A 122667-nucleotide genomic window follows, 5' to 3' on the forward strand; every position below is an offset into this window, starting at 1 on the left:
TTGCCATAATTGCCAAATTTACAAAGTACGAAACGACTCTACGGTCCCTCCAATGAAACCTATTCTTCCAAAATACGTCGGTGAAATATGGGCAATGGATGTTGCAGAATTACCAGAATCAAGAAAAGGAAATCGATACATGTTAGTCCTTATGGAATACTTGACGAAATGGCAATAACAATCCCATTACCTTCGGTTACAACAGATAGGGTGGTGGAAGCTATTCTTTTTGAAATAACTTTGAAACTTGGCCTGCCCTCTAGAATAATATCGGATAACGGCTCAAACCTGGTTGCAGACGCTATGCAGATGGTATGCAAGAGACTTGGTATCAAAAGATCCTTAACTTCGGTGGAGCACCCTCAAACAGATGGACTGGTAGAACGACTTAATCGAACATTGAAAACAAGCTTGGCCGCATACACTGGTCCCAAAAACAAAGACTCTTGGGATATACACTTACCATTTGTCACCTTCGCCTACAATACAGCTAAACAAGCATCTACTGGTTATAGTCCGTTTGAAATTATGTATGGAAGAAAAGCGGTGATTCCAATAAATGAAGACTTGGTGCTCAACTACAAGACGTATGAAACCGAACAATGGATCTCTTACTTGAATGAAAATTTACCTATCCTTCAAGGTGCTGCTTTAGAGAATATCAAGAAGGCTCAAGTTAGACAGAAGAAACTTTACGATAAAGGATCCACTGTGAAATATGATTATCAAGAAGGTGATCTCGTGGTTATTAGAAATTTGATCAAGACTGGATTCCCAAAGGCTCGCTGGTTAGGTCCTTGTAGGATTATCAAGAAGAATAACACTGAAGGAACTTCGTACAAGATCAAGAAACTATATGATAAACATCAACATGAAACAACTGCAAATATTAGACACATGCGTCCATATTATTCTGCAAGTTCTTCGTTAGGAGGGGATAATGTAATGGCTGGAAACTCCGCCATTGGCCAATAAGGAATTACCTAGAAAATACTAGAATGGCGTAGCAACTCATTAGTAACGGATATTTACTCAAACTTGCTAGAAATACTGCGGTTTACTATCTTTTAGAAAAGTATAAATAGGATCGAGTTTTAGTCATTTAGAAAATAGTTTTTTTTGGAGAAAAAGAATAAAGTATATTTCACACTCCTAAATTACATAAGCCTCAACTATTACAATCATCACACTGCGTTTATGACTGCGTTTATGACTGCGTTTATACCTGCGTTTATACCTGCGTTTATGGTCTCGTTTATGCCTGCGTTTATGTCTGCGTTTATGTCTGCGTTTGTGTATGGGATATAATCACTAATGAAATGGTCAAGTGTAGAAGTCAATTAGAACCAAAACGGCCAAAAAGAAGTTCTCTTTACCAAAGGTTATATTTTGTATTGTATCTATACTGTTTGTATGGTGATTGATTATACCTGATTTGGGACTGAGTGTGTATACACTAGCTAATCGGTTGAGTGGATTAAGGTACACAAGAACTGGGTACATGATCAGGACGCAGACCTCGTCTACCATTGGTATTGATGCAGATGTCAATTTGTGATTATGTGATGGTCTGATCTTTAACATGTTTAAACTAAGATGGAAGACATCCATCGAAGCTGCGGATAAAACTGTGATCGAAAGATATATTTATACATGATATTAATACTTGCTCTTTTAAGGCATAACTAATGTAAGAAGGGATGAATAATGCTGTGTATACAACAGCGTGGAATGATTGAAGAAAACTTGACGTTGCTACGTAGTCAAATGGTGGAGGCTCTGCGTGCTTTTGGTGTTGCAAGATCTGCGGGTGATACTGAAGGCACTGACAAGGCTCTCAAGAATATTGAACAAATCAAGTCAAGCATCAAATGCATTGATGAGTACAAGTCTATGTTGGGAAACATTGAAGGCACACCATGGGTTAATCACTCTGATGTCAAGGTAGATACTACCTCAAGATTGACAAGCGGACTATCGCTAAACCGAAGAGACCTACCAAAGTGCCTGCTACTATCGAACTTGCACAAGCCTTTCCCGGGAGAAGAAACCTTTGAATCTGATGAGCATTTTCTGCAAATTTTTGAAAGTGTAGTCTATTCATCATCACAAGATATAGAAACGGTCTGGATGTTGTATACACAGCATTATTCACCCCTTCTTACATTAGTTATGCCTTAAAAGAGCAAGTATTAATATCATGTATAAATATATCTTTCGATCACAGTTTTATCCGCAGCTTCGATGGATGTCTTCCATCTTAGTTTAAACATGTTAAAGATCAGACCATCACATAATCACAAATTGACATCTGCATCAATACCAATGGTAGACGAGGTCTGCGTCCTGATCATGTACCCAGTTCTTGTGTACCTTAATCCACTCAACCGATTAGCTAGTGTATACACACTCAGTCCCAAATCAGGTATAATCAATCACCATACAAACAGTATAGATACAATACAAAATATAACCTTTGGTAAAGAGAACTTCTTTTTGGCCGTTTTGGTTCTAATCGACTTATTGATTTGACCATTTTATTAGTGATTATATCACACACGCTCTTGCATAGCAGAAGTACCGTCTATTTCAGGCGTGACCAGATTATCGAGATCAAATTCTAGCTGCTCATCCATCTGACTATCTTGATTGTTGACCAAGCTAGGAGCGGATAAAGGAGAAGACTCATCCAGGAAGGAGTGACCAAAAGAATCAGTTGAATTATTTGAGTTTATAGGAGTATTGACCATGATAAACAACCAAGCAATTTGTGGTGATCTGAGCACTTTCAATACAAAATATAATAAATAGTCTTTCATCATATAAATGAATAATCACTTATAGCACTATACATTATAAATATAAAGTAAGCACTGTATAATGACAGTAAATAACGGTAACTGGGATAATATGGATATTTACAAATAAGGAAACCATAATTGTACCTTTTAGGTAACAAGGAGAATTAAAGGAGAATTTACATAGTCAACTCCCAGGCACAAGCTGTCAAGGTGTTAAGTAATCAATAATCAGTAATCATAATTAGTCAATAAATCAAGTAGTATAAAAGACAACCTGGAAAAGATATATTTTAGACAACAATCAATTTATTTTTGTAATAAAGAAGTACTGAACAGTCTCACTGTATTTCTTTGTTTTCTTTCTATCTTCTATTATATCTTCATTTCACAACCCAAACATCACACAATTAATCGAAAAAAATGTTGTGATGTAAGAGAGAAGATAAAAACAAAGAAGTCGATTAGAACTTGTATAGGTTTATTATCCAAAAATTTATCTAGATCTATTTTCTAGCTCTTCATTCTTTAGGTATTTATACATGAAGAGATGTCGGAGTAAGTAGTAGTAGAGTTCATGCAAATGACTGAGTCTCTATCATCATAGACTACTTTAAATTAATTAAATAATGTAAATTATGGATTTCGGTTATACGTCTTGATCTATTAAAAGATACATTGTCTTATTTAGTACAAGAGGTTCTTTTATGCCTATTTCTGATGTAAATTGATTATGATATATTTTTAGTATGTAATTGAAGACTTATTTAATGTCAGATCATCATATGCATATAGATTCTATATGTTCACAACACCAGTTACCGTTATTTACTGTCATTCAAGTGACGAATAAATTCTTCTAGAATTTGATGAGACACTCAAATACAAAAATAAGTCATATGATTGCTATTTCTTCTTTATTTCATTGGTCAGCGAAAATAATGAAATAGATTTTTTGTTATATGTTAAAATAATTGATCTTCTTTTTCGCTGGTCAGTACCATTAATTTGTGGACGTTTGTAACTAATGATTGAAAATTATAATTAAAACTAACCAAGTGATGCTGGTAATAAAAGCGATAATTATAAAAGTAGTCTTGAGGTTGTATGTGTGTTTTTTAGAAGTTTTAGAGAAAAATGGGGAGAAATGAAAGTGAATGAAAGAGTTGTAATTAAGAGTTACACTCTTGGTTACACGTAAATTTACATAATGACAAAATAATGAATCTCAAAATAAAGGTGCAGATTGCAAAAGTTCAATATTCAGGTCGTCACAAATCAGTGTGCTAAATCACAAGAAAAAGGTTTGCCAATTTTTATTTCTAAGTGTGCCAATAGTTTCGGGAAATAGTGTAATATAATTTCATATAGCTCTCTAAGTTACATTTTGTCAGATATGGAAACATCTAAAAACACATCTTACAAAAGGCCTGGTTGATTCAGTATAACCATCAAAAAATAAGACATCTGCTCATAATATATATACATGTGAGTTTAATAACAGTGTGTTCTTTTCAATGTATTTATGTAATATACCTGGTACATGAATGATTTCGTTTGTTTCATAAGATAACTGATCAATGACTGGGCTATTTAAACCCCTTTTGAAGCCAACTTTAGTTTTAATTCGTAATAAAACTATGAATCATTGCGACAAGTTCATTTCTACTATGTAATGCAGAAGAACCAGCTCCCCAGCTAGCCAGTCAGTTGAGTGTATGGCGACCGATTGCAACAAGTTTCAGCTCTGGCAGGATGCCTCCACAAGCACAATCATGAACACCCATCTTCTGCCGTTTAGAGTATAGTACACTTTTCACCGTTAAGCTTGTCCAGCAGCTCTATAAACGGGTCGCATTGTTAGTTGTCGGTCGTCAAAAATAAACATGAATGTTTAGTTACCTTTTTAACGTTAACAAAGCCATAACAACAAGAAGTAGCAAACGTAAAACTACCAGTTGATACCTTCTAGGATTTTTGCAATAATCAGGAAGTTTCTGGCTAGAGAACTATAGAGAACCTAGAAAAAAACCCTATTAGGCTCCATAGGTTCAAGCATGAGATGTTGACAGATAAAAACTCGACTTGATTGATTATTGTCAAGACATTGACATAGGTGTTTGGGCCAAGTGCGTGAGTAAACAATTAAAAATCTTTTCACTACAAATTCAATTAAGAGTGACGTAAGATCAATGTTTAAACTCAGATTTCGTTACGTGTACTACACTTCTTTTTTTTAACAGGTTTTATTTACGTAACGATATCCTATTTTTTCTATTTATTTATTACAAAATGCCGCTAGAAAAAAAAACAGAAAGTCATAGTTTCAGATCTAGATTGGTGTATAAAGCATTCAGATACTTTAAACATTCAAACGTTTTCCGAAGTCTTTAATTACGGCGATAAATCCTCAGCAAATCAAAGATATGTGCAGATCTTAGAAACCAAGCGATTTAACTCTTGTGTTTCTAATGCAGAGCAATTTCTTTCTGCTTTTAATAAATGGAGGCGTAGCCAGCAAGAGACTACATTTTGGGAAAATCGAAAGGTGGAGTTGGCAAGACAGTTAGCAGAATCTAGAATGCGGGTATCTGCGATTGGGGCACTAGGACGTCTTGGAGTAGAGGAAGGTGATAGAGTAGCAAATGAGAAGAGCGCGTCATCAAGTGATTCTGAGCCATCCCAAAACCATGCCCCTCAACCTATGAGTGATTCTGAACCATCTTCGAGTCGTTCTTCTGTAAGCTACATACGAAATAAAAGGTAGTATACAATGGACAATGCGATACAGACTTTAAATGTATATCATGCTAATGTATGTCGCTGTATTGTTGATATGATTAGAAGAAGAGAAGATGATCAAATTGTAAAGGTTTGTATTATAGGAATGACGAATAGAAAGAAGTATTGACTTGGTTGTTTATCAGAAACTAGATTTGACTCAATTCAAGAATACATATGAAAGAATGGACAAGAATTTAATGTGGATATTGGAATGTAGTGGACGGAAAGTAGAAGAAGTGCTACCAAAAATGCAGTGTTCTTACTATGGAGGAACTGGATGAAATAAAAAGTTTTAATCTTAAAGATCTGCCATCTATCAATGCCAAGACTCACGACTATTTAAACCTATATAAAGAGGTAAATAAAAAAATGAACTTGATTAAAATAATCGTAAACTAACACTATCTCAGGCGAAGATTGCAGGAGAAGTACGCAAGATCCTTACTTCAAAACAGAGTTGGGACGATGAATTTGATCGAAAAGAATCTCATGATCTTGACTGGATTCGTCACAGTTATTACACACTGTAAGTTAAGATGCTTGATAATATTTATACTTGCGCACTGAATAAAAGAATATAGGACGAGAGAATTAGAATGCGGTAGTTTGGATGGTACTGACAAGTCAGAGACTTGGTTGCTTGCTCATGTTTGGGCAACTATTGATCGTGTCTTTGATGACGTAGAGTTGGATGTGGTTCGGTAAGCATATATATATATATATATATATTATTCTGCCTAGCTTTACTAAAATAAATCGCAACCAAATAGTGGAGAGTCTGCAAGCTTGGCATCAAGCTTGAGAAAGAACAAAGATCGGATTCCTCAGGGAGTGGAGAAACTGGAACGAAAAAAAATGGGTAGACGCTTAGATATGATCTTGCGAAAGAAGAATTTGGAACTAGGTGCAGGAGAAGCTGGAAAGGCAACAGGTGACAATGATGCAAAGTTGCTTCGTGAAAGGGACTTGAAGCTCCCGAAGGCATTAAAGGATATGTTTCTATGCTTGAAAAACGAAGGAGGGGATGGTAAAACTCAAGATATCGAGATGGTTGGTTTATTGCAATATGGTATGGAGCTTAGTTCTATTCTGTGAACAAGTACATTCGTTTGTGCTCATAGATTGCTAACAATTATTTTCTAGGATTGACGATGTCGATGTTAAGGATGGATGTTCCGGTAAACTATGTTCACAGAGTCAGACGAACTCGAGTGGCCCAGGTTCCTAGTGATTGGAAAAAACTCCCTGATTTTCGAAAAGTGTTGTACATGGCATTATCTGCAAAGGCAATCGTGAATCAAACATTGAACATCTTACAAAGTGACTATAATAACGATGATGGCAGTGTTAGTTCAATTATGGATCCGCCCATAGATGATGACTATGAATTACCAGTCACCTTTGATTCACAATAATAATGCATTAATCTGTTAAACTGTGACGTTATTTGAAATATAAAAAAAATGTTTATTGTATTTTTCAGCAATTAAGAGACAGTCTCAGAGAAAATAAGAGAAAATTATTGGATAAAATAAAAAGGGGCAATTAGTAGAAAGCACTTTTCTCACTATTATTAACAAAAAATGGATATTGACTATGATATGAACGAGATCTCTCTACGCGACGAAGATATTGAAGCTGTACCCGAGATTATTGTCAGTGTAATGTCGATGATGAGAAAGAAGTGGGAGTATAACATCACTGCATCAGCCATGGAGTTAGATGAAGATGTGACGATGGAACTGAAGGAAGGGCACGAGGGTGATGAGCCCAGTAATAGCTCGGACGAGGAGGAAAATGAAGCTGATGTGCAGAGTAGTGAGAGCGATTTGAAAGAAGAGAAGCCTCTCAGAGACCTGACTGAAAAAAAAGACGACGCTAACAATGCTAGACGTGTATACACTCAGCAGGATATCAACAAGCTTATTGCTCTGTTAGTTGAACAGGTACCTATAAAGGATGCAGCTTTAAAGACAGGAATAAATGAAAAATCAGCCTACCGTTTCAAATCGCAGTGGCAGAAAACTGGGGAGGTACCTCAACAGAAGAAAAGAGGACGCAGAATGGGAACTGTCTCTGAGCTTACTGAGAAGCACTCGAAGTTTATTATCGACCTTGTTGATGAGCGTTCAACTACAACTATAGCTGGAATACACGAGTTGTTGATCATAGAGTTTCCAAGTCTCTCTGCAAGCCCATCCGCAGTATACAGACATCTTAGGACCAGCTGTGCACTATCTATGAAGAAGTTGGAGAAGACTTCAGTTGCTAGAAATTCAGAAGAAACTTTGAAGAAGAAAAAGGAGACCATCCTTCAATGGCTAGCTGATAGAGAAATGGACTTTGAGAACAATTGCGTATTTTTGGATGAAGCAGGATTCAATCTTCACATGACACGCACTCGTGGCTGGTCTAAGAAGGGAGCACCTGCTAAGACAACTGTCCCTGCTTCAAAAGGCACTACAATAACCATCCTTGGTGCCATCTCAAGTGCCGGCGTTATTGACATTTCTTTGAGAAAGCCAATAATGGTTTCGGGAGCCAAGAAGAGAAGAGTAGATGGTAAGGTTGTTACAACAACAGCCAAAGTTGGAACAAGGGCCGAGCATTATCTAAATTACTTGAGTAATGTGATGGATGTTCTTGACCGAAACAACATGAGGGGCTTTTACTTGGTAATGGACAATGCTCCCATACATAAGCCAGCTACAGTAAAAAATTTGATAGAAAGCAGAGGCTATAGGTGTACATATCTTCCACCATACTCACCATTCCTAAACCCAATTGAGCTATTCTGGTCGAAGGTGAAGTATGGTGTCAAAAGAAAACCTTTCGAAACTGGTGAGACACTCACACCCAGAATCATGGATGCCTGCTTCAAGGTAACCAAGAAAGACTGCCAAGGCTGGATCCACCATTCCCTCGGATTCTTTGAAAAGTGCTTAGCCCTGGAGAAAAACTTATAATGAGATTAAAGCATAAATGAGCTTTCTACTAATTGCCCCTTTTTTTTCTCTTAATTTTTCCTGTGTTTTTCTCTTATTTTATTGGTCAGTTTTCTCTTAATTGATCTCTTATTTTATCCAATAATTTTCTCTTATTTTCTCTGAGACTGTCTCTTAATTGCTGAAAAATACAATATATTGAAAAGGAAAAATATCTTCGAAATATTCTTGCTCGCTTTTATACTCCTCATTTTCCTTTGCTCTAGGATTCCCATGGTCATGTAACATGCTGTGCAGCACACTGATAACCGGCCCTGTTGGTTGGAACTAGAGTGTTGTTTCTTGTGCAGTTGACGCTGCAACCCACTTCATTACGCTTGCCGTAACCTTCCATTCTATTGATTCTCATGTCTGGACATTGCACATCATCTGGCATATCCCTTTTTTTCGTATGATCTCATATGTTTTCCGTAAAATAGCAACCTCTTAAATAAACATGTTTTCCAGCCAATAGCACAAATAGTGTATTGAGAAAATAGTCAACGACTATCGACAACAAGTGTACAGTCAATGGATGAATGATGAATAAATGGATGGATGAATAAATGGATGGATGAATAAATGGATGGATGAATAAATGGATGGATGAATAAATGGATGGATGAATAAATGGATGGACAGACAAATATCAGACTAAAACACCGAGACGATTCAACCCACCCAGTGGATGAGTGAGTGGATGGATACATATACGAATGAATCAAGCACTGGTGTCACTCGTTACCCTTCTCAAGTCTTTTATTTTCTGTATCAAATAAACCTATGCTTCTGTTCTACATGTTATCATACAATTTCTCAGTTTTGTTTGCTTTTTAGGATAATAGCAAAATGTTTTACACAGACTTTTTAGCCAATAACTCGTCACCATTTCACACAACACAGGATGCAGCACAACAGATGGATGGGAATGAACACATGAAAGTAATGGAGGGAGTTCCTTTTCTACTACAGAGTTCATATATGTCTGTCTTTGGAGATCAACGTCTTGATTTATTTGTTTATTGAAAAGGGCAAAGATACCGTTCAAAAGCTCAAAGTGCTCATGCACCCTCTCAAGAATGCCTTCAGATGGCAAGTCGGGCGTGGCAGCTTGGGACACCACCAAAAAGGCGAGCGGATCCGCGGCAGAGGAGCCGATTGGGTGCCACACAGCAGGTGGCGTTACTGCAATCAAGGCTTCAGGTTCAGGTACGTCTAAAGACAAAATTGTAACACAATTGCTCATTCAGCATTCGCCCGGAAAATATTGACTGTTGTGGTGTTGTAAGAGAGAAAATAAAAAACAAAGAACTTGTATAGGTTTACTATCCCAAAAATAAATATCATTTTGTTTTCTAGCTATTCATTCTTTAGGTATTTATATCTTTGAGATCGGATAAACTAACCTTCTTATCAAAGGAGTCGAAATGGAACTACTTTAGTTTATATGGATCAGGAACAGATTGTCAATGGACATGCCTTAGAAATATACTTGCTTCAGCCAATCAGGTAGGATCTGATATGAGATAGCACAATGTAAGAAATTATTTCTTGTCATTTTCATTGCAATTGTTTATCCATCATGATAAGGCCTGAATAACAAGAGTCACTGAGTCGATTACCACCGATCTAAGTTGTCTCTTGATTTATCATTGGATTAGAATCAATCTCTTTAGAATGAATAGATGAAGCGAGCATAAGATCTATTACAACTACTGTATCTGTATTCTGGTCAGTTAGCCATGAATATCTGTACGTGATAATAAAGTCTGATACTTACTTGTAATATGTATATAGATTCTATATGCTCACAACACCTTTAGTTTTCTCATATAATGTCATTTCACTAGCTCAAAGGTATTATATTATAGTAATGAGTATTTTCGAGATCTTTTCACTAACTCTATAGCATAGACAATACATTGGTGCAAAGGGACTAAGACCATGTACGTCAGTGCTAAACAGAATGTGATTACACAATAAGGTAAGTGAACAGCAAGAGGACCTGAAGGCAAATATACTGGACTGTACTATTGCTACTGGCTCAACAGGATAAACATTGGATTAGCAAGCAATACAGGCGTAAAAAATTGCCTGGTGGCTAGTAGAAATAGAACCAATCATATAGTATTAAAAAGTAAATAAACAAAGTAATATGATTGGAATAAAACTATTATAAAGTGTACGTTTTTATAATAAACATTGAGCGAATCAAATGTAGATATTTATCAATTGAAAAGACCTGAAAACGATCATTGACAACCGATATCAAACTATCAGGTAGAATTCAACCAATAACTGAATTCAATTGAACAACCTGATATCAACTAAACTAATCTGTAAGCGGTTATCAAGTCAATTTCACTCGACAGCCTGACATCCACTGTAAAACCTGATCAGAGTGCTGTTCGTCCGAAATCAGACTATCAGGTGAGATCGATACCGGGCGAAGTTCAATGGATATAAGTTAATTTTTCAAGTCAGTCGCTTGATAGCGGTTGAATTCACTTGATTGCTGGGTGATCATCCCTGTGACTTCATCTCCTAAAAATTCCCAAACAAAGTAACTCTATCTTTGTTTGTTTAGTTTTTTATGCTTAAATGTGGATTGGTATATGACTCAAAGGCAGAGCATTTCAGATAGTTGAAAATATATAGGTTCGACTCCTGCTATACCATATCTACTTTTTCTTTATGTATAATAAATCGACGATGTGAATTGCATTGCATACCTTAATGCTACTGGAACAGACAACAGAGAGAAGTTTGCTACAGTCACACCTGAATATAGTCATAGGATTTGGCCCTACCGACGGTATGACTATATCCAGGTACGACTGTTATCTTGGTAAGCTATAGCATTAGCATTTCTAAGTCTTCCTTATTAGCCCTTTAAAGTATGCAGGTGGGTCTCTCAGACCGAAACTCATGAGATTAAACACGTATGAACTGTTGACTGTGACTAGAGCGGTCTTAGCTTTGTCTCGCTTCTTTGTTTTCATCTGATATCCATAAGCAAGATCTATTTTAGAAAAAATGATTACTTTACCCATGAATTGAAGGGCACAAATGTAGATTGACAAAGGGATACCTGACAGTTTTTGTTATTTTATCAGGCTTGACGTGATTGCCACAGACTCTAATTGGCTTGCCAGCCCTGTTGTGTGCGTAACCTTGGTGAGTTGTAATACCTTTTGACCTTATGAATTTCTCTCTTCTTGACTATATAATATTGTCTTATTTTTATTATGTTGTACAGTTTATAATAGTTTTGTGGCCACCTAACTTTAAGTAGTTTTTGTGTCCTATATGACTAGTAATAGACTTAGAATAAATGCCTTAGAACAACGATGAGTAGCGCCATCTAAATTCAAGAAGTGTCAGGTACAGCTCCTAATCTGACAAATCAATCCGTAGTCAAGAAACTAACCTAAAACAATATTTTGACCGAGAAGAAAAAGTAGAGATACCTCGATATTTTATAGCAATTGAAAAGATAATCATTTTTTTTTGGGAAATAAAAGCTTAAAGTTCTAACGGACTTTGTGTTCTTACCTTTTTTTTCTTATTCTATATCTATTCTCTCTTCATTTCACAACAAACAGGATCCATTGGATAACCTTGGCCCTTAAGCTCTTAATTAAGATCACTTGGCCAGTAATCAACATCCTTTACTCTCAAGTCACGCATGCATTGAAGAAAGATGGTAAAATCAAACCGTTTTGGAATAGACATTTGTCATTCAACAAAAGCCAATAAACCCACATTTTTCATGATTTGAATGCATAATTGCTATACTGTAAACAAAGAAAAAAGTCAAGTCGATGAAACATCATCTTAAAAGGGATAAGTTTAGGAATGATTTTTTCTTTTTCTTTACCTCTCCTCCATCCTAAAGAGGCACATTCAATATAGAAACTACAAAAAAAGTATGTTGTTAGACTTATAAATTATATTTTACTAAAGTTTCTAAAACAATAAAGCTTTACTGAATCATACAAATTCTTATTGGAGGTCATAATTCTAAAAGATTTCAAAAGTCTGATTCAGACTTGACTTGATTTACTTGATTGCGAAGCCTAGATACAATGATTACATTTCTTAGTGACAAGAGATCTACATCACACCATCAATGCGACTACGTCTCATCTCGGAGGGGGAGTAGTGTTCTATACAAACATAGAATATGCAATATTTGGATACGCATTACACTTGTAACCATCGTTACAGAATATATGCTAAGCAACAAATACGCATTGAACATGTTACTCATAAAATTCCTCTTTCTCATTTAGACAAATGGCAACCTACACATCTTAAATACAGATGTTGTAGGTTAGACATGCAATTGCACCCAATGGCCAAGTAAACACATACACTCATATAGTAACTACTTATCATTTGAAATAACAATGGTCACATACAAACACTTCTTCAATTCCGTGTTTCTAAATCATATCATTCTCATCACTACTAATTTACGAATTTAACTACTATTTGCCTATAAATACAACTTATTAAATGAATAAAAGACAATCATTTTTGAATCTCACGAACTTCCTCGTCCCTTCTTCTTCTTGTTATATTGTTATTCAATTATCGGATTGAACAAGTTGTTGGAAATAAACATTTTTATATTCGCTTGTTAGTATGTGAGAATAGAAGGCTTCAAAATGCATAAATTCCATACCTCTTCTACGAATTTCCATTTAGTATGACTGTATGAAATAAAGCCAATACATGTCCTAGTATGGTATATAAAACAAGAGACTTTTGTTATATTAACTAACTGTTTGAATTTACGCTTTTCTCTTTTCCAGGTATCATCTGTCAATTCAAGTCTTTATTGAATACGAGTGATAGCGGTAGTTGGGTTTCCTCGAAGTACATAAGCAGCAGACCAAATGATACTCAGACTGATTAGGATAATATGTATCTATTCAACAATCAGTATCTTAAAAATGGCTATAGAAATTATTACCATGGTTTTAAGTGTTAATCCATCAGAAAATGCATTGGCCATGTCAGCTAGTGTCTCTGCCAAGATTTGCGATTTACTAACAGCAATAGGTCGATGCATGCATTGTTCCCATTCTCGACACAAATGATTCACAGCTGGAAGACGTGTTTCTGGTCCACAACGATTTAGACCATATTGTTGTTGACAATAGATTTGTTCACCCAATAAATCTAAATAAACGTATATTAGAAAGAAATCAAATAGATACTGTTGATACCTGACTCATAAGACGTTATTTTCACTTTCATATCATGGCGAAATAGAAGGGTCAACTGTATGATTAGATACATAAAACTAGTGAATACAATCGACATCAACAACACCTTGAATAAGCCAGTTATGTAATGAATGCTACTCTTACTCTGACCTAGATGATCAATAGGCGCTTGGTGATAAATAAATGTTGGGGAAGAATGAGCTGTTTGTTCTGTTGATGAAGGGAATAATGTGGGTGTCACTGGTATGTTGTTCTGATCGACAGAGTGTATGGTTGATAATGCTGTTTCTATTTCGGTGTGTTTGGGTGATAAGGGTGGACTGATGAGCACAGATGAAGGCTTATGTCATATATGAGTTATTTTTTAAAGCACATAATGATGAACTTGCCTCTGGTTCTTGAATAGACACATTGCTTAGGAAGTTACAAACTGTGTCTGCTAATGATTTTTTATCTTTTTGTTCATATAACAATGTCTTGTGTGCAAAGAAAGGGTTCGTGTATTCAAACTCCATAGGATCAGAGTGTTGTTCTTCCATCCTGAACTGATTGAAAGGAAAAGAGAAACTACAGAATTTTTAAAGTCACACATATACACACACAAAAAACGCGTATAGAACAATCGCGTTTCTTGAATGGTTTTTATTGGATACACTCTCTTTAAGTAAAGACTTTTGTGACGTCAATTCAATGCGAGAGGCGCGTAAAATTAAAAAAACACGTCCTTTATTTATTTGTCTGTGTTTTGTCATGACAAGTAGAAAGATTGAACTCTCTCAAGATATTTTATCTAACCTAAAGACATCCAAAGTTTTTCCTGAAACCAATACCTTGACTTCTATTTCTTTTAGTGACACAGGTGAATACTGTGTGACTGCCGGACAAGATGATAGCCTTCATATTTATAACTGTAAAGAAGGAAAGCAAGTATTATTCATCAGTTAAAGTATGTGTGTATGTGTGTGTACTTATAGTTCTCCCCTCCATTCGTTTAGTCTACGTTCAACGTTGTATTCCAAAAAGTATGGTGTGACTTTGGCTCGATTTACGCATCATAAGAACAATGTTATTTATGCATCCACTAAAGAAGATGATACTCTAAGATATCTTTCGATACATGACAACAAATACATTCGTTATTTTCGTGGACACAAGAAAAGGTAACTCCCTTAGTCTATAGAAGAGCTATATTTAATACTTGTAGAGTGACAGCAGTGGAAATGTCCCCCATTGATGATACATTGATGACATCTTCTTTGGATCAAACTGTACGTTTATGGGATTTACGATCGTCTACTTGTCAGGCAAGTATCGCTTATTAGACTGACTCGACTGATAATGACCTATAGGGTGTATTGCATGGTGAAGGTAAAACAATGGCCGCATTTGATCCTCAAGGCCTTGTGTTTGCTGTTGGCACTAATCATGATACCATTCGTGTCTATGACTGTCGAGAATATACCAATGGCCCTTTTGCTACTTGGCCTATACCTGATACAGGTGTTGAATGGACCAGTCTGAAATTTACTCCAGATGGCAAAAAAATCATTATCACTACAGTGGGCGATGTGTTGTATGTGATTGATGCTTTTGAAGGTACTTTATTACAGCGACTTGTGGGTCATGTAGGCCCCCAACATCCCTCTACGTGTGGTGAAGAAGTCTGCGTGACACCTGATGCTCGTTATGTCATGGCAGGTGGTAGGGATGGGCAATTAAGAATATGGGATTTAAATAAGCAGGAAAATATGCCTTTTGCTACATTACAGACACCGCATAAACATAGCTTAAAGATTGTAGGCCATAATCCAATGCATGCCATGTGTGTCACTGGTTCAAGTGAATTAGTAAGTAAAGTGACTATCTGTCTAAATGAACTCAACTATGTTCTATATAGGCATTTTGGTTACCCACTGTGTAACTAGACCGGAAAGGATATAAAATAGATAAATAAATAAATAAATAAAATGGCTTCTTTCTTTTTTAAACCATGAACAACAAACTTATTATTTGTATTGACCGTGGAGGTACATTTACTGACTGTATTGGCTTTCGTGGTAAGCCAGGAGATAAAGATTATTGTGAATATGTGGTCAAGTTGCTTTCAGAAGACCCTGCCAATTATAAAGATGCGCCTACAGAAGGCATTCGTCGTATTCTAGAATTGGCTACGGGTCAGAAATATCCACGCTCAGAACCTGTGCCTACTACGCTTATTGGTATAATAAAAAATGCGTTGTTTATCTAGGCTGACTGCAGGATATACTCTAGAAAGTGTGCGTATGGGAACTACAGTCGCGACAAATGCATTGTTGGAAAGAAAAGGTGAAAAGAGTGCATTATTGATCACAAAGGGGTTTGGTGATCTTCTGACTATTGGAAATCAAGCACGACCCAAGATATTTGACTTGTCGATTAGTAAGCCAGATGTCTTGTATCAAAAAGTCATTGAAGTGGATGAACGGTAATAGATATCCAACAACAACAACAATAACAACAACAAAATTGTCGTCTCACTCATTTTTACGATAGTGTGGTTTTGTTGAATTCAGCTGCTTCTAGCGAGAAAGTGGATCCTAAACAAGTCAGTCATGCTCAGCTAGGTATTTCGGGTGAATATATCAAAGTAGTCAAAAAACCAGGTAAATTGTAGGCTTAAAACAAGAGGGTGGACTAAACCAGTTAGACTTGAACACGCTTCAGTCCCAATTGGAGTCTATTTATAAAGAAGGTTATCGTAGCATTGCTATTTGTTTACTTCATGCATACACATTCCCTGAACACGAAACCCAAATTGGTCAACTAGCTCAATCGATAGGGTTTGACCATGTTTCTCTCTCTAGCCAAGTAATGCCTATGGTCAAGATTCTACCCCGTGGCACTTCAGCTACAGCTGATGCTTATTTAACGCCTTGTATTCAAAACTATATCAAGGGATTCAAGACAGGGTTTGATGATGGATTTGAAAAAGACACTCAGCTTCAATTCATGCAAAGTGATGGTGGATTAGTGCCTGTGGATCGTTTTTCTGGGTTCAAGGCTATTTTATCGGGTCCTGCAGGTGGTGTCGTAGGTTATGCACAGACTACATTTACAGGAACACCTGTGATTGGGTTTGATATGGGCGGTACAAGTACAGATGTATCTCGTTTTGATGGTCATTTTGAACATGTGTTTGAGACAACTACAGCGGGTGTCACGATTCAAGCACCTCAGTTAAACATCAACACAGTGGCTGCAGGGGGTGGATCGATGTTGTTCTTTAAGAATGGCATGTTTGTTGTGGGTCCTGAGGTAAGAAGGGAAGAGGAGATACTTGGACTGATACACTGTAGAGTGCTGGTGCTCATCCTGGTCCTGCCTGTTATCGAAAAGGTGGCCCATTAGCCGTGTCTGATGCCAACCTTTTCTTGGGCCGTTTATTGCCTGACTACTTTCCTCGTATCTTTGGCCCAGATGAAAATCAGCCTTTGGACTGTACTGTCGTTCAAGAGAAATTCACTGCTTTAGCAAACGAGATCCATCAAGCCACAGGCCAAGCTAAATCGTTAGATGATATCGTCTATGGATTTATCAAAGTAGCCAACGAAACCATGTGTCGTCCTATTCGTGCCTTGACCGAGGCCAAGGGTCATGATACCAGTAACCATGTCTTGGCAGTCTTTGGTGGCGCAGGTGGACAACACGCTTGTGGTATTGCACGTAACTTGGGTATTCGTAAAATTGTGTTGTATCGTCATAGTTCGATCTTGTCTGCTTTTGGTTTGGCTTTGGCAGATGTAGTGCATGAAGTGCAAGAACCCTCTGCTCAAACACTCAGTGATTTGTCTCGCATTCAAGAACGTATTGTGGAACTAAAGCAATCATGTGTTGGCGAACTGAAGCGTCAGGGGTTTGCTGAAAGCACGATTAAGACTGAACTGTATCTTAACTTAAGATACGATGGTACAGACTGTGCTTTAATGACCTTACAGCCTGAAGATTGGAATTTTGAAGGTGCCTTCAAGACATTGTATCAAAAGGAATTTGGCTTTTTGTTGAAAGACCGTGACATTCTTGTGGATGATATTCGTGTACGTGGTATCAGTAAAACAATGGAACATCACAACTTGACACCGGATCAAGAAATTCAACAGTTGACAGAGGCAAACCAGCTGCATGTGGTATCTCCAGACAGATGCGATTCGTTTGCTTCCGTCTATTTCGAAGAGACAGGACGTGGACAAACGCCTGTTTATCGACTTGTAAACCTTAAGCCTGGAAGTCAAGTAGAAGGCCCTGCTATCATTATTGATGCTACAGCTACTGTAGTGATTGAGCCTTCTTGTACTGCTCTTATTACGCATAACCATATTACCATTACTGTGGGTCGTGGCGAAAAAAAGAAAGTGACAAAAGACATGGAGCCTATTCAACTGTCTATTTTCTCGCATCGATTCATGAGTATTGCTGAACAAATGGGAAGAACGTTGCAAAAGACAGCGATTTCTACCAACATCAAAGAGAGATTAGGCAAGTATTTAGAGAGTGGTATTGCCTATAAGCTTACACAATGACTTAGATTTCTCTTGTGCCTTGTTTGGTGCAGATGGTGGGTTAGTTGCCAATGCACCTCATATTCCAGTCCATTTGGGTTCATTGAGTCATGCTGTTGTCTACCAAATGAATTATTATAAAGGTCAATTATCTGAGGGTGATGTGATTATGACAAACCATCCTCAAGCAGGTGGTTCTCATTTACCAGGTAACTGCTTTTTATTATAGGAAAGATATTGATATATCATAGACATCACAATTATTACGCCTGTGTTCGATCAAGGCAAAATTGTGTTCTTTGTAGCTTCAAGAGGACATCATGCTGATATTGGTGGTATTTCTCCTGGTTCTATGCCTCCTCATTCCAAAGAACTTTATCAAGAAGGTGCAGCCATCAAGTCCTTCAAAATTGTTTCCAATGGACAATTTGACCTGAAGGGATTGGAAGAGCACCTATGTACTATTCCAGGCTCTTATGCAGAATGTTCAGGCTCACGTGCATTCCGAGACAATATCTCTGGTAAGTAAATGCGTCGCACTTTAAGCTAGACTCAGTTCCATTTTAGACCTGAAAGCACAGATTGCTGCAAACCAAAAGGGTATTGCCCTTGTCAAGGCTTTGATTGAAGAATACACACTGGAAGTAGTCCAGGCTTATATGATGCATATCCGTCGCAATGCCTCTGATGCTGTCAAATCCTTATTGAAAACTGTAGCAAAACAACATCAAAAAGAATTAATGGCTGTAGACTATATGGATGATGGTACACCCATTCAATTACGTGTCTCCATTGATCCTGAACAAGGCACGGCCCTTTTTGACTTTGAAGGCACAGGACCTGAAGTGTACGGCAATACCAATGCACCTGAAAGTGTGTGTCACTCTGCTATTATTTATTCTATTCGTTGTCTTGTTAACCAAGACATTCCTCTTAACTCGGGTTGTTTAGAGCCTATTGACATCAAGATCCCACCTAACTCTATCTTGAGTCCCTCTGAACAATGTGCTGTGGTTGGGGGTAATGTATTGACCAGTCAGAGATTAGTGGATGTCGTTCTCAAGGCATTTAATGCATGTGCTGCTAGTCAAGGGTGCTGCAATAACTTGACATTTGGCAAAGGAGGTAAATCCAAAGATGGGCAAGTGGTAGCTGGGTGGGGCTATTATGAGACCATTGCTGGTGGCAGTGGCGCTGGTCCTACATGGGAAGGTGTCAGTGGTGTTCATACGCACATGACAAACACGCGCATCACAGATCCTGAGATCCTGGAGCGTCGATACCCTGTCATTCTACATCAGTTTGCTATTCGACCTCATTCAGGTGGGCAAGGTCACCATCGTGGTGGTGATGGTGTTATCCGTGAAATTGAATTCTTGGAAGATGGTATTCAAGTTTCTATTTTGTCTGAACGACGTGTGTATAGTCCTTATGGTCTTGAGGGTGGGCAGGAAGCTCAAAAGGGGTTGAATATTTGGATGCGTCATGTCAATGAAAATGAGGTGCAGATGCTTAATTTGACAGGCAAGAATTCTGCCTTGTTCCATCGTGGTGACCGTATTATTATCAACACACCTGGAGGAGGAGGTTATGGTCATGCTTAAATAAGACATTTTGAGTACGGGTAGAAATGTTTAATAATAATAATAATAATAATCTACACAGGCTTTGATGATTTCTTGCTATCAATGGCGTTAGTTTGGTTTGGTAAGCCTTCTTCTTCTTCTTTTCTAGCATTATGTATAGCAGTGCGTTGAGAGGATTCTAGCATAGCCTTTTCCATGGCCTTGAAAGCAAAGTATGACACCCGAGGTCCATTTCTTCGGACTCGGGTATGTTTCTGTCTAATGCGAGGGGTAGTTTCTGAAGTCATATGAAAGTAAAGAGAACAAAAAAAATTGTTTTTATCTATAATCTTGAGATACGATTGATTATCGGTAGACATAAGAGCATTGAAATCAAGGTTAGTGGCAAGGTTCAATGTTTAAATATTGAAATCAATGTCAAGAACTTGCATATTCAAGATTGAGGATTTTATTCAGAGACAATTGAGTTTAAAAGAGACAACATTACCATTTTATGATCAGTCACTGTTTACTATGCTATTGAACTATAAAAGACTTAGAGCATGTCACATTCAATATATATATATATATATATATATATAGTTTTCTTCTTTGGTATTGTTGATTTTATCTCAAGTCTTGTTGTATCTCTCTCTGTACTTGATTCTTACAGTTACTATGCTATCCTGCATAAGAATATGCAATGTTCCAATTGGCTCACCAGATTTCTGGTTCTAGCTTTTTACTTTAAAGAAACATTTCTTTAATCTCATTTGTTCTTTTATCATGAATGTCGATGCAAATATATTATTTTATTACACATATACACGGTAGAAATGACTTTATTTTTCTTTTTATTAAATTCGTGATTATGTTTGTTGGATAATGAACTATCTGCTAAACAGGCGAAAACGAAGAAACTATTGGCCAAACTAGGCTTGCCTGATTTACCTGGTGTTGATGCTTCTCTTGATTTAATGGACACTGAGACACGGACAACCTTTACAGATATACGTAACTTTACATTGAGCCTAGCAGAAGAGTCAAGCAAGACTGCTTCCTCTGCTTCTTTGAACATAGTTGATTATGAAGACCACACTACTTTAGACCAAATACATGATCTTGTACGCGTGATAAAGCCTTTAAAAGAGACTAATTCTTCTGGTCATTGCGCTTATTGCTCACTCAAATCGAATCACGTTGATTCTGTTAAAATGCCTGGCTGATAAAAAAAAAAAAAAAATTGAATGATGATGTTGATTACTTGTCTGATGAAATGAGTCTTTTTAATAATAAAAGGGGAAAATGGATATATCTTTCTAGTCAAGAGGAATCCAATCTCTAGGATTCTTCAAAACTTCTTCTAAATCTTGTTCTCTTGAACCTTCTTCTGCTTCCTTCATGTATTCCCAACGCGATGTAAGTGGCAAAGACATCAAAATGGCTTCAATACGAGCACCGGGTGTTTGTAAACCAAACTTAGTACCTCGATCCCATACAAGATTGAACTCAACATAACGACCACGACGAATTTGTTGCCACTCTTTCATTTCAGGCGTAAATTTCATATGCATACGCTTTTTCATGATTGGAATATACGATGTGGTGAATCGATTGCCCATTTCCTTAATAAATCCAAAGATTTCTTCAGCAGGTTTATCGTCTAAATCATCAAAGAAGATACCACCAATACCACGGGCTTCTCCACGGTGCTTGATGAAAAAATATTTGTCACACCACTGCTTAAATTGACTGTAGTATTTCTTGTCATACTTGTCACAACCATCTTTCAACACTTGATGGAAATGAATTGCATCGTCTTCAAACAGATAAGAAGGCGTCAAATCAGATCCACCACCAAACCACCACATTTTAGGTGTACCATCAGGATTCTCAATTTCAAAATAGCGATAGTTCAAATGGACAGTGGGTGCATTGGGGTTATGAGGATGCATGACAAGAGAGATACCAGCAGCAAAGAAAGGGACAGGGCCATCTGCACTAATATCCTTACCACGATCATGTCTCATTTGTTCCACAGCAGCCTTGGGCAGTTGACCATAGACGATGCTGACACCCACACCTGCTTTTTCAAACACATTACCGTCTTGCAAGACACAGGTAATGCCTTCACCTCCTTCTGCACGTTCCCAAGTGGTACGAACAAACTGCTTGCCGTCCAATTGTTCAATTTCGTTCACAATACGGTTCTGGAGACCCTTGACAAAGGCTTCCATACGAAGACGCATAGGGTCTCTGTCTGTGATAGGGCCTTCTGCTCTCTATAGGCAACATCAATCAGCAACAAAGAGATAGGATAGACTACTTACACGTTGTTTATCATCAGAAATAGCATCACAATGGGCCTAAAAGAAAAAGAAAAAGAAAAAGAATCAGCATAACCGATAACAATAACAAGCCCTTTACTTGGTTTGTATTCCAGATACCAAAAGCTAAAGTAGCGCTAGTAACAGCAGCAGCACCTAATAAAGTCTTGTTTCTCCAACCACTGCTGACAGTAGCTGTACGAGAAGTAGCATAAAAGCGTGGACTAGTGCAAGTAAGTAGCTATTTTTTTTTTGTTATAATATACACTTACAGTAAAGAAGGTCGAATCGAGCGAACCGACTTGATAACTATAACAATGTATGAATATCAACACAGTATGTGTATTTCTTACGTGTTGATTTGCCTCGAAGCATATACAAGCAGAAAAAAAGAAAAGAAAATTATCACCCCATGAAGTGGAAATATACACCCAAACAAAATCGCAGTCCCCACTTTGATGTGCATTAATACAACGATAAGACTGAGCAAGATACTTCTCGGGTATTATTATACAAAGCAATAAGGGCACATTGACAAAGTTAGCTACTATTGTACTTTTCGAGATAAATTCTGCTTCTTTCCTTTGGCCTTTATACACACTCTAATTCCACCCTTTCTTCATACTCTACTAAAACCAACCATTACTCTCTATGTTGGACTATTGGTTGTACACATGGTATCAGCAAACAAATAACCGCATGCATTTGATTGGCTAACTTTAGCCGTCGCGTGGGCCATGCTATTTGAGCACTTCTTTTTTTTTTTCTCTTATTCCTCTTCTTTCCCTTCTTTTTTAGTAAGAAACTACAATGGCTTTAAAACGTATCAACAAAGTAAATAACAAACTAGTTGTGTGAATAAAATGGACATGACTAACGGCATCATAGGAACTCAAAGATCTCGAACGTGACCCACCTTCTTCTTGTTCAGCAGGTCCTATTGGCGATGACATGTTTCATTGGCAAGCAACTATTATGGGTCCCGTAAGTGATATTGATACCACCACTACATATCACTCATGATACTATAGGAAGATAGTCCTTACCAAGGCGGTGTCTTTTTCTTGTCTATTCATTTCCCTACTGATTACCCCTTTAAACCACCAAAGGTAATACTCTATCTGTCATCCGCCATGGCTCATGCTATTGATTAGATTAACTTTACCACTAAAATCTATCACCCTAATATCAACAGTAATGGCTCTATTTGTCTTGACATCCTGAAGGATCAATGGTCTCCTGCTCTTACTATTTCCAAGGGTAAAGAACACGCGGCCCGTTATAAACTCAGAAGGGGAAATTAATGTCATTTTTTTTTTTTTTTTTTTTTAGTGCTCTTGTCTGTCTGTTCTTTGCTTACTGACCCCAATCCTGATGGTAAGTAAATCATGTATTATGTAAATGTATTTATCTCTCTGGATAGACCCACTTGTGCCTGAACTTGCTCATATCTATAAAACGGATCGTTCTCGTTATGAATCCACAGCAAGAGATTGGACCAGAAAATATGCCAGTAAGTGTATATATATATATATATATAAAAAGGTTCTTTGTTGGCTCATAGTTCTCTCTTCTAGTGTAAAATAAGATGGTGTGTTTCTTTTTATATATACATAAAATTTTATTTTAAAAGAAAGCTAGACTCGAGGTTTAAAGCTATTGGCATTCTGTTCAAAAAAGAGTTGCATAGGTTCACAAGGTGATTTTGTCAACATGCTTGTATGTGGTACACAAATACTGCCAGATGTTTGAACCCAATCAAAGTAATCCAAATACGTTTGAATCTGTTTATCTAAGAAAGATGAGTCAAGCCTTAGTAAACTTGTCTATGTTATGTTACCTGTAGGAGTAGCATAAGCCTTGTCTTTATAAGCTTTTCTATCAAATGTGTCGTGGTACATGTGTGACATTTCTTGCTTTAATCGAGCATCAAACCAGATATCTTTACTGAGCCCGCTCAAGTAATAACTGAGGTCCATAGGTCGACCATGACGATACTTGAAATGAGCATAGCCTGTGCTTGAAGACAAGTATTCGACCAGTTGTTTACCATTGATTTGAGGACCTGTGAGTGTATAGACTTGTCCATCATGAGCATCGTCTAAAGGCTTTGTTTGACCATCTTGTACCAAAAGACTTTCAATCACTTTACATACATCAGAAATAGCAACAGGGCAGATCTCCATGTCTTCAGATAAAGGGAGTAAGACTTGGCGATGCTTTTCAGCGTAATTAGACCACAAATGAAAGTATTGTTGTACAAAATCAAGTCTAAAGATAGCATTAACCTAGTTGCTTTACACTATCGACATTATACCTGAGAATCGTGTGTGGGCATCCACTGTGAAGAACAGCAGACTCAATCTGACCATAATCTTGAAGTGAAGCATATTTTGAACTAGCACCCACATGAGAAATACAGATAATGCTCGATACACCCGATTGAGCAGCTACAGCACAGATGGATTTGGCATGGTCAACACGGTTCAGTTCATTCCCAATAGCCAGGATGACATGATCTACGCCACGCATAGCCAATGAGAGTTGATGAGGGTGTAAATAATCAATTTGGCGGACATCCATACCAGCTTTAGCGAAACCATGGCAACGAGACTTGTTTTGACATAGCACCCGAAGTTGAGATCGTAAGGCTTGATGTTCAGCCAAATGAGATGTGATAGCGTATCCAATGTATTGGTCAGCACCTGTAATAAGAAGCATAATGGGGTTTTTTCTAATTGAACAATTTGAAAAAAAAAGGAGGACAGGGATGATGTTCCTATTTATGTAGCTTGCTAATTTGTTTAGTCGGAGGAATAAAAGTAAGGTGAAAAAAGATGAGGTCCTGAACAATTTTGTCAGGGTTCAGATGATGATAAGCTCAATCGGTGTATTTCCATACAAGACGTCATGAAGTCCAATCGAAAAAAGAGGGATCGACCACGCACCTACTTTTTTTGGGTACCAAACAAACTCACCGAGTCAAAAACGGTGAATATTATTCAATAAGCACTCTGATTTGCTGTTCATTCTGATTGACAGCTGAATTGAGTTTTTATAAAATAAAAAAAAAAAAAAAAAAACTTTTTTTTATTTATTTGTTTTTTGAAACAAAATGCTCCAAGTAACTTTGTTGCCTGGTAAAGGAAGAGGATATAAAGCACTAGAGACGATTGAAGTAGGTACAGTGGTTCATGTGTCTGAACCATTGGCCACTACAGTATCTCAAGAATGGACACCAGAAACATGTAGCTGGTGTTTTGATTTTAGTTATCCAAAGAAACAAAAGACAAGGATTCATGATCAAACTCAGTTAGCAAAAGCATGGAACATACCTTATAAAAAAGACTCAAATCTATTTAAAGATGTCTTGTTTTGTTCAGAAAAATGCAGAGACGCATTCCAGCAACAACAAGATCAACGTCTTTTGGCTGCTTATTATAGATTGGATACTGAATTCAAACAACAGAGAGAGAATACACTATGTCAGTCTATGTCATCTATACCCACTGTCGATATCCAAGATGACTCAATGCTCTCAGAATGGCTAGAAAAGGCTTGGGATATGGCAACTCATGATCTAGACTTAGTTAGGCCTATGGAAGATACAGACAAGGCCATGTGTCGATTGATTGCTGCCTGTGTGATTAGCAAACTGAACGGAACAATAAAGCCATCGTTTGATAGTCTATGGGTGATACAGAACAATGAACTATCTCACTTTAAGAGTTATTGTGATGCAGTACCTGATCTAAATCAGATGGACAAGCAAACACTGTGGAGTTGGTTGCCTGAACAAGTACTTCATGTCATGGCACTCTATTGTTTATTGAAGCGTGCCTTTTCTAACCGTTGCTTTGGTGTGCCTGTGATTGAAGTGGACCATGCATTGTTTAGAGCCATCTATTTCCGCGAAAGAGCCAATAGTTTTGGGTTATGGGAAATGTCGCCTGATGGCACAGTAACAGACGATCTGGAATTGCTGGGATGGGGTATCTATCCCTCTGCTGTGTATTTTAACCATGCATGTGATGCCAATGTCAACAAGATCAGAGAAGGTAGACAACTCAAGTTTATTGCGAATCGCACCATTCAAAAGGGACAAGAGGCCTGTATCTCTTATGGATCTGTCCATGACACAGTAGACATTCGACGTGCTCGTTTATTTGAACATTATCATTTTATGTGTGCATGTACTCAGTGTTTAATGGAAATAAATTCAGTAGCCTAAATACTGTTTGCGAAGCACCAATGCGTTTTTTCTCAAGTCTTTCCATTCGTCTGTCAATCGACCTGTGATCGGATGATTGGATTGCCAGTCCTCTTGATCATCGATCCAGCCTTCTGCCCAAGCACCCAGTTGATCGTCATATTCAAATTCGCGCGCAACACCCATCACAAAATCAAGTCGATCATCCTCTGCTTCTGATACTTTCGAAACAATATGAGGCATCATGGGGATCTTGCCACTCCAGTATCGGGCCATCACCGTACTTTGTCGCTGCATCAAAGGCAAAGGTACTACACGAATAGGCAATCCCAAAAAGCACAATGTGGGGTTCTTTTGATAAAACATGTAATGGTCTACATGATGTACTTTCTGGCCTGTCTTGATCAATTCATCAGCAGCAAAAGGCAAAAATGGGAAACTGTATAGATAGCCTGTGCCGAAAATGACGATATCAACATCGTTTAAGACCTGGCTGTCTTGTAGTTCAATCTGTCTGTCAGAACAAAACTGCTTGACAAGGGCGACTTGATGTACGTGTGGTGGGTTGAGTTCGATGGCTTGACGCGAGAGTTCTGTCTGTGTTCGAATGGACTGATAGACTTTGGTGGCGACAGACGATATTTCGCGTACAATATCATTCGCAGAAGATCCACCGCCAATGACCAGCACCACTTTGTCTTTAAATGCATTGGGGTGACGATAATCTCTTGAATGGATCAATTCAAGCTGAGTGTCTTGAATACCAGGCAAGTCGGGAATAAAAGGGACTGCATAATGTCCTGTTGCCACAACAACCGCATCAAATGTCTCGGTTGTGGTGGAGCCATGGTTGAGATCTTTGATGGTTACTTGCCATTGATCATGTTCGTACTCCACACGGGTGACGAGTGTTGAGAATCGTACAAGGGATAACAGGTCTTCTTTCTGAGCTAGAGAAGACAGATAGTCCATCACATGTTGGTGTGTTGGATAAAGCGGTGTTTCTTTCGGAAAAGGCACATCATGAAAGCACATGACAGAATGAGGTAGGTTGGTATGAAGATTAGCATAGATGGGGGAATACAGTTCTCTTGTGTTGAGTGTTGTATCAACTACAAGGGCATTGGTAGAAGGTATAGGCGGAGGCGCGTTTGTTTCGGGAGAGTATTTCCTATGGATCTATTAAACCCAATGAATACCATAGCTATGCTTACCAAGTGCCTCCTGTATGATTATTTCTTTCAAACACCACAATTTCTGCAAAATGCTGCTCTTTACGCAATGCTCTAGCAGCAGCCATGCCTCCAGGACCACATCCTATAATGGCCACACGCTGAATGGATTTCTCAATAAAGGATGTCATGGTTTTATTTACAAGAGGAAAAGAAATAGACTAAAATTTAAAAATCAGTTAGGCTAAAATGATGGTAGGATGTTGATCTGGTTGAGATAAGGTCATGTCTCTTCTTGGGGGTCGAATGGACATTTCTGGGCCCATCATGACGAAATTTCTTGAATCAATTATAATGACCGAAACCCAATAGACCTGTCAATTCAGTATATCTATTTATATGGACATGCACTTACATAGATCAGTATCATCAACACAAGCGAGGTAAAAGCAAATTTAGCCTCGGCATCAAACAGTCTGTGACAATTGAACCAGACATCAGGTTGTTGAATACGGATTGGCAATGTAGTACTGCTGATACACCAGTCAATAAATTCATGCTTGTTGACTGAAAATAAGATACAGTTGATCAGAGTATCCAACAGGACAATGGCTACTGAACAAGCAAACAGATTGGCATAACGGTGATATCGACTAATGGATCGCTTAAACTATAACTTTGTCAGTATTACACACACACTTTTTTTTTTTCTTTACCCAATGAAGTGTATATCCAAATAAACATAAGACAACAAACACAAGGTGAATCACTCCAAACACAATCAATGCTGTAGGATTAAAATGAGAGAAAAAGGCTATGTCTATCAAGAAGTTGTATCTCTATTGATATTTTACTTACGACTGATGCCTCTAAATGCTTGAACACTAAAATACATGCTTATGCCCTACTTGTAGTCAATACGACAATGATGTCTGTATTTATTGTTTACCTACAATCCATATAGTTAACATTAAAATGACACCGTACCTGGATGGTATGATGAAGCAACATTTTGGATTTGTAAAAGAAAACATATATAAAAGAAAGAAAGAAATACAAAATAAACAAGAAGCTAAATAAGGATGGCATCTTATGATCTTTGTTTATTGTTCTTTGTGCTACATACAATTCTTTATTTTTGACTGTTGATATCCTGTGTATTCTTAATGGCTTGAGTGGGTGTATAACCAACAGGTTCTGACAATGCTTGTATTTGTTCAAGTACATTCTCACCCAGTTTGATTTGTCTGGCATACAATCCTTCTGCCTATTCATATATATATATATATATATAAAAACATAAACCAGATAGAAGTGTCTTTATACTTACATTCATCACCATCCAGTCATGATCAAGAGCACCATCAATATCTAAACGTTGTTTTGGGTCAACTGTCAGTAATTTGTTAATCAAGTCTTTAGCATTGTCTGATATCTTATCCCACCAAGGGGAAGGGAAAGAATAAGCTCCCGTCTTGATCTGCATCTTCATACTGGGTGGACCATTCTCCTCTATGATATATATATATACAAGTTTATCAATATATATGTATATGTATATATATATATATATATATATATATTTCTTTTACCTGAAAAGGGTGGAAATCCACATAGACAGATATACAACATGACACCAAGAGACCAAAGATCACATTTCTTACCATAAGAACGGTGTTTAGCAGGGTCAAGGATTTCAGGGGCGACTAAATAAAGAACAAGTTAAAAAAAGAACAACAATACAAGAAGATCTTACTGTAATTAGGTGTACCACATTGAGAATCAAAGGCTTGATTACGCTCTTCAGATTTGGCCAGACCAAAATCAGATACTTTAATATGAAGTGTTTCTCGGTTGGCAAGTAACACTAACCTGTATTAGTCAACAGTAGGGATGTTGGATAGATTACCATTTTCAGGCTTCAAATCACGATGAGCAATATTGTTTTTATGAAGAAACTAGACAGGTCAGTAAGCGTATCAAACCGAATGGCTTACCTTAATAGCAGTAAACAATTGCCAAAAGATAAAACGGGTTGTATCTTCATCCAAGAATTTATTGTCTACCACGTACTGGAATAATTCACCATCAGGCACATATTCCAAGACAAGGTACATTTTTTGTAATTCATTAAAAGTTCGAATCATTTGTACTACTAATGGCTAATAACCATTAGAAAAAAAAAATAGCAAAGAATAGCCTGTCACTTACATGCTTTGTCATGCTATTCATTATACCAATCTCATTTACAATCGAATCTAGCATTTTGGGTTTTTTTGAAAAACGAACTTTTTCAAGGATCTTGATAGCATAGTTACGCTTTGTGATTCTGTGGGTAGCAAGACGAACACTAGCGAAGCTGCCAGAACCTAAAAGTGATCCAAATTCATACTCTGATTCACACGTATTGGCTTCGTATTTTGGAGGAAACAGAATACGGAAAACTAATAAGGCATATCAGACACCATGATAGACACACACACACACAAACACTTACATTTGTATTTATCAGGATTATGGAATTTAGGACTTCTTAGCAATTGAATTTCATCTCCATTTCTTAACAAGACACGTCTTCCATTGCCAAGGTGTTGACCGTTAACAAATGTACCATTGAAACTAGATAATAATTAGTTAAAACAATGTTTTGTGGTTGTATATTACCTTTTATCTTCAATATAAATACGAATACCTTTCGCTTTGTCAGTGGCGCCTGTTTCCTATAGACAAAATAAGATATCCGTATTATGTTTTGGCTATCATGTACCATATAAATCAAACAATGCTGTTTACTAATCGCATCCATTTTCACTCTAGAACACAACATGAATAAGCGAGTCTTTTTTATCCAGTTTAGTTTACCTAACATCACAATCTTCTGCACGACCAATCAAAAATCCAACGCGTCCATTATGATCAGGTTCTCTTTTGGTCAAATATTTGGATGTATATGAAGGGTCTAGAGGCTGCAGAAATGCCCAAGCTGTATTGTGTTTTTCCCAATCAGGACTTTCTAAAGAAAAGTTACTGACAGGGCGTGGAGGCACAGGCCTTGGTTGTTCTGTGGGTTTGGATGTCTCATGCGTATTATTCTTGGGGGAATCATTGTCGGATAGTCGTGACATTTTTCTTGTCAGTTCTTGTTCGTCTGTAGTTTGTCTCTTTTTGGTAATGCTGGTGTCTAGAGAATAAAAGACATCGCGATCAGAGTTGGAAGACTCATTGTCTGGAGAGATCAAAGTCTTGGTTGTATTTGTACTTAGAGGACGTGTTGTCATAGAAGAGTGGTAACAATTTATCAATGAAAAAAAAAGGGAAAAAAAAAAAGAAAATGTATCTCTATACGCTTAATTGGACTAAAAAGTATGTTGAGTGTCCGATGACTCTATACACTGAATTTAAGAGAGAAAGAGTATGTGTGTATTTTACTTTTTGAACTGTAAACTGTTATCCTATACAAAAACGCCAGTAGTCAAGCCACTTCAAGCAAGAAATGAGCCACTAGAAAACACCCTTTGATGATTCAGAAACAAGCAGTGTAGACAACAATCAAGGTCTTGATGAACAGGTCAACAGAAATCCATTGGGTTTTATGTCTCAAGGTGACCTAGCAAAACATCGCTCTTTAACCCAAGCCCTTATGTAAAATGTCTTTTATAACTATCAAGATATGAAGCTAGGCTTACTTCTTGACCAAGAAAAAGCTTATAGTAGAGTGACCATGGGCTATTTCGATAGAGACCTATTTCAATGACGCAAAGCTTTTTAGAGACAGTAGGAGTCAAATGCATAACGAAGAAATCTCAATGGGTACTTTTCAGCATTGATGCAAAATGCTGATTCAAAATACCTGCTTGTAAACCATAGAAAACTAGTTTTTATTATCCCGAGTGCTTTGTTCTTGCCTCAGAGGCTTATAGTATTAGACTTGTTTTCTATAGACCAGTTTCAAAACCAATTTTTATACAACTCCACCCTTTCCACTTCTATGTGCTGAAACTAACAGAAACTAAACTACCTCCTCTTTTCGTCCAACACAAAAAAAAAACTCACACTTCCTTTAATTCAGAAGAGTATCCTAACCAATTCGATTCTGAGAAAAAAAATAATAAACATGTACATAGCTTATTCATACTTAAATATACGCTGGTCAGTACCAATGCCTCTATCGTGCTGAATAGATCCAGTGTTTACCATGACATACTTTGCTTATCACATGACTTTTAAGAACTAACCAATGAAAAATTAGATTGTGTAATTCATATGAGCTGGAATTGCATAATTTTTTTGTTTTTTTTCTTTCACTTTCTATTTAAAATGTCTTATGGAAGTACAAACTACCCAGTTCCTCCTCCAGCTTATGATGAGGAAAATCAACCTTTTCTCGGTGGAAATAATGCTGGCGATGATATGTTTAAAGAAACAGTAGCTAATAGTTCAAAACAAGTTCGTTTACGTAAGTAATCTTGATATCTTTACTTTTATCTGATGTTTTACTTTAGAGTTTGTTAGAAAGGTCTACTCCATTTTAGCTGTTCAACTCTTGGCTACAAGTGCCTTGTCTGCTACCTATATGTTTAATCAGACTGCTAAACATTGGGTACAAACAAAGTAAGTATTATCTTTTAGGCGTAGCCAATAAAAAAAATATTGACAGTAAGTAATACACATAGTGTCTGGATGCTCTATGTTTCCATGTTTGGTACAATTGGTGTATTGTTTGCTTTATTCTGGAAAGCAAGATCATTCCCTTTGAATTATACCTTCTTGGGTTTATTTACATTACTTGAAGCACACTTGGTAGGCGCCATTGGTAAGTTATGTGTAACCAAAATGGACTAGGGGGGCTGAATCATGTTGATGTAGTCACTTTTTATGATCAACAAATTGTCTTGAAAGCGTTGCTTATTACATTGGGTGTCTTTGTGGGTCTGACACTCTTTACACTTCAGTCAAAATGGGATTTTAGTGGATTAGCACCTTTGTAAGTCACTAACAAAACACCATGAATACTCATCTGACATATGATTAGCTTGATGGGTGGTATTTGGGTCTTGATTATTGCAGGTCTTATTCAAATGTTCTTTCCATTTTCTAAGGAAATTGAACTTGCACTTGCTGTGGGTGGTGTCGTGATATTCAGTGGCTACATCTTGTTTGACACATATCTCATCTTTAACAAATACTCACCTGAAGACTATATCCTTGCCTCTGTCAGTCTCTATTTGGATGTGATTAATCTTTTCCTTCGTATTTTGGAAATTCTTGATTTAACAAGCAGAAGTGATTAAATAGTAATAATTATATATATGTATATATATATTTTAGAATGATGTTTATTTTTTAATTTAAAGACGAGCACCTGTAGGGAATTTCTTCATGGCTTGTCTGACACCCAAATCAGCCATGATTTCTTCAGAACCACCGAGAATAGAAGAGAATTTGTAGGTTCTTTGAAGTGTTTCAATGGTTCTACCCATGCCAGTCTTGGTAATAGCACGACCACCAAAGATTTGACAGGCTTCATCAGAGATATCATGCATGACACGGGTGATTTGGTATTTACACAAGGCAATAGGACCAGCCAATTTGTCAGATTGTTCACTGTAACTCATGTTGTTCATTTGATAAGTCAAATGTTCAATCCATGCATGGACACTTTCAAGACTAGAGATCATCTTGGCCAGTTTGTTACGGATCACAGGTTGATCAATCAAGCGTTTACCAAACACTTGACGTTGATTGGCCCATTTGAAGCATTCTTCAATGACCAAGCGACAGGCAATACTGCCACCGGTGAGCATGACCCAACGTTCATGGTTAAAGTTGGAAAGGACGACCAAGAAACCCTTGTTTTCTTGACCCAACAAGTTTTCAACAGGCACTTTGACCTATAACAAAATAAGTGATTGTTATAGAGAACATATGACTTACATTTTCAAAAGTGACATAGGCAGTACCAGCACTAGGAGAATAAGAAGTCTTGATCAATTTGGTTTCAACACCTTCACCACGTTCAATCAAAAGCATCGACATGCCCTTCTCTGTCTGAACAGCGACAGAGAAACAATCAGCCCAACAACCACCTGTGATCCATTTCTTAACACCATTGACAATAAAGTGCTTGCCATCGGCTGTACGCTTAGCTGTGGTACGAATACGAGCAACATCACTACCGGCATAAGGTTCACTGATTGCAAGACTGATACGCTTTCTACCAGCAAAGATCTCAGGCACAAGTCGCTTCTTGAGTTCAGGAGAACCAAAGTTGAGCACAGTAGGAGCAGAGATGATCATACCACCTACGACACCATCATCAAAACCACGTACTTTCCATCGACCAAATTCTTCATGCAGAATCATCTAAACAAGAGTCAGTATCTAGATATCACAAGCACACATTACTTCATGGAAATAATCAAAGTCTTCACCACGAACACCGCCGGGAAGAATCAAACCAGCAAGGGCAGGTGAAGGACCAATGTTGGCAGCAAGCAAGTTGTGCTTACCCAATTTTTGCATAAACTCATCAGAAGGTTTGGTACCAGATTCCTCGAACTCACGAGCTTCAGGTGCCAACTCATCACAGATCTCGCGAATAGCACGACGAAACTTGAAGTGAGATTCACTATAGTAGCGATTAGAAAAACAAAAAAAAACTGTATTACATATATACTTGCGTAAAGTAAGGGGACTTGAATCCCATCCAAGCACTTGATTCAGCGTAAGGAACCTTGGACAAGTCACCAGGTTGATAGAAATCAATTTGAGGTTGTTCAGATTGAATAGTACCAATCTTATATCTGTTGTATTTCACAAGGACTTCTTGACGGTGAAGACCATAGAAAGCATCTGTGGCATCCTTTCCAGCATATTCTAGAATAGGAAATACACCTCCAGGATGCATATCCTTGAAGGAACTCATGTTATATACACTGGTATCAATAATGATCCATAAATCATCTTCAGAAGCATGACGCCTGACTTCTTCGCGAGTGAATGCTTTCATTGCAAGTATTAAAAGAGAGAGGGGGATAAAGAAAAAAGAGAAAAAAAACGAATGGTTTGTTTATTTTCAATCTTGTTTTGTGGGGGAAAATCAAAGCATATATGCTTATTAATGAAAAAAGCTGAGAAGAAAAAAAAGTTTTTTCTTAACAATCTAAATAAAACGCATATGAAGATTATGTAGACTGTTCTAAATTCTACTATAGCGGAGATGTATTTCTTTACAAGAAAAGCCTTAACAATTTTACCGAACAGTCTTCTAAAGGAGTATCATGATGGATAAAAACTAACTGAATTGTATGAATGTTTATATTGAACTGTGTGAGAGAATTGTACGGCTAAAAAATGGCATTTATAGTTTGGCACTTGACCTTCATAGAGTGACCAACAACGTTTCTCTTCTTTTTTTCTGAACATTAGTAAAGCAATATTTCATTGATCAAATTAGGCGAACACTCCGTCCATTTTTACATAAGCATATTGATCATTGCTTCAAGTGTTTTATAAAAAAAAGTTTATTTCAATCACCTTTAGTGACAAGGCTCCACTGGGTCCATACAGCTTGAAATAAACATGTCTTTTTTTTTCTATAAAATAAGATGTACGAATTCTATTGATGCATTAATTTGACCAATGTTCCATTAAAAGAACAAACAATTACACAGGGTTACATAATCATATAAAGAGGTGGGGTATAGAGTATGTTTCGGCATAGTAGAGCTTGCTGAATGCCTAAAACAGTGTTTATCAACATCCATGGTACCTTTGGAGTCGAGATGGACCAGAAAAAGCGACTTGTAAAATTTGACCTAAAATCTCTTAGAACCCAAGGGTACTACTCAGGTCATTCCGCAACTTTTGATTTTCTTTTGGACGTTACAAGACGAAAAATAAGGCTAACAATGAGCTTAAATACTCAAAATGAGCGCCAGACGCTCTAGTCTTTTATCAAAATGTTTGCTTGTCAATTGTACTATGAGAATGGTATACTATGAATGAAAAACCTCTAAAATGTTTTTGCCTATTTTCTTAGTAGTCAATTACTAGATTTTCTGTATTCTCTACGTCAATAAACTTGTAAAGTAACAACCTAAGACTTTTTTAATGCATTAAAGACGAATAACTGCGTCTTCAGGTAGTTTTGAGCAAAAGGTCGATTTTTTGATGTGGCTGTTCAATCTCCTATACACGGTTATTTTGAGTGCATGCATAATACTTCAATGCATAAAGTAAAAAAAGACTAAGGGTAAATGCGCGAATACGAATTTTACATAAAATATAGAAATTTCAATGACTTAGACATACAGATAAAGGCTAAAGGCTTTTTAAATTACTCTGCCTTTAATCTATAGATGAGCAAAGCTTACAATGACATTTGACATTTTTGAGTTTGGAAAGTGTAGCTTTAAATAAGGTGAAGAAAACTAGGATTTCTTTAGTCCATATTAATCAAATGCAGATGACTTATCTCTGCCAAGAAATAATATTGCGGAATAAATTTAAGAAGACCCTGTATATTTTGAAGCTTATGATAACTACAGAGTTATTATATTCACACATAGACGGCTAACTTTGCTTTCTGCTTTCATTTTCTTAAAAAGCTTTATAGTTTAACATAAGAGTAAAAACCATTTGGATATACATCAATCTCTGAGTGCGTGTCAGAACATTGGTGGGCGCATAGTGTATGAGATATTGTTAGCAACTACTACTCACTGAAATAAAATAGTACGAGTGAAGTATTTTATTTGCTACAGATTATTAAAGAAGCTTGTAAGATGTACGACAGTTGTCAAATAGGCAACATCATTTAGTCTACTTCTATACCATGTTTTGCCCTAAGATGCTCAATGTAGCTTGATTTGCGTAAATAAGTTCTTTCATATGCTTGACAGTAGTTATTAGCATCTTTAGGATCAGGTTCAATATCTGGGCTGACAGTATTATGACCTAGTTCTATCTTTATGCCGTGCTTTTCACTAAGTTGGGTAATGTAACTTGACCTAGCTATAAGAGCTTTTTGGTATGGTAGGCGATACTCTTTAGAATCATTAGGATCTAAATCCATTTTAAGTTTAGTGGTGTGTTTTCTCCTAAGATGAAGACGGAAGTGCAACCTGGATGCATAAGTCCTTTCGCATGTTTGACAGTAGCTGTTAGGATCATGAGGATTAGGCTGAACTCTTGGCTTAACTATAGTACGACTTGGTCCCTTTCTCACGCCATGTGTCTTCCTAAGATAGACAACAAAGAGGGGTTTGAATGAATAGGTTCGTTTGAATGAATTGCAGTAGTTGTTAGGATCATTAGGATCTGGGTCAATCTTTGGCACAACGACTTTCTTCATTGTGTTTAATAAGCATTCTTTTTCTGCTTTTCAATAGCTCAAACTGTATATGTCTGATACTACCACTCTGTAAGCCTTGGCGGCAAACAAAATCCATGATTATGCAGCTATATGAAAAAGATTGCTTTATAAAATAGTGCTATTATTACTGTGTCAACTCAATACACTAGGAGAACATAGATTATATGTTTTTGTATTCGATCATGTAGTCTCTATACCTCTAAAGCCCTCAATAAGCCCTTAAAACAGGGGTTTAGAAAGTTAGCTGAGTATAACTGAGTCTGAATAATGGTTAGGGAACTTATCAGAATATAAAAACAGGTTCCCACCCTTTTTTTCTTTGCTTTCTTTTTGCAGCGTGTTTGTTTTCTGTCCTTTCAGGATAATGTACCAAACGTACTTGAGGGGGGATTTACCACCTGGGTACAAGTGCATTCTCTGTCAAGATAGTCTGCCTTTTTTCACTAAACGGGTCTTTGCCGAATTTGATAGAGAGTAAAACAGACGCGTGTAGAGGGTTAGCTTATGGTCCTGTTCGAGGGGGTATTCCATCTTAGTTATGCGCACTGGCAGTCCAAGTCCAAATATTCCCAACGCTGGAAGGCTACTATCTTTTCTTGGCGCCTTCTTCTCACTTGTGGGGAGGGAGGGGAACCTATCGGATAGTAATAAGTTTAACCCTATTCGTGGTATCTTGGTAGTCTCATCTCTTTGTGTGTGTGGCTATTAGGGTATTGCAGCAGTCTTGGTCGTTTGCTACTGTGATAGTGCTAGAAAGCGGTAGTGAAGGTTACTGGGATTGATAGTCATTCGCCTTTTCTTTTGTGAATGCCCTTTAGAGGGGCTTATTTTAGTCTGATGGCTAGAATAGTCTTTCTAAAGTTAAGCTTCACTTTTGAAGGGGTATCTGTCTATTCGTGGCAAGCTCTATTCATTTAGGGTCGACTATCGGACAGAGTAATGGCTTTTTATATATAGTGTTCGTCCATTCATTCGTTTGAGCGGATCATCTATTGAAAATGATAGGCATTCCATTTTTTTTGATAGTGTGAATACTATATAGTGGGGGTCTGAGGGGCTTTGTGCGTACGTGCACCATCTTTTTGGGAACTCAATTGAACTGGTTTAGGTCCTCGTCCTAGTTCCTGGAAACAAATACTCACAGTATTTGGCTAAAGTACCAGTTTCTTTTTTATCTTTTTCTTCAATAAAGTATATATACTAGTATTTAAAATAATTGATAACGCGTCTTTTTTTTTCTTTTTTCTCTGTCCTTCACTTGTTATATAATATGGAAAACAGGCTTAATGAGTGTGATTAAACCAACAGCCAAAATCAGTGGCCATAAATTTTGTAGTCAATCTTTGCTGCAACAAAAAAAAAACAATGATCCTCATTTTGTTTGCTTAAAGACTGCCTGTGTATGACTCTTTCTAATTGTGTACTAACAGTTCTATTGAAGGGTTGTATGCAAAAGCAGGATCAAAAGAGAGAAAGTGTTAAATCTTCGCTCTAGAATGGCAGGCATTTGTAACAGATGTCCTCTAAGCAATCTGGGTGTTTTTTTTATGCATGGAATCCCCTCTCAATCTGAGCTTTTGTTTTTGTGTAATTCAAGTTTTTCTATACTTCAACCAAAGAAATAATCTAAAAGATATGTCTCAGCATAAAGAAATGTTTCAAACTATGTATATAAATATGCATTGATTTTTTAGGACCTTTCCCTAGACAATAAATTATTGACTTCTTCGAATCATCCAAATAACATTGTGCTCTAAGCTGGATATATCTTTTACCATACAAAAAATGAGTAATTGATGTGGAGCTGTGAATATAGGATAATTTGCATTATGTTTAATGTATGTTCTAAAAGCTGCCCTTCACTTATCATGGATCATAAAGTTAAAGTTTTTCATCACTTTGACATTTTCATTTCTTTCTTTCATTTAAGAGGGGATCGAGTGCCTTTTTAATAAGGTATTTATATGTGAGTAGCCAATCCGATATGACATTCATGTGGCAAAGATACCAGGCAAATACAGGCTTCAACGATCCATAAAAGTCCTTGTCCTTTTCTTATACAGTATAAAGATGGTTTAAAGCCTGCTTATGCACGCATAAGTGCTTAAGATACATACAGACTATGTTTAATAACATATAGGGTACATTTGGAGTTGATTTGAACCAAAAAAAGCGATTTTGTAAAAAATGGCCAAAATGACCTTTCGACCAAAGGATATTAGTCATGAAAATCACTCGTTTGTTACTTTTGGGTCTTCTTTTATCTTGGGGTGTATTCCTCATCGCAAGTTGTTGCATTTTATTATGCCTCAAGTGTTCGATTCCCCTCTTTGCTCAGTTTGCATATCTTCAAAAGACTCAACCATCCACTTGTTATTCCACTGTCCAACTAAAGAGAAGGTAGACAGGAAATAATTTTCGAGTTTCTATGGCCTACCATATCTATTTCTGATATCAAAGAGGCTCTTCTGTCCCTGAACTTCTCGTACATCTGGTACTGCCAATGGAAAGGAATCAAACCATACCGAATCCTCATAATAACTCTTTCATAAATTTGGCTTGCTCATATGAGATTTATCTTTGACAAGACCCCCATTGTATCCACAGCAATATTGGCAAACATCCGATCCAATGTTTGTCAGACCATTGAAGAGGATCAATGCCATTCACTCCTATAACCTCTACATTGTTCATTTTATTTTAAATTTTTGTTTTCTTTTATTTAGTCATTATATTTTATATCAGTTCTTGGCATTATCTCAATTACACCCGCCTCTTCATTTTAATTAATCTCTGCACACTGCTATCTAGTATGTTTTATGCCCATTTGCTCCCATATTTACAGCATAAAATGCCTTTATTTTTATTCTTGTATGTTCTTCAGCACTCGAGATAGCATAAGATGCTTTAGAAAGATCCATTACTCACAATTTTCATATAACATCTAGAGCAAAAACGCTCAAAACACGGCTTAAACAGGTCATTCTTTGATGGACCATTGCTCAAAAACTAGAGTATCGAAATTTCCCATTTTTTCGTTTAGAATATGTTCTTTTGATCCCAGCAATTGAATAGTACCATTGGTTTGGCAGCTACATAAATTTCATTTTTTGACCCATCAAGGGTTCGTGGAGAAAGAATGAGAAGGTAGTTGAATAATCTTCAATTGCATTACATTCATACTACAACATAATATGATCAACCAATACTAAGCTGTGATTGATGTCAAAGGCGGTCATACTCGTTATTCATTTTTTTCTACTTATATTACTCTAAAGTAGACATCTCAACAAATCATCTACAAAAAAATTGGGCGCGTTTAAGTATCATCTTGGCATATTAAAGGGCTCTTGGATCATGATACCTTTGATGTTGATTTCGAATGACAAAAAAAAACAGAGCTGATTTTTATTTCGGGTCAGTGTATATTTGCATGCTTTAAGCTGTCATTCCTGCAGTATCGTTCAAAGTGAACTCTCCTATAAGTCTCACAAGCGTTTGAAATAATTTTGCAACAGTATAAGCGACAGCCAAGTTATTTTTATACGGCTGATAGGATAGACGATATTTATTGTTTAACTCAAATCAATCTTGAGTGTCAAGATTTGGAAAGGTTTAAGTGTAACAGAGAAGCCATGATGTTTCTTGGCTAATTGAACACCTGTGTCATCTTCCAATATGTTTGAAACTTGGGCATGTTTGATGTTCAAATGGCTAAGAAAAATATAAGCTATGATGTTTGTTTTTTTCTTTTACCTTGACAGGATACCAGTGCTTTTGCCGCCATAAGCTTCATAAAGACGTAAAACAATCTGTTTTCCTTTACCTTGATCACCTTCTGAAAGTTTGACGGTATCAATAATGATCTGTTTAGATCCTTTTATCTTGAACAAAGAAGGCAAAAGTGTACCACTCTTGATCTCTTTGCCTTTGGCAGAACTAATATGATATATGAGTAAAAGAAAACGGCAACTAGATATCTCACCGAATAGACAGAGGTGTATTGAACTCCAAAGCAGCTTGCATGACATCTGAATTGCTGTAACTACCTTCGTGTGGATAAATAGCATATTTGAATTTATGTTGTCCTAATAGAACAAAGTCAATAGGCAATCCTAGACAAGGGAGCGCTTACCCATATCAGCAAGTTCATCAGGACCTTTGGGTGACCGCAATAACGAAAGTCTTTGTGTCTTTCCATGAGTAGCGTAACCATATTTACAGTCATTGATCAATGCAATACCGTAATTGGATTCTGACAAGTCTGCAAATTTATGGCCACAAACCTTTCAAGAGGTCATAAGTAAAAACAGCATGCATGTTCAATTTACCTCAAATTTAGCAGAATCAATGGTTGTATTGTAATGATTGGGTCTTCTAACAACACCATACTGGATGTCGTAAGTGGCCTTTTTCTTTTGTTAGTCATATATTCTATCAATCTTATACCCACAAAATCAGTGACAATATCCCAATTAAATTCTACTTTCTAAAAACAACTTGTAAGTTGAAAGAGCAAGTCTTTTTTGTTACACTTGCCAAAAACTGATGGCTTTCATGCCAATCAACAGTATTCTCGAATTCAATGCGATGACCAATACAAGTAAGACTGATGATTTGCTTGATTGAACTAACATCAGAAATCTTGTGTTCAAAGCATAACTCGGCCTTGACAGGACCTTCAGATAAGATTTCCAAGGTACGTTGGCCTTCCAGTTCAACATATTTCTGAAGATGATATATTTCAACTAATAAGAAAAAAAAGTTATTGATTTGACATTGTGTGTTTTTTTTTTACCATCCCAAGCATCCCAATAAGTAGGCTACATAGAAAGAAATAATTTTCTTAAACAAAAAAGTTATTTTTACTGTATAACTTACCACATCTTCATAGAGCTGTAACACATTACCCTTAGTATTTTCGGGTACAAGATTACCTCTAAACAGAAAAAAAGTTAAAAATTGAGTGTCCTTCTTTTTTTTTTCTTTTAATACCTGTCTGAATTTTTATCGAGAAGTTCAACAAGTTGACCATTTGCATTAAAGACAGCCTTCAAATTCATATTCTCGAGTATAAAGTGGCCCTTCTTTGATTTGTAAGCTAAAATAGAAAAAAAAAGAGTTCAACACTATTGAGACTTCTTCAAATCATTTACCTTGGGCAGATTTTTCCAAAGAAACTGACTTCAAATCATCTGTAGACTCAATGTAACCAGAAACACCTAATCCAGGAATGTCGTGTACTAAAGCAATCATGTTTATGTTACGCTCCATACGTACAGATGCCAATTACCTAAAAGATATTCATATTCCCCCTTGTATTGTTGATTTGTCCATTTCGTATTCTTTTCAGGACAAACAATGACTTCGTTACGGGTCCAGGGCAACGTATTAAAAACAATAACACCCTTTTGGTCTGCACCTTCATCCTCATGGTGCTTGCTTTCAGAGATTAAGACAGATTGAGCCATGTGTCGAAGCAAAGAAGATTCTGAGATCACCTGTCGATGAAACTAAAAGAAAAAATGAGGCAATTCTATATTTCACTGCTCTATGTACCTTGTGAACATCCACATAGGCTAGATTGATAGCTGAACCAGGTAAACAATCGTGGAACTGATTGAGACATAACAACTTCCATAACCGTTCAATATCGTCAAATGGATACTCGTATTTGGCACTTGTTTGGTTTGATAAAAGCTTAGCAGCAGTAGCCAGTAACTCAAGATCGCGAAGGATAACTTCTCCTTTACGATTTCCTCTTTTGACTAATGCTTGAGTGGTATAAGTACCTCGGTGGAATTCGAGATACTATGAAAAGATTAATAAACAGTGATGTTTTTGGAATCTTACTAATTCTCCTTTGTAAGATTGTAAACGATCAGAATGCTTTTCTAGACCTTCAAAAAATTTTGTAGCACTACCAGGCTTGACAGAAGGCAACCCATCCTAAATACACTTAAGCATCTGTTTTTATAAAGTAAAATCAAGCTTATACCACATCTTTCATTCTTTCGAGTCGTTCGAGCATTTCTGGTGTGGGACCTCCTCCTCCATCACCATGTCTAACCAAGTAATTAATACAGTTAAAATGATAAGCTGTTATTTACCCATAAACCAAGAGGCTTTGGTTTGAACTTTCAATATCGTGATGATTTTTAGCACTAATGGTAAAGAAAATGAATGTCTATTTTCCTTTTTTTTCTTTACCATTTATAGACTTCACTAGGTGTTACAGAAGCAGTATATCTATAGACTTGAGTCAATATAAGGCTATGCTAATCCTACCTACGTTTCTGCTGGCGTCAAGTGAGCTAAGATGCTTGTATCATCAATGCCTGTCCACCAAAAAGTAGACAAAGGAAACTTGTTGATATTGTTCCAGGATAATTTTTGAGTAAAGAAATAATCACAGCCAGATTGACGAAGAACTTGAGGAAGTTGAGCAGAATATCCAAATGAGTCCGGTAACCAAAATACACGAGTTCTTTTTCCAAAGTTCTTTTCATAGAATTTTTGACTGATTTAAATAAAAAGGATGAGTAAAATTATGATTATCGACGCTAATTACCCTAAAAGCATTTGTCTACAGAGAGATTCACCCGACTAAATGTCATGTTAGTTAATTCACTTTAAAAAAAAAGAGAGATACTTACAGGCATGTTTGTGTCTATATAGTATCATAAAACGTATTAAATAATAAATACTTATTTATGATTATCTTACCATGCTCTACCCAGCTCTATAAAAATAAACGATGAGACATGTAGACTCTATCATCATAACTTACACCACCGATGATTTCCCATTGACCTGTCTTTTCCACTTTTTGAATTTTGTCAAAGATAGTAGGATACAGTTCCTTAAGCCATTCATATTGTTGTACTTGAGAACCAGTAAAGACATAATCAGGATATCTTTTGATCAAATCCAGTTGGCTTGACCAAGATCTTGCAATCTTACGTTTTGTTTCATCATAAGGCCAAAGCCAGGCAGTATCAATATGACAGTTACCCACAGCCGTGACTTTGTGTTGACCATCGCCAGTCTTTGCACCAAGAAAGTCTTGTGTCAATTTAAGACACGATTGAATGGCTTCTTCATCGTCACATATAAATCGGTTAATCACCTCGTTGATGACCCACAAAGCCTTTCTTGCACGAGAACTAGTTTCATCCGTATCATAACCAATGCCACGAATCACACTAGAGCCTTATGAGCGTCTTATTAATAGATTAATACCAACCTTAAGTCATGGAACAGGGTTTGAATAGGCTTATTAGGCACCACAAGGTCCGCTTTATCAAGATTAAAGTATCGGTTTGGATCGGCAACCATAGCATCATTGGCACCTACGCCAAACATGCCATTACAAGCTGCTTCAATATAGAATTCATGTTTATCGCCTGCTTTGGCATGTTTGTCAACAATGAATTCATGACGTGCTTGATCAGCTAATAAAACATGATAAGTGCGAAATCATACATTCTGAAATGCTTACACCCTCCTGTAAGTCCTTGAAGCGGGATACCCTTTGTATCCCAAACCATGCCTTCACATCCCATATCCCATTGAAGAACAACTTGTTGACCATCCATTTCTCTTGGAATCATAATAGATACATGAAACCAATGTGTAGACCAACTAGGACCAAAGGAGCGTTGTCCCATACTAAATTTTTCAAACTTTTGTGTAACCGCTTCCTATTTTTTTTATTTCATGCATTTATATACACACATGCATTGTTTTTTTTTCTTACCCTGAAAGGGATACGCTACATACACAATATAGGGTGAGCTTAGTATACAAGCAATTCAAAGATTACCTTAAGCTCAGGTACACTATAGACGCTTAATTCAACATGAGGAGAACCAGTTTTATGCATACGCCAGAGACCACGCTGAATGCCCATCCCATAAAATTGTCCTCCTCCCGCCATAAAATTATTAATGCGAGAGTGTGCGATATTTTTAGGCACGCGTGGAGCATGATCTAAAGCAGGCACCATGCTATGATCTACATGGTGACTGTGTTTATGGCCATAAATTGTCATATAAAGATGATAAAGAAGAGAAGAAAAGACAAAGATTTAAGCGCGTCTTGTTTAAATAGTATACACATCACATGACAACAGAGATGTTTATTTTGTCTCTCACGACAATGTGACCCTTTTTTTTTTCTTTGTTTATGGTTCACTTTTCTTTAAGCAAGACGTGGCAAGTTCTCGGCCCTTTTCCTATTGGCACAAGAGAACAAGACTTTGGTGCAGATATACTTGAAAACTATGGTTTGTATGTGTTACTGTTTGTATAAAATTGAACCGAGTAGGTGGTTTTCAAAAATTAGGATATACTTCTGGAGCCAAGTATCCTTCAGAACTAGTGGAAGGTGGCTTTGTGAATTGGATAACATACAGTGCAAGAGATAATATAGTAGGACCCATTGATTTTAGACATGTCAGGCAAGTAATTCATGCAAAAAAATAAACATTAAGTGCGTCCTTAGATGGAAAGACAATGGTATACCTTTTGGTTGGTCCATTGAACAATACCAAGCATGGGCTAGAGGCATTCTTATTACTCATGAATCTATGCATCTATGTATGCAAATCAATGGCGTAACTGAATTTTATGTCAACGGTAAACGGTATAGTGGTGATTGCTATGGTTACAACACAACATCCCATATCATTTATTTCGAAAAGGGTAAGCATCACATTGATGTTCGTATAGTCCATGATGTGCGCGTATTTGGGGGAGGCAAGACACCACCTGCATGTCAATTTAAAGTGTATTTGGATCCTCGCAATGAGACATTGGTGTATCCGGATGATTGTGCTGTGATTTTGCCTTCACTGGCAACACCGTCGAGACAATCAGCTTGTGAGCTGTTGATGCCAGACTATTTAGTGGATATCGGATTTGCTGGATCGTATGGGAGTGTTTCTCTTCAGAATGCAGGTGATGATCAAATCAAATTAGAGTCTATTACACTCTGTATTGTGGACGAACAAACATTGACGAAGCATGGCTTGTTTATTGAGTACAAGACAGAGTTGCTCGCTGAAGAGATTTACATTCTCCCCGGTCAAACACGGCCTGTGAGTTTCCGTTTTCGAAAAGAAGGCGGATCGCTACCTTCTACTTCTATCTTGAAGTTTTGGGTTCGCATTGGACTTGTAATGGATGATCAAGCATTTGCTATTCGTGCTACAAGCCATGTTCAGTGTGTGGATTGGATGAAGACGACATTTAAATATACGTTTCTTGATTATGATGGTGTTGTGCAATATGGTAAAATGCATAGGCAAAATATGCGATATTGAATGAAAGATAGCCATGGCCAAAAGACCACTTGCGTTGAATGCAGATCAAAACAAGCCTCTTATCGTTGCTCTTCATGGAGCAGGTGTAGAGGCCGACAGTAGGTTTTGGACTGACTCTATCCCTGCACAAAAATCATCTTGGGTAAGAAGTAGGAACAAACTCATAAGGTACTGATAGTTAGGGATAGATTCTATTTCCAACTGGAAGAACGCCTTGGTAAGGTTAAAAATCCTTGATCTATATTTATTTTCTTTTTTAGGGGATATGATTGGCATGGACCTAGTACAAAGAACGTATTCAAGGCCATTGATGGCCTCATTGAAATACAAGATTTACTTCCACCGCATTTTGAATGCATGGAATCAGCTGCTGGAGAAGACTGGGTGGATGGTAAGACAAGTCTGAATTCAATACACGTACATAAATCATTGTAGTTTCTATGCCTTATGAGGTCTTGAAAACCTTAAAATCAGAAGATAGTCGTGAATGGGTGATTGGCAATAAAGACCGCCTCATTATGATGGGTAAGAAAAGACTTTATATCACGAGACTCATATGATTGCAGGCCATAGCAATGGTGGGCAAGGAGTTTGGCATTTTGCTGTTCATTTCCCAGACAAGATAATTGGAGGTAAACAAACAAATAAACAAGCACAACTCATATTTTTTTTAGTTGTACCAGCAGCAGGCTATACAAAAATACAAGATTATGTGTCTTTTCATCACTGGATTGGTGATTCTTTTAGTGATCCCATATTAAGAGGAGTAAAATAGAAATTCAATTTGACATCAAAATTAATTTTGACTGTAGATTCTAGAGGCATCTATTGCTGAATATAATAATGATCTTCATTTAGCAAATATGGTATAGACCAACGAACATGACTTGCTACTAAAAATACAGGCTGATCTTTCAGTCTTGCCACGAGTAGGCACTGAAGATGATAACGTGCCTCCGTTACACACTCGAAAATATGTTCGCATCTTGAATGGACTTTTAAAAAGACCCACAGCGATCAAGTAAGGCGGCCAGATCAATAAAGAAAAACAGATAGACTCATACTGAATAGAGTATTGGAAGCTATAGGACAAGGTCATTGGTTTGATTCTGTCTTTTCAGACAAGAGTGTGCAAGACTTTTTAAAAACGACGACGACAAAGAACGAGTCAAATGAATTTTGTGTTACGTTGGTCAATCCAGCTGGAATTGGCAGTGTCCATGGTATTCAGGTACAACAGATGGCAGTACCTTATAGGTTAGTATAGATTGTCATTCATATCTTACATCTTTATCAGGCTGGGTAAAATATACGGTACAAGAACAACAAACGGCAATAAGACTAGAGTGACTTTAAAGACAACTAATATTGCTTCGTTTCGTTTAACTAAACATTTCAAAGGATGTCATACACTGATTGTAGATGGTGATGTATTTTCTAATCTAGAGTCTCAGCGTGGTTTTTGTTTCGCACTAGATATAAAAAATAGCAAGCGGTGGAAGGTAACCCATACTTTAATAATGCTTTTTTTTGTTAACCTAGTGACTTAGTTGGATAACGTCAAAATAGGGGAGCGTAATATTGCTCATTATGGCCCTATTCATCGTATGTATGAATCATGTCATCCTTTAGTGATTGTCATTCCAAATCATGAAGTCTATCGTCATGCAGCATTGCAAATTGCCCATGACTGGCTTTTATACGGTCGAGGTGACACCATGATTCTTTACGATGATCAACATCCTCCTGCAAGTCAGTACACCCTCTATTTAGGTCTGCCAAATGAAAACAAGGCAATGAGTCGAGTACTTGAATCTCCTTTTGATATAAGTCTTCAAGTGAATAACGGTACCACTCGTATTCAAGTAGGGGATCATACATACGATAGTCCCGGCACTGGTAAGAAACCACACTTTGACTGGCTATTTACTCTCTTGTAGGGATATTGTTTATGCGACCTATACAAGACAATCAAATGGCTGTGATTATATCAGGTGTTGATCTGATTGGTTTTGATTCAGCATGGCGTCTATTACCCAAGAGAACAGGCATGATGATACCTGAATGGAGTAAGTAAAAACTCTACGGCTATGAACTGACAGGTAAAAAGTTATCACGAGTAAAGAAATGAAATCAATAGGAATAGGGGGCGTCTTAAGCGCTGGGTAATTTCTTTTGAAAAAGACAGCACGTGTACTCACAGAAAGAAAATACGCTTTAGATACTTTGATAATGACTGGAAGCCATTTGGATACTTATAAGTAGGAGAATGTTGGTGTAACTTTTTACGCACATGGCTTAAATAAAAAAAATGTTGGACAACAATGTTCATTTGCAAATTTGTAACTTTGTGTGACTTTTCAACAAGAGTTAAATGGGAGCTTTTTTTTTATTTTTATATCATTTGTCTCTTTTCTTTTTCCTTTTTTTTTGTGTGTGTGTGTGTGTGCCTATCATTATGTCAACTCAGCTTGTAATAGTACGATATATATATATATAAAAAACTGACTCTTTTTTTATTAGTCTCAACAAATACCTAAATCAAATAAATTTGTTCTTAGTGAAGACGAAGAAGAAGACAACAGCAACAACAACAATAATAATAAGTACCTTTCAGACGGCGACAATGACGATGACGAACATATTACTGAGCCAGTATCAGCTGAAGCTTTAGAATTACTCAAGACTGAAAAAGTATTAAAATCTGGTTATTTGCTTAAGAAAGGCGAAAAACGAAGAGTAAACACTCCTCCTATTTTTTAAGATAGAAAACTTATTCCTGTACTTTTTTTAGACCTGGAAGAAGCGTTGGTTTGTTTTGAGAACAACAAAATTAGCCATGTATAAAGACAAAAAAGTAATTTTTTTTTCTCTTACTTAGAAATGCAGTATATTAACAAATCATATAGGAATATAAACTACTGCGAATTATTGATCTACATGAAATTCATAAAGTAGTCCAAGTGACAACAAAGCATAAATATAAATATGTGTTTGCTTTTGTTACTGCCAAACGAATGTATTATGTCCAAGCGAATGACCAACAAGACATGGATGATTGGTTTAGTTCAGTTGATAAGGCAAAAGAACAACAACGACTGTATGATGCAGACGACGACACAGGCTCCACAGATCGTGACCAAGAGTTTGCCAAGGATGTCATTACTTCATACAAATCAAACCACGCTGCCAATGTCATTCAAAACACAAGGCATAAGCCCAATGCTGACAAATCACCTCCTATTGATGCAACAAAGCCTATGGATATTCCAACAATGACCAAACAGCCCAGTTATCGCTCAGCAAGCTATTCAAGCGAAAACTCTTATCCTTTATCACCTAATTCAGACCACCAGCACCAGTTAAGCATGATTGAAGGCGTGGCTAGCTCAGAAGACGATGAAGAATATAGTGTAGATAAAGCTAATATTGAATCTGAAGAAAATAGAAACAGAGTCCTGATTGAGGGTTATTTATTAAAACTAGGCAGAAATAAGGTATGCATAGAATGATCATGACATCTTTATTAAACACAACATAGGGTTGGCGAAAGCGTTGGTTTGTACTGCGAACAGATACGTTGGCTTATTATGAAGATGACAAAGAATACTCACCCCACCGCATCATTCCTTTGCACCACATTATTGACTCTTTAGAAATTGATCCAATCAGCAAAAGCAAACAATACTGTTTCAAGATTATCATTCCCAAAAGAAGTTATGTTCTTTGTGCATCGAGTGAGGCAGACATGGATTCATGGCTGAATGCGCTTGTTGTTGCTATCAAAAGAGCCAAGAAAGATGCTGCTGATGTTGGCCTTTCGCCTGTCACTCCTCATCCATACAATCATCAAAGAACACTTTCACTTATTCCTGAAAACTCATATAGCCAAACGAATTCGACATCCGAAGTAGAGTCGTTTGAGAATGTGAGCCATATTTCAGGTGTAAGCGGTGCTTGTGGATGTGGTGGTGCTGGTGGTGCCTTAGGGGCTGGTACTTCAACAACTAATTCTCTTGTCCAATTACACTCAAGAGCTTCAGAACAACGATTTGGTTGTGCTAAGTAAAATGCTATACCTTTCTTGAACAGAACAGAAAAAAAAATTACAGTAATACTTATAACAATTTAATGACTAATAAACATTTTTTTATCCGTGGAATACTGGGCACTTGGGCATGAATTTTTCAGGGCCTAGTTCTTCAATACGATAGCCCTGAGTGTAGATGGGCGGGTTATACACAAAGTAATGTGGTACATATCTTCCATTTTCGTCTGGATAAAATGGTGTTCTCAGGTCATAGTGTTCTCGAGGAAGACAAAGGTACCGTATGAAATGTGCTCTTATGGTAGTAATGGTGTTAAAGACAGCCTGTGCCCATGAAGAAGGAGTGGAAATACCAAATGCTTTGCATTCACCTTCTTCTAATAAACATGGGAGCATGGTATAGACAACAGGTAACATAAACCCAGGAAATCTTCTGGCCAAATGCTTAATGGTAGGGTCAGCACATCGCCAATTAGCAGGATGATATTTAACCGATGTTTGCTCATAATCCTTTTGAATCTTGTACCATTCATCAAGCGTGTCAGGAATATCTTTGATGTTCATTCGAGTCCCAATTTCGTGCCAGACCTTAAAAATAGCCTAAAAACCTGTGTTACATTCACATAAGTTTAGCAAGTTACCTACTTACATTGATCTCACGGATATCAAGCTTGCGCCACTCCCAATTGTTTATCCAACGAATAGGTTCAGCAACAAACAAGACCAGGGTATAGAGATAGTCCTCATTGGAAATGTTGTATTTGCCATGAATTTCGTTCAGTCGCTTGATAGATGCGTCACGTCGTGCGTATTGCTTTTGGATTTCTTTTTCGGAGATATGAGGATTACGAATAAGTTCGTTTTGAATCCTTGGATAAGGGTCAATGATTTCTGACAAGATGAGTTCTGTATCTTCAGCACGACGAGGGCAATGGTCCAAGAACTCTCTTGTGGACACCAACAGTTTACTCACTGAAGGAGTAGCAAATGGTTTAAACAAGGCAAACTCTAACGAAGAGCGAGCAAATACTAGTCAAATGTGTGAGATACATGCCACAAACAGTAATAGCTTACATGGAAACTCTTTGCGAAAGATATTACTATAAATTTCCATAGCAATAGCATGGTCTTGAAGCACAACGTCAGGATTTGGATACTTTGCAATCAAATTGTTCACAAACTGATATCGACGATAACGTACGTATGCTAAATAAGACAGAAAGAAGCACCCTGCAAGCACTAAACTTGACTCTTTAGGTAGATATTCTGTTAGTGAAAACATGAAGAAACATAAAAAAGAAAAAATCAAAACACAAATTTGCCTGTTATTTTTAATTGACACTCAACGCTATTCATGCAGATACTTCCTTCCTTTTACCCCTCTAAACCTTAATCAACTTTTTTTAAGCAATAAACTGCGACTTGTTTATCAACTTTTTTTACACAAACAAACGATAATGTGTTGCAAGAAGAAAAAAGGAGGTGTAGTTACTTTCAAAGTGATATAGAGTTACACTACCTTGTATGTTGTGTCTTACTTGAATCAAGAACCTTTTTAAAAATTTAAACGCAGACGTCTAATTCCTGTTCTTTCTTTTTAAAATTACTGACTGAAAAAAAAAAAGATAAGCACTTTTCTGTTGCTATCACAGTGTTTTTCTGTAAATTCTTGTTTAGGCAAAATGTATTTGTGCAGTGTTTATGGTGTCAAATGACGTTTTTAAAGAGTCCAAATGGCTGAGTTACAACAGCATATCGGATGATAGAATTGTCTATTAGCTCACTTAAATAAATCTAACTGGTGATTTTGTAGTTGGCGTACAATTATATCTTGTTTATGAAATTCTGAGTACGGTGTCTCAAAGCATGCATAATCCTATATTAACTTATCATATTTTTTTCATCACAAATATCCAAGACTGCCTAATTGGAATCAGGAGGAAGATAAAGTTGCTTATACTGTCTACTGGTAACCAGATTATCCATCGATCTATATAGGTGCATTGTTCATAACAAGACAGAGCCTCCTTTAGTCCCGAGTATCTATAAGACCGAAATCAAGGAACTTTTCACAAATGTTAAAGCAAAGGCTATTTCTTGTTACTCGTTTTGTTCATCCTTGTACTTGTATTTTTGCGGGCCCTAGTAGCTTTGATTATATAGATTGATGGTGCAGGAATACTTGTGTGTCACTTTAGTTCCTGATATGGGTGCCCTTAAGTTGTCTTCGTCTTCGGCAGCTATAGTAATATCGCTGTACTTAAAGTGTATTCTCAAAGCGTCCTTGACAACTACTTTACAACGTAATTTGAAACTCACAATTGAACTGACATAAAGAACGAAGAAAGTTTCAAAAAATAACTGACTTGAGATCCCCTTTTCTTTAGAAAACTTGTTTCCATAAAAAAGGAACAAAGGCAACCACAAACTGCCCAGTTTCTTGTACTACTTTTTACTTTATTACATGAGATCATGTTATCCTTGTCTGGTTGAAGTTTATGCCGTGAGTTTATAAGCTGGTTTATAATGTCGACGTCAACTGTCTTGAATATACATTCCCTTGTGTCCTGATTCTCTAAATGACCAGCAAATCGGAAGGCTTGCGGAGAATTCTTGACGTCATGTTAAATGTTGACTAGAATGGCTCTTTTCTGTTTTATTTATGCTTGTATTTCTTGATCTATTGTTTATGCTCTTTCCTTTCCTATTGTTATGGTCAAGATCAAAATCAACGTGTTCTATTTTTTTTTTGATTTGTTATAGATGATCTTTATTTTAATGCTCATACAGAAGACAAAAAAGAATGAAGCGTTTAACAAGTAGCGGAACTGTCATTGCCGTCATTTTTTATTGTACCCCACATTTTCCTATTTGACGGGAAAAGAAAAGTGGCCCAGTCACATCATCTCCCAATATTTCCTTCGTCTCCAGTCTTGTAGATTCCCAGGATATAGTAATATATTGTATGAAGGAAGGTACCACGGTGCTGTTCAAGTTTTTCTGTGTGCTATATCGAGTATAGCTTCATTGTTGAGACATGTATATATAAATACAGCTTTAAGTCGATTCTTTTTTTTTTTTTTTTGCATCAATTGTATAAAGAAGATATGGTCAAATTACAAGGAAAAGCATTATTCAATGCTTCAACATTACTAGCTGCTACAGGGTTTTTACTTTTTGGCTATGATCAAGTAAGTTTTGATAACAAAAATTTATGTGTATCTCATCATCAACAGGGTGTTATGTCTGGCATTGTTCCTAATGAGCACTTTCTTGAACTCATGGGCAACCCAAATTCAGCTACTGTGGGTGCTATGGTCGCCCTTTATGAGATTGGTTGTATGTTTGGTGCTCTCTTGACCGGCAGAATTAGTGACATGATTGGACGTCGAAACACAATTCGCTTAGGCTCTACCATCCTTGTCATTGGCGCCGTGATCCAGGCAGCTACTCAAAACCTTGGTATGACCATCGCATTCCGTATCATCACTGGTGTTGGTAATGGCATGAACACAGCTACAGTGCCTGTCTATCAATCTGAAGTATCTCCACCCAAGACCCGAGGTGCTCATGTCTGTTTTGAATGTGCTTTGATTGTTGCTGGTGTCGGTATTGCTTATTGGTTAGAGTATGGTCTTCATTTCGTGGGAGGCGAATTTGCATGGCGGTTTCCTTTAGCTTTCCAGAACTTGTTTGCTTTAATTTTGATTGCTGGCACTTTCTTTTTGCCCGAGACGCCTCGTTGGCTTGTAGCTCATGGTAGAGATGAAGAAGCAAAAGAAGTCCTTGCTCGACTTTGGTCAGAAGGTGATGTCAGTCATCCTCGATGTGTTTCTGAATATCAAGAAATCAAGGATGGTATAGAAGCTGAACGTCGTGAAGGTGTTTCTTCTTATCGTGCTTTGTTCTCCAAGGGCAAGTTTAATAACCGTAAAAGAGTTTTGATTGCTATGCTTAGTCAAATCATTCAACAGTTGGGTGGTATTAATGTAAGTCAATCGCACTAGAATAATTTTTTATTTACTTGGATGCGTAGGTTACTACCTATTACCTTACTGATGTCATGATTCAAGCTGGTATGAGTTATTCCATGGCTATGTTAATGGCAGGTGTGGATGCTATCGTCTATTTTATCGGTGCCTGTTTCCCTATTTTTCTCGTTGAACGTGTGGGTCGAAGAAAGATCATGCTATGGGGTCTCATTGCTCAAACAGTAACACTCGTATGGATCGGTGGTGCTCAAAAAGCCAATACAGATAACCCAAGTTCCTCTGCTGCCAATGCTGCTGTCGCAGGCACTATTTTGTACAACTTTGTATTTGGCTGTAGCTGGCTAGGTATGTCCTGGCTATACCCTGCCGAAATCTTCTCTACAGGTCTTCGTGCTAAAGGCAATTCACTCTCCACGGCTGCCAACTGGATTGGTAACTTTATTGTGGCCATGATTGCACCTGTCTTGTTTGAATACATTACTTTCTGGACTTATATCCTGTTTGCCTTTATGAACCTGTTATTCTTCCCTATGGTTTACTTTTGGTTCCCAGAGACAAAAGGACTTTCTTTGGAACAAGTCGATGTTTTGTTTGCTGTAGATGATGTCAAGAATGATATTCGATCTATAACTTCAGATCGTTATTACCACTATGATGGAGAAAAGAAGACAGATGTGGAGCATATGGCTCATGTTGAAAAAGGGCTAACTTCATCTTCTGAAGAAGCTGTTGAGCATTCATCTTGATATACTTCTTTATTGTATCATATTTGTTAAATAATTATTAATAAAATACACTTGTAATTATTTTAATATAAAAAAGTGGGATATACATTTAGACTGGTATTAGAATTCACAAGCAGGAATATAGTCCAATTCAAACAAGGAAGTCTAAAATTCAATATGAGTGATAAGCAGTTTTTCATCTAAATACCTGTCGTGTTGGATAACATGAACTCATGATAGCGATTTGACGGGTAATTAGCTGCAACACATCAGCAAGATCAGTGTGCATCTCCGTATGCATATGGGGTGACAAACTCACTAGCAAATCTATAGCTAAACTGTGTGCTTTACGATACTGTGTACTTTTCTAACAGGCCGTCAGTAAACTTTCCCAATAAAAGCCTGTTACCTCTCTCCTTTCTTTTTCTAACACTACTTTTTCTTTTAAAGCCCGTTTGAGCTGATGTTCCAACTTGGAGTAGCCTCGCTCAAGTGTATTGGTCTTTTCTAAAGCGACAACTAATTCGGCTTGGTTTTGTTTGCGTCGTACGATCTCTTTTCCCAATCGATCTTTCACCACTTCTATCTCACCTTGAAGTCGTCTGATTTGCTGCATAAGCTGAGCCTTATTTTCTTCTAATTTTGATTCCCAATGCGCCTGGATCTCCTTGGCATCTTTGGACATAGAAGCTTGTAAATCTTGACTTTTATTCTTCCATTCCTTATTCAACAAACGTAAGGCCTCTTGCTTCTCTGACTCTAACTGGCGTCTTAACTCGTCTATTACAGCATGCTGACTGATTTGCCATACTTCTTTCTCAGTCTCATGTTGTGCTGTCAGTTCACGCAGCATGTCAGCATGTTCTGATTGTAAGTTTTGAAGCTGAGCTCGGTTAGTTAATTCAGAATGTTGCGCTTCTGACATGAATTTCTCTGTGAGTTCTTTAACATGAGCATCATGTGTAGCTGTGATTTGATCAAGACGCTTTTTGAGTATCTGAGACTGTTTTTGTGCTTCTGCACAACTGGTTTCGAGTTGTTCGATCTGGACTTTGTAAGCCTGTAGCTGAGATGGTTCTAACGATTGTTGATGCGTGCCTGAATGGTTGCTGTTGAAATTAGATTCCCGCATTGAATCAGCGTCGGTGTCTTGCTTGGTTTTGGCAACTTTTAAGGACTCAATCGTTTCAGGCACATATTCTGGTAACTTTTCTAAAAGTTCAGCGTACGCTTCGTCTTTTGCATTCAATCGTTCCTGAAGACTTGTCAATCGACGAAGGTATTTTTTATCTTGGGCTTCCAAGATTTGTTCATGCTGAGCTTTCAGACTGGTAATTTCTTCGTGCCGAGCAAGTTTTTCATTGTCTAAGCTATGTTGCAACTCTAGCATCTAATGCCGTTAGCCGTCTTGATTAGCGAATGCATTTACTTACTTGAGACATGAGCTGTTCCTCTACATCTTTGAGTTTCTTTTCCATGAATGCTTCTTTTAGTTTGACTTCTTTCAGTAACTAAGTGGTGTGTTATTCGCACTAGTGCTGAAAAGTGTGCACTTACACTCGCTGTATTCTTTTCATACGTTCGACGTTCCTTTTCAAGTTCTTTTTCGAGGCGTTCTGCTTTTTCTTTGCTCTCTTTACGTTCAGAGAGTATCTATCCAGGATATCATGAGTATGATTATGTATAGGCTTGTATCATTTACAGTAGCTCTTTCTACTTCCCAGTCATGAATAGGTGAAGTAGGACCTAGTGTCTCTTGCCGTTTAGGTAGTTTCGTTGTAGCAGATAGTTCCATACGGTTTTCAAAAGAAGAAAAAGAAAAAATCTTTGTTCTCTTCGGCTTTTAACCGAGTACTAAAATTAGAAAAAAAAAGTGTATCCCAAAACTTAATTGCCATCATCAGCTAGTAAGGCAATAACAATAATAATGTTGGCCTCTTTTTCTTTTTCTTTTTCAAAAAAAAAAATGTAGTACTTGAGAATTCATGTAGAATGAACAACCTATTTTTCAAGACTCTTTTTCGCTACAAGATCAATACATTGACGTTTTTTTTTTAGCATAAATCCTATACTAAACCAAATTGAATACGATACAGTTATCTAGTGTTATCCTGAGAGAAAAGAATGACTTTCTGATACATCATAACAATCTCTTTTCTCTATATGTTTTTGAAAAAGAATGCTATTCAACCCTATAGCTCATCCTTCATAAGCACGTGACTATGCTCTATCCTCCAAAAAAGGCAAGATTGAAAACGAATTCGGATATTGAATCAAGGTTTCTGTGACGGTAAACAGGACTGCTAACAAGACTGCTATTTATTTCTTAAAAAAGATATAAAAAGGCCACTTGAACCTTCAATTTTTTATTTCCTTTGTACTTCTGTCCTGTGCTCAGATCGGATAAATCTTTCGCCTTTTACTAAAGATTTCCGTGGATGCGGGACATTAAGGAAGTTTACCCTAATTTTTTGGTAACTCTTTAAGCACAGCAATGTGTTTATTTTTTTTTTTTTTTTTTACAAATACAAAGAAAATGAAAAAAAATAATATTATTATTCTAAGTAACAGGCATAATAGTCTCTTGTTTAGTAGATACAGAGCCTGCTCTCATACGATTTATTGCTTTGACTGCACTGACTGCACTTCTGAATTTACGACGCGCATTGAAATTATCGCGTACAGTGTCTAATAAATCAATATCTGTTGCTTGTTGACCTGTCATCCAAACATGATTTAAGGCTTCTGTTGCTGTATGTCTTTCTTTGGGGTCCAATAAAAGACATTTTCGTATGAATGAGCGTGCTATTTGAGTTAAATACAGATCCTTCCCTTATTTTTTTTCTTTTTTCTTTTACCATCAGGTGAAATATTTCGCCAATATCTTTCATGAAATTCATAACGACAATGAACAATATCGTCTACAAGTTGAACATGATCTTCAGATTGAAATGGCTGATAACCACATAAAATAGTAAATGTAACCACACTAAACGATAAGGTGAATTCACATACTCTTTTTTTTTTTTTTCCGTTTTACCCAACTCCCCAAATATCCACAGGATAACTGTACTCTTTGTTCAAGAGAACTTCAGGTGCTATACAGATTGAATACAACATACAATTCTCTTTCTTTCTGTTTACTTTACCTACATAGCCTGGTGAACCACATACTGTCTTGAGTCCTAAATTATCTTTGCCCATAATTTTGGCAATCCTAACCGTATTATTTTCGAATTCTATTTTTGTTTGTTATTTTTACCCAAAATCACAAATAACTAAATCTGAAGTAGAATCGGGTGTCTTGAATAACAAATTCTCTGGTTTCATATCTTCTCTTATTAGTGAATGATATTATCATGAAAAAGAAAACTAATACCTCGGTGCACAATGTTGTGTTGATGAAGATAAGCCAATCCTTTCAATACAGAACGAATCACTGTAATAGCATCTTTTTCTGTAAATCTGCCTCGATCAAATAGCCGCTCAAATAATTCACCACCCGTCGCTCTAGGACATAAGTCAACACTATACAATTAAGAAATTCTTACAGTTCAAACACTAAATAAAACTTTTCACTAATCAGAGTCAATACAAGCATATTCTATAACACACTTACCGAGACTCAAACCAGTCATAGAGATGAATCACATTAGGATGATCTAGTCCTTCTAAAAGGTTCATTTCAGAATAGACCATATCAAATTGACCTTTGACTCTGGCTTTAGGTATAATCTTGATAGCCACTGGTGTTTGATCTTTGATTCGAACTGCTTTTTTGACATAACCATACGATCCACTTCCTAATTCAGTGCCAAAATGATAGTTTTTCTTGCGTTCATAAGAAGCTGGTTTCTGTATACCGCCATGAACAAATGTATCGATGGTTTCAATAAATCCCATTTTCATAAGAAACAAGGGGAAAGAAAACGGTTTTTTTTTAAAAAAAAATAGCTTGAATTGTGTCCGAAATTCATGCCATTTGGATCCATGAAATCTGTCCAATCAACAGAAGCCAATTGGACTGCCATTTTAGAAAACATTTTTTCCTTTCTTTTTTTTTGTTTTGTCAATCTATATATGAAGATCAAGTCAGTTAGAGCAGCACTCATCAGTAACTATGAAGTTTTGAAACTATTAGAAGAAAGTCAAGAAGCACAAAAACAATCACAAATAGCAGATCCTTTGTTACAATACCCAGAACAGTTACGTACAGTTCAATTTGAGGTAAACCAACACACATTGAGAATCATTATTGACAGTTGATCAAGTTGACTGAATACTTGAAACAAACACCTGTTGGAACACAAACATCAGAACAAGTACAACAATTCTTACAGGCCATGTCTACATTTGACTTAACCAAAGCAGAGAAATTACAAATTCTTAATTTGAGACCCAAAAGTACAGTGGAAATCTATTTGGTAAATAGAGCATCTTGTTGTATTCTTACTGATGGTTTATTAGATGATTGAAGAATGTGAAGAACGATTCACAGAAGAAGATTTAGAGCAAATGTTGTTACAGATCATCACTACTTTACCTCGAGAAGATGACTATGCTGAAGAAGAAGAAGAAGAAGAAGAAGAAATGGAAGAATAAACGTTTATTGAGGACAAAAGACAACATGATATACATGCGTTTTACATCCATAGACACTTGTTGCATCATCAAATGCATAACTATAAACATCAGGGCAGGCTTGTTTGACTTGTTGTGCATAATAATTTAAAGTACACGTATTGGATGTCCCAGATGTGCCTGTACAACAATAGTCGTCTGTTCCATAGACTGAACAAGGACTAGCACAGGCAACCAATTGATGCTGGTCAAATACTTGCAAATCCTTGGGGCATGAGGGTAATTGAAGACAGCCAGAGGGTTGACAGTGTCTAAGCTCAACATGCTCTGTTGATTGAGGTTCAATACGCAAAGGCAGATTAAATCCATCCACAAGCGATACATCATAATAATCTAATTCACCCAATCTAAATTCAGCCAAAGTGGCAGGGTAATCCCCACTCGATGCTTTGGCCCATATTCTACCTGCCCAATGATGGGCTACTGTCAGTGTATGTGTATCTTGTACTTGAATGATGTGATGATGAGGTGCATTGTTTGTCTGATAGCCTATCTGAAGTGTATAGCCACATTGATTCACTAGTTTAATCTGTGTATTCAAAGGTGCAGCAGAAACAAGAGACAGGATCAATACAAAATAATACATGCAGAAAAAAGAAGAAGAAATATGAAGAGTATGCTGCTCTTTAATGATAATGGTTTTAATATGTACTCCTGAATTCTTTATTATTCCTTTTTTGTGTCTTCTGCTTCTTGCAAAAGGTATTCTTTTGCTTTTAATAAGACTGCTTTTTCTGATAAAACATAGTCTTCATCAATGGCTTCACCTACAACAAAGTCAACTGGTTCATCTGTCTCTTGTCGTTTGGCATGCATCTCTTTATAGACTTCTTTTTTATAGTTGTATACACTGCGAATCAGCAATGGGTGTTGTTGATACATGAGTCGAACAGACTGTAATAAGGCACCATTGGCATAATCAAATCGTTCTTTTGAGGGATCTAATGAATCATCTAATTCAGCAATCGATCGATCAATCACTTCAATCGCAGAAGGCAATGGAGGACGATCCCTAAAAAAAAGATGTTAGTCTCATTAAGCCTCATGCTTTTTACTCTACCGCATAAACTGAGATAAGGGCACACTGGGTTTACCGTACAGTTTAGAGACTTCAAAACTACCATGTGAATATCTGTATTTAGGGGGTTGTGCTTCTAATCGAGGCTTCTTGTTCATCCAACTCTTTTCTAGATCCTTCATACTCATGGGTGGTTTTTCAAATTTGGGACATCCTGATGCTTTCCAAATAATCTAGTGCATGTCAGACGAGGATTGCATCTGATTGACTTACCCAATGACGTTCATAGTCCAACATACTCAAGATGATGTCTGTATAGAGATTACCATGAGGCTTTGTGGCTCTTAAGAGTGTCAAGAGTGTTTCTTGTACTTGATGAATCCATTCTGCTTGTTCTTTAGACAAGGTATAAGTAGGAGGTGCAAGACTTGTTTTAGCATTAGGACGTGCTTCTATTAATTTGGTTGTCTTTTCTTTCTCTTCTTCTGTAAATCCAAGTAGATATTGAAACAAGATCAAGAACTGCACAATCAAATTTCTTCTAAACCGAGCGTCTTCCATCTATAAAGAGTGTTATGTAAGCATTCCATAGTCAGGGATATTACCTCTAGGCCAAGTAATCGTCTGCTACTCAAAAGTCGAGGAAATTGATAATCCTTGTTGATTTCAGCCAACATAGACTCAGTCAGACTGGGATCTTCTTGCATACTCTCTACTTCTTGTTTACGCTTCATGATATCTTTACGTGCACCAGCTAATTCTGCTTCTTTTTCACCAATCACTTGTAATTTATCTACAATCAGTTTCGTGCCTTCTTGAAGTTGACTGAAATGATCTGCTGCAAAAATACTAGGTGGATTTGAAAAGAAGACTCGAGTAGACCAAAACACTTTATAGAACGTCTTTTGGTCATCTGTCAATTGAGGATCTGCATCCACCACTTCATCAGAGTCATATTGAACCATGTCTGTATTGAAATCACCACGTAAATTAACGCCTGATCGTTCATCCAGAGGAAAAGAATTGGCAAGGAACATCAAGATACGACCACAGAACACTGTGTTTGTCTCTTTAGACAGTCGACGCAAGAGTTCATTACACAATCTCAGCAAAACAAGGCCTTTACCCTTGTTTGGTTCCAATCCCTAATACATTCAGCAACAAAGACATGGGTCTTATACTTACGAGTGTAATGCGATTTTTGCGCTTTTCAATGTATTTAAAGATCATTTCACATCCACCAATACTATGAATATCGAGTATTTCTTCAATCGCATTCAAATGAAATGTTGTGTCTAGCAAATCAGCCTCTATTCCATAATGGAGTTACTTTAAATGGCTACACATTATTCTTGCTTACCACCACAATAGAGAATGAAATCAAGACAATCACATACTTGATAATATCTCTCTTGTGATTCCTCCATGTTTTTCTATAGATCATGAGTTTCTTCTTGTTTTTGTACATCATACACTTACAACAATATTCAATAAGACGCGACGAAAGATGGCTTCTATGCCTGGTCTTCGCCAATCACTACGTTCCTTTTCTCGATGGACAATCACTACACCCAACGTGTTCTCTTTGCCTGCTAAAGGTGCCAAGTGTTGTTGTGTAAGGTCTTGAATCAAACTCAATGGTGCTTCTGTGGTATTATGGGCCATTCTATACTGGGCTACTTGTTCAAGGCATTGATTGATGCCATGACTTAACTTGGCTTTGTATTCAAGAAACATGGACATCTTGAACGAAAGAGAAATGAAAAAAAAAAAAAAAAAAAAACTAAATAGTCGGAGATTGAAAAAGTCGAGTGAATTTATTTTGATTATGCTTCTTCAAATAACTTGGAAAGAGATTCACCAAAATGAGTACGACGAATAGCCTCTGAAAACAAAGAAGTAACATCAAATACTTTGATTTTAGGATGCTGTCCTTGAGGCACTGAATTAGATACAATCAATTCATCGATAGCACTGGCATCAATATGATTCACAGCATCAGCCGAAAGAATAGCATGACTCACTAAAGCATAAATCTTATGTGCACCCTTTTCTTTTAATAGTCGTGCTGCTTTTGTGATGGTGTAAGAAGTGTCGGTAATATCGTCAATTAAGATACATTCACGTCCACGTACATCACCTACAAGGATAGATTCCTTTTTTTGGGATTGGATCTTGGGTCTTTCTTTATGGACAAGTGCGAAATCCATACATAATTTCTCTGCAATGGACGTGGCTCTGGTAATGATTATCATTATCATTGTCATCAATACAACTCTCTGTATGTCCCCCTTTTTTTTTTTTACCTTTTAGCACCACCTGCATCAGGAGAGACAATGATGGCTTCAGAATAATTAGGAATATTAAGACGAATATAGTTGATGGCTGTATAGATACTGGTCAAATTATCCACAGGACAATCAAAAAAGCCTGGATATTGAGCATCATGAAGATCCATGGTGATCACATGATCAGCACCTAGTAAGCAACTTAGTGAGATATGCACTCTTTTTTTTTTTTCTGATTCTTTACCTGCACAAGTCAATAGATCAGCAATCAAGACACCAGGACGTGCTCTCCATTCACGATAAGGTGCATTTTCCTTTTTTCTGTCTTGAACAGATGCTTGTCCTAATTGGCGAATAAGTTGCTTAGACACATCATCCACTTTGACAGGATGTGTTTGAACAGGAGGTGTTTGAGGAGGTAAAAATGTCAAGGGTGCACCTGAGGGTTTGAATGGCACATCAGGTTGACGTGAATAAGGAAAATAAGGGATCACGGCTGTAATACGCTTAGCAGAGGCAATCTTGCAGCCATTGATCATGATCAGTAGTTCAATGAAATTATCATTGACAGAACCACAAGCACTTTGGATAATATAGACATCTTTACCTCGTACAGATTCTTTCATTTCCACACTGGTTTCGTTATTCGAGAATTTGCCAAGACGGGTTTTACCAGGTGAAATACCCAATCGATGACATACTTTTTCGGTGAATTCTGGGTGAGAAGAACCGCCAAGGACAACAAGGTTACGCATAATAATGATAATAATCAAAAAAAAAAAAAAAGAAAAAATCAAAGAGAGATCTGAAGGCTTATTTAAGATGGAACAGTCACAAGATACAAGAGCATAAATCCTTATCTCTATTAGGCATAGTCGAGTACAACAACAACAACAAATAAGGAGAAATAATCAAAAAGAGTGTGCATGATATAAAGGGAACCATTTTATCTCTTTTCTTTATTCTGTAGATGATGTATTTATTTAACTTGACTTGTGCTATCTTTTCCTCTTTCTTTCTGAGTGTGTCTTCAACAATGACAGACAGTATCACAACACGCATGATTGGTGCACCCAATACCTTAAATTATTCTCTTTATTATGGTAATCTTATTATTTTGTTGTAATGCATCTGTTGACATACATAATATAGAAAAAGAAGGTCATCTTATTTCACCCTTTCATGATATTCCATTGTTTGCCAATCAAGAAAAAGACATTTTCAACATGATTGTTGAGATTCCTCGATGGACCAATGCTAAAAATGAAGTAAGTATGATTTCATGATATCCTAGAGTACTTATAACCCGTTCATAGATCAATAAAGAAACACCCTTGAATCCTATTCGGCAAGATATTGAAGACAACAAACCAAGATTTGTGCCCAGTGTGTTTCCATTGCATGGTTATATCTGGAATTATGGTGCTTTTCCTCAAGTAAGTCACTCGGCTGATTCTATCTATCTTATTCTTTAGACTTGGGAAAACCCTGCTTTTATTTCACCTCATACGAACAAAGGAGGTGATAATGATCCTATTGATGTGATTGAGTTAGGTAGACGTGTGGCTACTACAGGTGAAATCAAACAAGTCAAGATATTAGGTATTCTCGGTCTATTAGATCAAGAAGAAACAGACTGGAAAGTAGTCGTGATTGATATCAGAGATCCATTGGCTGATCAACTAGAGGGTAAGCTATGTTAATATACAGATATTTGTTTGCTTATATTTATATGTTAGATATTGACGATGTAGATAAGTTTATGCCGGGTTATTTGCAACAGACAAACCATTATTTCAAGACGTATAAACTTCCTTCAGGTGGTAAAGAAAACGACATTGCATTTGATGGAAAAGCACAGAATAAAGTAAGTTCAATACTCAACATTGGTTGACTGATGACATAGTCATTTGCTACTGACATTGTATTTGGCACACATGAAGAATGGAAATTATTAGTGAATGGCACTACACCTAGAAAACATATTCAAACGTAAGTAAAATCATACAATGTACATAAATAAACCAATATCATTAGTATCAATTTGACTGTCAAAGATTCGCCTTATCGAGTGGATCCTGACCATGATATTGTCACTGGTGTACCAAAAGCCAATCCTCTCCCTGCAGCACCTATTCCTGAACAAGTCAATACATGGCATTTTTATTAAATAAAATTTTATTTCTTTATTTTATTTTATTTATTATGGCAATTATAGAAGAAATCATTCAGGATAAACCAGGTATGTTTCTGTTGTTCTCTCTATTTCACATGCACTCATTTCATGAGATAGTAGAAGCAGATCAAGATGGAGATGTCTTTTATGACAGTACAGACTATCAGACAGAAGAACTACAAGTAAGACACACGTAGAAAATGCATCTGATAAAACTCGATTAGCAACTATTGAAAGAAGCAGCTGAATACAAGTCCAAAGGCAACACATTGTTTGCTCAAGCAGAATACAAAAAAGCCATTGAAGAATACGAAAACGCGCTCATGACTTGTCCTGCTTCTCAAAACAAAGAGCGTGCTGTTTACTTTGGTAATATCGCAGCATGTCATCTCAAGCTAGAAGCCTATAAGGATGCACGTGACATGTGCACCCAATCACTCCAATTGGATCCACACTATCTAAAAGCCTTACTTCGTCGTGCTCAAGCCAATGAGAAACTAGGGACATCCAGTGCTTTATCAGACGCATTAACAGACTATCAAAAACTAAGCGCCATGGCTACTGACACCTATACCCTTCAAGCATGTAAAAGAGCACAACAAACACTCCCTTCTCGTATTCAACAAAAAGCAGAACAAGAAAAAGAAGAAATGATGAGCAAACTAAAGGATTTAGGCAATACCTTGTTGGGTAAATTTGGTTTATCTACCGATAATTTTCAATTTACGCCTGATGCTAAAGGTGGTTACAGCATGAATTTTGTAAATAAATGAAGATTTATTATTATTAAAGACGATTTTCTTCAGCAGTAAAGATGCCGGGTGGAGGAGGGGGAGGGGGGTTATTTCTAAATCCCATAGGCATAGGGGGTCTCATCATACCTGGTGGAGGCATTCGGCCCATCATACCCATTGGAGGAGGAGGAGGAGGTTGTTCTCTAAATCCAGACATAAAAGAGGGATGGAAAGAAGGCTGTTGTTGATGCATCATCATATTATTAAAGTGTTTAGGGCCTAAGTCATGAAAGCCTCTTTCTTGAGGGTGCATCATGCCATTCGTAAATCTTGGATCTATTTGTTGTGATTGCTGTTGCATATGTTGCATATGTTGCATATGCTGCTGTTGCTGTTGCTGCTGTTGTTGTTGTTGTTGTTGTTGTTGTTGTTGTTGTTGTTGTTGTTGTTGTTGTTGCATTTGCTGCTGTTGTTGTTGTTGTTGCATTTGCTGCTGTTGTTCTTGTTGTTCTTGTTGTTGTTGTTCAGCCATAAGAGGAGAAGGTTGTCCACCCAAGATTTGAAGTATTGTGTTCTGTGAACGAATCATTTCATTTGTGTTATTGTTTGCTACACGCACAGACATAATAGCAGGATCTTGAAAAGGCAAGGGTCCTAATATACAGCAATTCAATAACTCAATCTTTTTTTTTCCCTTATGCTACTTACCACTAGGATATTGTTCTTCTCGTTTAGGTGACATGTCATGATTAGAAGCTGCTTTACGAAGGAATTCGCCAAAAAAGTTTTGTGCTTCTACACGTACATCAGGATCTTGTCTCTTTTCTTCCATGGGTATGTATTCATTCAGTCGCTGCATTTGTTGTTGACGTTGAGTCAACAGTTGCTTTTGATAGAATTCTTCTGCTCGCATCTTTTCTTGGAAATTGTTGAAACTGATGTTGACATTGGGTAACAAGGCACGAAGATCGTCACGTGATTGTTGTTCATGAGGACCATTGATTTTGAGACCACCAAATTCGTTTCTTAATTCATCCATAGGGTCATGCATAGGTGGAGGATGGAAAGGAGACAACATGTCGGGTGGAGGTGGAGGAGGTCTCATCATAGGATGAGGTGTAAACATACCCATAGGAGGAGGAGGGGAGGAGGGGGAGGATGGTGATGGTGATGGTGGTGGTGGAATGCAGGATGAGGATGATGAAGGTGAGGATGGTGAGGATTGAAATCAAAGCGAGGAACAACAGGGGGAGCAGGATTAAATCCACCATTACCAAACAAACCACTGGCTTCCAACATCCTTTGAGAATGTTGTAAACGACGAGCAGCAATAACAGAAGGATCTTGACCATTAAAGGGATCAAAACCACGGTTAAACCATTCAGGTAAAGGAGCAAGTGGAGGAGGTGGAGGAGGTGCTTGTTGTGGGGGAGGATGAGCAAGACCAGGTGGAGGCATACGCTCAAATCCAGTATCCAATTGCTTAAGTGGCTGCATATCCATAGATGGTGATGAATCTTCTAGTTCATGTTGAACAAGAGCAGACAATCTGTCCATAGCAGCCAAAGGAGAAGAAATAGGTTCAGGCTGGTCAAAGGATAATTCAGTATCACTTGAATCAACCAATTCTTCAGACTGTTCTTGCACTTTTTCATTTTGATGAACAGCAGCATCATCAAAGGCTTTAATGATCGTATCATTCAAACAAGCCAAATTATCGTCATCCAAGACATGTTCTTCTTTCTTGAATTCCTCTTCAACAGGCATTGGAAGGCGTTTGATTTCAATCATTTCAGGCTTCTTTTCTTGCATGACTTGTTCTTGTTCTTGCTTGGATTCCTCTACCTGTTCTTCTTCTTTTTCTTCTTTCTTTTCAGGCACTTCTTGCTGTTGTTCTACTTCTTCAACCACAGGCTTCATTTTTGGTTCTTCTTTTTCTTGTTCTACCGGCATGTCAACAGGCTCCACTTGAGATGCATTCTCTTCTTTTTCCACCACAGATTCAACAGGTTTAGGTGCCTTCGTCTTGAGAACAGCAGCCAACTTGGCCTCTCTCTCTGCCTCTTCGAATTCTTCTAGACGCACCATCTTACCTTTACTCTTCTTTTCCTTCTTGACCTTGAGGGAAGGCGCATGTTTAGGCTTTTGAGGTGCGTTTAAAGCATCAGATAAAGAAGGACCAAAGTTATCAGGTGTGATACTGGAGGTAGGCAATACAGGTTGTTTATTAGCCCAAGATGCACTTGCAGGAAGAGCAGGCTTTTCATCTACCTCCATAGACACCTTTTTCACAGGTGGTGTGGACTTCTTGGGCTTCTTCACGGTGGTAGTAGTAGTAGTAGTAGTGGTAATAGTAGTAGTAGTAGATACACTGGGTTTAAGTGCTGGTTCTTTAGGAGCAATAGGTTCTTCTTTGACAACAGGCGAAATAGGAACCACTTTAGGAATAGGTGCCCATGCTCGGGGTGCTGGCCTGGCTTCAGTAGGGGCAGGTGAACTAGCAATAGCAGCTGTAGAAGAAGGTGAACTAGCCGTTTTAGTGATAGTAGGGCGTTTGTTGGGGAAAGCACTCGTTGTAGATGATGCACTGGCATGAGCATGTTTTCTATAGAGATAATTGTCAACAATACCTTTAGGTGGCTCAACTTACCCTATAGAAACAGCAGGAGAAGCAGCAGCAACAGTAGCAGCAGCAGAAGTAGCAGAAGAAGAAGCAGCAGCATCTTTACTATAGCTATCGACGTCATCCCCAGGTTCATGGAGATACATACAGTTTGGGTTAGGACAAGCCATATGTCTCAAATAATAAGTACAATATTTGGTTGTACCATAAGAAGCCCTATTCAACTGTCAAGACCTTTTCTGACTTGAACTCCATCCCCTTTTTTTTTCTTACCTGATCGTTTTCCCATCGAGTTCCATCCCGTTCATACCTTCAATGGCCTTACCCGCATCTTCTTTTTTAGCAAAAGTAACATAGATGCCAACTGATGTCGATCCAGAAGCAGCAGAACGTTTACTAACCACAACTTTTTCAATACGACCATATTTTTTAAACAAGTCGTTCTAACAAAAAAAGAATCAGAAAAACTAGACGCGTATAAAGATTAAACTTACCTCTGTATTGGCATGTTTTGAGCCTAAGCCAAGTACATACACCAGATTCTTTTGAACCACACGCACGTTGGAAAGTTGTCTTCGACTAGGGTCACGCATCTCTCGTGTTTGACGGTCTTTCTCCTTCTTTTCTTTTTTGAGGCGCATGATTTCTTCAGCACTCACAGGTATGAACTCTACAATTTGGTCGGTGTAGAGTCTTCGGCAAGCTGGACATCGTCCATTCAAGTTGGTCTTGATGTGATGCCAACAGAAACGACAGATCTACATCTCATGAGTTCATGTGTCTAGCATCTTTTCTATATTACCTGATATCCACAAGGACAAGGTCTAAAGTTACGGTCGGCAATGTCCAACTCTTCCATACATAAAGGACAATCGGTATCCTCTTCGTCAGAAGACATGTTTTTGGTGTAATAAACTTTATCTCGCCCTTGTCAGTAAGTAGTTATGAGTCTTTCTCTCTCTTTCTTTTATTAATAGCGTTTCTTGCTTGTGGAGCCAGTAATCGGATTACAGCTCTTGCTTTTTGTTGTTGTATATGAGAATAAAAAAGAGAGAAAAAAAAAGCGTATTCGTGTAGAGCCAACGTAATTTTGTAGTTAAAGAGAAGTCACGTGACAGTATCGAATCTAGTGCGTAGTTTAAAAATATCCAATCAAAAGATAATAATGGTAATTGAGTAATTTATGACTTTTAAGAAAGTTCCAGTAGTCTGCTTGTTTTTCTTTGGTTTAAAGGCCAAGTTTCAATGGAGGTAATAGTGCATTTCAGTATGAAGATAAAGAGCAAATAAGAACTTGATTTTTGGAATAAGAACAATCATTTTATTTTGATAAACATTAGTAGTTCTCGATCTAGAAGAGTTTCCCAAGAAAAATAATAGGTGTTCTTAAATTAAAGTCCGAACAAGTTCTTCCTAAATTTACTTGAAATTTTATAGTGCAGTTCAACTCGAAATCCCTCTCATTGAACGTTGGCTCAAAATCATATACAGTATTTTCGGAAAGTATTCGTGCACTAATAATTTTTCGTTTTGTGCAAACTTAAAAAAGAACACTTTCGAGCAAAAAAAATTAAAGTCAATGGTGCAAAAGTAGAAAAAGAGTTGGGTCAAAAAATTCATGCAAGGTGCACGAAAATAATATGTGTATTAGATTGGCTTTCTGTTCAAACAATCATCAAACATAGACATAGAATGTCTACAGAACCTCTTCAAATCGCTCAAGAGGACTTTGTTACAGGCGTCTGTTATTCTGGAGGTGAGTGTTTCCTCTTTCAAAAGTTTCTCTCTTTTGACCTTGCTCTTGCAAACGGCCCAAAATCCTTCAATGGGGTTAAGGGTTGGTGAGTATGGAGGAAGGTAGACGCAGCCATATCCTCTGCTTTCTATATACTTTCTTGTGTCTTGGTGCGTATGGATAGGCGCATTATCCATGACTATATAGCTATCCTTGAAGATCTCGTGACGATCCAAAATATCCAAGGTACTAGAAATAAAGTTGAAGTAATGGCCAGTCACTGTTCCTCCTTTGCCCTTGTTTGCGACAGTTGAGTTTTTTCCTGTCAACTTTCTTTTCTTTGCGGGCTCCGCTACCTTGGGCTGTTTGATCTTGATATTGACAACACCGTGAGCAGATATAGCACCAAGAATAGTCGTGGTCTTTGCTCTTGTCTTTGGGACTGTGACAATGGCAGGATCACCTTTTTTAGACCAACCATAAGAGCGCTTCAAGTTGATATGGAATGCAGATTCATCAATAAAAACGCAGTTGCTCATATAATCCATGTCAGTCTCTTCCCAGTGTTTCACCCATTGATATCTAGCTTCAATTTTCTCAGGAGAATTTCGCTCAACTGAGTAAAGCTTTGCTCGCTTGAAGCTGAGATCGCACTTTGTAGTGACAAACTCATACAAAGCAGTCTTTGAGATCTTCAGACCCTCAAAGCTACTCGCAAGACACTCCATCATCTCTTCCAAGACCATTTCAGGCCTTTCATCAATAGCTTCAATCAGATACTCCTTATGAGCATCATTGAGGATTGCAGGTCTTCCAAGCTTCCGCTTTCCATCTACACTCCTTTTCACAGCGACCTCACTGTCCTTTTCCAAGCTCGCCTCTCCTTGCTTAAATCACGTTTGTGCTGTCGTTGGTGGTATACCAAGCTGCTTAGCAGCACCTCGGACACTCATATTCTTTTCATACACCAAGTGAAAGAAGTTACTCTTGTCCTCAGGGTTGTACTTCCGATACGCCTTCTTAGAAATCCCACCAACATCTCCCGCAATAGGGTTTGTGGTGTTGCTTGCAGACTTCATAACAACATCTTTGGCTACTTTTTCAGGAGGCTTGAGATCAGTGTACATTGCGAAATCTGTAACATCTCTTAAGGGGTAAGCTTCGTCGTCCACTTTCATTGCAAACTCAAGATGCTCTTCTTCATTCTCATTCGTTAGGCTTCCGTTTCCATCTTCATAAACAAAGTTACTCACTTTCAACTACGTAAAATATAAAATTGCGAACTTGGAAAACAATTTCGAGCAAAAAAATTAGAGTTGGGCCAGAAATAGTTTTTACTTAGTGCATGATTTATTTATTTTATTGCACAAAACGAAAAATTATTAGTGCACGAATACTTTCCGAAAATACTGTATTAGTTCCCATTCAGAGTTAGGTTCAGAAAATTTAAGTTCTCAAACACAGAAAAGACAAGTTGTATAAACTGGTGTCAAAATCAAAGGCTTTGCTCTATTGGTAGAAAATGAATGTTTTTTACAGCTATCAACTGCGATATGAATGTTTACACTCATTGTTCAAATCAATCCAAAATCCCGATGATGACTAATTGGTATAAGTTTGAGTATATACAAAGTGTTATGTATACGAACAAATAAAAGAAAAAAAAAAAGACAGAGTTGTGCCAAACAAAGCTTTGCATACAAGAATTTTCCATGTTTATTCCCGAAAATAGTTGTACCTTTTGTGACTTATTATAATTTGAATATTATAGGTTTTCTCGACTATAAGTTCAACTACTAAGGATGTTACAAAGATATAACTATTTCTATAGGATAAAGATTGCTATTCATTCAATATACTAAAATCTGATATTTATGAATATGTGTACCAAACAAAACCCATTGTAATTCCTAACGGTTTGTTCTTCGCAACTGTTTCTTGATACCTTGTTTGGAGTTTGTGTTTATGAGGGATTTCTTCAGCTCAACCACATAGTGTGAAGACCGGAAATTCAAAATGAAACAATAATTTAAGAAAAAGTATGTATGTCTTTGTTATCTTTAACTCCATTGTATAAACCTTTATCCTAAATTCGTATTCTCCATGATCTTTACTGCTTACTTCTTTTTTTTCGCTTTTGCTTTCAAACAATACAAACGCACGCACACATACACATATATATATCTGTTTTCTGTTATTACTTTATGAAGTCTAGAGTATAAACAAAAGAAGAAAAAAAAGAAAAATATACACTTGGAGTATATTCAACTTGATCGTGCGAAAGTTGGTTTAGTCATGAGAGGGCCATGAAAAAATTAGATTGTATTATTGGTGTATTCAGAACAAAGTTTTTGTTTTACTATATACATGTTAGGGAGGCACAGTTATGAACAACAGCATGTGAAATACAATCCAAAGTGATCCGAAATAAAGCGAAAGTGATGTAATTTACTTTATTTGACAGCATAATTTCCCCACAATGACTTGGTAACACAATGGAATAAACAAATAGCATAAGCATTTTGCCGAATATTGGATATATAAAACCAGTTGGCTTTCTTTCTTTCGTTTCTCTTTAAGTTTTTTTATATATGTCTACTTCCACTCATCAAAACGTAGATAGCGCTGTAGCCGGTGTCTCTGTTTTAGCACCTGTTAGCCGAGATCAAGCTCAAATCTTATCTCCTGAAGCCCTTCAATTCCTGGCTACTTTACAACGAAGTTTTAATCCTACCCGTAAAACCTTATTACAGAAACGCAATTTGCGTCAGCAAGAACTGGATCGCGGTATCTTGCCTGATTTTTTACCAGAAACTGCTCATATCCGTAGTGATCCCAATTGGCGTGCCGCTAAACCTGCTCCTGGACTTCAAGATCGTCGTGTTGAAATCACGGGTCCAGTGGACCGTAAAATGGTCATCAATGCTTTAAATTCGGGTGCAAAGACTTACATGGCTGATTTTGAAGGTAAGTCCAAACAAAGAGGGGCTTCTTTGATCGCTCATAAAAAAAACAACAGATTCCACCGCACCTACTTGGGATAATGTATTAAATGGTCAAATCAATCTTCGTGATGCTGTAAAGGGCACTATCTCTTTTACCAATCCTGCTGGTAAAAAATACGAATTAAACAAACAAACAGCCACATTGATTGTCAGGTAAGAAACACCACACTTCTTCTTTCCGAGCTCATATCTTTGCATAGACCAAGAGGTTGGCATATGGTTGAAAAACATGTCCTTGTTGATGGTGAACCCATGTCTGCTTCTATTTTTGATTTTGGCCTGTTCTTTTTCCATAATGCTAAAGCTCAAATCAACAATGGTTTTGGCCCTTATTTCTATCTTCCCAAGATGGAATCTCATTTGGAAGCAAGGTAAGTGCTGGATGTATTTGAAATCATGACTCAACATGTACTTAGATTATGGAATGATGTATTTAATACGGCTCAAGACATGCTTCATATTCCTCGAGGTACAATCCGCGGCACTGTCTTGATTGAAACCATTCTTGCCGCATTTGAAATGGACGAAATCATTTATGAATTACGCGATCATTCAGCCGGTCTGAACTGTGGTCGTTGGGATTATATCTTCTCATTCATCAAGAAGCTGCGTCAACATCCTCAGTTTATCTTGCCTGATCGTACCGACGTGACCATGACCGTTCCCTTTATGAGTGCCTATGTGAATTTGCTGATTCAAACATGCCATAAGCGTGGTGTACATGCCATGGGTGGTATGGCTGCTCAAATCCCTATCAAAAGTGATCCCAAAGCCAATGAGATCGCTATGCAAAAAGTGCGTGCTGACAAGCTACGAGAAGTGACAGCAGGCCATGATGGTACTTGGGTTGCTCATCCTGATCTAGTCAAGATTGCCTTTGAGATCTTTGATCAACATATGCCCCAGCCCAATCAACTGCATGTTCGTCGAGACGACGTCTCTGTCACACAAAAGGATTTGCTCAACATTGACTTTAAAGGCAACATTACAGAAGCTGGTATTCGTGATAATATCCAGATTGGCTTGGCTTATATGGAATCTTGGTTACGTGGTGTAGGTTGTGTGCCTATTCATCATTTGATGGAAGACGCCGCTACATATGAAATCAGTCGTTCTCAGCTTTGGCAGTGGGCTCATCATAAACCCAAGACAGCAGAAGGCATCAAAGTCACTGGGGATTATTGTCTCAAGATATTAGAAGAAGAAATAGCCAAGATCAAGAAAGAATTAGGTTCAAAGTACGAAAACACAAAGTACGAAGCTGCTAAAAAAGCCTTTGCCACTAATATCACGGGTGAACGTTACGATGATTTTGTCACCACTATGCTTTATGATGATATTCTCTCTATCAATTCAAAACCTCGTTTGTAAAGAAATAAAAAAGCTAATTATTTATTAAACTATGTAATGTATATATAATGTGTATGCAAAGGAATAGCGAGAAACTTAGTCCACTTCTTCCATCTTGGATTCAACAGTTTCTTCCTTGGGTGCTTCTTCAACGACTTCTTCCATGGGCTCTTCTTCGTCAATAGAAAGCCCAAGTGAGATCATACGGTTAATACGAGTAGCAAATGAACTTGGGTTATCTAAAGTAAAGCCAGAAGTCAAAAGAGAAGTTTCAAACAACAAGTTGATCAAGTCTTTCACTGTGCGGTCATTAGCATCTACATTGGACTTTTGCTTGAGCGCCTTGATGATAGGATGGTGAGGGTTTAACTCGAATGTCTTCTTGGACATCATATAGCTTGACATAGAAGCATCACGAAGAGCTTGAGCTTTCATAATACGTTCCATGTTAGCAGACCAGCCAAATTGACCTGTAGTTAACACACAAGGAGAATCCGTCAAGATATGAGAAAGCACAACCTTTTCGACCTTGTCACCCAAGACGGTCTTGACATTTTTGCATAAGTCTTCAAATTCCTTTTTTTCAACCTCACGGGCCTTCTTTTCTTCTTCGTCTTCTTCAATATCAGTACCTTCCTTGGTGATACAGACCAACTTCTTGCCATCATATTCTTTGAGTTGAGTAATAGCATATTCATCAATAGGATCCGTCATCAACAAGACTTCAATGCCCTTCTTCTTAAAGCCTTCCAAGAAGGGAGAGTGTTCAACAGCCGTACGAGATTCACCAGTAATATAGTAAATGTTCTTTTGTTTTTCTGGCATGCGGGTCACATAATCCTTGAAAGAAGTCATGTCATCACCAGACTTGGTAGAGTAATAACGCAACAAGTCAGCCAATTTGTTACGGTTCTGAGAGTCTTCATGGATACCCAACTTGATGTTCTTACTAAAGGCTTCATAGAACTTGTCAAAGTTATCCTTGTCTTCAGCAATTTCCTGGAACATCTCCAAACACTTCTTGACCAAGTTCTTACGGATGACTTTGAGAATCTTGTTTTGTTGAAGCATCTCACGCGAGATGTTCAAAGGCAAGTCTTCAGAATCTACCACACCACGAATAAAGTACAACCAGTCAGGCACCAATTCATCGCAGTCATCCATAATGAACACACGGCGAACATACAACTTGATATTGTTCTTCTTCTTTTTGGTCTCAAACATATCAAAGGGAGCACGCTTGGGAATAAACAGGATGGCACGGAACTCAAGTTGACCTTCAACAGAAAAGTGCTTGACAGCCAAATGGTCTTCCCAGTCATTTGTAAGGGCCTTGTAAAACTCAGCGTATTCTTCTTGCTTAATGTCTTCAGGGTTACGGGTCCAAAGAGGTTTTGTCTTGTTTAATTCTTCGTTTTCCACAATCTTTTCTTTGATCTTTTTCTTTTGTTGCTTGTCATCTTCGTCAGTGACTTCTTCAATTTTGGCACCACCTTCAGTCATGTCTTCATCTTCAGCGACTTCCTTTTCTACTTCCTTTTCGACCGTCAATTGGATAGGATAAGAAATAAACTCAGAGTGCTTCTTGACAATGTCCTTGATTCTTCGTTCTTCAAGGTATTCTACTTGATCTTCTTTCATAAACAGGCGTATTTCAGTGCCACGGCCAATGGATGCGCCTGTATCCCGAGTGATGGTGAATGAACCACCAGCAGCAGATTCCCAGATATATTGCTCATCATCGTTGTGTTTGGTGACCACTTGGACCTTATCAGCCACCAAATAAGCAGAGTAGAAACCAACACCGAATTGACCAATCATAGAAATATCAGCGCCAGAAGACAAAGCCTCCATGAAGGCCTTGGTACCAGACTTGGCAATGGTACCCAAGTTGTTGACTAAGTCAGCCTTCGTCATACCAATACCGGTATCTCGAATCGAAAGGATCTTGTTTTCCTTGTCAGGTGTAATACGGATAAAAAGCTGCTTCTCAGATTCAAGTACAGAGGGATCCGTTAAGGATTGGTAGCGAATCTTGTCCAGAGCATCAGAAGCATTGGAGATCAATTCACGTAAAAAGATTTCCTAGGCCATGTGTTAATGTCAATGTTGAATAGGAAGAGTAAATAAACCTACCTTGTTGGAATAAAAGGTGTTGATGATCAAACTCATCAATTGAGAGATTTCAGCTTGAAAGGCAAAAATTTCTGTTTCAACGCTCATTGTGTATTGTATGTAAAGAAGAAATAAAAACTAAAGAAAACAGATAGATGACAATGCATGCTTTTATATCTTCTCTGGGATTCAAAGTCAGAAATTGCTAGAAAAATCAGGATGTTTGCATTAGAAGCACACTGGAACTCTCTCGAAATTTCTTAAAAAAATGACACAGCCAAAAAAAGACATATATTCCAAAAATAAGCATATTGTCTTAAATGAAATAGAAAAACATAAAGGCTTGCTTACCGTAATACATGTTGTTAACAATAAAGACATATATCAATGCCTAATGATGTTGAAAGCCTAGCGCATGGCTTTTATGTTTGTGATTATCATGTCAAGAATAGCTGGCTGTTGTAACAGACGGAATCCCTTCAAGCGATTTTAAAAAAAAAATACTTTCCCTTATGTCTCTGCTGACATATTTACAGCTATTTCAGCGCCAACCATTATATCAGCTATTAAGCTGGTCTCTTTATTAAATTGGTATATTTTGAAGCATTAGCATCCATTTAATCAGTTACTAAAGCTTGGTCTAAGTGGAGTGTTCCATAGAGAAATTCTGTGTTTGAATTTGTGTTCCCATGTCAAAAACTAAAATGAAGAAATTTGGACATTCAAGAGAAATGATGGACTAAAAGCGTCTAAAAACGAAGAGCTATCAAGAAAGTGTGTTAGCAAAACTGGTAGATATAGATATGACAGATTGAATGATACAAAGAAAGCAGCATGTTCAGTATCGGGACAGTGAGCTATCTTTCAAAAACGTTTCCTCTGTTTTTGAGCTCTAGCGTACACTTTTTATAGTACTTTTGCAGATATAACACTTTGAGTGTGCTTTATAGACCTAGAAAAAGCAATTCGTACGAAGACATGCTATGTCTACAATGTCTCTATCGATCACCAATCGCAAAGTAGTGAAAATTGAAGATTTCGTAAAGGATATGATAAAGGCAAAATGACAATTTTCTCATTTTTTTCAAGACTTGCTATCTTTTTGTATAAATATGTTCTTTTATGTATGCTCAAGTATAGCAAACTCAAAGGGAATTGGAAAGCAAAAATGACAGTTTATTCTGAAACACACTTGCGCCTGTAGCAGGCTGTCAATACACTATTGATGCTATTATGCTAAGAAAGGTAACTTATATTGAAAGTTTGTTTAGCTATGATGTAAGATCATATAATAAGCTTGATGCTCGAAAAAGGCATGCATTGAGGATCAAAAGCATATTAAGTGCGTCAAATAGAATCAAACGCTATTTAATAGTCACAAAGTATGTATACTTTTAATATAATGGAGCCGTTTGCCTACCAGATAACATTATATCTAATGTACTACTTAGTCGATTTCTTTTCTTGCAGTAATCGTTGAGTAATTTTTTGAGAGACATTGTATTCATGCACTGCGAAGACAACCTTGGTTTATTGTTTCTACAGATGCTAGACTGCTTCTCTAGCCTTAATTAAGTGTAATCAGTGAACAAAGAGCACACTATGCTTTCAAACAAAAAACTAACAAATCTACTCTCCCGCTCCCCCCTTTTTTTTCGCAGTAGCCCATGAATAGTCGAGTGTCATGTATACAAATAAAATGTGTTTTTTTATTATGATTGATCTAATAAATCAATGGATTTAAGCCTTAACAGCGTACTTGCGGATAGGGAAGTGAGCTTCCTTCTTTTGTTGACGAACAGTCTTCTTGGACTTTTCGAAAGGAGTCAAAGCTCTACGCATAGCACGGGTCTTCTTGACACGGAGATCCAAAGGAGTGAAACGCTTCTTTTGGTAGAAAAGACGGAGTTGTTCACGTTGGGTTTGGTTGATGACAGTCAAAACACGGGCAACGTTCTTACGGGCTTCACCACTATTTTCATAACTTGTTATTTTTCTGACTATAGACACACATTCATGACTTACATTTCTTGGACACGGCCACCGGCAACCTTTTGGACACGGATGCTGGCAAGTTGTTGCTTTTGTTCATCAAGGATCTTGAGGAGCTCGGCCTTGTTCTTGTTACGGAGTTCGTGAGCTTTGACGGCAACCTAAACAGTAGTTAGTAACTTGTTCTCTCTTTCTCTCTTCATCTATGTCTTCAATGGATAAACAGTGTTTGATTGTCATCAAGAATGATAGTTGTCATGCTAAGATCTAGCTTTTTTCTTTTCTATGTCTTGTCCAACAAATATCATATACATCGATACATGAATCTTTCCACTGTTCATCTCATTGTTCATGATTGCTTCTATCAACTAACCATTTGAATTGATGGATGATTATTAAGAGGAGGATCCTATGGATGGCCTCCTCTAAAGTCTATAGTCATTCATTTTTTTTTTCTGCTTCTCTATGTCCGGACCTTCATTTCGGACCGAACTGTGTAACACGTTCACACGCATGAATTACTTTTTATTAGTTATACCATGTCATCATCCTCTTCCTCTTCCTCTTCTTCTATATGCTCTATAGGATTCAGTTCATCATCGTCTAATGGTACTTCTTCTCTGTGTATTTGTTTAACAATAGCTGCATTAAGTGGAACATCATCCCATATTTGAAATAGAACAGAAGCAGGCAATTGTCGGAAACCTTGTGTATGTGAGACAGCACCAAAGTGTTGAAATATAAAATGTAAAGAGGCTTGTTGAAGTCCTCTTTGCTCAGATAGACTAGCAGCATGGTATATCTTACTGACTGACTCAATCTCCATCTGCTTAAACAAGTGACGTACACTCAGAGCAAGTAAGCGAGGCAACAGATAGATATGAGCCATGACCATCAAATCAGCAATCAAATCAGTCGTAAAGCTAGGATCACTAAGTGTATCTGTATAAAGATACCGTACAAAGCTTTCAAGCGTAGAGATAGGTTCAGACATCGTAATCGAGTTTGTGACTGATTCTGCCATACCACTCTCTATCAAATGAACAAAATGAGGCCAACGAGCATACAATACCAGTCGATGCACAAGGATAGGCGGTGCCTGTGGCTCTGTCGAGGAGTAAATGGCAAAATCTGTGCCTTGCCTTTGTTGATTGAGCAATAAACTGATTAAATCTGTGCCTAGTTGAGGTGGAGGTACAGGCACGATCCCTAATTCTTCTAATTCGACTTTAAGTACCATACTAAAGTATTCATCAGGCTCTGATTCATTCGTGCCAAACAAATAGAACCAAGTATGATGTTCAGCCATAGAAAAGCAGTGCCAGTTACAGCTTTCATATCTTGCACCGGATTCCTTGAATTGCCATTGCATGGAAGGCAAGTCCAGAGACCATAGACCAGTCATAGGCGCTTCTAACATAGCAGCTTCACGAAAGGGTAAAGTGACCAACACAATCAGTTGATCGCCACAAATCTGAGCAAATCGCTGACCTGCTAAAGAAGGTGCTAAAGGTGAACTAATGTCCAACTGTGTTACACCAGGCTGAAAGAGGTCCATAAAGGCCAAATGATTCGATCGACTCATGTCTTCTCTTAAGCCACCAAAGACATACAGACGCGAGTGATAGACAAAACTCATATGTTGCACACGTTTGACAAATGGAATCGGTGTTTCCCATTCCCATGTCTTGAGATCCAATGTCAATAAAGTGTCTGCAAAAGAAACAGTGTCGCTGACACACATACCACCCGCTACATACAGTTTATCTTGATAAATAGTGGCTGAGTGTCGAATACGTCCTTCAGGTATAAATCCATGCGTCTGAGGATGCCACCATGTCATGGTAGTCAAGTCAAGAATAGCCACATCATTAAAGTAATTGTCTTCTTCTGAGTTGCCACCAAAGATGACCAGTTTATTGTTATCCCATAAAGTGGCTGAATGGTCATTGCGTTTTGCAGGTGGTTCTCCTTTTGTATAAATGACTTGTGTCCATTGACATGATTCTTTATAGTCGAGCTTGTATAGCTTATTATAGATTTCATCTGTATATTGATCGAATCCACCGAAGACATAAATGGTGTCACCTACTGTAGTTAATGACGCGCCAACAAGAGAAGCGAGTCTTTCACCTGTGGTTTTAATAGGCTGTGAGTAATATATGACAGGTTGGCCATTAGAAGAAGGTGTTCTGTCTCTTGAAGGTGTATTAATCGCAGTACGTGGTGAATTAGGTCGAGACATGATTTTATGCAATGGTTACCAGAGATCTCGGAAAGAAAAAAAAAAGAGCAAAAGAGAAAGAGAGAGAAAAGCGTGTCGTTTCTTTTCTCTAATTCAATGGCTATATAAATGACAAGAAAGAAAAGCTCTTATATTGCTCTTTTCATATAAATGTCTTTGATTATGCACACATGTAGTAGAGAGTCACTCTATCTTAGAGCATGTCCGGTCTAGATAACTCCGTCTTTCGCTGTCCGATGCGCATACCGGACCCATGCACATTAGCGCCACTGCCCAAAACCAAAGCCAGAGTTAAACCCACTTGGCTTCCTCCTCTTTGGTACATATTAAACATGGTAATATACATCCATCCATTTTGATGAACATCATCCATTGATACGTAATCGTTTAGGTCAAGCGCACTAAGAAGGTCGGAATCACCGGTAAATACGGTACCCGTTATGGTGCCTCTCTCAGAAAGACCGTCAAGAAGATGGAAATCACCCAACACAGCAAGTACACCTGTACTTTCTGTGGTAAGGATGCTGTCAAGCGTACTGCTGTTGGTATCTGGAAGTGTAAGGGTTGTAAGAAGACCTTAGCTGGTGGTGCTTACACCGTCTCGTAAGTTATTCATATCCATATTATTTGTCTCTAATCAACTTGATAGTACTACTGCTGCTGCCACTGTTCGTTCTACCGTTCGTCGTCTTCGTGAATTGGCTGAAATCTAAGCCGTTTTCTCAATGTTTATACGCAATAAAAAAAATGATGTTTAATACACTCGGAAAATTTTATTACATTTCATCCAATTGCTTGCTAAACTCTTCCAATTGCCCACTCAATTCTTTGTTTTGTTGTGCAAGTTCTTCATTTTTAGTTTCTTGTTCAGTCAACTTGAGTGTCAATTGCTCAACTTTCTTTTCAAGTTGTTCGACTTTGACATCCGCTTCACGGAAACTAGAGATGTATTAGCACAGAATATAGAGACTGTTATGCTTACTTTTGAGTGGTTTCTTTTAAAGACTTGTCAGAGTCTTCTAGTTCTTGTTCAAGCATGGTAATTTTACGCATAGCAGCCTCATGCTCTTTCTTGACATCATTATCTTCTGCTTCGTTACCCTTTAATTCCTTGATTGTATCATGAGCTGTTTCCAAATCTTCTTCAAGTTGTCTGTTCTTGTTATTCAAAGATACAATCTCGCGTTCTTGTTGTGTATGTTCATGAGTCAATTCTTTCAATTTCTGTTCTAATTCTTCTACTTTGGCATTGGCTGCATCAGCTTCAGCACGCACTGCATTAATTTTCTATTAAGAGGGGTTAGCATTTTGTGTAATCAGTTTAGTGTAACACACCTCACGGATTTTATCCATTGTTCAAAGAAAAAGAAAACAAAAAAAAGAAGAAAAAAGAGAAAAAAAGAACAAGTGATTAAATATCAAAAATAGGTGACTTTTTTTTTCTTTATTCAATAGGTTGTGATTTAATAGCTGTATGATCCACCTCTAAATAAAGTTGTAACAATAATTGCCATTCTTGTGTGAATCGATGGACTGCTTCTCGGTGACTCCATGGTTTCAATTGATGACGTTTGGCTGCCATCCAGGGTAAAGAAGGTTTAAATCCCATCGCTATTTGTACATGCACTACAGAAGTAATTGATTCTGCATGCAAGATATGTAACACAGTGGATCCTTCTCTAGGATGGCTGTTAAACAATGGACTGACAGACACTGAGGATAAGGGTCGGCTGATATTAGGTTTCATAGGGGAGTGACTACTGTCATGATCAGAAAAGTCATGGTTGGAGACAGAAGAAGGCGAAGAAGGAGGAGGAGGTATATGGAGGCCTAGTCCACACGTTTCTTCTGTATCTTGCACATTGATACGAATGGACGTATGACGAGGTGGAGAAGAAGGTGGGCCACCCCAACTCTTCCAGCGTGTCATGTGACTACCACTACTACTGTGATGTGGTGAATTATGAACAATGCTGATCCGAGGACTCGGTGGTGCATACAGTGAAGATCGATTATGGCTACTATTCCCTCCCATATGCAACAACTTTTCATGAATAAAGTCCTTGAGCAACACAAGCAATGGACAACGATAGATTGTCACAAACTCCAAGAATCGCCAGGTGGTAAAATCGTAAATAGTGCCTATATTCAAAGGTGTTGTGAATGAGAATGCAGCGGATGATGAGTGCTCTAGAGGAGGTAGACCAGGAGACAATGGACCCTGATGAGGACTGGGCGATAATCCTGCTGTTACAGGTGTAGAAGGGATAGGTGATTTATCTGATTTTGCCTTGAGAAACTTGAGTGTCTGGCCAAACACAAGTGCGTTCTTGATGAAATAAGCCACTTGGACCCAAGCATCTTTTAGCTTGTTAAAGGAACTACTTGCACAGACAAGAATAATTTTAATGGCCACAAAACTGAAGGAGAACAACAGGGCAACAGACTGAGGTGTCTGTTTACGGTCCCTGATATCAGTGAAATCAGTATCCGAGTCTTGGTTGGTTGTCAATTGATACAAGAAACCTGATGTTTTACTCTTGAGTAAGAAGGCTTGACTGCATGCTCTTGATACATAGTTTAATAACCGCATCCAATTGCTGGTAGGATCAGGTCGGAACTTGTTTGACATAGGCATATTGCTATAATCCCATTGCAGATTGTATTGAAGACAAATAGGCACCAAGATATAACAAATCAAACCAGGTGTAGGTGTCTGATTTTCTATTTCAGCCAGTACATCTTGCGTTGAATTCTCCATGATAGCAATCACAAGTCGCACAAGCGCATTACAAAATCTATTATGGCCTTTTGCATCGTTTTCCCAGTTAGAATGGATGGCTGCATTCATACCAAATGGCACGAATTTCTCATTGATAAATCCAGCAATGTCATGCATGTTGACAGGTTTGCCTTGTCCCTTTTCAAGCACAATGGCCAGTCCATGATAGAGATCAGAAGCGTCCATGTATTTCCATTGAGATCTGTATTGTGAAAAGATAATATTCAATACTTTCTTAAAAGCCTTGGTATGGTTGCGACTGTCAACCATCGAATGCAGACAGTCCACCAAATAATCCTTGAGCCAATCTGTCTTGAAATAAATGCCTTTTACATGACTATAATCACGCATGACAGTACGAATAATCTGAGCCATTTTTTCATGCGAGACTTCAGTCAGTATGCCTTCATGCTTCAAGTATTCATGAACAAGTAACACGAATTCCATTCTTACTGTTAATTTATCGTTCTGTTGCCATTGCTTGCCATAGGCATGTTGTGCTGATTCAGTCCGGTTTGCACTTCCAGGTGCACGGGGAATGTCATGTTCGCCAGAAGAAACTCCTTGGTAACCACCGCCTGTGGTGGATGGTGAAGGAGTTGTCACAGCCACTTTGGCATGTTTACTAAACTTGACAAACACATCAATCAGGGCAGCAATGCCTTCATCCAATATGTCTCTCAGCAAGACCAGTCGATGAAACCTAGGAATCATATGACGAAATATCTTGACAAACTGTTCTGCACGTAATGAACCTACATCATAAGCAATGATGGTCAAAAACAGTTTAATAAAGTTCTGTAGCTCAAAAGAGCGGTTGTTATAGTTGTGTACATCCAGAGGAGCAATGGGTGTAGTCACACTTCTGGCTAAGGGTTTGAGAATCGTAGTGGAAAGAGGAATAGCCATAGGATTACTGGCTGCATCAATGCGTTCTTGAATGGTGCGCTCATGATCATCGAGCTCGACCTGTAGCTGTAAGCCAAGAACATCGGAAGTAGCGCCCAAACTAGGAGGATCATGCATAGCTTGCATCAGGACAAACATGTTATCCAACATCCAATCACCAAGTTCATCAGACTTGTTAAAAGCATTCAAGGTGGTAGGTACAAGTGTGCCCAACATTTGAAACACAAACGATTCTTCATGCACAGCGTAAAATCGACACCAAGCAAAGATGATGGCAGATCTTATTTGAGGAAAACAATCGGCTTCACAAAAGATCTTGAATAAGGCAGGCAAGAAAATGGTATAACCACGATTAGAGCTAAACAGACGTTTGAATCGAGTGACCACACGCGTATAAAGAATCAAAGCTTGACCAAGGATACCAAAATCACGATTGTGTTCCGTAATAATCGTATTGATGCCTTGCAAGATACGTTCTAGTTCATCACGGTCGTTGTAGTTTCGATTGAGACCGTTGAGTAAGTTATCAATGAATCTTAACCAAATACGTGCACGAAGCGCAGACAATGTCTCTGTGTGTTGCTTTTGCTGGCCTTCTTGACGATAGGGCTTTTCATCATGCTGGAGTACATGTGTCATTAAGTTTTCTTCTTGTTGATAGAGATAAGTATCTGAATCACGCTTCTTTCGTCGAGTGGTATCTGGATAATAGATTTCTTCAGACACCCATCGTGGTTCACGCAGTCTCCCAGGCACAGGCATGGGCTCATAGTCTTGCAGTGTCTTTTTGACAGCATAGACTTCACGAGGATAGCGTATCAAGTAATTCGTCAAGAACTGAATATGACTAATACGAAGCATACCCACAGAAAACACTTCAGGTGGAATGTCTAATATTTGGAAAGTTGATTTTGTATCTGACATGTATCGAGGAAACAAGTTGGCAGGCTGTTCATGCGTAAACCAAAAGCGACCTGTACTGACTAGCAAGTGCTCAATTTTGTTCTTGCGCAAGTCGCGAATGGACAGATCATTGGTAGACAATATCAGTTCAGCCAAGATGGGATGGATCAAGGTCATCAAGACAAGACCATCCGGCTTATTTTCACGCACTAACCATTTCAGCATACCAGCCAAGTAATTCAGCAAGATGTGCGTGAATCCGGGAGGTAATTTGTGCTGTATACTAATCAATGAACGCACACGCGTTAACATATCTCGATGGCGGTCAATTTTGAACTTGCCCAAGTCATTAATAAATGCACGCGAAAACAAAGCAGGATCATCTCTCAGATAATGCTCCAGTAATTCACGTAATGCGTTTGCAGCACCGCCAAAATCGTCATTCAGTAAATCCACCATACTTAAAAACGAAATGGTGAATGAATGAATGGTGGTAGCTCGTTTTCGACGCGCAATAATCTTGCTGATATCAATGGATTTCTTGTGCGGTGTTGTTGGATTTTCGTCTTCATTCAGTCGTTCTTCTTCTTCCTCTAGAAACAAGGAAGGTAAAAGGGCCAAGGGAATCAAGACCTTCTTGAGTGCTTCGTGTTCTTCTCCATTGTCATCATCGTCCCAGCCGAGTTCTTGAATTTGACGCTTGAGTTCAATAGGAAAATTACTGGCATTTTTTAATTTGGCCATCCAACGTGGTTCATCAAGTGTGAATTGATTACTACCAAGATCAGTAGGTACAAAAGGCGTGGAAAAAGCACCACCGTCACCTCGAAAAGGTCTTCGCCGAGATGAAATAGGAATGTATTCTTGACTGAGCACATTGAAACGAAAAGCTTCAAGTGAAGAATGCTTTTGGATCACAGTCAAACGACGCAAAGGATCGCCACTAGGAAGACAAGTGAGTATTAAAAAAATGCCTATATAAAGACATTACCTATAAAAATCATGGGTGGACACCTCAATCATGGTTTTAGGAATCTTTTCACCGCATTGCATTAATAAAAAGACAGCAGGAATAAACGATTGAGGTAAACGATCATCCATATGTCGCTCCCATAAAGGCTTTACAAGTCTTCCAAATTCATTGGATGATAAAGTCGTAAATACAGCAGCCAAAAGTGAAAACACAGAGCCAAATGGATCTTGGTTGACTTGTTCCATATTTTCAAATCGGTATTTGGCTAGTTTGAGTGCAGGGCCCTCAGGCTCAGTTTCTGGATCATCTGTGATGGAATGAGGTGGGTCTAAATTAAGTGAGAGAGCAGCAGAGCGACTGATAGGATACATGGTCTGAATGGTTTGTTGGCGTTGGTGGCGGGGTACATTGGCTTGTTCAGGGACTTTATAGACAGGCTTGAGCGAAATAGTTTCAAACTGTAATTGTTCGACAACATTTAAATATACACTATGGATGCGTTGAAACATGTATGAAACATCCGATATATGGGCTGCATGCAATGCGGGCATGGCATTTTCGGTCAAGGATAAAGATTCCTCACTCGAATGGATATCTTTCACAGGCTGTGTTGCCCACTCCACCATACGTGCTAACCAACCAGGTCGATGGGTTGTGTTACAAAAGAAACGAATGTCAAAAAAGATGTTGCAGAGTATAATACGCAATGGCATAGGCACCCACCGGGTCTTTTCTTTAGCAGCCAAAAAGACAGCCAGACGACGCTCAAGATCAATCAAGAACTTTTTAGCAATTTCGTCCTCTTCCATATCACGGTGTGGGTCTTGTTGTTTGGCACGTAGGCTTTTGATAGTCCACATAAATTCCATAGCAATCACGCATTGGCCCAAGGTAGTACTTCCCCACTGCGCTTCTTGGGTAGATTGAGGTGAGGAAGATGCACTTGACACATCTCCCTTCTTTTTAGACTGACCAATGTCACTGAGTAGTAATACATTGATCATTTCTGCATCCTGCATCCAGAATTGGACACCCGTAACATAGCGATACAAACAAGTGATGAGTGCTAATATGTGAGTCACTTTATCTTCATCGTTGGAGGCAGCACAAGCAACCACAGGTTTATAGAAATACAGGCGATACTTCTTAGAGAGTGCATGAATCATGGCACAAAAACCTGGCGTGATAGGCGGATAACTATCGACTAGTTTTTCAAATAAAGTAGGCAAAGTCTTTTTGGCTATTTCATCACCCATAACAGGGTCAAGGTGGAGTACCAAGTTTTGATATGCACATGATGTACGATCACTAGTTGTATCTTGATGCATAGATTCTACACCTTCAATCATGAAATCTTTATAGCCTGCATGCCAAAACTCTTCTACAAATGACTTGATGGTTGATATAATTTTGAGGGCAGCTGTATCATTTGTATTGAGCTCTAGATTGCTGTGTATACTTTGTATATCAGAAATAGAAAGCTGATCATTGGCAAAGTCAGGCATGGAAGGACGAGGGCTTAGGTTGGGTGAGGAAAAATGGCTTGGAACCGAAGGCCTTAATGGCTTTTCTTCAAGACTGGTGATGGATAACAATGCCAATAACATATTGACAATATTAAGAGCTATTGTCTTTTGTGATTCATTCGTGTGTCTGTCTACAAGGCACAAATGAAGTGTTGTAGGCGATAGTCTGTTATGCAACAGTGATAATAACATGGAAGCAGTTGACATTTTGTTTTTGAGATCGTCTATGGTCGACACAAAAAAGGCTTCGCATGCCAATTCTGAAATCAAAAACACAATCTTTAAATACGCTGGCTTAGTATCATTCTCTGGTTCAATCCAATATCGCTCAAGCAAGTCTTTGAGTATAAGTCGGTCACGGATTTGTTTTGCGTGAGTGATAGATGTTTTGATATGCGGATTATGTTGAGTGCAGTCATCGACCATGATAGATTTTACTAGACCTTCTATAACACAAAATCTGGCTATAGAGACTGGTACAGTCTGCCCTGAATGATAAGCAGACCATGATTTACCCATAGGAGGAATCAATGTGCCATTGGATAATGAATCGAGAATTTTGAGTATATCAGATTGAATATGAGATTCTTCAGCACTGAGATCGTTAATCGTGTGTTCTTTGATAATATCGTTGTTGTGATATTTTTGCATATCGAGATTAACGAGTGCATTGGTGAGGGTATAGACAATGGAATGGTATGCAGTAGGTGTGGATGGTAAAAACGAAGGGTTTCTTGCGCAGGGTAACAACATGATGCGAAGTGTATCTAAAATGCGCTTCTGTTGTATGGATCAGTTCGAATTCTTCTCTTTAGGCATCCACTTACTTTCAGGTTAAGGTTGCCTAACCCTAATAAACGACACAAGAATTGCAATTGCTCAAAATATTCCTGTATATAATAAGTATCGCTTTGAACTGTATATAGGCGCACTTACTGTTACATCCAGTTGAGTAAATCTATCTCGAATATAATCAAACATATCTAGTGCTTGTTCACAATCAGAGACTATAGGCAAGTTAATACTCAGCTGTCAAATAACGATATCATTTTCGGCTACCTAGCAACGGTGATCTGTCAAAAGGGGTTGCCAAGACAGCCAACAATTCACCTGTCAATGGTAATCGAGTAGCTGATTTATGCTTCTTGATAGACTCAAGAATGGCTGACATAATAAATGAAATCTTGGTGACATCTTGGCGCTTGTTGTTCTCCTCTATACCCGATGCCATAAGCGTAGCTGTTGTTGTAGCAGGTACAAAAGTCGAAAGTGATTCTGCAAAACTAGCATACTGAGACCGAGCATTTAACTGAGCGAGTAGCTTATCAAGATCGCGTTCAAGTCGATAAGTGTCTTGTTGAACACCAGTCAAAGTAGCATAAATCACACCATTTTGATGTCGAGTAGGACGAAAGTTTCGAGTAAACTGGCTCATGCCGGCAGCTTGTGCTGCTACAAGTGCAGTGTTGGCCAAGGTGGGGCGAGATTCAGGATCCAACGTAGCTGATCGCATAAACGGATTCAAGTGTTTGTTTTTGTTGGGTGAAAAATTGTTGCGAGATGAGGATGAACTCGACGATGCCACTGAAGAGACAGTAAACAAGTTGTTTTCGTGCAAGTCGTTTACATTTTCACGAAGCTTCTCCCAGTGAGATAATGGATTCTTTTTGCCTTGACGGGCATGTTGTTTGGCAAAAGAATATGTGCTAGAAGAAGGTTCAGTACGCTCTTCTTCTGCTGACATTAGAGTTGGACTGTTTGTCAGCTATGGAGAAGAACAATAGGTTATCAAAAAATGGAAGAAAGGCGATCCAATAGCGGGAAGTGAATGCGCCTATTTTTTTTGCTTCATATCTCGAACCAAGCCCGATTCAGAAGCACTCCCTTTTTTTTTTGTTCGTTTAATTGCATGCATTGACAGGATAAATTTTATTTATAGTTTAAACACCACCTTTTTTGACATTGAAGAAGCTCTTAATAACAAAGACCTGTAAAGCAGCCATCACAATAATGGAAGCACTTTCCAAAAAGGCAAACCAAAAGATACGGCTTTCAGTGGAAGCAACAGTGGAAGAATTGCGATTTTCTCTGGTACGGAAATACTTTTGTGTACGTTGAATGTTGGTCAGATGACCAGACAATCTAAATATCGATTCTTCCATTTCACTCATAGTGGCTGGTTGTTCTTTGCTGGTTGGGTTTTGGAAGCTAGGACGAACTTCATTTTCAACAAGAATTTCGAAATCTACAAGCTTTTCTGCCCAAGTAGACATGTCATTGGAGAAACAAAAGGCGTATTCACCAAAGTGATTGGCTGTAAAGACATAATCAGCCTGCTTTTCTTGTTCTCCTTTCAAGATAATGTCATTGTCAGGTCCTTCGACAGTATAATCGATATCAAAAGAACCACCTTCTTGAACCTAATAAACAGCATCAGTTTCCAATGCCGTTGCATTTTATCTACTTACTGCAAAATAAAAGCCAACTTTCTTGCCGGGTTTGTCATTCCAAATGTAAAAGCATGCTTTTTCGTTTGCAAGAAGACTATATGTAAGAGCTGTAGCACCCACTTTAGAGGGTAAACTGAATAAGGCTGCAGCAAGGAACAGTAAAAAGGAAAGGCTTAAAGAGTGACCAGACAACATAGGAACGCGTCTTTGATTTATGTAAACGAGAGAGAGAAAAAAGAATGCTGTAACTTTATACACCAGACCATCCATATTTAGAAATTTGACTTTGAATTTTGTTTTTTACCAAAGAACAGACAATAAGGGTAGCCAATCATAGCTTGTCACTCAATCATAGGGAGCCAATATTTACAGTCTAGGAAACAATTGTTATCTTGTCTGTGGGTTCTACTTATACAACTGACTGAGATTAAGTTCTTTGTTACGAAAACACCTTGGTTTAATAAGCAGGGAATTTCACTACCTTAATAGATGTGACATTTTTTATTCAAAATATAATATGGTAGAATAGATATTAAACTTAGTATTGGAGAGGTGATCTAGGTATTTGATGTTGCTGATAAGGCGCTGGAACCCAACCAAGTGAATTTCCTTGCATAATGGGTGAAGAGATGCTATCCGCAAAGACCATGTGTTGTTCAATGGCTTCTTGTTCACGCTTTTGTTTGCGAGAGCGGTAGACCTTGACACCAACTACAGTAGCGGCTGCATACACACAGGCACCTATACCGACACAAATACCAATGATGGCACCCTTAGAGAGGCCTCCATTAGAATCAGAGCCACTTGAACTGGAATTATTTTGACTACTTGTTTCACTGTTAGGATCAGCTACTGTAGAACCAGAACCACCATTTACAGCTATAAAAATGTGAGTTCGGCTTTTCTTAATTGTCATGAACATACCTGCTGCAAGATTAGTAATGTTATAACCTCGATCAATAAATGCAGGAAGTTGGCCATTCTTTTCGCTATATAATTCACTGCTAGAGTTTGAGATTACCGATTGAAGTTCACTGATCTCAGTTTGAGGAACAGCAACGGCGACAACAATACCACTGTTATCACTTTCAGCACGTTTTCTTCGTTTAGCATCGTCGTCTTGTGCGTTTTCTATACTTTGTGTAATTGACAGAACAATAACATCGTCGGGAGTGATACTCAATGCGTTACTAAACAAAGTAGGCAATTCTTGAACAAGTTGAGCAGCCATAAGTGCATTATCTACAAGAGCACTATAAGAGATACTGTTGAATCGAATATGGGTCACTTTGCTTGTATCTATAAATCACTTATGAGTGGAATTGAAACAAAGAATATTAATATTACCTGGAATGATGGCATCAATGTTAGCTGTAATGTATTGAGGCAAAGTGTTATCAGTTGTACTGCTAGCAGACTCAGTGTGGGACGAAGTGGTCACTGCATTTGTGGTAGTCGTTGGAACTTCTGAATTTCCTGGAGTTTTTTGGCCTAAGTTTTTAGAAGCATTGTTATGCTCATTATTGTGTGTTGTGGTTTGACTTTCAGGAGCTGTAGTTGTTGTTGTGGCTGTTGTCTTTGACTCTGTGGAATAAAAGAAAGAGCCAGTTAACCAAGACAACGTTTCGTACTTGTAAGTAGAAGTAGGTGTAAACATGGTTGTAGTAGTAGCAGTGTTTGAGGTAGTAGTGGTAGTAGTAGTGGTAGTGGTAGTGGTAGTGGTAGTAGTAGTTGTTGTCGTGGTAGTTGTAGGAGTTGTAGTGGTCTTTGTCTTCGAGACATCTGCTTCAGTCTTTGACTCGGAAGTTGATTTATGAGTAGCTGAATTAGTATCTGTAGCAGTTCTTGATGCACTATTGTCTTCACCATGTGTTGTAGATGAGGTAGTAGTAGTAGTACCAGCAGGGCTTTCTGTAGAAGATGTTGTAGTAGTTACTGTTAAGCTACTAGTAGTAGTCGTAGTGTCATTAGAGGAGCCTTTTGTTTCTGATGAGGCCTCTGTTGTATTGGACTCAGAAGCTGTAGTACTTGTGCTAGAGTCATATGAGGTAGTAGTGGTGGTAGTTTCTTCATTCGATGAGTGAGCGGAAGATTTATTATAGACGCCTCGATCAGACGTAGAAGTAGAACTGGTACTGGAAGAAGTTGAATCATGCACTGTAGTAGTCGCTTCATTGTCTTCTGAAAGAGAGGAAGTAATTGTGGAACTATGGTTGCCCGCGGTCTTGGTTGGCATAGCGCTAGTAGTAGTAGTAGTAGTAGTAGTAGTAGCAGTAGTAGTAGAATCAGATGTACTAGTTTCTTCTGAAGAATGGGTAAAAGTAGTAGTAGTTGGTTCGCCATCATCAGAAGAAGAGGAAGCTGTCTTGATACCTCGAGCACCTGTGGTTGTCGTAGTACTAGTTTCTCCAGAAGAAGTTGTCTTTGTGTGAGAGTTGGTAACGGTTGTAGTTTCTTCGTTATCTTCTGAGGACGTGGTTGGATGCGATTTGGTACTAAAGGTACTTTCATCATCAGCTGAACTAGTCTTTATGTGAGAGTTTGTTGTACTCCTCTCTGCGGTATCATCAGATGAAGTGGTACTAGTATGAGACTTAGTAGTAGTAGTTGCCTCGCCATCGTCTGAGGAAGTGGTAGTCTTGGCTTCTCTGTCAGAAGTAGTTGTCTTTGTAGCTGTAGTTTCATCAGATGCCTTGGTCTTTTTACCGCCCTTATCTGTAGTAGTGGTAGCTTTGCTATTATCTGTTGACGTTTCGGTAGACGAAGAGCCGGTTGTAGTTACATACTGACTAGTCAAGGTCTTGGTAGACTGCTCCTTGGTAGTACCAGTGGTTTCATCGTCAGTAGATGTAGTCTTGGAACCATGGTCTTTAGTAGTAGTGGTAGCATCCTCATCGTCAGTGGATGTAGTCTTGGAACCATGGTCTTTAGTAGTAGCAGTAGGCTCATCGTTAGTAGATGTAGTCTTGGAACCATGATCATTAGTAGTAGCAGTAGGCTCATCGTTAGTAGATGTAGTCTTGGAACCATGGTCTTTAGTAGTAGCAGTAGGCTCATCGTTAGTAGATGTAGTCTTGGAACCATGGTCTTTAGTAGTAGTGGTAGCATCCTCATCGTCAGTGGATGTAGTCTTGGGACCATGATCATTAGTAGTAGCAGTAGGCTCATCGTTAGTAGATGTAGTCTTGGAACCATGGTCTTTAGTAGTAGTGGTAGCATCCTCATCGTCAGTGGATGTAGTCTTGGGACCATGGTCTTTAGTAGTAGTGGTACCATCCTCATCTGTCGAAGAAGATTTAGTGGAACGGTCTTTAGTACTAGTAGCAGTAGGCTCATCGTTAGTAGATGTAGTCTTGGAACCATGATCTTTAGTAGTAGTGGTAGCATCCTCATCGTCAGTGGATGTAGTCTTGGAACCATGGTCTTTAGTAGTAGTGGTAGCATCCTCATCGTCAGTGGATGTAGTCTTGGAATCATGGTCTTTAGTGCTAGTGGTACCATCCTCATCGTCAGTAGATGTAGTCTTGGAACCATGGTCTTTAGTAGTAGCAGTAGGCTCATCGTTAGTAGATGTAGTCTTGGAACCATGGTCTTTAGTAGTAGTGGTAGCATCCTCATCGTCAGTGGATGTAGTCTTGGGACCATGATCATTAGTAGTAGCAGTAGGCTCATCGTTAGTAGATGTAGTCTTGGAACCATGGTCTTTAGTAGTAGTGGTAGCATCCTCATCGTCAGTGGATGTAGTCTTGGGACCATGGTCTTTAGTAGTAGTGGTAGCATCCTCATCGTCAGTGGATGTAGTCTTGGAACCATGGTCTTTAGTAGTAGTGGTAGCATCCTCATCGTCAGTGGATGTAGTCTTGGAATCATGGTCTTTAGTACTAGTAGTAGTAGGCTCATCGTCAGTGGATGTAGTCTTGGAACCATGATCATTAGTAGTAGTGGTAGCATCCTCATCGTCAGTGGATGTAGTCTTGGGACCATGATCATTAGTAGTAGTGGTACCATCCTCATCTGTCGAAGAAGATTTAGTGGAACGGTCTTTAGTACTAGTAGCAGTAGGCTCATCGTTAGTAGATGTAGTCTTGGAACCATGATCTTTAGTAGTAGTGGTAGCATCCTCATCGTCAGTGGATGTAGTCTTGGAACCATGGTCTTTAGTAGTAGTGGTAGCATCCTCATCGTCAGTGGATGTAGTCTTGGAATCATGGTCTTTAGTGCTAGTGGTACCATCCTCATCGTCAGTAGATGTAGTCTTGGAACCATGGTCTTTAGTACTAGTAGTAGTAGGCTCATCGTCAGTAGATGTAGTCTTGGAATTATGGTCTTTAGTGCTAGTGGTACCACCCTCATCTGTCGAAGAAGATTTAGTGGAATGATCTTTAGTGCTAGTAGTAGTAGGCTCGTCTTTAGTAGATGTAGTCTTGGAATCATGGTCTTTAGTGCTAGTAGTAGTAGGTTCGTCTTCCGAGGTGCTAGTCTTGGCAGATCGATCTTTGGTGGTAGTGGATACATCATCAGTAGATGTTTTCTTTGCAGATTTTTCTTTTGTGGTAGTTGTTACATCTTCATCAGTTGTAGTGGCCTTGGTAGTATGCTCTTTAGTGGCAGTGGTAGAATCATCTTGTGTTGTAATTGTTTTTTTTCCAACGCCAATAGAGATACCTAAACCATCAGAATCATCTATTCTAGTTGTATGATGACTTGAGGTAGTGGCTTTGCTAGTATGCTCTTTGGTGGTAGAAGTAGTAGGGTCCTCTTCTGACGCAGTAGTCTTAGTACTATGATCCTTGGTAGTAGAAGTAGAGGTAGCCTTGATGGAGTGATCTTTAGTAGTGGTAGTAGGCTCATCTTTATCATTAGTCTTAGTATTATGATCCTTGGTGGTAGTGTTGGTAGACTTTTTATGACTCTTCTTTGTGGCAGAAGTATGATAATGATCTGATGTACTCGAAGAATGATCGTCGGTGCTTGAAGATGAGTGAGCGGTTCCTGCATAAGCAATTAAAAAGGTTAGTCCAAATAAAAAATTCTAATTTATTTATGTAGTATAACCTACCTGATGTGGATCCTTTTGTACTATCATCAGTTTCTGACTTGGTTGTGTGCTTGTGTGCTGTGGTACTTTCAGTTGTCTTTGAATGCTCAGTAGTCGTGCTACTTGTCTTTGATTTGGTAGATCTTTCTTCTATTGTATTTTAAAATGAGTTAGCTTCGTGGTCCCTTTTTTCCAAATTAATACCTGTGGTACTACTCTTCGAATGCGTAGAATGATGCTTTTCGATAGTAGTTGTAGTGGATCTAGACTTCGAGGTTGTAGGCTTCTCTTTACTGCTACTATGAACGGTCTTTTTAGTTTCCGATGATACGGGAGTCGTTACACTAGACTTTGATTCATGCTTTGTCGACGTAGTAGGCTCTTCCTTTGTAGTGTGCTTACTAGTCTTGTCCTTGGTAGTAGTAGTAGTCGTCTTTTCGGTTGTATGTTTCGTTGTTGTAGGCTTCTCTTTTGTAGTTGTGGTATGAGAAGACTTTTCTTTGGTAGTATGATGGGTTGTCGTGGGCTTTTCCTTTGTGGTAGTGGTGGTAGCTTTGTGTTTAGTGGACGAAGACTTTTTTGTTGTGGTTGTTGTTTTCGAGGACGGTTTTGTAGTTGACTTTTCCTTGGTGGTGGTAGTCTTTTTCTTGGTACTAGTCTTTTCTTTCGTATTAGTTGACTTTTCCTTGGTAGTAGTTGACTTTTCCTTAGTAGTAGTTGACTTTTCCTTAGTAGTAGCTGACTTTTCCTTAGTAGTAATTGACTTTTCCTTAGTAGTAGTCGACTTTTCCTTAGTAGTAGTCGACTTTTCCTTGTTGGTGGAAGAGTTCTCTTTAGATGATTTGGATTTGTCACTATCTTCATCCTCTTTGTCGTCGTTCTTGTCCTCGTCGTCAGCTCGTTTTTTTATCGTATGCGTAGGTTGTGGAAAGGGAATTGGTTGAGTTATTGTTGCTGGCACAGGAGTCTGAATCTGCTCAAATAAAGATTGAGTTTTAAAGGTCAATAGAAGTTTATTATTTACATTATTACATAACACAAATATTTACATTTAGAATTTCATCTTTATCAATGGCATCAACCATGCTCAAAAATAGCAGTGCATAGAAGCATACTGCAATAATAAATACATTGCACCTGCCCATTTACATTCGCTTTTAACGGTAAGGAAAGGAAGTGGTAGATAATGAAAGGAAAGAGTGAAGAAAAAAAAAGAGAAAAAATGAGAGAGAAAAGGAAAGGGGCGAGAATATATGGGACAATTAAAAGCTCATTAATGATTATTTATATTTTCTTACACATTGACAGGTACAAAATAATTATTTAATCGAGTTGTGTTACCACGACTCTAGAAATTTTTCTTTTTTCTTTTTTTTTTAAACTTTTTTCTTTTTGATATAAATGAAGAGAAAGGATGATCATTGAAATTGAGGAAAACATGTAACATGGGACAATAGACAAGATTTACATATTCTCCTGGTTGTAATTTCAGACTGATATTGTTTGTTAATTTACTCTGAGTTTTTAGAATTGGAAAACAAGACCTCGTTCTTGGTGCGTCTCTTCTTCTATTTTTATACTACCTACACGTCTATAGAACATGATGAGCTTGATTAAGAATGCACAAAAGACTTTCCTTTTTCTTTCTGTGACCGTGGCACTATACAAAGTTACACTGTCATTCTATCTAGCCCTGCCTGCGCGCTCTTTTTTTTTTTCTTTGGTACAAGAATAATGAAATTCTATACTGTGTGGAATTGCTTCCTCCTTTTTTTTGTTACTTTCTAGTAATGGAATTGAATATCAATACAGTGCTTATAGGAAATTCGGATATGGTCAAATCAGGCTTATTGATTGGCTTCGTATGAGTTCTAAAAGAATATATTGTCTTGACAATAAAGAATAGTATTAAAGTATATGTATAATTAGGATACAGTGATAGGCACCCATGAATCAAAAAAAGAGTAAGCATAGGTTCTAGAATACTGCTTATAAAATATTAGAGGGAAAGAAGGGGATTCGTTTCAAGATACAGCGTTTAGGAACTTCATGAGCTCCGGGTCAATCCAGTGTATACAAGCAATAATTGGTAATAAGTCTGATCTAGAATCCCAAAAACAGCAGTAACACAACAAGAAGCAACAGCATTTTGTAGAATAATACGGCATATAACCTGTTAGTATTGCCTACTTTAAGTAACGTATTAGATAGCAAACTCCTTGCATGAGCATCTCCTATTTGTTTATTTTGCAGAATTCTATAAAATTGCATTGTGTTCTAGTTACCATAAACGAACGAAACTCATCAATTATCATGAGTGTTTTGTTATATATTGAAATGGGTATCTCATTGTCCAAAACACGCCCATATCTTTGTCCTGTAGACGCGTGTGTCAATAACTGAAATGCAAGATGATCAGCAAAATAGCCAAACTTGGATAAACGATATTTTCGATGCTCAATTTGATTGTCTGTTGAATTGGGAGATAAATTGTCTTTGTATAAACCCAATAAAGTACGTAATGGAAGCATGGTTTCTGAATATCCCACAAGCACATTAAACTTCACCGCAGATAGTGTGCTGTTCATTATGGCATCGATATGATCTAGTAGGTGTTTCGCTAAATCATATGTCATATTTTGGTTAAGATGAGGAAATCCATCCGAGTATTTATAATAGTGCTTTAAATCGTTGATATACTCTAATTTCAGTATTTCATGTTTCGTAAACAGTTTTCAGAATGTGTTTACGCGTTGATGAACAGGCAGTGAAATAATCAAGTACATCGTCTATCGTGATATCTAAATGAAGGGCATGACTCAGACGATGGGCAATGGGCCTGACATACTGATTTATGATCGGAGCAGTCCAATGCGATGTCAATGGCTTGGCCTCTTTTCGCCACCTTGGACAATCCTTATGTGGCGAGACGATTGAATCATTCTCCTTACTAAAGATAGGTACAGGAAGCACGCGAGCTGGCTCTCAGAATCCTAATCCTTCAAAAGTACCTAAACAAAAGGCTTGGGCTAACTGTAACGCACGGCTTAACAGAGAGGTAGAAACTTGTATCACTGATAAATTTAGTGCCTTCATGAATTCTGGATACTGGCGAGTCCTGTGTATGTCCAGTTGGCCTGTGCGATGTGGCAAATAGTCGTTTTGGTAAGTATCTATCCAGCCAATCAAATCTCTGTTGGTACTTGTGTTGAGTTTTTCGGAATACATGCCACTTTGAATTGAGTACCGTGTACCGCGACGAATGACGATCTGTACTTGTTCAAGTTGATAGCCCTTTATGGGCGTATGAGATGAAAAATAAGGATGATTTTCATTTGACTCAGTATGGCCTATCATCCACTTTGAAATGATTTCAGACGGATTGTTAGTATGAATCAAGTATTTAACTTGTAGAACAGTCTTCAATACAGAGGTAAGCAAAGACTTTATTTTTGTTATCATTGAGAAAAGAAAAAGAAAGAAAATAGGTCTGTGTGACATTTTATGCATTTTTTCTTTCTGAGCCAGAAGATCGTATTCTTTTAGCAAATTCGGCAATATCTTGCGAGACAAGATGAGGAACTTCAAGACTAGCAAAATGACCACCCTATTGCAATGTCAATGTAAACAAAAATTTCTTAACTTATTTACCTCATTATGAGTCTTGTGTTGAACAAGGTTTGTGTTTGCTTCGATCCAATCACGAGGAATCTAGGTCATATTATTAGCCATGTCTTAATGCGCTTATGGCTTACCTTCATAAGTTCACCAGCAAAATAAGTGGTACCAAAAGGCACATGCACTTTACTTCCCATAATATTCGACATGTTCTTCTTGGCTTCATAATATAAGCGAATGGAAGAAGACATAGAATTGGTAATCCAATAAATACTGACTTGAGTCAAGAACTCGTTTGATGAGACTGTGTGAGGAAGAGCCTGTGTTTCATAGGCTTCCTTAGAATCGAAATGTGTCCAATTGTGATATTTCTCCAACATCCAACCTAATAAACCCACAGGGCTATCCGTCAATCCATAAGCAAGTGTATATGGACGTGTGGATTGAATAGCACGGTAACCAGCCTCCATGTCTTTATCCACATTGGCAAAGGATGTACTCTCCAAACTCTTAAAGTATTCACCATAAACACGAGTCATACCAACCAAGATGGCGAAAATAAAAGTAAAGACCTTAAAGGGATGATTGATCAAATTGGTCAAGGTAGGTAAAGGAGGACCCACAGTTGGCATGCTTGTTAAGAATCCCATACAATGTTGAGGGAATTGCTGCGCCATAGAATAGCCGATAATAGCTCCCCAGTCTGTACCAAAGATCACTTTTTTTTAAGATTAGCTTAGTGGCTCATTTTGTTAGATTAAATCACTTACTATATTTATCATAGCCGAGTGTCAGCATGAGCTCATGCATAGTACGTGCCATTTCCATAACACCACAGCCTTCTTTTTGAGGTGCCTCGGAGAATCCATAACCAGGTAAGCTAGGTACAACCACATGAAATGCCTATATTTGTCAGTCAAAGTAATTGATACAAAGCTATATTACTTGAGAATTGACACTTCCATCACGTAAAGGCTCAATCACCTTATGAAATTCATAAAAAGTAGATGGCCAACCATGCAATAAAACAATAGGTGTTGCATTTTCAGCAGTAGTAGGTTCATGAACAAAATGGATCTTCAAGTCATGGATACGCGTATGGTAATGATGCCAGCGACTCATTTCTTGCTTTGATGTTTCCCAGTCAAACTGCTTCCATTTTTCTAACATTTCCTTTACTGCCCAAGAAGGCGCACCTAATTTCCAACCGATTGATTCTTGGTCTTGATCAAGTTCTTGAGGAAATCGAACATGAGACAGTTTTTGAGAAAGTTCTTGAGTATCGAGTGAGGGAATAGTAAAAGGTTCAACCATGTTTGTTAAAGAAATAAAAAAGAAGAAAATAAAAAAGAAGACGTCTTTTATTCATAACTCGGTTGTGTAACTTGATAAATCACTACGCATAATGAATTCTGTCACTCCGAAGCAAAGAACAGCATTACGGCAATCTTGTCCGTGAAACATTTTGTCAACATCAAATACTTGCACGCAAGTACCTTTTTAAGACAAGAATTACGGCGATCTCACCCGCAAACCATCTTACCAAGGTCAAACAAAAACGAACATTACGGCAATTCTGCTCGTGAATCATTTTGTGAAGGTTAGATACTTGAATGTAGGCGTCTTTTAAAAGTGAGTCGATTGTTTCTTTTGGCTTACACGATGTTGTCTGGTAAGGACCAAGTTTTATTATAAATAAATAGAAGTTTATGGTTTATATGTGCCATGTATTTTGTCTGATCGATATCTGGTAAGCATAATGTTCTCAAGACAATACTTTTTTGTGACTTGGCCACGATAGCCTCCTTTTCTTAAAAGAGATTCAATGGCCTCTTCTTTTGTCCAGCCTTGTTCTCCCATGACTTCAGGCAAGTAAGTAGCTGTCTCTTTTCTTCCGTCTTGATAAAATTCGATCCAAATACCATGAACACCTATTTCCCAATCAAGATAGTCTTTGGCTACTTCAAAATTCACCAAGAGAGAGACAGCACATTCTAAATGAGGTACTTCGGATAATGTGATTGGCGGGAAACGGTGATCCTGCAAAGCACTAGACAGTTATCAGTCATAGCTATAAGATGTCATTATACCTTATCAAAGCGTATCTTGCAAGTCCCTCGTGTAAAGACATGGGCTGAAAGTTACCAATGCAGCCTCGGAGTGTTGACCCATTTCTTGTTTTTTTGTGCCAAGTAACAAATAAGGGACTAATGAATGAATAATCATCACAAGTCAACACCACTTACTATCCATCATTAGTGAAAGTAGGTTCTGGCTTTGGTTCTTTCTTAAGGTAAGCCACTAGCACCTGAAAGCAAAAGTCGACGTGTTCTTTTGATACAGTCATCGAAGAAAGAATGAAAAGAGAAAAGAAAAGTAACTGCGGACATTTAAATTAGCATAATTTATTTATTTATTTTTTATTCCCAATCACTATCACTTTCTTGCTCTTCATTCTGCTTCTTTTCGGCCTTGACCCAATCATCATCTGCAGGATGAGCAACTGGAGGTGAAGTAGCATTTGAAGAAATATGACTGAAATCGTCTGTATCCTCTGAGCTTCTTTGTTTTTGTTTAACAGTTGCATTATCATCTTCATCAGAATCCCACTTGAAATCAGCTTCATCATCTTCGTTGGATTGAACAATAATTTGACGCTTTTGTTCATCTTGCTCAATCTTCCATGCATGATAGAAATAACGCTGCCAAAATAATGGATAGCTGACTTGAACAGGCACTAATTTGTCCATCATGTCTCTTAGATTAGGATATTCTTCTAATAATTGAGCAATCTCGTCTGTGTATTCCTTAATATCAAAGCTTGCATTGAACGTCTCGAGCACTTTTGTGTCTTTTGTGTCTGGTTCTTTTAAATAAGTGTCAGGGTTGTTTTGCATTTTAGCTATCAGAGCATCTTTGCGGGTAGCACTAATCATGAGTGAATATACATGAATGAGCAGAGTATGACTTACTAGACACGAGCAGCAGGTGTGCTTGATTCTGCTTGTTCAGGTTGCTCAGGTTCCAATACAGTCACGGTCTGTTTGAGGGCGGTGATCACATCCGTACCAAACTTTTGAAGATATTGCTCAGCTGAGCGTGTACCGTTTGTGAGGCCTTCTTTAAGCTGAGTAAGGTCCATGTTCTCTGGTAGATGAACTGATTTAATTTGATTAGGTAAAGTCTGGTTGAGTGTTTGAGTAAGGCCTTCTCTCAGACTTGTCAAGTTGACTGTGTTAATCTTGGCCAGGTTATCACGTATGGCTGAAAGTGCACCATGTTCTTCTTCATCTACTCCTCTTGTCTGCTCTTGTTCTTCTTCTTCAGCGTCTTCTGTTAACACTTGAGCAAACTCTTGAAGATCCTTTTTGGTTCCTTCAACAAAAGCTTCACTCTATTCTATGTTTAACTAAAGTTTTATTTTGGCTACTCCTTGCCTGTTTCTTCACAGTATCCACTAGGTTAGTCCATTTTTTACCCCAGCCAAAATTATTAAATGTTTTGATAATCACATCATCTTCTTCTGCTACTACAGGTTTATTGTCCACTGCCGAAGCAGCATATTGATACATATCATCCATTGTTGTTTTTTTTTTTTTTTTTGGTTAGGAAAGAGAAAAAAAAAAAGAGGGAGTTTGAAAAATGTAAGGAAACATTATTTTTTTTTCTCTCTTTTATTGAGATGCATAATCATCTAAACTATAATATTCTGGATATTTTTTTATCAGTTCTTCCAGTTCTTTTTGTTGTTGAATCAAGTTAGGTGTTAATTCGTCATAGACATCAGTAAAGAGTTGCTTTACATTAGGCTTCTTTTTCTTTTCGGCTGCTGTAAAGCTAGTTAAGATATCTTTCTTGACTTGTTTACGATAAGCTTCTTCTTCTTCTTGAGTCCACCAGTCCTTGAGTTCCATATAACGTCTCAGACGAGTCATAGGGTTATCAAATTGAGCTCTTTCTTCTACTTCTTTTCTATCACGGTATTTTGTAGAATCGTCTGAAGTACTATGGTGACCAATACGGTATGTCATGGCCTCAATCAAGATAGGCTTTTGTTCCTTAATAGCCATTTCTCGGGCAGCTTTGGTGGCATTGTAAATAGCCCAGATATCATTACCATCTACACGAATGGTATCAATGCCATAACCAATACCACGGCTAGCAATACCGTCTCCTTTGTATTGTTCAGAAGATGGTGTAGAGATAGCAAAACCATTGTTACGACTGTATCATATGTAAGCATAACTTGTTTGTATGATCAAACTTACCAGAAAAAAACAACAGGACTCTTCAAGGTAGCAGCCATGTTAAGACCAGCATGGAAATCACCTTCAGAAGCAGCACCTTCACCAAAGAAACAAAGTGTACAAGCATCAGCACCCGACATTTTTAATGCATAAGCAGCACCAGCAGCTTGTGGGATTTGTGTACCCAAGGGAGAAGAAATGGTTTGGAAATTAAGTCGCTTTGATCCATAGTGCACAGGCATCTGTCTACCTTTACCATAATCTAACTCGTTAGAGAAACATTGGTTGACAAACTCGTCAATGGTAAATCCACGATAAACTAACATAAAGGCTTCACGGTATTGTCCAAATACCACATCTTGAGGTGACAAGGCAGCAGCACTGCCAATCATGGCTTCTTCACCATAATGAGTCATATAGAAACTAATACGGCCTTGACGCTGAGCATCGTACAAGATGCCGTCCATCGTATGTAACAGTATCATGTCTTTGTAACACTTGATAACTTTGTCTTTTGATAAGAGAGGGTCATGATCTGGATTTAAAACAGTGCCTGTGTGATCCATGACGCGATAAGCTTGAAGTGTCTGCTGCTTCTGAATAAACTTGAGATTGTTGGTAAATTGGTCAATAGAAGACCATGGTGCTGTAGCAGCTGAATTAGCAGTGGTTGTCACAGTGTTGGTATTGGGTTCAATGACTGTGGTGGCTGCAATATTGCCCAACTAAACATACATGAGCATACATATGTAAACATTTTCTCCGCCTTACTTTAGAAGAAGCAGCAACAAATCTCTTTTGTTGACAAATAAGAGTACGCTTCAAGACGTGTCTTCCTGATTGAAGCATTTAGGGTAAAGAAAAGAAAAAAGAAGCGAGAACATAAACAAAGAAAAAAAGAAGCATTTAAAGGTATCCATTTTACCGTGTGAAAATATGAGCCAGTTTCCTTCTTGAGTTACTTTCGTGGGAAAATCTTTCTTTGACACATTTAAAAAATGCAATTGTTGAATTCTTAGTGATAGTAAAAAAGACAAGAAGCTCTAAGGCTAGATAGAATATTATAACGAATAAAGCATTATTGATTAGAAATAATTCTAAAGTGTTTCATTCTAGTATTTGAAAAACAATCTTGTTATGTGTATCCTTTTGTTATTTTATCAGAGCTCATAGGAATAAAAAGAAAAAGATTGTTTGCTTAAAGAAAAGATAAGTATCTTTTTATTGTAATTATCACTCGGGAGATAGATAACATTTTGCTAAATTCGTTTGACCGTGCAGTGCTACCAGTGCCAATTAGCGGGTCTCAAAAAGCAACTAACAGACATGACTATATCGAAAATATAATTTATTGTATCTCTCTGACTTCACTCTAGAGTGATTGTATATTTGATTTACATAGACTGAGCTTTTTTATGATTAGCACATCTAAAGCTGTTTTCTTCAAGTGCTATAGTATGATATACTCGACTAGAGTGCCAATAAAATATTCCAAAAATAGGGGTTACTTTGCTATTCAATATTGGTTGAAAAGAGCTAATTGTAGTTTTTTTTTTCCCTAAAATCATTTTTTTAATCTCAGATACTGCAAGATTGATTTATTGCGTTAAATTAAAACTTTTTTCTTTGTTATTATGCGAACTGGAAAATCAATAGACGATACTCGACCAGCTAAACGCTTCAAGTCAGAAGACATAAAACTAGAAATTACTCAAACTGGATTTGACTCTACTGATGTGAAAGATGTGGTTTTGAGAGAAGAAGATAGTGTGGTTATCAAGCAAGAACCAGAAGAAAAACTTGACTTTTCACCATACAATATAGAAGGTAAAGCCGCTATAAAACAAGAGCAAAGCAATAATCTCTTTTAGAACCATATTCAACCGAAAACCAGAAAAGCTACTGTCAAAGATGCAATCAATCATTTGAAACAAGTGCTATTTGCCAAGAACATATCAAGACAGCACACAGCCAAGGAACAACACAGACAACGCCAAATGAAAGTGTATCTTCTGATGCGCCACTTGGTCTCAGTAAACCTACTTATTACTGCGATGCATGTAATCTGTCCTACAAGACAAAGACACACTATTCAAGACATCTTGCTAAAAAGCATTCTACAAATACAGAGCAAGGCAATACCGACCTTCAGTCTGATATCAGCAATCCTGACCTTTACTGTCAATTATGTGAAAGAATGTTTTCGTCCAAGTCAAATCTTAGCACTCATCTTAGAAAGAGACACAACATAGACAGAAGATCACGTACTTTTTCCAACCCAAATATTCAGCCGGACCCTAATGACCCCAATTACTACTGTAAATCATGCGAAAGAAGCTATTCAAACAAGATCAGTTTCCAAAACCATCTTAAACACTTGCATGATATTAAATTCTCGCAAAAACCCATTATTGTCAATCCAAACATTCAACCATATCCCATTGACCCCATTTACTACTGCAAATTATGTGAAGAAACATTCGCATGCAAGGAGACCTTTAAGTGTCACCTCAAAAACGTACATAGTATGGCGCCAATTCCAAGTCGTATCACTGCTGGTCCTAACATTCAGCCGGATCCTAATGATCCCAATCACTACTGCAGGTCATGTCAAAGAACTTATTCATCCAAGTCAAATTTCAATGCTCATCTTAGAACTCTACACAGCATGACTATAAGATCACGCAATATTATCAACTGAAATATTCAGTCTGATCTTAAGGATCTCGGCTATTATTGTCAAACATGCAAAATGTTTTATAAATTCAAAACAGGGTTCAAATATCATTGTAAAGTAGAATACCGTAGAAAGACTATGTCAAGATGTGCCCAATTCCAGCTCAGACATTCATCCTGATCTTGATGGTTAGAACGATAACTGCAATCGATGTGAAAAAATATATGGAAACAGGAACAGTTTTGATGATTATTCCAAAAAAAAATAGATGACATAAAGTTGGCATCAAAGAGTTCCATTGTCAAACCCAATATTCATCCTGATCCTATTGGTTCTAATTTTTAACGCCTAGCATACAAAAAAACTTTCCCTTAAGCCATTTTTCAAATTCCATCTTTCAAATGCCATCTTATTAAAATTCATCGCATATATACAAAAAAGATATTTGAAGCATTCGGCCTGACCCGAATGATCCTAACAACTACTGCAAATCATGTGAAAAAACCTATTTACGCATACCAAGCTACGATGCTTATCTTAAAACAAAACACGGCATAGAAGTGAACTCAATGATTCCATTTGATCGCTAAAATTCCTAAAACTGTAGTTGCTTGTCTTAAAAACGCCTTAAAATAACCTCCAGTTAATAAAAGCACCTAACTTACATGCTAAATTTGTCAAAGACTTTGATGCTTTGAGCTGATTTCTTATGTCCGAATAGCAAAATTACTAATGTTTCTGTGTATGATTGAATTTTATTCTATGTGCAGCTTTTATAAGTGCACTTACCTCTAGTCTTTTTTGACTCTGTGCATCTTTAATAACATCAAGGTATTATGCAAGCACCCGAAATGGCCATATAGCGGATATTGAACACTGAAAAATCTATCTTTCAATTCTTGAACAGCCACATCAAAAATCGACCTTTTGCTAAAAACTGCTTGAAGACGTAGTTATTCGGCTTTAGTGTATTAATAAAAGCTGTAGGTTGTTACTTTAAAAGTCTATTGATGTAAAGAATACAGAAAGTCTAGTGATAGACTACTGAGAAAATAGGCAAACATATTCTAGAGGTTTTTCGCTCATAGTATACCATTCTCATAGTACAATTGACAAGCAAACATTTTGCTAAAAAGCTAAAGCGTCTGGTGCTCATTTTGAGAATTTAAGTTCATTTTTAGCCTTATTTTTCATCTTGTAGCATCCAAAAGAAAATCAAAAGTTGCCGAATGACCTATTTTCCTGAGTAGTACCCTTGGGTTCTAGGAGATTTTAGGTCAAATTTTACAAGTCGCTTTTTCTGGTCCATCTCAACTCCAAAGGTACCATGGATGTCGATAACACTGTTTTAGGCATTCAGCAAGCTCTACTATGCCGAAACATACTCTATACCCCACCTCTTTATATGATTATGTAACCCTGTGTAATTGTTTGTTCTTTTAATGGAACATTGGTCAAATTAATGCATCAATAGAATTCATACATCTTATTTTATAGAAAAAAATATGCTTATCTCAAGCTGTACGAGCCCAATAGCACCTTGCCACTAAGAGCGACTGAAATAAACTTTCTTTTCTTTTTTTCTATAAAATGCTTGCAGTTACGACTCTCTTAAAATCAATATGCTGATGTGAAATGATTGCTATTTGAAGCAAAGAGTGTGTCGTTTTTTTTTTTGATTTTCAATAAATATTGGTTTGATCTCAGCAACTTGGCTTCTTGAGCTCATGACGCTTCTTTTTGAACATCGTCTTTCTTAAGTTTTCAAATGGCCAGCTCTTCATCTTCTTTACCTACAACACAGAAATGCATTTTTTTTCTCTTAAATTTTTTAGACCTAGAAGACCCTGCTACAGTGAGGGCAGTTCTCATACTGAAAAAACATATCAGTAGCACCTTAAAGTGGTCCTTGTTATTTTCTATACATCCATTGTGCATTTGTCATAAGTTTCGTTGATAACCGCTTTTAATGACGAATCCTTAAGGATGACGATTGTCAGAGCAAGTCTCCACGCAGCCTAAAATTTGATTGGAAGCGCTGATCTGAGGCAATATTCTATCAATTGATTTGAGCATGGAGGGCTTTGTAGTATGTGACGGGATTGCTCAGAGGAGAATCATCTCGAGACAACAAGAGTTGGTTATGGAAGGAATCCCACAAACAGTTGAATTGTCGGTGCATATAAATTCAGCGATTTAGGTTTTGTTTATTGAATAAACACAGGATCTGAAGTACATTTGACAGATGACAACTGCATTGAAAAAGCATTGAATTGGGTTTTATGATTGATACAACTCCGTTAAGTGAATTTTTACTCAATCATACTATACGCCCTGTGATAAAAATGATGAAAGTAGAAGAAACTGTCTCTCGTTCAATAAAGCACTTGCAGGTTTAATATTAAAGCATCTGTTAGCTTAACATGTCTAATTTAAAAAGAATTTATTAATATTTGGTGGTGCCATCATGAACTTCAATGACAGCTTGGTATCTGTCTTTCATGCTGGACACCAAACGTTCAGCAAGATCAAGGCTGATCGTCTTCCATTCATCAACAAGCACTACCTTCAGTTCGGCAGTGTTGTTGATGCCAGCCCTTCTGCTTTCTAGCTGCTTCTCGAGAGCCTACCACAAGTGCTTGATAGGGTTCAAATCAGGATTTTGAGCTGGCCAGTACTCAAGGCCCTTCATATGATGGGCCTCCTTTCAATGTCTTGACTTGGCACCTGTATGGCAGGCAGCGTCATCTTCTTGAAGTGGAAACAGCTTGTCATACTTGGCCATCAATTACAAGTACCAGGGCTGAAACTCCTCTGCCAAAGTCTCAATGTATTTGTCTTGGTCGATAGGGCCAACACCACTAAACCAAAAATAACCCCAAATCATCACACTACCCTTACCTCATTTGGTAGTAGGGATAATATTGGTATCCTTATACCTCTCACCAATCTTTCTAAGCAATCAGATGCCACATCATTGCCTTTTACAGAGTAGCGAGATTCATCCGACTAAATCACGCTTCTCCACTGGTCTTCAGTCCAATTGACGTGATCCTTAGTCCATTGCAGGCGAGTCTTCTTATTCTTCTCACTTAAAGCTGGCTTCTGAGCAGTGTAGTAAGAATGGAAACCCGTCTGGTCCAAATAATGAATAACAGTTGGGCGATTAACCTCGACTTCTTGAGTCTTTTCATTTTTAACTCGTCAACGGTGAGGAATGGATCCTTCAAGATTGTCAACTTCAAAAGAGCAAAACCCTTAGTTATTTTGGACTTTGGACCTGGTGCTGCTCCCGGCAAAGATGAACCAGTTTTCTTGATTTATTAGCGAAGTTGCTAAAAGTGGACGCGTTTAGTTTGAGGTTTTTCTCAACTGACGTACCTGTGTTTTTTGTGTAGCAACTGTAGTTTCTGTCTTTTGTTTGCTCTCTTAATCTTACGACAAAGTAAAGCTTTTTTTTGTTTTAATTTATGTCGCTCTCCATTTGAGTTAGCCAATGCAAGTTAGCATTTTAGTCCGCTTGGATCATTTCAAAGAGCTTTTATGTTGAACTTTAAGCCTTGTTTCACTAATGAAATCTTATAATAACATTTTTCAAAGCGACACAATAACCTCTCAAAGTGGACTCTTTTTTTTTATTGTCTTCATCTATTTTCAAACAAGTGTCACTGTAAATAAATAATTGAGTATATTAGTTTTTGTGATAATTGGATTCAACAAAAGGCATTTTGGTAACAACAGCATTTTGGACTTTGTTTCTCACTTTGACACTGAGTTCAGTGCCCTTTTTGTGCGAGCCGTTTTTGACATAGGCGATAGCAATGTTCTTCTTCAAAACAGGAGAAGGACAACCTGATGTCACAGCACCAATCGCTTGTCCTTCCTTGTTCAAGACTTCAGCACCTTGACGAGCAGGAGCGCCTTCGATAATAAGACCTACACGACGACGAGAGACGCCCCCCTTGATTTGAGGTAAGATGTGTTCAGCACCCAAGAAACCACCGGTCTCACGACGAGATTTAGCTATGGATCGAATTAAACAACATACGCTAAATACAATGACTTACGAATAGTCCATGTTAAACCAGCTTCAACAGGTGTAGTAGTATCATCAATATCATTACCGTAGAGACAAAGACCAGCTTCAAGACGGAGAGAATCACGGGCACCAAGACCTGCTAACTCAACATCAGGATGAGCCAATAATTTCTCTGTCACATGGATAATTTCTTCGGTAGGCACGGAAAGCTAAGACACATAGCTATAAGTTATGCTCTCACCTTGTTGTATTCTCCACTTACCTCAAAACCGTCTTCACCAGTGTATCCGGAACGAGCTACATGACAAGGTGTACCAGCAACATCCATATGTCTGCCATGCATGAAGCTGAAATCATTCAAGCTTTTACCAACCAAACCTTCAAGAGCAGCAGCAGCTTTAGGACCTTGGATAGCAATCAATGAATGATCTGTAATGACATTGAAATCAACATCTCCACCCTTGTTTTGGAATTCAGTAAGATGTTTGCGAATATGAGCCAAATCCTTATCAGCACAGCCAGCATTTGAGACAACATACAGGCTGTCTTGTTGTTGCATAATAATAGTATCATCAATGATACCACCTTGTTCATTCGTAAAAACAGATAAAGTACCTTGTCCCACAGGTAAGTTTTCTAAATCAGCCACAACCAAGGTCTCAAAGAACTTCTTACGGTCTTTACCAGTAAGGCTAAGGATAGAGGTCAACAATCCCATTTTCTTTTTCTTTTACTATGACTTACCGTGTTTGAAGCATATGAGAGACATCAAAGATAGAAGCTTTTTCACGGGTATGAAGATGAGAAGCCAGCATACCCATATTACTGTATTGTACAGGCATAGAGTAGCCAGCAAATGGAACCATCTTACCACCATGGTTGATATGGAAATCATATAAAGCAGTCTTTTTGATAGGCTATAAAGAAAATCATCAACATGATTTTTCCCAGGCTTTAAATAAAGCGGCGATTCTATTCTCGTACCTCATTGGTGGCAGCGTAAAAACGCTTTGTGATAATGTTGATCAAAGAGGAACGAGGTGCCTTGGTAAGAAGCATGATAAGTTGAAAGAGAGGAAAAAAAGTGAGTAAAAAAAAGAAGAAAAAGAAACGAAAAAAAGAAGATAAAATATATATATATATTTTTCATAGCCATCTATTTTTTTTTTAAACAAGTTTTTATAGGTTATCTAATTGACTCGGTGGAAAAGAAGTACATAACGGTTTGGGACTGCCATATTGTCATACTATTTTATTTTTATTTTTTTGCATAGATTTACATATTCATACATTTTTTCAAGTCAGATAGCTTTTGATTCAATGTATATCGATCACTTTCACTTTGAGCATACTTTAATTTCATTTCAATCACTAGGGACTCAAGATCAGCCAATTGATCTTGCAATTGAGCATTTTTCTGATTCAGGGTTTGATTCTTTAAGCAGAGTTTTTCCATATCTGATTGAACTTGATCTTCAATTTGACTCGGTAGGACTTGAATGACTTTACGAAGTTCAATTGTCTTTTGCTTGAGTGCGTCATTTTCATCATAAATGCGCGCTAATTCTTGCTTTTTCTGAACCAATTGTTCTGCGACCCGCGCATGTTCTTCTTTGACCTGTTTATTTTCATTTTCGAGTGACTTGAATTGTTCTGATAACAAGCGGTTCTTTTTCCGCAATGATTCAATCACACTGGCTTCTGTGTCTGCCTTGATGGTTTCGATTTGATGCTCTTTGGCCAGTCGATCTAGTCTCTTTTTAGAGATTTGTATTTGAAATGATTCACTTAGTAAATCCGTGATATTGTCCTAGAAAGAAAGTTAGTTTTACTATAAGAAAAACATGTTTTTTTTTTTACTTTATAAATGGTGAGCATATCATCTTTCAGGTAAGTGACTAATGCTTCAAATTCCAATGATAACAGCATGGATTGATTCTTGGCTAACAATGCTAATCCGATACGGAATAAGCAGTCAACACCTTCTGTAAATAATGTGTCATAGATACGATAGACAACATCCAATGGGAATTTATAGGCGTACAAGGTCAAGAACCATTGAGAGGCATACATGTTGGATCGTACGCCTTGTTCATTAAAGTGCCTGTGTACATGAGGTAAATGGTCCAACAAGAGACCATCAAATTGAAACAAACGCTGTCGTAATAGATCCAATTGAGGTGTATAATGGCCTCGTAATTCATATCGCTGCATCAATTGAACAAGAATAGAAAATGCTTCCTCTTCTGGCATCTAGTAAGAATTAGTCTTACAGTAAAACAATGCTTGTTCATACATGTAAAAGCAATGGTCCAGCAACAAAAGCAATGCCTTGACAATAGCCGACTTCAGGATCATAATTCGAATAAGCTTTTACAACGTTAAACAAAGCTTCTTGTCCTACGCTGGATTGAAAGAAAGGGTGATGTGGAAATGTGCGATGCAGATCTCTTGTAATGGCTTTTTCATATACAGATTCTTGCTTTAATAGCTCGATGTATTGTTCAATATCTGTCATTTTGGCTAAAATAGGCCAAACAGTGCCTCTTAATGCAGAGGGAATACCGTGCTGAATTTGAAACGATAATTGCTTTATTTCTAATGCTGTAAACTGATGGTGATCTGCAACCACTTTAGACCAGAACTCTAAAGTTTCAATCCTAAGTATTCGCAATTTATCTATAGAGAAACTTACCCCAATCTGTTTCGTGTAAGACTGTATGGGTTTGCTGTATCAGTTCTTGTTCTTTTAATTGATGTTGTGTAACATGTTGTGATGTACTTAAAGGCGGTGTCATTAGCTTGGAATCGTCTTCTTCTAGTGAATCATAAGAACATGCACTGTCATCGTCTGAAAATGCTGGTATTTTATTAATGATATCGGTATCATCGTTTGTAGGCGATAAATGATGTTTATTTACAAATGGCTCGACAATGACTTGTTTTTCTTGAAGAAGATAGTCTGTGCTGGACGTAGTAGTGGCTGTCATAAATGTGAAGAAAAGAAAGAAAGAAAGAAATAGAAAAGCAATATTTTTTTTAATTGATTTATTTATATCAAAAAAAAAAGCGGGGCGCTTTCTGTATAAAATCTATTTTTCCCCTTACATAAATAGTCATCAAAGAGTATAAAATTCATATATAATATGCGTTTATTGAGCTTATAGTCATGATTCTCCTATCTTTCTGATACAAAATATAGTGGCTCTACTATCCTCCTGATATGCTAAAAGACTTATGCGTGTGTAAAATCCAATCATGGAAATCAAAGCTGCGTTTTATACAACCTTCTGGTTATAGAAAACACTCGTGATGACCCACTGTTTTTGTTGGCGGAAACGTAAAATAGTTCTTACTAGGCGGGGTGTCAACTCATGTCTTGAAGTAAAAGAAAAGCAAAAAAAAAAAGGGAGGAGAGGGGGGTTGTTTAGCGCGCCAAGGTCATTCATTATTTGTAGGGTGTCAAGAATAGTTTCAGGTGTAAAGAAAATCAATATAAACGTTATTTTATGCTTTATTATTTGTGTATCTGTCACCAAATAAAGGGTGATACATGTAAGCCATTGATTCGGGTTCGTTGAATGGCGCGCTCTGATGGTTATAAACAACACATCTTTTTGGGCAACTCTTTAGAATTATTGTAGGGGCCAATTTACCTGATATAGGCTACTTTCTAAAACCACAGGAGAATGAGTTGTGTTTATGATGCTTGACTCCTTCAATCTTTTGGTTTCCCTTATAGTGACCAAACATGATTTCTTCACTTGGCATGAGTAAATCAAGTTGGGCCGAGAATAGATGCAATGCTGTAATTAACTTGCACCCACAAATGCACACACATATATATAGACGATTTTTTGAAGACAATCAAACTAAGGCCCCTATCCCTTGTATAGCAAGGTAAGCATGAATGGACTACAAATACAAACAAGGATAACAAATTCGCTTACAAATGTCTATTTCACATGCAAACCATCCTATTTCAACAATGGTAAGATTTATCTCGGAGCTAAGACCCCTCCCTTTTAAAAGGACTCGTGTAAGGCAATTTTTTTTTATTAGACAGCTGGAGGAGGAGAAGAAGATCCAGCTTGATGTTTAAGATGTTGAGTACAGTTGAATTCCAGAATACATTTGTTTGTCCAATCAATACGAGTGATGGCTGTATTGCCCTGAGCCACAAGGGCTATTCGAAGGGTGCCTTTTGCCTTGAGACCTGCTTGATGAGTCCAATATGAGGTCAGTTGTTTAAGTGGTCCTCCGTGTGTGACGATTAGCACAGACTTGTACTGTTTTTGAATGGCGTCTTGAACAATAGACTCAAATGCATGAATCACACGTTCTCTAAATATTTGAAGGCTTTCTCCTTCATGGTTCGTTATCAATTGGTCTATAGATATACCTTGTTGACTGGATTCTGATGTAAGGTAGCTTACATGTTGACGCACTAGAGTACCGAAATCTCTTTCTCGGAGTGAAGGGGAATATTCAATCGATGCATGAGGATGATATGTCATAATGGCTGCAGCAGTCTACTTTGTTCTATAAGCAGCATGTTGCCTTTTTTTTTTACCTGTTCACAACGGGTTAAATCACTGCAGTAAACATGGTCATAGCTCGCTTGTGCTAACCGTTTGCCACAGCTTTCTGCTTGACGCAAGCCATTTTTGTTTAATTCAGTATCTAGCAAATATCAACACATAAAGAGCCATGTTAAAATCGAGTTACCAACATGTCCTTGTAGCCAGCGCTCGTTGTTGGCATCTGTATTTCCATGCCGAACAAGTGTGATCTCTAGATTCATAACAAAAAAAAAAAAGAACCCATATTAGCCCTTTGTAAATGACCATGAAATTCCGACATTTCTGTGCAACGAACAAGCAAGATTCCTTTTTTGGACAAAAGAAAGGGGATGCATGTCTGTGTTTGAAAGCAAAAGCAATCGTGTTGAATTGCTTTCTGTTTATACCAAAGTTAAAAGTGACGAAAATTCACGTTGGCTTTGTAGTAGTCTGAAGCGATATCTCAAGGCAACACAAGATACAGAGAGGCCTAATTGACAATGAGCATTTAAGATCCTGAATTTTTGGGAATGCAATAGGACATGGCAACAGAATGCATTCTGTTATTACACGATAAGAAAGAGATTAGATGCAACAATGCAACAGACCCAACTTCTGAAGAAGACCAACAAGAAGAGGGTGCTATGAACGGAAATGTATTCAATAGTAGTTCTGAATAGAATTATTTCATCGACCCATTCTATCCGTTCAAGAATATCAAGACAATGATTATGCATACGGTTATGGATGGAGATAATGATATGACATCAGAGAGAATGATGAAGAAGATTTCATATGTTTTCAAATTAATCTTGATTGTGGCAGAAAAGGCATTCAGAAATCGTCTAAGGATAAAGTTACCAACAATCAACACTCTAATGCGTTGTCAGACGTAGAGCTGAAATGACATTCCCCAAATTGCATCCCAACCTGTAGAAATTGTCTTGAAAGATGACGCAAGAGTAGAGGTGCAAGTCAATTTGCCTTCAAACTACCTTCGTCTTTTGGCAGCAAACCCTAAGAGGGAAAAGGCTATCTTTTCACTCGCAATGGAAGAAAAATGAAAAATGAACAAGTTTTTTTCAACAGTCGATGTGGACTCTTAATAGCTTTAATATCTGGTCTTGTGATAATGCTCTTGCTACCCACAACAGCCGTGTAATTTAATGAAATCAATGATCTATTGTCTAGAGAAAGGCTCTAATAAACTATGTATATTGACATATGTAATTCAAAACATTTCTTTATGTTGAGACATGTCTTTTGGGTTATTTTTTTTTAGTCAATATAATCATAAAAAGTGAAGCTATACGAAAACAAAGATTCAAACTGAGGTAAAAAAAACTTCATGAACAAATACAGAAATAAATCATTTATGTCTTCCTAGTGTATTCAGTTGATACAGTGATAATAGCACTATTTTATATAGCAATCTTTTTCATATAGCTGCATAATCATGGATTTTGTCTTCCGCCAAGGCTTACAGAGTGGCAGTATCAGACATATACAGCTAGTAGTCCAGGTAAAAAAAGAAGATGGGCGTTTGAATAGCCAATCCTCCTTTTGTATGGTATTCGTCATTTGCCATATCCAAAGCTACTCTCTTGGGCCTCAGAAATATCATGTATTATGATATAGTTTGTTCATCTGTATTCTATACATCAAAAGATATTATAAAGAGTACCCATTTAATAGCCAGTATCTACTGAATTGGGCTTTTTTTCTACCATTTATAGTGTGTAATGACCTTTGATTGAAGATTTGAAGGCAATGCTCAAATCAAGTCGACCTTTCATCTTAGTAAACTCGTTCTCTTTTCATCAGAAGTACTTGGAGGTGATCTTTCCTCACATTGGTTGGATCAGGCCTACATTGGGTCATTCCAAAATTTTCTGATCGAGTTTTGTTTTTTGTTTTTCCATCTTCACAGACCTCCGTGGATCCTCCATGGGTCAAAAAATGATTTTCATAAAGCAGCCAAACCAATGGTACCATTCGATTCCTTGACTCGAAAAAACAAGTCATATTATACCAGATTGATTATTCACGTACACTATCAAATCAGTTGCTGCGTTTCAAAAATACAACGACAGCTTTTCTTTCTCCTGTTTCTTTCACGCAAGACGATGCCAGCACTTGATATTCGAGGTTGTCTCGAAGACTCACCTAATTTTCGAAAACGGATCCAGTCTCATGAAGAATCGATTCAAAACTTTGAACAATCACTCAAGACACTCATCAAACTCACTCGTTCTCAAGTTGATTTATCTATAGGTAAGACTGTGTACTTTAGTATGATTTTAATTCAGTCTATATAGCCTATAGTCAACAACAAAACCAACTTGCACACGAATTTATGTCGTTTGCTCATGCGCAAGATGATCCTATTGTTGGTAAGCCATAGCATGTGTCATGTTTGTTGTCTCATTTAAAGTGTAGCTCAAGCACTTGAAAAGTTTGGTAAATCCATTGAAGAAGTAGAGAAAAGTCGACATATGTTTGTAAGGCTAAAAAACAACAAGAACAACAAAAAAAAAGGGACCTAGACTGACCATGGATCTAGAATACACATGTGGTGGATACATTTATTGCTCCTTTAGATCTCTTCCTGAAGAACACAGTGATGCCTATTAAAGTAACAAATTACATTTGTACAAGTTCATTGATTAACATGTTTGTAGGAATTAAGAAAGAGATTTGAAAAATCAAGCGACGATGTAGATACTGCACTATCTCGTTACATGAGTAAAAAACCCAAAGACCCTACATTACAAGAAGTGAGTTGTTTGCATCCTATCTAGTTGAGCTAAGCATAACTATAGGCTGCTAAAGAATTGGCTGATTCTCGTAAAGCATTTCATAAATCGTATATGGAATACGTAACTCAGTTAAACGATATTGAGGCTAGAAAGAAAGTAGATTATATGGAAAACGTACTTGCCTACATGTATACAGAGTCTGCATTTCATCATCAAGGATATGAGATATTAAAGGATTTGGAGCCTTATATGCGTGATTTAACTGGCTTATTACATGACGTGAGTATGTGTATGTGTGTATGTAAATGTATAATGACTGAACTAGTCAAGACAACGATATGAGGAAGAAGTAGAAGAAGGACTCGAATATCAACAGATTTGTAAAAATGTAAGTGTATTCTGTAGTCTTATACATTTATCAAAGTTAGAATGCTACTGAGCAATATAATCCAATGCAATACCCACTACAAGAAGCAGCACCCAAACCACGTAAATCAGGTTATTTGTTTGAAAGAAAGAATGGCAGAGTCTACCAAAGTTGGTCAAGAAAGTATTTCTCTATTTTTGATGGTGAATTGATCAGTACCACAAGAAAGGTAATGTGTGTCCGAGGAAGCATTGGAATACTTATCGTTGTCTAGATATCTTCAAAAGAAGAAGAAGGCACCCATGTTTATAACTTGAGAGTATGCAGTGTTAAATTGACAGAAGGTTATGATAGACGGTTTTGCTTTGAGGTGATTTCACCCAACAGAATATTGGTATTACAAGCAGAAAATGAACAAGACATGAATGAATGGATCAGCAGTATTCGTACAGCAAGTCAATTGGCCTTAAATAATGATGCACCCCGCTATGTACAAAACTCACCTCATCTTCGAAAGGTACATCAATCAGAAACAACGGGTTTATTGATACAGTCTATAGAACATACTCGAGTCGCAAAAAGAGACAGAGTTAAATGAAGATCAAAGAGAATCACTCTTGAAAATACGCATGATACCTGGAAATGCTCAGTGTGCTGATTGCAAAGTCAAGGATCCTGAATGGGCTTGTACCAATCTAGGCATTATTGTCTGCATTGAATGCTCAGGTATTCATCGTAGTTTGGGTGTGCATGTAAGTAAAGTAAGGTCGGTTGTGTTGGACAAATGGGAACCAGATGCTATTGAGGTAAGCATGGAATCCACGGCAACATTTTCTAAGAGATTATATCTAGGTGATGTTGAGATTAGGCAATGATGTTGGTAATCGCATTTACGAAGAAAATGTGCCTGCTCATATGGAACCATTTCGTATCCACCCCGATTCCAACAGGTAAAGAAGAAGAATAGGGCATAAATGACTGATGGATATCTTTAGAAATGACAGAGATTTATGGATCATTGAGAAATATGTCAAACGATCTTTTGTTAAACCAAGTGAATTAGACCAAGCAGCTCTTGATAAAGTAAGGCAAGCACTTGAACGAATGTTTATTCACCATAGAGAATAGGCATTTTGGGGTAATATGGTGGAAGGAGATTTAGAAAACGCATTAAAGAGACTGGCTCAAGGGGCTCATGTGGACTACAAGCATGATTCACAAACAGCCTTACACAAAGCAGTAGAAAAGGGAGATGAAGTTTTGGTTGAATTTTTGCTACAGAGGTTAAGTGATATTGATCAACAAGATGGTAAAGGATGGACAGCACTTCATTATGCAGCTGCCAATAATAATGTTCGATTGGTATTGGCCTTACTGAAAAGACATGCCAAAGCAGACATCAAAGACAATGCTAATATGGTAAGCACATTTAATAAGACAGTCATCACTGAAAATTTCTTTTAGACATCGTTAGATTTAGCTGTAGAAAAACAAAGTGTTCAAGCAGTAACAGCACTTCGTTTATTTGCATTTGATAAGCAACACAATTCATCACCCGCCAGTTCTTTGGACTTTGGATTTAGAGAAGCCATGTCTTCTTTCAAGACAGAACGACCCACTATGCCTACTACGTCTCATTCCGCTATTGACATTCGAGAAAAATCGACAGACGATCCCTAATTTTAATTTTTTTTTTTTTATTTATAAAATTCTTTTTTGAAGTCTAGGTCGACCCCGAGGTTTATGCTTTACATCTTGACAGCCTATTTTACCTGTAGCAACACAGCGACGACAAGGACGTACATTGTCACATCGTAAATGAGATCGCTTACAGTGGTTACATGCTTTATCTACATTGCGACCTTTTTTAAGCAGTGTGTTGGATAATGATTTTGTCATCTTTTTATCTTCTGTATCAGACTGAGCTAGGTAATAAGACAAGTTATTGTCTGACACATATTTCTTCTTTTTTTTCGAAGATTTTGTGATTTTTTCTTCATGAATAGAAGAAGCTGTTGATATAGAAGAGAAAGAAAACGAATTCGATAGCATAGGTGTTGAATTGCTCCGATATTCTTGAAAAGGTGGAAAACAAGTAAAATCCTATTGTTGTCAGCCTCTTTTTTTTTGTGGGTACTAAAATGATTTACCATATCTAAATGAGGTTCTGGTACATAATCAGGTAGACTAAAATCTGTAAATGAATGGAGTGGATAGAATATTTGATTGGATAAAGAAGAGACTGTTGTAGGCGTATTATTGTCCAAATAAAAAGGGGTATTGAAGAATTGATCGGATGGTGTATAATAGAATGGATCAAATTCGTTTAATAGTTGAGAAGGATCATTGCATAAACGTTGGCTTTTTAAGTCTGTTTGAACTTGAAGCGTTTGTTGTAAATGGTGATAGACAAGTCCATCTGGATGATAATACTTGTCTTGATTTTCGGGCTCAAATAATTCATGACTGTAGTTCATCATGGCAGCAAAGTAAGAGAGAGAAAGAAAGAAAAAGAGAGGGAAAGAGAATAAAGATGAAGAAAATTATAATAGTAACAAGCATTCTTTGACCCAAATAAAGGGATCCATCAACTACTACAGCACATACCAAACCTAATTACTGTCAAAAAACTGTCATGGAACTTTTTTTTTTTTGTCTCGCTTTTCATTTTACTCTTAAAATTACCAACTTGCATTTCTCGTTCAATAACAAATACATCCACTTGTTGAACCCTTTTTATAAAAAAGAAAATTTCATTTCAAATGCAACTACAAATCAGAAAATATAAATTAAGATATAGATTTTATTAATAATAATAATAATAATAATAATAAAGAGTAAGTCTAATAAAAGCCTTGTTTGTAAGCAAGACCGCCAATGGCCAAACCGAGACCATAGAAAACAATGGAGTACAATAAACGAACATAACGATTATCAACCACAAGTTCAACTACAAACCAAAAGACAGCAAAGGCAACAAAGAACCAAGCAAGGATCATGACAGCACGAGTAGAAGCACGGGCAAAGCTGTTGATCACAAGTAAACAAAGCAGTGAGAACAAAGCATCCTTGACAAGTTGATGGGCTCTGTCGACACGGACAGCGAAACTACCGTTAGCCATATTGAATTTCTTGTGAGAAGCCTCAGCATCAGTAGTGGCTGCTTCAGGTGTTGTAGAAGACAAGTCACCCACTAAAAAGTTACGAGCGACCCAGACGAGACCCCAAAAGACCCAAAGTGTCAGAAGGGCAACATAGGTAACACGGACATGCCAGTCTTGAACGAATTCATCAGTGTTAGGGAGAATGAAATTGTGAACAGGGAAATCTTGAGCAGACATTGGAAATTAAAAATATGATTTGATTGTTTTGATGAAGAAATTGAAAATCATGGAAGCTGTCATTTTTATATGAATGGATGGTAGTACAAATTGCCCTGATGCCATTAATGCTAGGGAAAATTAAAGTACCGGAAATGGTTTTCTTTGAACCGAAAAACCAGGGCCAATAGTTGAAACATCGTCTCTTTTCTTTGCATAATTGTTTGCAGTGGCGTAGCAAGCTGTTTCTATCTATCAAACAGCAGTATCCAAATGAACTATCTCAGTCTATATTAATCTCAATCTTGTTCATTTCATATAACGAACAGCTTGAGACATGACAGAAACAAATCGAAAAACAACTTCCGAAAAATACTCATTTTGCGGACTATAATAAATCCGACGAAAAAAATAAACTTCCCATTTCATTCCGTTGTCGAAAAGAAACAGAGGGATTTGTCTATTGTCTATTTCTTATACTTCAAGTATACACTGTTATATGGATAATTTAAGCTATAAATACGGGTTCTCTTTGAATTTTTATTGTTTATCGGATAACCATTTTAATTTCAAATGCATGAATATGAAATTAAAATCCAGCAATGTTTTGTCACGCCAATCCTTAATTTTTATCCAAATAATGTCACAAGAGAAAAAAGATAAACCAGTGCTGTACAATAATATCATTTCGTTACATCAAACTAGGAAAATTACGTAGTTGTTTAAATGAAACCAATTTGTATTCGTTGCTGACAAATAGTTCTCGAATTTACTGGTTATTTTCATTTCGGAAGAACAATCGTTCGGGTTGTCTATGTCCCGGTCGCAAAGATCTTTGGACGCGCCAGTTTTTATCTACATTGTTCATGCCAAAGCAGTATTTATTATAGTACAGTCAGTCTATTCTTGTGATATATACATAGGAAACAATCTTTTCTTCTAGGACACCATTCAATTTGTCAACGCCAAAGTTGATAGGATGAACGATAAGAGAAAAAAATTCTGGTAGACTTTTCTCTATGAATCGTTTACATTTTACAATACATGTTGCATCATATCTGCTGCAATAAGCTGCTTGCTGAAATGGCTTCATTGTGATAGGCATTGGCTATTGTGTATCAATATTTGGGTATAGCATGTTACGGAATGATTCGGTCGAGCTCGAAGTACTCTAGAACATTTGCGAAAGAACAAATTTTCCCATTGTAAGATTCAACACTGAATATCAGTTGCTGCAGCCGTTCGTAAAGCTAGCAGCAAAAAGAATACAAATCAAACTTTGTGGAATAATGATCAAAGGAACCTGAAGTTTCTACTATTGAAAAGAAGATTTATCGCCAACATCAATGCTTTTCTAAGCTACAAGAAGAGCACAACGATTGCCTCCTTAATTTTTTTTTTGACGAAGATGCAACTACCTACATTTGATATGCTCACAAATAAATTTGTCGGTCTTGAAATGAAAAGTGCATAAGTTTATGAAAAAGGTAACCTTAG

The 122667-nt window shown here is 37.6% G+C and overlaps 50 protein-coding genes across 50 annotated transcripts; 16 read left to right on the plus strand and 34 right to left on the minus strand.

Annotated features, from left to right (window-relative positions):
- Positions 1-5834: 5834 nt before the first annotated feature.
- On the plus strand, positions 5835-6677 carry B0P05DRAFT_461553 (uncharacterized protein; the record flags this gene model as incomplete). The annotated part of the gene is made up of 4 exons (XM_051574079.1): positions 5835-5939; positions 5993-6108; positions 6164-6283; positions 6353-6677. Coding segments are annotated over 4 exons (666 nt in total), but the record flags the coding sequence as incomplete, so codon positions are not given.
- Positions 6678-11003: 4326 nt separating this feature from the next.
- On the minus strand, positions 11004-12079 carry B0P05DRAFT_523540 (uncharacterized protein). Its single transcript, XM_051576084.1, has 3 exons — positions 12022-12079; positions 11465-11950; positions 11004-11414 (listed from the first exon to the last, which is right to left on the minus strand). The coding sequence occupies exons 2-3, from the start codon at positions 11617-11619 to the stop codon at positions 11342-11344; spliced, it is 228 nt and encodes a 75-aa protein (XP_051438920.1). The 5' UTR covers positions 11620-11950; positions 12022-12079; the 3' UTR covers positions 11004-11341.
- A 1082-nt stretch (positions 12080-13161) lies between these two features.
- On the minus strand, positions 13162-14068 carry B0P05DRAFT_164337 (Brl1/Brr6 domain-containing protein). The gene is made up of 5 exons (XM_051573118.1): positions 13948-14068; positions 13804-13880; positions 13548-13756; positions 13370-13482; positions 13162-13311 (listed from the first exon to the last, which is right to left on the minus strand). The coding sequence occupies exons 2-4, from the start codon at positions 13874-13876 to the stop codon at positions 13402-13404; spliced, it is 363 nt and encodes a 120-aa protein (XP_051438921.1). The 5' UTR covers positions 13877-13880; positions 13948-14068; the 3' UTR covers positions 13162-13311; positions 13370-13401.
- A 621-nt stretch (positions 14069-14689) lies between these two features.
- Positions 14690-19942, plus strand: B0P05DRAFT_576913 (Hydantoinase B/oxoprolinase-domain-containing protein; the record flags this gene model as incomplete). Its single annotated transcript, XM_051581745.1, has 12 exons — positions 14690-14757; positions 14799-14963; positions 15008-15107; positions 15153-15654; positions 15831-16022; positions 16075-16267; positions 16336-16445; positions 16490-17097; positions 17139-18315; positions 18365-18547; positions 18590-18859; positions 18906-19942. 12 exons carry the CDS (start codon positions 14690-14692, stop codon positions 19940-19942), a joined length of 4605 nt encoding a protein of 1534 aa, XP_051438922.1.
- A 1223-nt stretch (positions 19943-21165) lies between these two features.
- Positions 21166-22641, minus strand: B0P05DRAFT_502622 (Coproporphyrinogen III oxidase). The gene is made up of 5 exons (XM_051575468.1): positions 22584-22641; positions 22503-22539; positions 22331-22454; positions 22234-22269; positions 21166-22185 (listed from the first exon to the last, which is right to left on the minus strand). Exons 1-5 carry the CDS (start codon positions 22603-22605, stop codon positions 21223-21225), a joined length of 1182 nt encoding a protein of 393 aa, XP_051438923.1. The 5' UTR covers positions 22606-22641; the 3' UTR covers positions 21166-21222.
- A 376-nt stretch (positions 22642-23017) lies between these two features.
- Positions 23018-23868, plus strand: B0P05DRAFT_523573 (ubiquitin-conjugating enzyme/RWD-like protein). The gene is made up of 7 exons (XM_051576085.1): positions 23018-23064; positions 23119-23214; positions 23262-23339; positions 23385-23490; positions 23563-23607; positions 23654-23743; positions 23808-23868. Exons 1-7 carry the CDS (start codon positions 23041-23043, stop codon positions 23810-23812), a joined length of 444 nt encoding a protein of 147 aa, XP_051438924.1. The 5' UTR covers positions 23018-23040; the 3' UTR covers positions 23813-23868.
- On the minus strand, positions 23660-25052 carry B0P05DRAFT_523574 (uncharacterized protein). Its single transcript, XM_051576086.1, has 4 exons — positions 24548-25052; positions 24071-24501; positions 23808-24022; positions 23660-23743 (listed from the first exon to the last, which is right to left on the minus strand). The coding sequence occupies exons 1-3, from the start codon at positions 24949-24951 to the stop codon at positions 23868-23870; spliced, it is 990 nt and encodes a 329-aa protein (XP_051438925.1). The 5' UTR covers positions 24952-25052; the 3' UTR covers positions 23660-23743; positions 23808-23867.
- Positions 25053-26119: 1067 nt separating this feature from the next.
- Positions 26120-26434, plus strand: B0P05DRAFT_439039 (uncharacterized protein; the record flags this gene model as incomplete). Its single annotated transcript, XM_051573734.1, has 1 exon — positions 26120-26434. A coding segment is annotated over one exon (315 nt), but the record flags the coding sequence as incomplete, so codon positions are not given.
- A 15-nt stretch (positions 26435-26449) lies between these two features.
- Positions 26450-27740, minus strand: B0P05DRAFT_568074 (uncharacterized protein; the record flags this gene model as incomplete). The annotated part of the gene is made up of 2 exons (XM_051581173.1): positions 26450-27611; positions 27655-27740. 2 exons carry the CDS (start codon positions 27738-27740, stop codon positions 26450-26452), a joined length of 1248 nt encoding a protein of 415 aa, XP_051438927.1.
- Positions 27741-27816: 76 nt separating this feature from the next.
- On the minus strand, positions 27817-28650 carry B0P05DRAFT_593481 (uncharacterized protein). The gene is made up of 5 exons (XM_051583051.1): positions 28566-28650; positions 28471-28516; positions 28329-28426; positions 28028-28282; positions 27817-27986 (listed from the first exon to the last, which is right to left on the minus strand). The coding sequence occupies exons 1-5, from the start codon at positions 28644-28646 to the stop codon at positions 27852-27854; spliced, it is 615 nt and encodes a 204-aa protein (XP_051438928.1). The 5' UTR covers positions 28647-28650; the 3' UTR covers positions 27817-27851.
- Positions 28651-28693: 43 nt separating this feature from the next.
- Positions 28694-30890, minus strand: B0P05DRAFT_502635 (kinase-like domain-containing protein; the record flags this gene model as incomplete). Its single annotated transcript, XM_051575469.1, has 12 exons — positions 28694-28879; positions 28943-29124; positions 29205-29318; positions 29369-29479; positions 29522-29570; positions 29610-29774; positions 29824-30056; positions 30110-30231; positions 30277-30332; positions 30380-30425; positions 30475-30663; positions 30736-30890. 12 exons carry the CDS (start codon positions 30888-30890, stop codon positions 28745-28747), a joined length of 1557 nt encoding a protein of 518 aa, XP_051438929.1. The 3' UTR covers positions 28694-28744.
- A 1024-nt stretch (positions 30891-31914) lies between these two features.
- Positions 31915-33035, plus strand: B0P05DRAFT_523590 (inhibitor of apoptosis-promoting Bax1-domain-containing protein). Its single transcript, XM_051576087.1, has 5 exons — positions 31915-32068; positions 32115-32223; positions 32286-32425; positions 32479-32596; positions 32645-33035. Exons 1-5 carry the CDS (start codon positions 31930-31932, stop codon positions 32901-32903), a joined length of 765 nt encoding a protein of 254 aa, XP_051438930.1. The 5' UTR covers positions 31915-31929; the 3' UTR covers positions 32904-33035.
- Positions 32961-34806, minus strand: B0P05DRAFT_502642 (acyl-CoA dehydrogenase/oxidase; the record flags this gene model as incomplete). Its single annotated transcript, XM_051575470.1, has 4 exons — positions 34293-34806; positions 34018-34240; positions 33547-33975; positions 32961-33503 (listed from the first exon to the last, which is right to left on the minus strand). The coding sequence occupies exons 1-4, from the start codon at positions 34619-34621 to the stop codon at positions 32961-32963; spliced, it is 1524 nt and encodes a 507-aa protein (XP_051438931.1). The 5' UTR covers positions 34622-34806.
- A 1624-nt stretch (positions 34807-36430) lies between these two features.
- On the minus strand, positions 36431-36967 carry B0P05DRAFT_568079 (uncharacterized protein; the record flags this gene model as incomplete). Its single annotated transcript, XM_051581174.1, has 1 exon — positions 36431-36967. The coding sequence occupies one exon, from the start codon at positions 36965-36967 to the stop codon at positions 36431-36433; it is 537 nt and encodes a 178-aa protein (XP_051438932.1).
- A 3421-nt stretch (positions 36968-40388) lies between these two features.
- B0P05DRAFT_523602 (glycosyl hydrolases family 38 N-terminal domain-containing protein) lies at positions 40389-45103 on the minus strand. Its single transcript, XM_051576088.1, has 25 exons — positions 44814-45103; positions 44748-44762; positions 44490-44691; positions 44235-44442; positions 43779-44193; positions 43715-43730; positions 43645-43658; positions 43560-43594; positions 43281-43508; positions 43199-43237; positions 43099-43152; positions 42987-43053; positions 42842-42937; positions 42548-42799; positions 42282-42501; positions 42145-42231; positions 41984-42089; positions 41870-41927; positions 41787-41811; positions 41528-41736; positions 41442-41477; positions 41320-41397; positions 41124-41274; positions 40974-41076; positions 40389-40927 (listed from the first exon to the last, which is right to left on the minus strand). The coding sequence occupies exons 1-25, from the start codon at positions 45039-45041 to the stop codon at positions 40741-40743; spliced, it is 3129 nt and encodes a 1042-aa protein (XP_051438933.1). The 5' UTR covers positions 45042-45103; the 3' UTR covers positions 40389-40740.
- Positions 45104-45183: 80 nt separating this feature from the next.
- Positions 45184-48556, plus strand: B0P05DRAFT_523609 (Alpha/Beta hydrolase protein). The gene is made up of 15 exons (XM_051576089.1): positions 45184-45275; positions 45317-46281; positions 46325-46455; positions 46502-46530; positions 46574-46704; positions 46749-46838; positions 46880-46945; positions 46988-47079; positions 47126-47179; positions 47219-47334; positions 47385-47570; positions 47611-47815; positions 47864-48212; positions 48254-48382; positions 48424-48556. Exons 2-15 carry the CDS (start codon positions 45579-45581, stop codon positions 48480-48482), a joined length of 2340 nt encoding a protein of 779 aa, XP_051438934.1. The 5' UTR covers positions 45184-45275; positions 45317-45578; the 3' UTR covers positions 48483-48556.
- Positions 48557-48771: 215 nt separating this feature from the next.
- On the plus strand, positions 48772-50382 carry B0P05DRAFT_568082 (uncharacterized protein; the record flags this gene model as incomplete). Its single annotated transcript, XM_051581175.1, has 5 exons — positions 48772-48792; positions 48837-49052; positions 49108-49170; positions 49223-49810; positions 49855-50382. The coding sequence occupies 5 exons, from the start codon at positions 48772-48774 to the stop codon at positions 50380-50382; spliced, it is 1416 nt and encodes a 471-aa protein (XP_051438935.1).
- Positions 50383-50448: 66 nt separating this feature from the next.
- On the minus strand, positions 50449-51850 carry B0P05DRAFT_523645 (uncharacterized protein). Its single transcript, XM_051576090.1, has 3 exons — positions 51436-51850; positions 51011-51390; positions 50449-50961 (listed from the first exon to the last, which is right to left on the minus strand). The coding sequence occupies exons 1-3, from the start codon at positions 51641-51643 to the stop codon at positions 50464-50466; spliced, it is 1086 nt and encodes a 361-aa protein (XP_051438936.1). The 5' UTR covers positions 51644-51850; the 3' UTR covers positions 50449-50463.
- A 1618-nt stretch (positions 51851-53468) lies between these two features.
- B0P05DRAFT_633773 (general substrate transporter) lies at positions 53469-55099 on the plus strand (the record flags this gene model as incomplete). Its single annotated transcript, XM_051583525.1, has 3 exons — positions 53469-53552; positions 53598-54350; positions 54398-55099. 3 exons carry the CDS (start codon positions 53469-53471, stop codon positions 55097-55099), a joined length of 1539 nt encoding a protein of 512 aa, XP_051438937.1.
- Positions 55100-55820: 721 nt separating this feature from the next.
- B0P05DRAFT_454758 (uncharacterized protein) lies at positions 55821-56852 on the minus strand (the record flags this gene model as incomplete). The annotated part of the gene is made up of 4 exons (XM_051573929.1): positions 55821-56468; positions 56512-56589; positions 56636-56731; positions 56781-56852. Coding segments are annotated over 4 exons (894 nt in total), but the record flags the coding sequence as incomplete, so codon positions are not given.
- A 616-nt stretch (positions 56853-57468) lies between these two features.
- Positions 57469-59009, minus strand: B0P05DRAFT_523658 (kinase-like domain-containing protein). The gene is made up of 9 exons (XM_051576091.1): positions 58698-59009; positions 58630-58656; positions 58458-58588; positions 58341-58410; positions 58228-58295; positions 58119-58176; positions 57937-58067; positions 57651-57883; positions 57469-57553 (listed from the first exon to the last, which is right to left on the minus strand). The coding sequence occupies exons 1-9, from the start codon at positions 58985-58987 to the stop codon at positions 57542-57544; spliced, it is 1020 nt and encodes a 339-aa protein (XP_051438939.1). The 5' UTR covers positions 58988-59009; the 3' UTR covers positions 57469-57541.
- Positions 59010-59158: 149 nt separating this feature from the next.
- On the plus strand, positions 59159-59680 carry B0P05DRAFT_583114 (HRDC-like protein; the record flags this gene model as incomplete). Its single annotated transcript, XM_051582224.1, has 3 exons — positions 59159-59305; positions 59350-59502; positions 59546-59680. The coding sequence occupies 3 exons, from the start codon at positions 59159-59161 to the stop codon at positions 59678-59680; spliced, it is 435 nt and encodes a 144-aa protein (XP_051438940.1).
- On the minus strand, positions 59645-60327 carry B0P05DRAFT_523669 (thaumatin). The gene has a single exon (XM_051576092.1). It carries the CDS (start codon positions 60303-60305, stop codon positions 59685-59687), a length of 621 nt encoding a protein of 206 aa, XP_051438941.1. The 5' UTR covers positions 60306-60327; the 3' UTR covers positions 59645-59684.
- Positions 60328-62497, minus strand: B0P05DRAFT_523670 (THO complex subunit 1 transcription elongation factor-domain-containing protein). The gene is made up of 7 exons (XM_051576093.1): positions 62217-62497; positions 62098-62170; positions 61923-62047; positions 61343-61882; positions 61011-61298; positions 60780-60970; positions 60328-60731 (listed from the first exon to the last, which is right to left on the minus strand). Exons 1-7 carry the CDS (start codon positions 62478-62480, stop codon positions 60386-60388), a joined length of 1827 nt encoding a protein of 608 aa, XP_051438942.1. The 5' UTR covers positions 62481-62497; the 3' UTR covers positions 60328-60385.
- A 66-nt stretch (positions 62498-62563) lies between these two features.
- On the minus strand, positions 62564-63780 carry B0P05DRAFT_583117 (phosphoribosyltransferase-like protein; the record flags this gene model as incomplete). The annotated part of the gene is made up of 3 exons (XM_051582225.1): positions 62564-62975; positions 63044-63215; positions 63270-63780. 3 exons carry the CDS (start codon positions 63778-63780, stop codon positions 62564-62566), a joined length of 1095 nt encoding a protein of 364 aa, XP_051438943.1.
- A 281-nt stretch (positions 63781-64061) lies between these two features.
- B0P05DRAFT_583118 (inorganic pyrophosphatase) lies at positions 64062-65195 on the plus strand (the record flags this gene model as incomplete). Its single annotated transcript, XM_051582226.1, has 7 exons — positions 64062-64128; positions 64178-64293; positions 64342-64461; positions 64501-64714; positions 64765-64892; positions 64932-65017; positions 65063-65195. 7 exons carry the CDS (start codon positions 64062-64064, stop codon positions 65193-65195), a joined length of 864 nt encoding a protein of 287 aa, XP_051438944.1.
- B0P05DRAFT_523687 (uncharacterized protein) lies at positions 65186-65993 on the plus strand. The gene has a single exon (XM_051576094.1). It carries the CDS (start codon positions 65525-65527, stop codon positions 65972-65974), a length of 450 nt encoding a protein of 149 aa, XP_051438945.1. The 5' UTR covers positions 65186-65524; the 3' UTR covers positions 65975-65993.
- B0P05DRAFT_593496 (uncharacterized protein) lies at positions 65988-69601 on the minus strand (the record flags this gene model as incomplete). The annotated part of the gene is made up of 8 exons (XM_051583052.1): positions 69361-69601; positions 69053-69316; positions 68832-69001; positions 68586-68774; positions 67285-68540; positions 67064-67235; positions 66644-67035; positions 65988-66589 (listed from the first exon to the last, which is right to left on the minus strand). Exons 1-8 carry the CDS (start codon positions 69454-69456, stop codon positions 65988-65990), a joined length of 3141 nt encoding a protein of 1046 aa, XP_051438946.1. The 5' UTR covers positions 69457-69601.
- A 3269-nt stretch (positions 69602-72870) lies between these two features.
- Positions 72871-74695, plus strand: B0P05DRAFT_483552 (malate synthase A). Its single transcript, XM_051575228.1, has 4 exons — positions 72871-73260; positions 73313-73451; positions 73499-73669; positions 73715-74695. The coding sequence occupies exons 1-4, from the start codon at positions 72885-72887 to the stop codon at positions 74667-74669; spliced, it is 1641 nt and encodes a 546-aa protein (XP_051438947.1). The 5' UTR covers positions 72871-72884; the 3' UTR covers positions 74670-74695.
- A 6-nt stretch (positions 74696-74701) lies between these two features.
- On the minus strand, positions 74702-76733 carry B0P05DRAFT_523699 (heat-shock protein 90; the record flags this gene model as incomplete). The annotated part of the gene is made up of 1 exon (XM_051576095.1): positions 74702-76733. A coding segment is annotated over one exon (1989 nt), but the record flags the coding sequence as incomplete, so codon positions are not given.
- A 1770-nt stretch (positions 76734-78503) lies between these two features.
- Positions 78504-81000, minus strand: B0P05DRAFT_583125 (uncharacterized protein; the record flags this gene model as incomplete). The annotated part of the gene is made up of 3 exons (XM_051582227.1): positions 78504-78735; positions 78789-78916; positions 79294-81000. The coding sequence occupies 3 exons, from the start codon at positions 80998-81000 to the stop codon at positions 78504-78506; spliced, it is 2067 nt and encodes a 688-aa protein (XP_051438949.1).
- Positions 81001-81324: 324 nt separating this feature from the next.
- Positions 81325-81767, plus strand: B0P05DRAFT_483565 (60S ribosomal protein L37a). Its single transcript, XM_051575229.1, has 3 exons — positions 81325-81335; positions 81392-81603; positions 81650-81767. The coding sequence occupies exons 1-3, from the start codon at positions 81333-81335 to the stop codon at positions 81711-81713; spliced, it is 279 nt and encodes a 92-aa protein (XP_051438950.1). The 5' UTR covers positions 81325-81332; the 3' UTR covers positions 81714-81767.
- On the minus strand, positions 81749-82417 carry B0P05DRAFT_523706 (tropomyosin). The gene is made up of 3 exons (XM_051576096.1): positions 82336-82417; positions 81983-82287; positions 81749-81939 (listed from the first exon to the last, which is right to left on the minus strand). Exons 1-3 carry the CDS (start codon positions 82351-82353, stop codon positions 81777-81779), a joined length of 486 nt encoding a protein of 161 aa, XP_051438951.1. The 5' UTR covers positions 82354-82417; the 3' UTR covers positions 81749-81776.
- Positions 82418-82427: 10 nt separating this feature from the next.
- On the minus strand, positions 82428-89899 carry B0P05DRAFT_502689 (uncharacterized protein). The gene is made up of 5 exons (XM_051575471.1): positions 89153-89899; positions 89030-89100; positions 88921-88983; positions 86586-88873; positions 82428-86537 (listed from the first exon to the last, which is right to left on the minus strand). Exons 1-5 carry the CDS (start codon positions 89835-89837, stop codon positions 82445-82447), a joined length of 7200 nt encoding a protein of 2399 aa, XP_051438952.1. The 5' UTR covers positions 89838-89899; the 3' UTR covers positions 82428-82444.
- Positions 89900-89925: 26 nt separating this feature from the next.
- On the minus strand, positions 89926-90768 carry B0P05DRAFT_523708 (emp24/gp25L/p24 family/GOLD-domain-containing protein). Its single transcript, XM_051576097.1, has 2 exons — positions 90562-90768; positions 89926-90513 (listed from the first exon to the last, which is right to left on the minus strand). The coding sequence occupies exons 1-2, from the start codon at positions 90736-90738 to the stop codon at positions 90034-90036; spliced, it is 657 nt and encodes a 218-aa protein (XP_051438953.1). The 5' UTR covers positions 90739-90768; the 3' UTR covers positions 89926-90033.
- Positions 90769-90887: 119 nt separating this feature from the next.
- Positions 90888-92231, minus strand: B0P05DRAFT_523711 (uncharacterized protein). Its single transcript, XM_051576098.1, has 3 exons — positions 91891-92231; positions 91468-91842; positions 90888-91422 (listed from the first exon to the last, which is right to left on the minus strand). The coding sequence occupies exons 1-3, from the start codon at positions 92198-92200 to the stop codon at positions 91082-91084; spliced, it is 1026 nt and encodes a 341-aa protein (XP_051438954.1). The 5' UTR covers positions 92201-92231; the 3' UTR covers positions 90888-91081.
- Positions 92232-92245: 14 nt separating this feature from the next.
- Positions 92246-92824, minus strand: B0P05DRAFT_523713 (uncharacterized protein; the record flags this gene model as incomplete). The annotated part of the gene is made up of 1 exon (XM_051576099.1): positions 92246-92824. A coding segment is annotated over exon 1 (232 nt), but the record flags the coding sequence as incomplete, so codon positions are not given.
- Positions 92825-98566: 5742 nt separating this feature from the next.
- Positions 98567-98938, minus strand: B0P05DRAFT_583131 (uncharacterized protein; the record flags this gene model as incomplete). The annotated part of the gene is made up of 1 exon (XM_051582228.1): positions 98567-98938. The coding sequence occupies one exon, from the start codon at positions 98936-98938 to the stop codon at positions 98567-98569; it is 372 nt and encodes a 123-aa protein (XP_051438956.1).
- A 69-nt stretch (positions 98939-99007) lies between these two features.
- Positions 99008-100514, minus strand: B0P05DRAFT_523721 (Alpha/Beta hydrolase protein; the record flags this gene model as incomplete). The annotated part of the gene is made up of 5 exons (XM_051576100.1): positions 99008-99188; positions 99233-99292; positions 99337-99917; positions 99970-100102; positions 100145-100514. Coding segments are annotated over 5 exons (1249 nt in total), but the record flags the coding sequence as incomplete, so codon positions are not given.
- Positions 100515-100620: 106 nt separating this feature from the next.
- Positions 100621-101557, minus strand: B0P05DRAFT_523724 (DUF51 family protein; the record flags this gene model as incomplete). The annotated part of the gene is made up of 3 exons (XM_051576101.1): positions 101446-101557; positions 101290-101406; positions 100621-101249 (listed from the first exon to the last, which is right to left on the minus strand). Coding segments are annotated over exons 1-3 (503 nt in total), but the record flags the coding sequence as incomplete, so codon positions are not given.
- On the minus strand, positions 101558-102802 carry B0P05DRAFT_523726 (uncharacterized protein). The gene is made up of 3 exons (XM_051576102.1): positions 102637-102802; positions 102172-102593; positions 101558-102127 (listed from the first exon to the last, which is right to left on the minus strand). The coding sequence occupies exons 1-3, from the start codon at positions 102778-102780 to the stop codon at positions 101620-101622; spliced, it is 1074 nt and encodes a 357-aa protein (XP_051438959.1). The 5' UTR covers positions 102781-102802; the 3' UTR covers positions 101558-101619.
- Positions 102803-102873: 71 nt separating this feature from the next.
- Positions 102874-103913, minus strand: B0P05DRAFT_576939 (thiamine diphosphate-binding protein; the record flags this gene model as incomplete). Its single annotated transcript, XM_051581746.1, has 2 exons — positions 102874-103423; positions 103468-103913. The coding sequence occupies 2 exons, from the start codon at positions 103911-103913 to the stop codon at positions 102874-102876; spliced, it is 996 nt and encodes a 331-aa protein (XP_051438960.1).
- A 1167-nt stretch (positions 103914-105080) lies between these two features.
- B0P05DRAFT_583136 (uncharacterized protein) lies at positions 105081-106147 on the plus strand (the record flags this gene model as incomplete). Its single annotated transcript, XM_051582229.1, has 2 exons — positions 105081-105273; positions 105318-106147. The coding sequence occupies 2 exons, from the start codon at positions 105081-105083 to the stop codon at positions 106145-106147; spliced, it is 1023 nt and encodes a 340-aa protein (XP_051438961.1).
- A 3577-nt stretch (positions 106148-109724) lies between these two features.
- B0P05DRAFT_523739 (uncharacterized protein) lies at positions 109725-111354 on the minus strand. Its single transcript, XM_051576103.1, has 5 exons — positions 111147-111354; positions 110907-111079; positions 110425-110854; positions 110191-110371; positions 109725-110146 (listed from the first exon to the last, which is right to left on the minus strand). The coding sequence occupies exons 1-5, from the start codon at positions 111219-111221 to the stop codon at positions 109815-109817; spliced, it is 1191 nt and encodes a 396-aa protein (XP_051438962.1). The 5' UTR covers positions 111222-111354; the 3' UTR covers positions 109725-109814.
- A 31-nt stretch (positions 111355-111385) lies between these two features.
- Positions 111386-113190, minus strand: B0P05DRAFT_523741 (rab-GTPase-TBC domain-containing protein). Its single transcript, XM_051576104.1, has 4 exons — positions 112858-113190; positions 112459-112808; positions 112023-112415; positions 111386-111972 (listed from the first exon to the last, which is right to left on the minus strand). Exons 1-4 carry the CDS (start codon positions 113150-113152, stop codon positions 111439-111441), a joined length of 1572 nt encoding a protein of 523 aa, XP_051438963.1. The 5' UTR covers positions 113153-113190; the 3' UTR covers positions 111386-111438.
- An 809-nt stretch (positions 113191-113999) lies between these two features.
- B0P05DRAFT_523745 (histidine phosphatase superfamily) lies at positions 114000-114984 on the minus strand. The gene is made up of 3 exons (XM_051576105.1): positions 114891-114984; positions 114736-114845; positions 114000-114694 (listed from the first exon to the last, which is right to left on the minus strand). The coding sequence occupies exons 1-3, from the start codon at positions 114964-114966 to the stop codon at positions 114221-114223; spliced, it is 660 nt and encodes a 219-aa protein (XP_051438964.1). The 5' UTR covers positions 114967-114984; the 3' UTR covers positions 114000-114220.
- A 1549-nt stretch (positions 114985-116533) lies between these two features.
- B0P05DRAFT_166085 (uncharacterized protein) lies at positions 116534-117238 on the plus strand. The gene is made up of 2 exons (XM_051573119.1): positions 116534-116998; positions 117043-117238. Exons 1-2 carry the CDS (start codon positions 116710-116712, stop codon positions 117126-117128), a joined length of 375 nt encoding a protein of 124 aa, XP_051438965.1. The 5' UTR covers positions 116534-116709; the 3' UTR covers positions 117129-117238.
- A 423-nt stretch (positions 117239-117661) lies between these two features.
- On the plus strand, positions 117662-119653 carry B0P05DRAFT_166098 (uncharacterized protein). The gene is made up of 7 exons (XM_051573120.1): positions 117662-118079; positions 118125-118367; positions 118411-118656; positions 118703-118800; positions 118846-118933; positions 118979-119269; positions 119315-119653. The coding sequence occupies exons 1-7, from the start codon at positions 117936-117938 to the stop codon at positions 119528-119530; spliced, it is 1326 nt and encodes a 441-aa protein (XP_051438966.1). The 5' UTR covers positions 117662-117935; the 3' UTR covers positions 119531-119653.
- Positions 119552-120327, minus strand: B0P05DRAFT_583141 (uncharacterized protein; the record flags this gene model as incomplete). Its single annotated transcript, XM_051582230.1, has 2 exons — positions 119552-119953; positions 120001-120327. 2 exons carry the CDS (start codon positions 120325-120327, stop codon positions 119552-119554), a joined length of 729 nt encoding a protein of 242 aa, XP_051438967.1.
- A 358-nt stretch (positions 120328-120685) lies between these two features.
- B0P05DRAFT_523757 (uncharacterized protein) lies at positions 120686-121592 on the minus strand. Its single transcript, XM_051576106.1, has one exon. The coding sequence runs from the start codon at positions 121189-121191 to the stop codon at positions 120694-120696; it is 498 nt and encodes a 165-aa protein (XP_051438968.1). The 5' UTR covers positions 121192-121592; the 3' UTR covers positions 120686-120693.
- Between the last annotated feature and the right edge of the window lie 1075 nt (positions 121593-122667).

The sequence above is a fragment of the Gilbertella persicaria genome, assembly GCF_025201335.1.
Source record: "Gilbertella persicaria strain CBS 190.32 chromosome Unknown B0P05scaffold_3, whole genome shotgun sequence".
Lineage (NCBI taxonomy): Eukaryota > Fungi > Mucoromycota > Mucoromycetes > Mucorales > Choanephoraceae > Gilbertella > Gilbertella persicaria.

Excerpts from the sequence above, each read along its gene's own strand:
- B0P05DRAFT_523540 (XM_051576084.1), bottom strand. The coding sequence starts at position 11,619 with ATGGGTAAAGTAATCATTTTTTCTAAAATAGATCTTGCTTATGGATAT. Across the intron at positions 11,415-11,464 it reads CTGAGAGACCCACCTGCATA|CAAGATAACAGTCGTACCTG; the intron begins CTTTAAAGGGCT and ends GCTATAGCTTAC.
- B0P05DRAFT_164337 (XM_051573118.1), bottom strand. The coding sequence starts at position 13,876 with ATGTATCTAATCATACAGTTGACCCTTCTATTTCGCCATGATATGAAA. Across the intron at positions 13,757-13,803 it reads AATAACGTCTTATGAGTCAG|ATTTATTGGGTGAACAAATC; the intron begins GTATCAACAGTA and ends ACGTTTATTTAG. Across the intron at positions 13,483-13,547 it reads GATTAACACTTAAAACCATG|TCTGAGTATCATTTGGTCTG; the intron begins GTAATAATTTCT and ends TATCCTAATCAG.
- B0P05DRAFT_502622 (XM_051575468.1), bottom strand. The coding sequence starts at position 22,605 with ATGCTTCGAGGCAAATCAACAC. Across the intron at positions 22,540-22,583 it reads GCTTCGAGGCAAATCAACAC|TTATCAAGTCGGTTCGCTCG; the intron begins GTAAGAAATACA and ends ACATTGTTATAG. Across the intron at positions 22,270-22,330 it reads GTATCTGGAATACAAACCAA|GCCCATTGTGATGCTATTTC; the intron begins GTAAAGGGCTTG and ends TTTTTCTTTTAG.
- B0P05DRAFT_523573 (XM_051576085.1), top strand. The coding sequence starts at position 23,041 with ATGGCTTTAAAACGTATCAACAAA. Across the intron at positions 23,065-23,118 it reads CTTTAAAACGTATCAACAAA|GAACTCAAAGATCTCGAACG; the intron begins GTAAATAACAAA and ends ACGGCATCATAG. Across the intron at positions 23,491-23,562 it reads TGCTCTTACTATTTCCAAGG|TGCTCTTGTCTGTCTGTTCT; the intron begins GTAAAGAACACG and ends TTTTTTTTTTAG.
- B0P05DRAFT_523574 (XM_051576086.1), bottom strand. The coding sequence starts at position 24,951 with ATGCTTCTTATTACAGGTGCTGACCAATACATTGGATACGCTATCACA. Across the intron at positions 24,502-24,547 it reads TGCCCACACACGATTCTCAG|ACTTGATTTTGTACAACAAT; the intron begins GTATAATGTCGA and ends TGCTATCTTTAG. Across the intron at positions 24,023-24,070 it reads GGCTTATGCTACTCCTACAG|ATAAACAGATTCAAACGTAT; the intron begins GTAACATAACAT and ends CATCTTTCTTAG.
- B0P05DRAFT_593481 (XM_051583051.1), bottom strand. The coding sequence starts at position 28,646 with ATGTTTTCTTTTACAAATCCAAAATGTTGCTTCATCATACCATCCAGG. Across the intron at positions 28,517-28,565 it reads TAATGTTAACTATATGGATT|GGCATAAGCATGTATTTTAG; the intron begins GTAGGTAAACAA and ends GACTACAAGTAG. Across the intron at positions 28,283-28,328 it reads TTGGATATACACTTCATTGG|TTTAAGCGATCCATTAGTCG; the intron begins GTAAAGAAAAAA and ends ACAAAGTTATAG.
- B0P05DRAFT_523590 (XM_051576087.1), top strand. The coding sequence starts at position 31,930 with ATGTCTTATGGAAGTACAAACTACCCAGTTCCTCCTCCAGCTTATGAT. Across the intron at positions 32,069-32,114 it reads TTCAAAACAAGTTCGTTTAC|AGTTTGTTAGAAAGGTCTAC; the intron begins GTAAGTAATCTT and ends GTTTTACTTTAG. Across the intron at positions 32,224-32,285 it reads AAACATTGGGTACAAACAAA|TGTCTGGATGCTCTATGTTT; the intron begins GTAAGTATTATC and ends TAATACACATAG.
- B0P05DRAFT_523602 (XM_051576088.1), bottom strand. The coding sequence starts at position 45,041 with ATGACAATTTATGGCCATAAACACAGTCACCATGTAGATCATAGCATG. Across the intron at positions 43,054-43,098 it reads CAAAGCCTCTTGGTTTATGG|ACATGGTGATGGAGGAGGAG; the intron begins GTAAATAACAGC and ends TTACTTGGTTAG. Across the intron at positions 41,275-41,319 it reads TTGATTCTGCTAAATTTGAG|GTTTGTGGCCATAAATTTGC; the intron begins GTAAATTGAACA and ends ACCTCTTGAAAG.
- B0P05DRAFT_523609 (XM_051576089.1), top strand. The coding sequence starts at position 45,579 with ATGCATCTATGTATGCAAATCAATGGCGTAACTGAATTTTATGTCAAC. Across the intron at positions 46,282-46,324 it reads TGATGGTGTTGTGCAATATG|CCATGGCCAAAAGACCACTT; the intron begins GTAAAATGCATA and ends AATGAAAGATAG. Across the intron at positions 48,213-48,253 it reads ATACGATAGTCCCGGCACTG|GGATATTGTTTATGCGACCT; the intron begins GTAAGAAACCAC and ends ACTCTCTTGTAG.
- B0P05DRAFT_523645 (XM_051576090.1), bottom strand. The coding sequence starts at position 51,643 with ATGTTTTCACTAACAGAATATCTACCTAAAGAGTCAAGTTTAGTGCTT. Across the intron at positions 51,391-51,435 it reads CTTTCGCAAAGAGTTTCCAT|TATTTGCTCGCTCTTCGTTA; the intron begins GTAAGCTATTAC and ends ACATTTGACTAG. Across the intron at positions 50,962-51,010 it reads TTGATATCCGTGAGATCAAT|GCTATTTTTAAGGTCTGGCA; the intron begins GTAAGTAGGTAA and ends ACAGGTTTTTAG.
- B0P05DRAFT_523658 (XM_051576091.1), bottom strand. The coding sequence starts at position 58,987 with ATGAAAATGGGATTTATTGAAACCATCGATACATTTGTTCATGGCGGT. Across the intron at positions 58,657-58,697 it reads TATGACTGGTTTGAGTCTCG|TGAAAAGTTTTATTTAGTGT; the intron begins GTAAGTGTGTTA and ends GACTCTGATTAG. Across the intron at positions 58,068-58,118 it reads GTGGATATTTGGGGAGTTGG|TGTGGTTACATTTACTATTT; the intron begins GTAAAACGGAAA and ends CTTATCGTTTAG.
- B0P05DRAFT_523669 (XM_051576092.1), bottom strand. The coding sequence starts at position 60,305 with ATGTATTATTTTGTATTGATCCTGTCTCTTGTTTCTGCTGCACCTTTG.
- B0P05DRAFT_523670 (XM_051576093.1), bottom strand. The coding sequence starts at position 62,480 with ATGTCCATGTTTCTTGAATACAAAGCCAAGTTAAGTCATGGCATCAAT. Across the intron at positions 61,883-61,922 it reads GCAAAAATCGCATTACACTC|GGATTGGAACCAAACAAGGG; the intron begins GTAAGTATAAGA and ends TGAATGTATTAG. Across the intron at positions 61,299-61,342 it reads GACGATTACTTGGCCTAGAG|ATGGAAGACGCTCGGTTTAG; the intron begins GTAATATCCCTG and ends CACTCTTTATAG.
- B0P05DRAFT_523687 (XM_051576094.1), top strand. The coding sequence starts at position 65,525 with ATGACTTGTCCTGCTTCTCAAAACAAAGAGCGTGCTGTTTACTTTGGT.
- B0P05DRAFT_483552 (XM_051575228.1), top strand. The coding sequence starts at position 72,885 with ATGTCTACTTCCACTCATCAAAACGTAGATAGCGCTGTAGCCGGTGTC. Across the intron at positions 73,261-73,312 it reads TTACATGGCTGATTTTGAAG|ATTCCACCGCACCTACTTGG; the intron begins GTAAGTCCAAAC and ends AAAAAACAACAG. Across the intron at positions 73,452-73,498 it reads ACAGCCACATTGATTGTCAG|ACCAAGAGGTTGGCATATGG; the intron begins GTAAGAAACACC and ends ATCTTTGCATAG.
- B0P05DRAFT_483565 (XM_051575229.1), top strand. Across the intron at positions 81,604-81,649 it reads GGTGGTGCTTACACCGTCTC|TACTACTGCTGCTGCCACTG; the intron begins GTAAGTTATTCA and ends TCAACTTGATAG.
- B0P05DRAFT_523706 (XM_051576096.1), bottom strand. Across the intron at positions 81,940-81,982 it reads TTAAAAGAAACCACTCAAAA|TTTCCGTGAAGCGGATGTCA; the intron begins GTAAGCATAACA and ends ATACATCTCTAG.
- B0P05DRAFT_502689 (XM_051575471.1), bottom strand. The coding sequence starts at position 89,837 with ATGTCAGCAGAAGAAGAGCGTACTGAACCTTCTTCTAGCACATATTCT. Across the intron at positions 89,101-89,152 it reads TGACAGATCACCGTTGCTAG|TCTCTGATTGTGAACAAGCA; the intron begins GTAGCCGAAAAT and ends ACTTGCCTATAG. Across the intron at positions 86,538-86,585 it reads TCCACCCATGATTTTTATAG|TGGCGATCCTTTGCGTCGTT; the intron begins GTAATGTCTTTA and ends TTGTCTTCCTAG.
- B0P05DRAFT_523708 (XM_051576097.1), bottom strand. The coding sequence starts at position 90,738 with ATGTTGTCTGGTCACTCTTTAAGCCTTTCCTTTTTACTGTTCCTTGCT. Across the intron at positions 90,514-90,561 it reads AAGTTGGCTTTTATTTTGCA|GTTCAAGAAGGTGGTTCTTT; the intron begins GTAAGTAGATAA and ends GCTGTTTATTAG.
- B0P05DRAFT_523711 (XM_051576098.1), bottom strand. The coding sequence starts at position 92,200 with ATGTTTACACCTACTTCTACTTACAAGTACGAAACGTTGTCTTGGTTA. Across the intron at positions 91,843-91,890 it reads CATTGATGCCATCATTCCAG|ATACAAGCAAAGTGACCCAT; the intron begins GTAATATTAATA and ends AGTGATTTATAG. Across the intron at positions 91,423-91,467 it reads CATTACTAATCTTGCAGCAG|CTGTAAATGGTGGTTCTGGT; the intron begins GTATGTTCATGA and ends ACATTTTTATAG.
- B0P05DRAFT_523726 (XM_051576102.1), bottom strand. The coding sequence starts at position 102,780 with ATGGATGATATGTATCAATATGCTGCTTCGGCAGTGGACAATAAACCT. Across the intron at positions 102,594-102,636 it reads TGGATACTGTGAAGAAACAG|AGTGAAGCTTTTGTTGAAGG; the intron begins GCAAGGAGTAGC and ends AACATAGAATAG. Across the intron at positions 102,128-102,171 it reads ACACCTGCTGCTCGTGTCTA|TGCTACCCGCAAAGATGCTC; the intron begins GTAAGTCATACT and ends ACTCATGATTAG.
- B0P05DRAFT_523739 (XM_051576103.1), bottom strand. The coding sequence starts at position 111,221 with ATGCTTCTTACCAAGGCACCTCGTTCCTCTTTGATCAACATTATCACA. Across the intron at positions 111,080-111,146 it reads TTTACGCTGCCACCAATGAG|CCTATCAAAAAGACTGCTTT; the intron begins GTACGAGAATAG and ends TTTTCTTTATAG. Across the intron at positions 110,372-110,424 it reads CTGGTGAAGACGGTTTTGAG|CTTTCCGTGCCTACCGAAGA; the intron begins GTAAGTGGAGAA and ends TATGTGTCTTAG.
- B0P05DRAFT_523741 (XM_051576104.1), bottom strand. The coding sequence starts at position 113,152 with ATGACAGCCACTACTACGTCCAGCACAGACTATCTTCTTCAAGAAAAA. Across the intron at positions 112,416-112,458 it reads CTGGACCATTGCTTTTACAT|ATGCCAGAAGAGGAAGCATT; the intron begins GTATGAACAAGC and ends AATTCTTACTAG. Across the intron at positions 111,973-112,022 it reads ATATGCTCACCATTTATAAA|GACAATATCACGGATTTACT; the intron begins GTAAAAAAAAAA and ends CTTTCTTTCTAG.
- B0P05DRAFT_523745 (XM_051576105.1), bottom strand. The coding sequence starts at position 114,966 with ATGAATCTAGAGATCACACTTGTTCGGCATGGAAATACAGATGCCAAC. Across the intron at positions 114,846-114,890 it reads CTGGCTACAAGGACATGTTG|ATACTGAATTAAACAAAAAT; the intron begins GTAACTCGATTT and ends GATATTTGCTAG. Across the intron at positions 114,695-114,735 it reads ATTTAACCCGTTGTGAACAG|ACTGCTGCAGCCATTATGAC; the intron begins GTAAAAAAAAAA and ends AGAACAAAGTAG.
- B0P05DRAFT_166085 (XM_051573119.1), top strand. The coding sequence starts at position 116,710 with ATGGTACCATTCGATTCCTTGACTCGAAAAAACAAGTCATATTATACC. Across the intron at positions 116,999-117,042 it reads TCAAGTTGATTTATCTATAG|CCTATAGTCAACAACAAAAC; the intron begins GTAAGACTGTGT and ends CAGTCTATATAG.
- B0P05DRAFT_166098 (XM_051573120.1), top strand. The coding sequence starts at position 117,936 with ATGCAATACCCACTACAAGAAGCAGCACCCAAACCACGTAAATCAGGT. Across the intron at positions 118,934-118,978 it reads ACCAAGCAGCTCTTGATAAA|GCATTTTGGGGTAATATGGT; the intron begins GTAAGGCAAGCA and ends CATAGAGAATAG. Across the intron at positions 119,270-119,314 it reads TCAAAGACAATGCTAATATG|ACATCGTTAGATTTAGCTGT; the intron begins GTAAGCACATTT and ends AATTTCTTTTAG.
- B0P05DRAFT_523757 (XM_051576106.1), bottom strand. The coding sequence starts at position 121,191 with ATGTCTGCTCAAGATTTCCCTGTTCACAATTTCATTCTCCCTAACACT.